Here is a 143,731-nt window from a genome sequence, read left to right as displayed (position 1 = left end):
AAGGTTTTAGGGGGATTGGAAAGAGCCATATAATAAGGGCAAGTGGATTTTAAGAAAGAAGGTGATGCAGATTTGGGAAGAGAAGTGATTTGGCTTTGATAAGCACAAGATTGACTTTAGATGAAAAGGCGCAAACCTCATCAGAAGGAGCCATCATTATTAAGGGGTACTCAATTTGATGAAGTTACTGATTGCTTTCTGCCCTCTGTGAGTTGTTTCCATGACTGACTAACCATTGAACGTCACCACAAGCTTAGTGTGGAATGAACTCTGTAAAAAGGCTGAGGGGACGTTGGGTTTGGCTGATATAGTGAGACATTGTTAAGACAAAACACTGGAGCGGCAACAGAGGTAGATTGTCTCTGTCTCTCGCTCTCTTTGAGTGCATGTGTGCGTGCGTGCGATGAGTGGCAAGAGAGAGAGCTTGCCCATTTATAGGCATTTACTGATGAGGTCTGTCTGCAGTGGCCATCTGACAGTAAGTACATCACTGAAAACAGTCAGATCTAGTTTAACAAAAAGAAATGACAAGGGGATGGAAAAAAAAGACATTCCACATTCCTGCTCCATTGCACGCCACAGACATACTGCATCAACCTTATCAAAGACACTTTTGGCAGGCTATGTTTATTCAGCATGCACATTAGTGCGGAGCCAGAGAGACCGGCACTCGCTGGGACTTGAAACTGCTGCTCTGACAGCAATTTTAACATGGAATCCAGTGTTTCCTAGAAGTGCTTTTGAAAGTGTGGCTATAATGTTCTGCACAAGGTGAGAATTTGGACTCAAGCTTTACCTTGCAAGGGCTACACTGTAGATACAGTTTTGACAAACACTGTGTGGTGAACAACAACACTGTGCTCAACGGTATTGGAGTGCTCGTGTGACATGCCTGACTGCGCTTGTGACCGATAGCAATTTTGAATGCATGCCATGTGTGAGGGGTAGAGCGAGCATATTTGTTTGCCAATAATTATGCAAACAGAGAAGATGGAGGGACAAGAAAAGACACAGTGTTTAATGATCATGTTCGAATGATGCCGAACTTGTGTACCACAGACTTTCCATTAAGGTTTTTATTCTCATTCTCGCACTGTTCCTGCCCTCCCGCTTTGTGCATTCTTTGCTGTGGCTTCAGGCTTGTTCTGTTGCACAGATGAAGATCATTGGGCTAAATCTGTCTAAATTTTGTCCCTTCTCGACCAAGAACAACAAACAGGAGATTTATTTTAGGTTTCACGTGAGTCTCACGTGAGTGTCCACTCTCCAGGCGGGAGAGTGGACACCTGATTAGCCTCTCACTGTAGAGGTGCAGGGTTCAATTCCGGCTCCAGCCTTCTTGTGCAGATTTTGCATCTTCTCCCCGTGTCTGTGTGAGTTTTCTCCGGGTGCTCCGGTTTCCTCCGACATTCCAAAACCATGCATGGCAGGTTAATGGAACACTCTTAAGTGTCGATTGCTGTGATTGTATTTGTCTGTCTCTGTCTGCCCTGCGATTGGCTGGCAACCAGTAGTGGGTCTACCCCGCCTACTGCCCAAAGACAGCTGGCTCCAGCACGCCCGCGGCCCTCATGAGGATAAGCGGATCAGAAAATGGATGGATGGACAGCCTATCCGTGTTACTAAAATAATTACACCAGCAATTACCTTAATCTGAAAATTCAATTCTACCTTTTGGGTAAGAAAGTACTGGCTCTGGCCATTTCCATCTTTTTGGCAAAGTCTGTCACCAACATTCATCTATCCATCCATTCTTCGTCCAACTTATGCTCACTTGGCACGCTTGTGTGCTGGAGTGTACCCCAGCTGACTTTTGGCGTGAGTCTTGGTACACCCTGAGCTGGTAGCCAGCCACTCACATGGCGCATATAAAGAAACAACCACTCACACTGACATTCACACCTACGGACAATCTTCAATGGGCCTACCATGCATGCTTCTGGGATTGGGGAGGAAACCAGAGTACCTGGAGAAAACCCACACATGCGCAGTTAGAAGATGAAAACCCCACACAGGAAGGCCAGAGTTGGGATTTGAACCCACAACCTCTGAACTGTGAGGTGAATGTGCTCTTATCATCATTAAAATCTGTACCTATCATGAGACTCTCTCTGCATGTGTTCTGGATTTTATCTTTTCTCTTCTTGTTCAAATTCAACATAGGGGGCATAACCACTAATTACATTAACCAAAACATCCTTGATGATAAGTTTCAGCTACGCTGTGACAAAATATTGACGTCATTAATTAACCGACTTCAATTAAAATTTCACACGTTATAGCTGACTACAAAAAAAAAAAAATCAAACTCTAGGTAGTATTCATTGCCAATGATAAGCAGGAAGAAAAAGCAAGTCAACAATAAATGAGACATTTCCTCTTGATATAGCCTGCATTCATTTTTTTGTGCCCTACAATTTTAGTTTTTATCTACAAGGATTTGAACTGCTCCTCAATCCTTTCTAACCCTGACAGTTCAAGTACAGTTCAGGCCCAGGAGGTTAAACATTTGCTCCAATCAAAAAACAGCTTTCTGTGGTCTAACTCTGGTTACATGCTTCGAGCATGTTTTAAGGCCTCTAGCATGAAAAAAAGTCACAGTTAGCTATAAAACTTAGTTACGGCTGTAAAGAACCCTGACCTCAACCCCAACAAACACCTGTGAGATGAACTTGAGCAGTAAGTAGAACCAGGCCTTCTATTCCAACAGAAGTGACTTATGACCTCATAATTGTTGAACACAAGTTCTGTCTTTCTGGAAGAAGGGAAGATGTACTTAAAATGGGAAACCCAACTTCATATTCACTCCCTGTTTTAGTTGTGGTATGGCCTGGTGTGCCAATAACTAGCCATTATTGATCAACCAGATGAAATGGCAAAATACTCTGGCCTGTATAGATTTAACAAGGTAGTCTCACATGGAGGGCATCTCTTATAAGCCGAGCCAAGGTCAACATTTGTGGTCTGTAAGAAGCCAGCTGGTGTGGTGAAAGCCTGAGGCTATGACCTTCACATCAGGCATCCTGGTGGTAGGTAATTTTGGCTTATATGGCAAACATGAGAGGAATTCCAGAAGCCACATGCAAATTACTGGGAAAAAACAATCACGCTGCTTTCGGCTACCGCTGCCAACACACAGCACACCTGCATGAGGTGTGGTGAAATGAAACTGAGCTCACTGGAGATGATTCACATATCAGAGAATGTTGAGAATTAGAGCAATGCTCGTCAAGCACGTTCGGTGTGAACAACAATTGACGTGACTGCAACAGTTAGTTCATGGTTCACAAAACAGGGTCACGTTTGCAGTTCAAATTAATCTGCTGTTTTTGGAGCACTCCGAATTGGCACAAAGCCAGACCCAAATTTACACCCTGCTTTTGGTACTTGTTCAAACAAGGTTAGTGTTGCACGTGTTGACCACTCAAGAGTCAAGCAGTGCCAACACAACAGAATGCGGTCAGGGTTTTCATTTATACCTCTGAGGAAGTTGGAATGTAATGGCACCCCTTCCTAAATATACATTCCTGAGAATTCATCTAACATGATAAACCAGAGTGTCATTGGGTCATCAACAGCTCGCTGGGTGGGCATGGAGTGATCTGGAGCCCTTTCAGCCTCTTTAAATACTGAGCTTTGCTTCATCAGTCCCTGCTCGGGGACTTAGTCATTAATGTGGGGGCAGAATAAAGGAGGAAGGTGTTGAAAGATTTTGGCATCTGGCATTCAACGTGTGGCTCGTGATTTGCGTGGGCATTTGGGGGCAAGTCACGTGCAATACAAGTGGGTCACTATATTATTAGTGGTGTCACCCTATGACAACATTGCATATTTGTGGTGGCACCACATCGAATAAGAGGAGCAGCTGTTCAAAATGTGACCTGCATGTGACTTCCCTATTTGTCCAAAATAGAAGTTCTGCACTTAGTAAATGCTCCTCCTGAAGATAGGATTAATGTGCTGCTACGGTATTTGTCTTGTTTGAAATAGGTCTTGTTTTATGCTTAATTATTGTACTCCAGTAGAAAAGACCACTTTAAACTACTGGCTTGGCTTTCATGTCTTTGAAAAGTTGAAAGCGCTCCTTATACTTCAAGTGAAAATGATAGCCATAAAATAGTCGCAACCGTTTGTTTCTTTAAAAAAGGCTCAATTAAAGGCAAAGGCCTTACTTTTGAGGGGCTGTGGTGGCAAAATGAATAGCAGGGTTGAGCATTTGTTCATTCTCCTCTCCCCCTTTACCATCTGCATCTTGTCAGCATTAGCCTTCGTGTGTGATGAGTCGGAAACCCAAATCAAAGCACATGAAACAAATTCACACACACGCTTTCTTTCAAATTGCCTGTTGAAAATCCAAAATCTACAGAGGGATAAAGACAAATCCATATTTTCTTTTCATAAAAGATGAACCTGTGTTACTGTAATCGTGAAGCTGGACTACGCTTGAGGGATCATAATCAACTTGCTCTTAGTAGTCAAGTGTCTGACCTCAAGAATCTGCTTTACACGGACGGCTTGCATGTATTCACACGTGTCAGTTTAAGTCAGCTATCTGCTTGAGAGATTTTCTGAAAATGTCCCCCAATACTAACCTGGGCATCAAGATGGAAACCTTCACACTACAACTACATTATGCCATTCGGCAATTCAAAGATAGATGAAAAATAAACACTCTTGTGCCCACTTACCTTCTCAGTAAAGCTCGATCCTCCCCAGGTAGAGCACTCTCATTGCTCTTCTGTGTGTTCAGTGGCTTCTCTTATGTCGGATGCCTTGCCTCAGATCTCTGCCTTGGGGCTGCACTTCTGTCGACTGGGATGTCTGCCTGACAGCTGTTTTTGAATTGCTCTGAGGCTCCTGTTCCTCTGTGAAGTACCGTAAGTTAAGTCTCCTCCTATACCTCCCTCACCCCCTTCCTCCCTCCTCTTCCTCTCACCCTCTTGTCATTACGCTCCCTCTCCCTTCCTCCCTCCCCCTCTGCTTCTCTCTCTTTCACTTTCCTGCAACACCTGTGCATGCTTACCATCTCTCCTATTCAGTCCTCAGATTGTTTTGCTTTATTCTTCCCTGTGAAATGGTGTAACTAATAATCGCAAGCCTGAGCCCTGCAACCAAGAGCATGTGGATGTCTGGCTACATGACATGAGGGAGAGGATGTGTCTGTGTGCTCACTCGCCCTCACATTGTCTCTGACTGTCTAAAAGCTCACATCTGATAAGAGCTATTCTGTAAATTCAGTGGACAGCCTGCAGACATTTGACTGGACCGGACTATTACTTCGTGTCTTTATCCTTATCTGTCTGTCACATGCATTCTTTCCAAAAACACCACCTCCCATTTCCTGTTAGAATACTGTATTTTGCTGAATATGCTGCACAGAGAAGTCTTAAGTTGCAGCAGCCTGGTGCGACAGTGTGAGTAGACTAATTGCCGCAGAACACTGCAGCAATGCAGTATCTGCAGAGGACATGTAGGTCATAGGACAGCACTTCAGCCAAATAAGATACCAACGTTGCTTTTCAGCCACATGCATTGAAAGCAAATGACCTCTTGAATTTAATGATGTGACATTTTTTATGTTTGCGCAGCATGAGACTAAAATCTTATCACCATGGCAACCAGTGTAGCTCACAGACGATCTCACAAGCTCCAGTGTTGAGTACAGCAATGGGACATTTTTGGGGTATGTAAAGTGGTGTGCAGCAGCTAAGGCGGCTCGATGATAAATATCAAAGGACATCGACACGATAATAAAGTAAAAAGAAAACAAAATACATCTGATAGTGTCAGTTAAAACGGAGCTTGTTTTTTTTAACATTCTAAATGCGGAATTTTGCTTTTTTTTAACTGCCTAAGTGTGCCTAATATGTTGGCCAGTGATGCATACATATCTGAAAAACGTATGATTAAAATGTACTCACAAGCAGTAATGGTACTAAAATAATATTGCTTCACCGTCTTACACATGATGCGGTACATCCTCCCGCAAACACACTCCCTCACCTCCTTAGAGATAGATTTGATCATTCTTTTCCTCCCTGCTCTTCTATAAGATGTTTTACAAAGTCTATCGTGAATTACAAAATAATTGTGCGGGCCTTATGACAGATACCAGTTGTGAATGAAGCCCTTTAGAGTGGAGTTGTAATGCCTTCCCGCAATGATGTCATCATACTACGTACGCATGGACAGCACATGATCTGTCAGTGGAACACCCAACAATGTCTTCTCATTCAAACCTTTATACAGTAATATCAAAACTATTAACTCATTCGGTACCAGCCAATTCTGGACCAAGGCTGAAAAGACGTTTAAAAACGTCTTTGGGAGTGAATGAGTTAACACTCGGTCACTCTCTTTCCACATGTTTCGCATTTGTTCCTCAAGACAGATAGCAAGAAATGTCAAAATTGAGGTCTTATGCTTCCAAATGAAATAATGTATTTGACGGACTGGGAACATTCTGTAACTCAAGGATTTCTTTATCCACAAATAGTATAGAACAGTAGAAAAGTCGTGCAATTGCATGAAAGCGATTCTTACTTTTGCCCCCAAAAAATGAGAATTTATTTCATTAAAAGATCAAAGTCCTCGACTTGCTCTTTCTCTCTGTATTTGTGTGATTACCGGTACCCTATTTGGAGTTTATAACAAAAACCGGACAGTCCATAGATATTAAGAGCAAAAATGTAATTCAAGACTTTGTGGTGTCATTCACCATCATATTCATTAAATTGTGGCGATACCGTGCCCTGCGATTGGCTGGCAACCGGTTCAGGGTGTACCCCGCCTACTGCCCGAAGACAGCTGGGATAAGCTCCAGCACCCCCCGCGACCCTTGTGAGGATAAGCAGATTGGAAACCGGATGGATGGACGTGGTGATACTATTTTGTTATCGCCACTTGATATTGTAATTGGTGTTGTATTGTGAGTTTCCAAGACATAATCAATACCCTTGTCAAATTCTTAGTCAAAACGTTGATTGTTTTGTTATTGTTGCAGAAAATGGCACAAGAAAGCCATAACTAACATATGCTGTTGAGAAATATAACTATATATACAAAAAATGTTTTGCACGCCAAAAACTAGTTTGAGGAATCAATATTTTACAGCATTCTCAAAGATTCTGGTAACTTCAAGTAGAACAGTGTAGACAGACAGCCATACAAACTCATTTTCACAGAATTGAACCCATGCTGCATGCATATACTGAAGTCAGACATGTAAACCACAACATTATCAGTTAGGAAGGGTATGAATATTTTCGGCTTAATTGTATATTCCATAAAACCATACAGATTTATAAACATTAACCACTTCAGATTATAATTACCGTATTTTCCGGAGTATAAATCACTTTTCTTTTCATAGTTTGGCCGGGGGTGCGACTTATACCCTGGAGCGACTTTGTGTGAAATGGTTAACACATTGTACACATCACATGTTATTTTCCCATTAAACCGCAAGAGGGTGCTCTCAGCCTCTGTTGATACTTTCCACGTTGGTGGTAACTGAGAAAAACAACTGACGATGACTCTGATGTAAGCGACGTAGAAGAGGAAGTGCTGCATCTTCTACCTCCGGAGTTGTTTAAAAGTGACACGGAGCAATCCATTTCATTGGATTTCGTGATTTGGAGTGACGCTGATGGTTTGGTAAATTTGTTAGCATGTTCTTTGTGCTATAATTGTCTAAATAACTCTTAATATGTTACGTGAACATACCAGGCACATTCACAGTTCGTTGTTTAAGCATCATGTAATGTTAGCATATCGTACACTTATTCAGCCTGTTGTCCTCTAGTTTTTTTAAAATTTATTTTAAATTGCCTTTCAAGATGACATGTTTTTGGTGTTGGATTTTATCAAATAAATTTCCCCCAAAAATGCGACTTATACTCCAGTGCGACTTATATGTTTGTTTCCTTCTTAATTATGCATTTTTTTGGCTGGTGCGATTTATAATCCGGAGCGACGTATAATCCGAAAAATACGGTATTGATGATTGCTAATGAGTGAGTCCAAACTCTATTAACTGAGGACACTTAGTGGCAAGTACACTGCATGTTTACATTCTTAGCAAGTAGCATGCATGCTAGCAACAACTTGTTTGTGTGTTTTTGGAAGGCAGCTTTTTGACTCATATTTGCCTCTAGTTCAAGAAAATTCAACAATAAAGCTCCCTACTCTCTGTCTAAATTGTTCTTCTGAAGTCACAGCCACACAACAAAGTGACTCAGGTCTAATACATCAACTGAAGTATGAATATTGTAAACATCTTTTTTATCTTTCTTACAGTAATTGAGGTGACATGAAAAGGTATTGTGTGGTTGATGAAATGCTTACAGATTTATTTTTAATCACTGACTCACTTGACACATAAGCCGACAACACCCTTCCTCCTCCAGTTGCTACCATACTTGTTCACACCCTTTACGGTGCAAGTTTCATCAGTATCACTTCCTGTCTGAGGGAAGCCATGCGGATGAGGTGTTTTCTCACGTTGGGGGGAGAATGCTCTTGTTGGTTTTCCAATGTCAGATATTTTGAAAGTTATTTTTCATATGAAGCACTGACAGATGGACAGGCAGATATTACAGAGTATTGGTGCTTTATTAATTGCAACCATTACTGGTGCACCTATGGGCCAAGTGTGGACAATCGTATAGTATAATCTCATAAGAATGTTCCGGTGAAGGCCATTTGGAAAGGTTGTCTTCCAAACGGAACGACTAAAAAAACAAAACAAAAACAAAAAACAACAACAAAAAACATCCAATAATAACACAATTCCTCATACTGCTCCGTGTAGGCCAATGTAAAAGTTGGCATCACATGCTCAGAGTCTTGTCTGCTAATCAGAAAGTAAATGGCTCAAACATTTACTTTCTGATTAGCACGTTCTCTTTTTAAAATGATTATTTTTTTTAAATTAAAAACATTAATATCCTTCGAGAATTCTGACACTGAGGGTATACTACAGAGCATTTAACGGATGAGCTGCTGTCTGGAGGAAATGGCCTTGTGGGAAGTCAAGCAGTGGTGTTGCTCTGTGGCTATACTGTATCCCTAAATGTATACGAGTGTGTGTGTGTGTGTGCCTGTGTGTGTGTGGGGGGGGGCGGGGGGGGGGGGGGGGAGCCATTTGCAGTACACCACACACACCAAAGTTAGCGCCTTCACTTGGGTGTTATGGAACCTGGCCAATGGTGAAAAGGTGGAGTTCAACAGCCAGAACATTTAAAATCATGATAATTATTTCCCAGCCAGATTGGCTCAGGAAGATGGAACACTTTAAAACAGAATTTAATTCGAGATATTCAGTCATATTCCACACTTTTGATGAATTCAACAAACTTATCGAACTAATACTGCTTATAATAAGAATAAGAATAAGAAAGGCCCGGTGATCCAGTGGTTAGCGCGTCGACCTCACAGTGCAGAGGTACCGGGTGCAATTCCAGCTCCGGCCTCCCTGTGTGGAGTTTACATGTTCTCCCCGGGCCTGCGTGGGTTTCCTCCGGGTACTCTGGTTTCCTCCCACATTCCAAAAACATGCATGGCAGGCTGATTGAACACTCCAAATTGTCCCTAGGCGTGAGTGTGAGCGCGGATGGTTGTTCATCTCTGTGTGCCCTGTGATTGGCTGGCAACCAGTTCCGGGTGCACCCCGCCTACTGCCCGAAGACGGCTGAGATAGGCCCCAGCACCCCCTGCAACCCTTGTGAGGATAAAGTGGATCGGAAAATGGATGGATGACCATGATTGATGAGGTGTCAATTATTTGCACTCACATTTACACACTTATAGCCGTCACCTGCACACCTCCGCAGCCTTGCGCTGTAACAATGTGGAAATATCCACCCTTGGAAAATAAGAAAAAGACCCATCCCACACTTGCTAACAACCGGGCATAAGATGAGCAAACATAGCAGAGCAAAGGGACTTCAGGTACTTTTTGTCATTGAGTCCCTCGAGTTTTTTACTTCACCAATTCAGAATTAGTAATATTTTTGTTCGATCGGGATATTCATCACCTCTTTTTTTATGTCATTCAGCCCTACCACATACATTGTGAATTATAGCCAAGATGTGTAACAGGAAGAATATAAAGATTTGGTAGACTGGTGCAATAACATTCCATCGCTTTTTTTGGCCTTATCACACACACGTTTTTGGACTGTGGGATTAGTCCACCCGCTTTAAGAGAAGATTCAAACTCCACAGAAAAAGGCCCAAAATAATATTATTTAAACTTGGATCCTTATTTTTTTTGAGGCAGCAATGTGTAATCTCTCCGCCACTTGTATGTGTTCCTGTTTTTTATTCAGTGTTTTATCAGCAATATCCGTCAGCTATTTTCCATCTCCAAAGTTGTATCTGGAAAAGCGATAGCTCGCACTAGATTAATCAAACAATCAGGACATTTGCTATCAAGCCTGCTTGAGCAATGTACATATTGCCTTGAGGTAGTGCACCCTAAGGTTTTTTTTCCCCAGAAGCATGTTCAAAGAGGACTGAAAACAATTAATGAATAAAATGCAAGTACTGTTTGTTTCCATCTCCAAAAAGAATTAATCTATGTCCTTTGTTGTTTGTACTTGGTTGATTGAGAACTATACAACAACACAATCTTAATAACACAGATTAACTCTTGGAATGCATGACACATCACAGTCTGATGATAATGTAAGAGTACACCGAATCCTGCCAGGAAAAAAAACAATCTCACTTGTCTACAAATATGCTGCGCAACCACATTGAGACTGTCAATCTCTGTCATGCATCCTTAGAAAGCAAAATGAGACTCAAGTTACAAATAACTTGATAAATTTCCCACTAGAATTTTGCTCCATGTGCCTCTGGCTGCTGTGCAGCGATCAACATGTGCTTGTGGCCATTTTCCACAACCTACATCCTGCTCCATCCACAGCCAAAGTGCTATTTTGTCCATGAGAATTAACAGACCGCCCAGCTCGCCTTTATCACAGTGGGCTGACTACAGTAGAAATCCATCAAACCTCACCCCGGCCATCTGGAAGCACACAACAAGGCTCAAAATGAGCAGTTTCGAATCATAGTTTGCAGAGGTGGGCATGCCGTCAGTACTGACGGAAGGTCCATCAGTCCATGTCAGATGGATGCTCATTTTCCTGACGACTGACAGAAACATGACCCGCCTGTTTCGTGTGTTTGTTTGCGAGGGTTTCATTGAGAGGACTGCATTGCCTATTTATGTGTGAGAGTGAGTGCACCTGATTTCAATAGGATCCCTGCAAAGACTGTGATTGCTGTCTGTGATTGGCTAAGGAGTCGGAACCAGATGATGTCACTTCACTTTGCTATGACAATACAAATGTACAATTTTTGAGTCTATTATTTTACGCATGTGTCTTTATTTGCAAATCGTTGCTGGTCTGTGAAAAACATGTTTGTCCAAAAAGTGCAACTAAAATGAGTCATTTGCTCCTCAAATTCAGTCACTGATTAGCAAAATAGCTCCTGAAAAAAAAGTAATTTTGAGCCTCGCACAACCTTTTTAAAAAAGGTTTTTCACATCAACTTTCAGCTTGTTATCATTAATTTTGCTGTTCTATTCTGTATATGCAACTCTAAATGTTTTTTAATACATTGCTTTTAAAAGATGCGTTTCAAAAATAAAACCTTTAGACCAGGGGTGTCAAACCCATTTTTGTCATGGGGCACTTTGGAGTTATGTCTTCCCTCGGAGGGCCATTATGACAGTGAAACCAAATAAATGTTTAAACATTTCATTGTATTATTACTTGTACACAAAACAATTGATGGACTATTAGTTTTGAAATCAGTCAACTATAATAGCTGGTTCGATTGTTCAAGTGAGTGTAAACAGGGTAACAAATTTATTGCAAAATCTCAATGTTATTTATTACACATGCCAATTTGACATTTCTGTACAGATTTTAGCAAGGATCATGGAAGTTGACACACATGATTTGCTTTCACGGCCACATAAAATGATGTGGCAGGCCAGATCTGGCCCCCGGGCCATGAGTTTGATACCTGTGCTTTAGAAAATTACCAATAGTTCTGTAGTTTTCCTCTTCTTTTCAAGATGACACAGTGATAAGTTTAGCAGAGTGAAATTCTTCTTCCCCTTGCAACACCTGTTCTTGCTTCCTGAAGTATCTCACACTCTTGGAACATAATCTACCATGAAGGAATTTGTAGAATGTACACATCAGACGTTATGTAATGTTCCTCTTGCGTGAGAGAGATGTTAATAATCGAAGTTTGGATGTAATTATCAAACTGTTTCAACTACCACAAAACCTATGACGTGAAGAAGGAGCATACTAATCCTTGTGTGCAAGAAATAAAGTATAAGACTGAAGAGTAACCTTGCACGGCAATTACATGCATATTTGCATGGGAAATAATCACAACCCAGACCACATTGCTTTCAATTTACCCATAATCTTCTTAATGATCATTTCCTGTTTTGCTGCTTATCTTAGGCATGGGGCAGTTAGTTGAAATACAAACAAGCTATCATGTGGACCAAATGGAAGAATTCTCCAGAATAATTTGTCTCAAAAAGAATCAATCCAACGCAATGTTTTAATACAATATTCATGCAAACTCAACAACAGCCAACAGTAACTGTAACTTTTTGCTGTTTAACCCTGAGAAAATTGAGATGCTGCTTTTTCGTACTGCCTGAGTTGGGGCTGGCAACTCTGATCCAAGAAAGCCACAGTCTTGTTTGTTTTAGACATGTCCCTCTCCTAATACAGCTGATCAGCTCAACAGCAAGCTTTGTAAAATCCTGATAACGATCCTAATCATTTGAGTGATGACCAGAGGTGAGCATTCCTGACGAAAGGTCCGTCAGTTGATCACTGATTTGATACCTGTTTTTCTGATGATTGACCAACGATGGGAAACTTTAAAAAAGAATGCTACACTAAGCACTGACGGAGGTTTTCATCCATCAGTGTGATTGTCACTAACTGGATCAAGTACTGACAGATTTCTCCATCTGTCACTGACAGACGCTCGTTTTGCTGGTGACTTACAGAAACATGCACCGCCTGTCTCGTGTGTTAGTTGGCGAAGCTGAATACAAGCAAGGTTGCTTTCGATTGACTCTCTCTCTCTCTCTCTCTCTCTCTCGCTCTCTCTCTCTCTCTCTCTCTCTCGCTCTCTCTCTCTCTCTCTCTATATATATATATATATATATATATATATATATATATACACAGTATATACATATATAAATGTGTTATGCTTCCTATAAAGTAGGTGGCAGGCAGTATGCAATACACAGAGTGTTCCATTAACCTGCTATGCATGTTTTTGGAATGTGTGGAGGAAACCGGAATGCCCGGAGAAAACCCATGCACGCTACTAGTGCTAATCTGAGCTAACCCTACTTTACACACTTTTTGGTTTTGACGCGATAGTGCGTCCATGTAATACAGTGGTCCGAAACTGTAAGATGATGGATCTTCACACAGCCAAGTCATAGGTGGGAAAATTCAAAATTCAGCAAACTTCTGACTTCAGAATGCTCATAGACATCTTTTCATAAATAGTTGGGTACCAGTAGCTAGCAAAATATGTATTTAGCTGCTTAATTTCACACGTATAGGCTCCAGCACGCCCCACGACCCATATGAAGATAAGCGGATCACAAAATAGGTGGATGGATGGAATTTCACACGTGATGGATGGACAGGCAACTATTTTTATGCATGCAATTTAAGTAGGTTGTCCATAATAGCCACATGGAATACACTGGAATTAGTACTAAACTGATGATGATAATAATAATAATGAGGTAGTCCTTAGTCCTTGTGGACTCGAGGGGTATTTAAATCAGAGTTAATCTAAGTTGGCTGCCTTTCATGTGCCTTAAATCGAATCATGTGCAATTTGATTTCCAGCTGAGACCACGCAGCATATGGTGAGATTATCTTTTAAAGCTCAATTTATTAAACACATATGAGAGATCCAGCTGCTGTTGCCTGTGTTAATCTTGGCAACTGCTTAACTGTACAATTTGAAATTGAAAAAAGAAATTATTGTTCATCGCAGTGTCAGAGCCATGCCACTATCTGCACAACAAAGTTTGGCGGCAATATTTTTTTAAAACAAATTGATTCACCTTTTTAATTTGGTTTTCTCATAATATAGTCAAAGGTTGCATTCAAATGTAAACAAATAACGCATTGATTGACAATAAATGTTTGTACAGGTGTACACTCTGCTCTGGTTATTTTAATTCCCTCAGAGAGCAGATCAAAAAGATGTGTGTGGGTGGGGGGGGGGGGGTTGTCATGGGTGACGAAGTTGGGGTGATTCCATTCGTTGTCCTTCAGAGGGTTAAATCATCTGGGTAGACACATCCGTCTTATCCTTCTTTTTTTGGAGCCACGACTGTCTGTCAATCAGAGCCTTCAGCTACTGTTACTGGATCAAGTATCACGGAAGGACATGACACCAGAGAGGATGATGAATGTCAGTACATTTTTTACATTTCGAAGAGGAGCCACATGTTTTGGTCACTTAATTATGAGAAGTGGACCTTGTATCAATGTACAGTTGTGTGCATGTGTCCGGCGGCTGTGAAAAATAAAGAGGACGGTGAGTGGAGGGAAGTCATGTGAGTGAGAGATAAGGACAAAGTTTAGGTTTAAATTCATCCATTTTTTTAAACACTAAATGTTTTACGTTTCAGCAACATTTTAGCTAATATGGCCTTTTTGGATGAACATTGCAGATTTATTAAGAAAAGAAGGATTTAATTAGGCCTGCGCTTTGTAATTTCACTTTGTACAGCTGAGGAATTTCTATGCCCCTTATTAAATTGTTTTGAATTCATGTTTCCAGCAGGGGCAGTTTGCTGACACGTTGAAATCTTAAACTTGTGGAATGCTTTATATTTTTGTGCGACTAAACACTCATTATGGCTTTAGTCTTAATCAGTCTTAATCTTGTGATAAGCAACAGTAAAACCACAGGAATGTCGGTGTTATCCTTAAAAGTCCATTTTTCTCTGATGACTGAAGCCTTGCATGTATCTTATATTTCGTCCGAGAATAGCTATAACGTTACTCATCTTTTATGCCTTGATGAAATTACTTGATCCACAAGTTTGACAAATATTAATTTTAAACTGCAATGGTGCAAGAAAGAGAATAAAACATTTCCTCCACCCATATGCCTCTTTTAAATTAATATTTTATCATATGGTATAGGTGGCTCTGTGTGTGTAAAACAAAGGGAGTGAGAGAAAATGAAAGAAGACAGAAATAGCTGAGCGTGTGTAGGCATGACGCTGACCACCGGCATGCATATGAAAAAGCAGCCACCACTCCACAGGCCAACGGACAGTTGAAAGATACTCTACAGCGTTGCTCTCAGCAGGCCAAATGCAAGTCTGCTGTCCCTCCCCAACCTCTGCTATTCTAGGCACCGTGCTGGCTTTCACTCAGCAACCACATGCAAAGAGCCAAAGATGGAACAACAGGAAAAATTGTAGCTTTTACAAATATGCATTGTTGCGTGTTGTTTTTGTCAGCATGACTTTTTAAAAAAATTATGTCAAGGTTTGTTTTGATCACCTTTTGGTGCTTAGTTAGTTTATTACTTTGTAGACAGTGTTGGGCAAGTTACTTCCAAAATGTAAAATATGTCATATTCCTAGTTACTTCCATTTGAAAGTAATATTTTTCTTTACATTATTACAATTATGTTGAGTAATAAGTTACTTTTTTACTTTTAGATTATTTTTTCTTCAAATAGATGATTAATTAATTTAATAAAGCTTTTGACATTTTAAAAGGAAACATTTTGAACCATAGCTGGTAAAGTTCTAACTCGTACTGAGGATCTTTAACTATAGGTGTATAATGTTAAATGGTTGGACTCCACGCTAGGAGATCACTGCCTTTAAATAATATTTATATCGATGACAATATGTATTTGTAAAAATAGGAATATTGGAACTCATTTTTGGTCCAATGAATAAATAATCCAAAACTGCAAAACATAAATAAAATTGTCAGCCAACTCATATGTACACAAATGAGAAATATATATTTATACAGCCAATATGTGTTACAATTATCAATAAGGCGATTTAAAAATATGTATTTTTCAGTAGAATTGATAATAGATCAAACAAATAATAGTGATAGCTAGATGAAGCATCATTGATAATAAGGCTTAGCCAGGCATGTCCACTATCTGATCCTCGAGAGCCGCAGTGTGGTGTATTCATACCAAGAGTAAATTACACATAAGTAGACTTTACTCACTCAGTGGCGTCCGAAGGCGATTGATTGCACTGGATTGCACTGAAGGGTATTACAGTCCAGGGAGGAGGCTGTGCACAAATGCACATTATACACACCACACTTTTCAGATGTATATTCCCTTGAAATTCTGAAAAACATTTAGAATGTTTATTGCATTTCACAATTATATGCCACTTTATGTTGGTCTGTCACATAAAATCTCAAAAAATATACTCAAGTGTGTGACTGTGTGGTCAGAAAACGTGAAAGAGTTCGACAGGTATGAATACTTTTTCTGAGCAGGGTACCAGCAGGGAATGTTCCAAATGTATTATTTGAGTGCCCCCTGTTGGTGGAGTTACATATTGGTGGGTGTCAGGCTCCACCAGTCCACAGTCTTCATCTGCAGCATCATATAATTCATTCATTCATTCATCTTTCGAACCGCTTCATCCCCACTAGGGTCGCGGGGGTGCTGGAGCCTATCCCAGCTGTCTTCGGGCAGTAGGCGGGGGACACCCCGAATTGGTAGCCAGCCAATCGCAGGGCACACAGAGACGAACAACCATGCACACCCTCACTCACACCTCGGGACAATTTAGAGTGATCAATCAGCCTGCCATGCATGTTTTTGGAATGTGGGAGGAAACCGGAGTACCCGGAGAAAACCCACGCAGGCCCGGGGAGAACATGCAAACTCCACACAGGGAGGCCGGAGCTGGAATTGAACCCGGTACCTCTGCACTGTGAAGTCGACGTGCTAACCACTGGACTCCCGGGCCGCCCCTTAAGAATTCACTAAAATACAAAAAACAATTAGTTGCAGCCTGTGTTCTCTCCTTTAACTGAATTGCACATTGGACAAAACTGGTTTATACAAGGAAATTTATGGATGAGTAACAAATACAAGAAAAAGAATGTGTTTGTGTCCAAATGGCGATTTAAGTGGTTGATAAGACAAAGGATAAAAATCTTTACCCAACTGTACTTCGTGCATATGCATCATTTGCACACTTTCCTACAATTCCCCAGAATATTAACTCTTCATTTCTGACACCTTTCCACTCTACAGTATTCTGAGTCTGCTTCAGCAACCAGCCTCCACTTGATTCTGCAGTTCACTTTCTCCTCATTCCCTCATCAACCCTCAAACATTTTTAAAGGTCCCTTCTCTCTTTGTCCCTGTTGTTCGGTAATTACTATTAAAGTTATTCAGTACCACTGTGTTCAATCCACCCAAAGCAGGTTTTTGTTTGTCCCCGTTTGTAATGTTTGGGTTGGTAGCCTGCTAATCTTCTTGGCAGACTGTACTATTGGACTTTTAATCATTTAACTATTTAAATGTAATCTGTACTTTGCATCTGCCCAGTTATCGTGCCATTTTGATCAATTCCATTGCTATTCCATGACTTGCATGCATGACACCATGGCGATACATGTGGTTAACGCATCTCCTTCACAGTCAAAGAGGTTCTGGGTTTTAATCTCCACTGGAGCGTCTCTGTGTGGAGTTTACATATTCTCCATGTGCTTGGGTTCTTTCTGTGAATTTGGGCTTCCTCCACATTCTCAAAGCATCCAAGTTAGATTAATTGAAGACTCTAAATTCCCAAATGGATGTGGATGTGTGTGGGTGAATGGTTATTTGTGCACATGTACGGCCTCTGCCCAATTCAGGGTGTGCCGTACCAGTTGCTGGCCAGTTGCTGGCCAGTTGCTTGTAAATTATTATAATTACATAAGTAACACATTCAAATCCGTTTTGTCTTTGGTTTTATTGCAACACGCGCTAAAACAAAAGCAACCAGGCATAGTGGCTTTGTTTCATGAATTTTTCAAGCACCGAGTGCTTGCGGGTGAGCAACACTTAGGTCAAACAAGTGGAGGCCCATTGACTGGACTTTGCCTTTTTATTCCTCTTAGCAATGCTAAATTTGACCGGTTCTGTCCTTTTTGTGCCACAAAACCAAAAGAACAAGACATGAAACAGACGCTGAAGTTGTTTAGCCTGTCAGTGAAATGGCTGCATCATGCACTGTGTTGAAATCATACACAGGAAACAACATGGCTTTGGACTGATGTGTGTCAAAGCGTGAGATGCGATGATGCCTGTGTCGATGCTCCTTTTCTTTGTTAAATGCAATGGGTTTTTGCATGAAAGAAAATCTTTGGCTAAAATAGGTGCTTTGATTTATTTCAGGGTCATATGAGCAATTGAGGGCGGCCCGGTAGTCCAGTGGTTAGCACGTCGGCTTCACAGTGCAGAGGTACCGGGTTCAATTCCAGCTCCGGCCTCCCTGTGTGGAGTTTGCATGTTCTCCCCGGGCCTGCGTGGGTTTTCTCCGGGTGCTCCGGTTTCCTCCCACATTCCAAAAACATGCATGGCAGGCTGATTGGACGCTCTAAATTGTCCCTAGGTGTGAGTGTGGGCGTGAATGGTTGTTCGTCTCTGTGTGCCCTGCGATTGGCTGGCAACTGATTCAGGGTGTCCCCGCCTACTGCCCGAAGACGGCTGGGATAGGCTCCAGCACCCCCCGCGACCCTAGTGAGGATCAAGCGGTTCGGAAAATGGATGGATGGATGGATGAGCAATTGAACAGATGTGTGTGGGATGATCAATTACAGTGTTGACATTATCTACTTGCCTGCTGACTTTGACCCAATGGGAACAAGGCCACTACTGTTTATCACCACATCTTTGCCTGCAGGACATACCCAGAGCTACTCGCCCGTTCTTTTCTCCCCTCAGCAGTTGGATTTCACAAGGGTTTTTGTTTTCTGCTGGCAGAATGCAGGTTGTGGGCAAAGGAACAATACTGTGTTCAAAGTGCTTGGTGGGAAATGGCACGTAGCGTACATCATTACATAAAAGAACTTCACACAACATTACATCAGTCAGTCATTTCTATTCAATGATAAAGTGCTTTGGGCATGTGAAACATATACAGCATTGGTATAACCATTACTTAATAAAGTTACATATCTTGTTTGCTTTCATTTTATGAAAAAGCTCAGAAACAGGAAAATTAATATTCAGCCAGCCCCTCTGTTCTGTGAAAGCTATTTATAACTCCTAAATAAACCTCACTGAGGACGACTGAAATGTCCACATTTCCAAGGTTGATTCCAGAATGAGCTAGAGAGTCAGTGTCCTTTGAAGAGAACGTGAGAGGAGCAAATTCCCAAAGGTAAGTCTATTATTTAGTATTTCTATATATTGAACGTCAAATTCATAATGGTAATGTTTCAAGATTGTTTATAACACTTTTAAGTACAGTATATACACACAAAAATAAAATGGTAACAACTTTTTTTTTCCTTACTAAGGGAGTAATTATGATTTCATATGCAAGCTGTATTGTTAGCTGGATTTGTGCAACGTGGTTAGTTTATATCATCACAACTTTTGTTGTGAACTTTGGACAGGGTCCTTTGTCACGTGATCATAAAATCAAGAGACAGCTCAGTGTATCTTCCATCAACGGGTGACAAATAAATAATTTCAATCATACCTTTACCGATATGAGGTGTGAGTTTGGATTTGAACAATTCTCCAATGACATAAAAGCATCTGTTGCCACGGGAAAAAAAATAATAATGATACAGTAATGATGACGAACCGCACTGTTTTGGTAAAGCGGAACTTTGTACTTACTGCACTTTAAACCGCACGGACTGTTTTGTTCGGTGCACTATAGAGCTAGACCGACCATTTCCAACTCGGCTTCTCTCTCTTCAGCAACTAAATCCACAGTAATGTAGATATCTGTTTTGTATCGGGGGGGAAAAGATGCCATGTATTGAAATATCGAGTGTCATTATGCTGCGTGTTCATAACAGTGTTATAGTCTTGTTGTATAACCTCGGTTAGCAACTTTGTTTTGGTCGTTGACTGAACTGAACGAAGCTAACAGCAACTGATTGTGGCTAATAACACAGTGCATTTTCCTCCCTTTGTTTATTTTTACTACAAAGTAAAGATATTGTTGCTGATAGACAGACGGATTGTTCAGTCTTCGTCGAGCTGCTGTCTACAAAGCAACATGCTCCCTACTGAGTGTTTAGATTCAGCTTTATATTTGTTATACTGATTATGCTGCAAGTGTGTGACTTACTCCTTGTCCCGTTTATTATTTATTGACGTCTGTGCATTTTTTAACTATTACAACTACAACACAATGATGTGTCAAAAGTGAGGTTAGAAATTGAATGCACTAATGCATTTTGCCAATGTTAATTGCAAATACTGTGGTTATGTCGCTGTTTATTATGGTTGTAACAGCTAACAACGGTGATTTTACATGTATTTTGCTTCACATTATAAAAATCATATTTGCAACAAATTTGATGTCAACTCTTCCCACCCCAAAATTAGTAACCTAAAGATCTTCTTTCTGCACAGGCTTTCAGGATGGCCCAAGCAGACAACAAAGCCCTGATTTTGGGAGCCTTGGCTGGAGTCGCTGGCATTGGCTTGGCCGTGGCATGTTACCAGGGCTACAAGATGAAACGAAGAGCCTCATTGCCAGTGCACTACCTGTGCACTAATAATGAACTTGCAACTGGCATGACGTTAATGAATAGTCCCGGTCTACACGGGAACCAGATTGAGGTATTGGACCGTCTCGAGGCCCTACTTCAATGTGTGTCAGAGTTAAAAGATGAGATGAAGGCATTGAAGAATACCTTGCCAATGCGGCATGGTCAAGTTGGCGTAGACCTGAGGGCAGGCGATAGGTCAGATGCACATCGAGCCGCTCCTCTCCACAGGACCACACCAACACGGAGAAAAAGGTCTGGAAGCAGCATCGCTGGGGCCACAACGGGGGGGCGAAGTTCTGAAGAAGCGGAAAGTGAGGGCGGGTGAGTAATAACATATTTGGCATACATGATTTTTTTTAGTACGCATTGACTTTGTCCAAAGCTTAAAACAGAATTGTCCAAAAACCTTATGAGTGGTGTGTCCTAATACATTTGCCCATTTAGTAAACTTGCGGTTTTAGCATAATAAAACAGCATTACATACTATCCTGCTATTTGCAGGGAATAGGGACTGAGCCCTGCCACAAATGGTGAGAATTCACGACTAATTGACACCCATCTAAAATGTTACAAATTGTTTACATTTTAAAGCATAAATATACAGCTAAGGTTGTAAGCAAGGCATACATACACAGCTTCAGTTCTTCTCTCAACTTAATTTCAAAACTGTAAAGAGGAGATGTTTAAATTACGTTATGATCAAATCACCTCAAATAAATCTGAAAAATGTAACCAAGTGGATTTTGATTTGAATGAAACCTTTTTGTACTTATCGATAGTGACGACACAAAACAAAATCTCAAATTTTAGGTCAATTGGAGCATGGGGTTTGGAGCTGTAGCCCAACAAATTTTAATTAGTTAGGAAAAAAGGGGCACGGACGCCTTCCTCTGAACCCTTGTATCGCAGCATCAGTTTTCACAAACATGTGTTGTTGGAAAATGATTTTGACCTCGAATTTGACCCAGTGTATCACGTGACCTTAACAAAAATTTTCATGAAATGTAATCTCTTTCGTGTCTTCTAAAACATCAAAGTTTCAGAAATGTTTTTTTGTTTGTTTGTTTCGCAGCAATGAGGAGTCAAAGCATCCATACCCTCAGATTTGCCGTGAATATTCAGTGATCATGACAATGATTTCTTGATTTTCCATTTTATACTGGTCTCGTTATTTTTACACATCCACACAATTACTGGATGTTCTTTGTGTCTTATTGTTTTTATAGTTTACGGTTACGGTTAAGTAACCCACATGACAATTAGGAATGTCAACATTGGATTATTTTAAATTAGTGGATGCCCATTTAATAATTATTTGAATGATGGCAACATTAATTAACCCCCGGAAAAGATACATTTCCATTATTTGAGGAAGAATAGGTACTTAATCCAAACAAATCAGAAGCCAAATAGCACTTCACAGCAGATTTTCTCCACCCATCAAAGTTCTATTATATAGTTCAAGTTTGACAGGTCTTAGGCTAGGCATAGCGCTCGTAGTAAATTTCCTCAATGTCATTCTGACACACATATATGCACACTCCGTTGTTTACAGAGTTGGATTTGGCCAACCTGTTAGACTGCACACACTCAGATGTCATTGGCTCACAACAGGGGCATTGGGAAACTGTAAGCAGCCTCTCATAAGTTTATTCCATCTCTCTGACAACAACCGGCTTGTAACTTGTGTCATAAAGAAGAATATTCCGTACTTTCCTTGATATCCACCAGCAGTTTTGGTGTTAATTAACGTGTGGAAGAAATCTATCTTGCTTAACTTCTAGCTTGTAGAGTCTAACTTACAGTCATGTAGATGGTATTTGTTTTTGATTCTTGTTCAAACAGCAGGCTAATGAAGGACCACAAGCCCATTCGCCAATCTTTATCAACAGCCAAATGCCTTGAACTCATGCCCACCCTGTGTTACATAAACAAATTTTCCTTTTTTTAACAGACACCCACTTGAATATCTTTTAAATCACACCTCACGGCTTGAGTCGTGGTGATTGAGTCAAGGGTTTGAGGTCTTTTGTTGTCAGTCAGACAGTTTTCCTCGGATGTTCCTTTGACTGCTTAACCTTAACCTGTGCTGCCTTGTTGAGGAGGAACTATTATGTAAGAAGTGCCAACAGGACATAACATACCTGTTGGTGTCACTGAATCTTAAATCACAGTCGCTCTGCTACTCCCAACCCTTTACTGTCCTCACGCTATGATTTGTCTTTCATGCTGCGGAACATTTGTACTACAACAACACAAACAGAAATTAAATATCCGGTTCAGCCGGTGATGTTCCAATCTAGATGATTACACCGATTACTATAAGTAACAGTAAATTGAGTTGCAAACACTTAAAGTTCTTCAATGACCTTTTGCTCACGAGCAAAATAAGTGGGTCAGTCTTTTATCCTGATGTTTTACCCCACGCAGTTGTCTGAGTAAAGGCGTTTAGTCTCTTTTCGCCATGTTGCACTCAAGCATTTATGGATGCAGCACATGCCCAGGTTATTACACTTTAAAAAAACAAAAATCCCATCCTGCACGTACCTTCTTTTAATTAAAGAGTTTGTCCAACTGCTCTGTTATCTTTGAGCCAAAGGTGTGTGGGTGAATGGGAATGATAAAGGGATAAAATTCCACCCCTTTAGGGATAATGCTGCTTTCCCACCATCGGAGCCGGTTGCACAATTTTTCCTTGCATCCATTCAATTCAGCTCAGATGGCATATGCATGACTTTTTTTGATTTTTATAAATGTTAGAACATGGTCGTTACTGTTGTAAAGTTATAGTTCTTGCATATGTGAGCACAGCTTCTTGTTTGCAAGCTTCCTCTCTGGCTCTTGGGGAAAAAAAGAAAACAACATTCAACTTGTCGGTGTGCCAAGCTGTCAGGGGCTTCATTGAAAGGTGTCTTGTAGAAACTTGTAATTTAGAACCGTATCCGCCGCATTCATTCACGTCATGCGACTTGCTCAAGGACATTACAGCTCTTTCCTTTTTTGAAAATACATTCAGGACATTTGAGAACTGTTGATTTAAGCATAAAAGTATTGTTAAGTGTTAGGCAAGTCTGTTCAACATGCTTAAGTTTTAAATAAAGCAGTTGCAATTGCTTGGTTATTTTGTGTAAATTCCATCATGGTAATTGTAAATTTCCCCAGTGTGGGACAAATAAAGGATATCTTAATATTTCCTCTGTTGCTATTTTACAATATAAAACAATTGACTTCGGACCCATCGACTGGAGAGATCTATGACTGTAGGAGACTGTATTAAAGGTTGAGTAAGTATTTAATCTGCCATTTTCCTTTTCCGCAAGTGTGCTTGATTTTCAACATTAGCTTCTGCCTCCTTCTGTCTTGGGAAGGTTTACAATGCCTAAACACACATACTAGTGGAATTGAAATGACAGTAAATTGTAAATCATGCTCAGTTACTGGTACTGTTTGATGTCCGTGAGAAAGAGTGATGTTTTCTTTTTGTACCCGTGAGAGGAGTTATACTAAACACTCAATGATGTTATCAGCTATGTAGTTCTAGCAGCTGATCTGTTGGAAAGTAGACCCTGACGAATCTGTCAACGATTGTTCCAGATGAAAGGCTGTCATTGGCGCTCTCAGTGGCTACACTCTGAATAAGGGAGGCTGCATGCGCCGATGTAGACATGGTAACTCGGGGTTTGTTTTTGTACAGAACAACCAAGGAGACTTGCTAAGCTCTATTGAAAGCTCGCCATGCCCCTTGGGTTCGCTGTACTGGGTAGCTCTTCTAATGAGCACATTTCCTGTGGGCAAACAAGCATCAATGCTCTCAATAACTTTGGAGCACATTGTTAGTTTGATAATACCAAAAGTAAATTCCAGCCATAAATCAGTCAGCACCCTCATCGTTTTTACACTCCTTTAGCGCAATTCATTTTACGGTATCATTTCAGTTGTACAGGTGTCAGGCATCGGGGTTTTTTTTTTTTTGTTGAACATTGAAATAACCAGGAATATATTATTGAGATTTAATGGCATAAATTAGATAAAGCAATTACAGGTTAAAGAGGCTATCTCACATGCTCCCAGTCTGGATTTAAAGTCATTCAATAAGATAAATTCTGTGAATTTCCAGCACCCTTCCAGACTTAGTCCAGCCATTTCTTTTTTAAATACGGGCTATGGACCGGCCATGACTGAGGTCACTGGCTGGGAAACCTTCTCACACCATCTGCATGAAATACAGCAGCATGTGCCTCATCAATGATATACTTTATTTTACACTTCAAAATTTCAATGCTTAAATTCAGCCCCTCTGCCACTATGATTTTCATCTTTAGTTTTTTATGTAGTGTCTGGGATGGGGGGGTGGGTACTAAGTCTCGTATTGAGCCGATCCTGGCATTATTTCAAGGTATCGAGTAATTGCAACAGCGATGATACCAGTCATCGATACCACGCTGCCCACTTGTGGCCGTTTTAATATCAGGAACTAAATGTCATGCATGGTCAATAGAACACATTTTTAAGTGAACTCGACCCATGTCACTCCTCTGTACAGATAGAGTTGACAACTCTTACTTGGATCGGCCAGTGGTCAAAAGTAGTATCAAACATCCTTACTTATTATGCAACAACAGTCAACATGCATGCACTCACCAAGTCATAAATACCTTAGTTACAACCAGTTACTTTGCAGATATACAAATGTCAAACATTTTCTGAGATTCATTGGCTTCTCGCCATATTTTTAGACCAGTTAATAACTAAATATATTGTAGTAATATGCAGTAGGTTACAGTGAATAGTTAACTTTTGTCGTCAGCACACCATTGTGACTTTATTGATGTCATTTGACTTGGTTAATTATGGTGCACATTTGTGGAGCTGAAATGTCCTCATATTACGCCTGTAATCATTGCAATAAGGGTGGAGGTGTGTGTTGCGGGTGGAGTTGGGATAGAGCCTGCGGCGCAAGGCACCTGTTGGGTCACTGATGTTTGTGTCTGCAGCCCGCTCTGACACGCTACTCTGGAACCGTGGCCTGTAGCCCAAAATATTCCCCTAACCACCACTGACGCACACAGAGCTTAATAGCTGGTCCAATTTTTTTTTCCAACTTTGTGTCTCTTTCATGTCTAGATCTACTATTGTGAAAGAATTGCACCCGACTACTGCTTTCTAGGTGTCAACTTAAAGTGTTAGTCTATACTCACAGTAGTTCAAAGGTTCTATAAAGCATCTAATGCAAATATTGCGTGTCTCACTCTGACAAATAAGCCGCTCTGTCTTTGTGCAAAATCCCACAGGTACAGACCTCCGGACGATGATGTCACGCATTTCACAATGCACTGTGCCAAACTTAAACAACGCCACTTTGGCAGTTTCCAAAACATTTCTCGACTTTACGTAAATCCACATGACAATGGGAGACAACTGTTGTGAACCAGGGTGCCACAGAAAGAGAGGAAAAAAGTAGGGATGAGCATTCTGCAGGGTACTCAAAAGAAGAGCCAAGTAAATGGGATCCTTCTCATAGTGGCGATTTTCGCCTGTGTAGCGATCACTTCATATCAGGTGATTCAATTACTGAATCAATGAATTGTGTCGATGTAACTTGATTGAATAGTTATTGACTGCTAAATGACAGCGAAAGACATGATCCTGGTGTCTCCGGCACCGCCCACTTCCCTGTCTGGCTTGTTTAATTAAAAAAAAAAAAAAAAGAGGAAAAATATCCTATTTGGCCGGCGCTTTGCCGACTAAACTGCCACCTGCCCGCGGTGCTCCACATTCACCATTCGCCCACCCCTGGCTCTGAGACAGCATTATACAGTACTTATTTCAAAGATTAAGCCTTGCAAGTCGCACATAAACGTGTAACCTTCCAAGCCTTTCTACAGTATGATCACAAGGACGCACTACTGGAGCGAGAGGCAAGCTTAATCAGATTGTAGCTCTCCGAGTTTTCAAGATCTCGAACATTCTCCCTATATGCCGTCATGATCCTTGTGAAAAGCACTGAATCTGTAATATCCACCCTTTCCAGCTTTCACATGTATCTAATGCGGTTGCTGTTTATCAAACCTGCGCCATCTGCTTGAAAGGAAGAAGCATGTACGACTAAACTACCAGTGTGTTTACTAGCACACAAGTAATTTCCATATTATGGCTGCCATATTTAGTCTGCTTTTCTGAAAACAAAATTCCTGTTTTGTTCTGTTTTTTGGGACGGCGTTAATCCAAGTTACAAACTTAGTCACTGCAGGCGGTGACAGCGAATTGACGGTATTCGGTCTCTTCATTGGTATTTTAGGTATATAACTGCACTGACTGACTCGGATGAAGATGAACAAAGTGATGATGAACGCTTGGATGAAAGGCGTGGGACAACAGACAAGTTAACTTGCTTGCTTGAGAGGATTGACTCTTTGCATCAGGGCACAGAGGCTGACAAAAGAGAAAGCCTACACATCCTAACAAGTCAACGAGAGGAGGTTGGTTGAATTAGTCAGAAACGGCATTCTGATCCAGTTTTGGGTGTTTTCATTCATGTCATGGTCCTATGTTTCTAGTTTGGACATAACTCAACGTTTCTTTGGCGTCTGATCAGAGCATATTGCGACGTTCATGACATCAGCGACACGCTTGAAGAAAAGAAGAATCATGCAGAAACTGGTAATCCTGTTACACTCTGTATGCTGTCCACTCCGCGTACTGCATACTGCCACCTACTGTACAGGAATCATAAAGCATCTCCTCTCTCTGTCTCCCTATACATATATATCTATATATATAGATAGATAGATATATATAGTCCATCCATCCATTTTCCAATCCACTTTGTCCTCACAAGGGTCGCGGAGGCGTGCTGGAGCCTATCCCAGCTGTCTTTGGGCAGTAGGCGGGGGACAGCCTGAATCGGTTACCATCCAATCGCAGGGCACGCAGAGACAAACAACCATCCGCGCTCACACTCACACCTAGGGACAATTTAGAGTGTTCAATCAGCCTGCCAATGTGGGAGGAAACTGGAGTACCCAGAGAAAAGCCACGCAGGCACGGGTAGAACATGCAACCTCCACACAGGAAGGCCAGAGCTGGAATCGAACCCGGTACCTCTGCACTGTGAGGTCGAAGCGCTAACCACTCGAATATCGGGCTACCCGGTAATCCTGTTTTGTCTCGCTGAAATGTATACAGAACATTCTGTCTTCGAGGTAATGTGTTCCGAAATGTGGCTGGTGATGGTACCCTTCCTTAGTGACACAACTAAAATAATAATAAATAAAATGGACATGAATTTGACACTTGTGGAAAGTTACATAGACAAAAGAAGCACTGTTCAACCACCCATATCGCACAATCCAGACTTCACTACAAATCCTCTAATTGGCACGAACTGTAAAGAAAGGTGATTGCACACCGACTTTACACCTTGTTAACATTCTGCAAGCTTACTATTGTATTTGGCACTGAAAAACAATATTTACAACACATCCAACTAAAACATTTAATTCAGAAAGAAAAACATGTCACACACCAACCGCCCCTGCCACTGACAGATTTCCCCTGGAACAAATGCATTCTTCAAAGAGAAGTAAAACCATCTCGTTAGGTTTCCTAACACCTTCCAAAAACCTATCTTAAGTTAATTAAATACTGTAGTATCTTGTCCTAATGTACACTACCGCCCCCCTGAAGTCATCTGGGATTGGCTCCAGCACACCAAATGAAGTGGTGTGCAAACTCAATGGCCACATTATCATAATTTTCTTTTGTCTTTTTTTTTTCTCTGATAGGAAAGAAGGTTGGTGAGGAAGCGGTTGCCCTGAACCCAAGATGTGCTGAAAGTCACCAGTGGTATGTTCAATTTCTTTATTTCTTCCTGTTGTGTTCTCTTCTCTGTTCTCAAAGCTGTTACACCTTCCACAAATAAATGAACATATGAAAGAACAAAGAAATGTGCGAACGTCAACTCACACAAGACACAGCTTGTGTTGAATCATACAAGGTAAGAGTTTTCAAAGAAAGCATGAATGAAGAGAGCACATGTACTCTCCCTAGTGAGGTTCTCAGGGGGGTAATGCTCTTTTGATTGGCACGCCAGCCCAGAGCACCGACTCCTGGTTCAAGCAATGCAAATAACTGCACGCATACTTAGACAGGTAATTGGCCAGATTTTCCAAAAAGGGAGGCATGATTCAAATGTTTGTGTCCCTCTCACTTTCAGTTCACCCAATTACACAACTGAGAGTATATTCAGTTTGGGGAATGTAAACAGCTTAACTTTGCCGGGATAAACTGACATTTATCCAGGCGTCTCTTGGTGAAGTGATGAACTGCTGTCATTTATTTTTGCTGCACTTCTTCAACCTTACATATTCAAATCTATGGATTTGTGTTGCTTGAACCTATTTCAGTTCTGACCGTTGTGCCTGTGGAGCTGCCGCGTCATTGATTTCAGATTCTCTTGTTAATGTTGCATTGTATGCATTGTTGTAACCATTTGCTATTGTGTGATTCCGCACACCTGGACACACAGACAAAAAGAATAATTTCTTTCTCGGTATGCCTTCCCGGTTGCTTGTGAAATCCCCATGCTTTTAATCTGTCTGGCAAAATGGGCCCGATGGCATCAGAAATCCTGTTGCTGTTTGTGCAACCCACTTTGGTACATTCCTCATCTGAAGTGATGCTCATGTCAAAACTTGACTACTGATCATACGCAGAATCAACAGTCGCAATGGAGGAGATCCACTGACAGCTCTAGAGTTAAAATAAATATTAAACTTGACACACATATTAAAAAACAAAATCGTGCACCTTCCCGCTCTAATTCCATTTCCTGAAATCTGGTATGGCTTTTAGTATATTTTAACCAAGGTGAACTGTTTGCTGTTGTTCGTTGAAATGCAATACATTTCTAGTCATTGCATCCAAAAATAAGTACAGTATAATTTTCATTACTTTATCCCAGTTATCCTCTGGTGCTATTGAAAGCGTCTTATTTGTTCATTCCAATTTGAATGCTTAATTTGCTATTGGAGGAAAACACCTAAACTGGCTCCAGTCATGCTATGATTAACATTAGGTCTCTCATGTGCTTCAACACTTAAGGAATATAACACAGTGTTTGTTTGGTTAATTAAAAGAAACCGCTTTTCCAAAGCTTAATTTTTAATCCTACTTCCACTTAATGGAATACTGAGCAAAAACGGGGTGTAAAATCAGCGGTGACAAAGTACATTGCAAAGAATAAAGGCAGGGACTTGGAATTGTACCAGGCAGTGTCACAGGGACGTTTATGTCTGAGTTAACTGTTTACAAAGTGCTGTGATACCGTGAGAAAACCTGTCACCATTTTTCCGATGTGCCGCCCAGTCTGTAACAATTTGGCAGATGTTGTTTCGAAGAGCTGCTTTGTCAATTAAAACTACTACGGAACATTCTTTGCCCTCCTGGTAGGTGGGTTGCAATCTGTTTTTCAACTCTGGATGGATCTTCCAATTCAACCCTTAAACGAAAAGGAGATTCATTTCACTTTTTTTTTTTTTTGCAGCCCAAATTTCAAACTTGTCAACACAACACCTTACCAAATAAGTTATTTTTTGTGATTATATGAAAAAACAAAGGCTTACTTCCCTCACAATCTCAATGCTACATGTCAAACAAGCCTTCTTTATCTGGATGCTATCCAAAAGTTTCCTTTGAAACGTCATTCAGTAAATCCAGTTGGGCTAACAAACCGTTTCCTGAAAACCAGTTGTACATGTCTTTTTTGTGTCCAATTGCTGTCTGTGATCTATAAATATATGCAGCTAAATTGTTCCATTCACAAAATAATTACCCATTCACTGAAGTGACTATGTTTTATTCTTTTTTTTAGAAGTACATGTTTCGAAATTAGGGCCCAGTGTTGGACCTGAAAAAAATTGACTTTATACCACATCAAAATAATAGCTCTGTTTATTATTCACTGTAAATAAGAAAACAAAGAGTCTAGACTCGGGATGCCCCAATGACATTATTTTGTGTCTGCGTCCGAGTGAGCTGATTTTGAGGATCTGAGCTTTTGAAAATGAAAAAAAGATAACCAATAATGAAATAATAATACATACAAGCAGACACCCTGAAATGCAGATGAGAATAAACGTTTCCATGAAGTTAAGTGCCTCACATGGACAGCGGGGGAGAGCGCTGCTTCGTGACTCGCTGCTGAGCAAAGAGAAACACGTACAGACTACCTTTGTCCAATCGAAGTTATATCTCTTTTGTAGTAGTGGCTCACTAGTAAACGTGTTAAATTAAAAAAGCTGAATATTATGAACGGCATGCACCAGAGTTGGCTGGAGGAGCTGTTACTTCGCCTTTAAATGACACAACTTGAAAAGCAGCAGCTCCGGGCTATAGAACGTACCTATTACCAAAACCCACGTTAACACAATTTTAAAGAATGACAGTCCCGTCACTTGGAATAAATTAAAGCCGGAGGCTTGTACAGTGAAACTCCTCTACAACAAACTCATGTTTGTAGCAAGAAATTTTTCACAACAGGGGGTTTTCACTGCAGCAAATTTGATCTCAGATGTAAACACACACACAAACACACACACACACGCACACACACACACACACACACACACGCACACACACGCACACACACACAAACGTATGTGCACTCTTTATTTTTATTCCAATAGTGCATAGGTATGAGCATACACTTATTTGACACTTCATGTAGTCAGTGTAGAAAGAAAAAAAGGGAAAGAAATTGCGAAATTTACGATCAGCATTCACTTTCACTTACATCAATTTCTTGGATAATGTCTTTTATTTTGCTTCCTACGTCTTTCATTTTGATCACTTTGACCCTCTCTTCCAGCGTCAGAGTTCTTGTTTCTATGCTTGACATCCAAAGGTCAGTTTTGTAGCCATTTTAGCAATGCAACGTTCTTGCTGCGTCTGAAACTAACAATAACAAATACTTCCTGGACTACTGCGCATGTGTAAACCAGTGTGGTGGTTGCTGTTGCCGTTTCCGAACAAAGCAGTAGAGGTCGCTGTTGGATTAGACTTCGTTGCAGTGAATCTCGTCGCGAGGCAAGAGCAGAGAAAAATATTTCGTATAACGCAACAGGGTTTTTTTTCGTTGTATGGGGGGGCAGGAAAGTGGGAATGGTGTTAATGCATGAAGATTTTTTCACACTAGGGGGTATTTTCGACCATGTAGGTTTCGTTGTAGAGGAGTTTCACTGTACGCCAAGCTCAAGTTGGATCCTTTCCCTCATCTCAATTAGCAGACGGAGTGATTAGTTCAAACAGTAGCCCACTGCCAAAACGTGCACTGTTAAATAAATCACCTTGCACATCCCAGTACACAGTCACAGACTCCCAACTACCATCAGCACCGCCATGGTACATAAAAGGTGTTTATGTGACTCTGTGGAGTTTGACCGAGTACCAGCAGGATTAAAGAAGCCTTGCGGTGAAATCGGATCCCTCCATTCTTCTCCAAACCCGCAGTGTCATTCTCTCAAACAGATTCCAAAATGCCTCCACTAGCCTGATAGTCCACGTCAGGGGATTCATTATTGAAGATAAGGGTAAAGGTGAACACTCATACAGCTCAAGCTTGCTGATGCTGTTGATTAAAAAGTTTTTTAAAAATGATTGAATTTTGAGTAACATATGAAAACTTGCTTGGAAAATATGTATAAGAAAGAAATATATAAGAAATATAAGAAAATAAAGTATAGTTTTGTAGAGTGTTTTCTCATTTCCATTAGCTGATGATGAAATGCCAAATGTAGTCACGGGCAAAGCTGTTGGCCACAACACTAGGTTGACCAGAGATTTTAAAAATTACCGTACATTTAATCCAGTGGTAGAGTAACTCTAAGAATGATCCCTTTCAGGTATGCCGTTATGTGTGGAATTATGGCTGAATATGACACCGTGCAGAACAAGATCAAGAATGGCTACATTTTCAAGGTAAGTTGACAAAGTCATTTCCCTCTTGTTACCTTACATTGAAATGTTTGTGAATTAAGTATGTGCAGTTTCGTGTGTGTGTGTGTGTGTGTGTGTGTGTGTGTGTGTGTGTGTGTGTGTGTGTGTGTGTGTGTGTGTGTGTGTGCGTGTGTGTGTGTGTGCGTGCGTGCGTGCGTGCGTGCGTGCGTGCGTGCGTGCGTGCGTGCGTGCGTGCGTGCGTGCGTGTGTGTGTGTGTGTGTGTGTGTGTGTGTGTGTGCGTGTGTGTGTGTGTGTGTAAAATGGCGCGAATGGAAAAGAAGGAGGGCGGGCGTTCGAGAGGCTGAATTGGGTGGCTGCCTTCCACGATCGTGTGTGTGCGAGATGTTTGCGGAATAGTTGTAGGTTGTTGAAGCAGGACAGATCAGGTCAGACCAGAGGGTGATGGAAGTAGCAGCTGTGACATGAATCAACAACCAAAATATTCACCCCGTCTGTCTGGTTTGCTTCTGCCTCAGGATCATCTGGATAAAGCCATTGAGCTGAAGCCTCAAGACCCCCTGTCCTACTACCTGCTGGGCCGCTGGTGCTATGCTGTGTGTGACACTCGCTATCTCTTACATCTCTCCCTACATCCACGGGCGCTTCCGTCTTGAAAGCCGACCCGACTTCTCATCTCCCTTTGCAAACACGGCCACCGTTTCCCCTTAATCAGCCTGTGTTTGGGTTTTCCTCACCGTTTGTTTTCCCCGTGAGGATGTTCAGGAGAAGGATACAGGACACCGGCCTTTGTTAGTTTTCAATCAGATTGTAAACTAGAACATATTTTCATGCAACTTCTGGTCAACATTGTGCCACACATTTATGTTGATACAGCTCTGGATAGTTTTCACAGTGTCTGGTGAGCCAGTCCTTGAGCTACTAGCGGTTTATTTGGGGCATTGCATGACTCATATATTTTTGTGGTTATTTTTCTCGAGTTGCTCCAGTCAAAATATCAGATGAGCTGTCAGGAAGGAAATAAGTTATTAGGGAGTCAACAACAGTCACGTTTATTAATCACGCCAGGAGTCAGGAGCAGTGCGCTAACACCTGATGTTTTCACAATCGGAGTTTTATTGGCTCTCTGTCCCGTTTGCATGTCCCACAATGATCTAGTGTTTGAGAGATTCTGCGATGACGCCATGGCAATTCTATACCTGCAATTAGCCGGTGCAGATTAATGGGGTGAAGCAGACTTCTAGCCAGATATAGTCTGGCAGAAAAGTGAAATGAATGAAAGAAAAAAATGATGGGTTCGAGTGTGTAAACCACTCGTGGTCATGGAAAATCAAAATACTCCCAAAGCCTCTTTTGCACTGAGCTTTTTAAATTTTTGTTTTTACTCACTGTTACTTAGAGATATCAGCTCAAAAAACAGCAAATTCACTGAATGTACTATGTCTTGTCCAGGGAAGCCAAGACAACAAGTATTGTAAAAAATGATGAGATTTATTTGAAAAATCAAGGGCGCCTTCTCTACCCCCCCGCCCCCGCATCTTGCGCTCTTGTTTTATCTTGTTGGGAGTTGGTGAAGGTCAGCACAATCAGCATTTTGAGCAGCTACACGGAATGCACACTAGAGCATGAGCAGGCAACTTTGCTAATCCTCAAAATAACTGGTCAGCATTCAAAGATACAAACAGTTACTTATATTTTTGCCCTGTTAGATGTCAAATTCCCATTATAACGATACACACAATTTAAAATCCCATCGGCTGTCGTTAATCATGCAGTGTACAGGTGGAAACAGAAAGCGATTGGCAGTTGATTACCTGTCGTACAATGCTGAAATAGTTTTTTTTCCCCTTTTTGAAAATTTGAAATTTGGTTGACCGCGACAATGCTCGAGGACAGTCAAAGGCGAGTTTTCCACCAAGCTTTCCCAAAGTCTAGACCAGGGGTCTCAAACCCCCGGTCCTGGAGGGCCACTTTCCTGCATCTTTTCCGTCTCTCCCTGTTGCAACACACCTGATTCAAATGATTGTATGGCATTTACTTTGCCGCTTAGATTAACTGCAATGCATAGACTAAAAATATCACATTGCCGTTTGACCTTTAGCTGTTTGAGGTTTTGGCAAGAGATAAGCGACTCTTTATGGATGTTTGTAGAGTAGGATGATGTAACACAGCAGGAAATAAGTACTCTATGCAATCAACTCGAAAATCTGACGATACATTGATAATAGCCACCTTTAAGCGTAGCACGTTTTAGTCAAGAAATAGGATGAATTTTCCTAACGTCTGGTGTCCCTTTTGCAGGTAGCCCAGTTGTCTTGGCTAGAGAGGAAAGTTGCTGCTGCATTATTTGGAGAACCTCCCAGTGCCACAGTTGAAGACGCACTGAAGAATTTTCTGAAGGTTCTGTTTTTCTCCATTCTTACAAATTAGAACCAACCCCAATTTAGATATATGAGCTGTCTGCAATGGCTGACAGGAACTGCTTAGCTACTTGGGCCGTATGGTACACCCCCAAAAAAAAAAAAAAAAAAAAAAAAAAAAGGGAAAACAGACTCACTGTTAAAGAAGACACGTTCTTGTGTCCCATTTTGACAAACGCTCAATTTCAAGTTCCTCCCAAATCTCTCCCGTGCCAAGTTCTCAGAGGCCAAACCCTCTGTGTTTAGAGAGGCTTAGTGTGTGTTCTCACAATTTTGATTGTTTATATAGTAGAGACATGAATTTTGCTTCTGGCTAATATAACTGTGCGTGCTTCTTGTGTATCTTTACCTTACCTTACCTTACTCAATTTCTTGCTCCTTGTTATAACTTGTAGCCCATGACATGGAAGCAAAGCTGCCAAAAAGGCTTTTGTGTTTAGAGAGCAACTGCAAACATCACCAGAAATGAACCTATTTCTCTCTGAAAGCTAACCTTAACATTTTTCTCTGTTGTAGGTTGAAGATATCCATCCGAGATATTCCAAACTCAACTATGTATTTCTTGCTAAGGTCTGTTATCGTATAGATTCCTTTTGATGGTATTTTGAAAGCCTAAATTTCAAGTGTGAAGTAAACTTGGCGAACCATATTTTGAGTAATACTTAGAGCTAAAACTATTTCAAGCATACTTTCTTTTTTTTTTTTTTTTTAAATGCAACCCACCCTGGTTCATAGTTAGATCCATAGCAATGCGCTTAACAACCCAAAAGGCTTTTGTCGGGCAATTTGCGGCAAGTGACATCATTTACAAACGCCGAGTCGCCAGTCAGCCATTGTACTGCAATTGTTGATTGTCCCGTTAACTGCTCTTTGCCATTGTTATTCAGCGAAATGCCTCGGCACTGTGTGGCGATGCACTGTTTACATTCAGGCAAACAGTTGTTGGAGTGGCCAAAACAAAAGAATAGGGCACGTAAATGGACCATAAATTGGAAACAAATTGAATCCAGTTTTGGTTCTCCCAAAGCAAATGCATATCACGAATATGATATGAATTTGGGTCTTGTATTTAAATCTCTTTAGTGTGCAGTGGTACCTCATGATTGAATCGCCAATGTATTTGTTGATATCCTATATTTGGAATTTCGGGCTCCCTGTAAAGGTCTCTCCTTGTCCTTCTCTGTGACAGTGCTACAGAGACATTGGTATCAGGAAGAAGGCAAGGGAGATGTGTGAAGCTGCCGGATCCATGCAGTCTGTTTCAAAAGAGGTAGGAAACGCCACATGAAAAACAAAAAGCAGGAACTGTACTAACTGATACTGTGTCCAATCAAGTACTTTTTTCTTGACCTGGGATGGTACTGGAAAAAAAGTAGCTTACCAAATATTCAAAGAAAAACAAATTTACTTGTTCGAAATCTGACATAATGGCAAAAATAAAAACACATGCTAATGTTATTTTAGCTTGTTGTGCTATAGCTCTGGAAAAGGGACACTGGATTATTTTGATATGAAGTGATGTTCAAATCATGAAATGACTGTATTTCATTGCACTAACTTAATAGGATGAAGACGCACAGAAAGAGCTTGACCTTCTCTGCCCGCAACTTGGAATGTTAGACCCCAAAGACGAATTGGACCTGTAGCGTGTGCAGTGAGTACACTGAAACTCTCTCAGCGAGAGGCAAGTTGTTGAGTTCCATCATCACTGGGAGCCATTTGGCTGAGCGAGTCAATGTTGACTTGAAGATAAACACGATAATCTGCAGGAAAAAAGTCAGTTTTTTTTGTAATGGTTGGTATGGCTGGACCCCCGATGTCCTGCCCATTGTCCTCACTATAACTGAGAGACTGGTTCCTTCAGACTTGGTGTCAATGGGAAAGCGAGCCTTGTTGTTGGACTTGTTACGACTGCCTGTTCCGTCCTGTTTGTCAACAACATCAACAAGAAAAGCAGCTCAGAGAATGGCATACCCAACACAGTCAGTGACCACTTGTCCTGTTCTTGTTGATAAGTGGCTCTATTTTTCTGCACCCACCTTGTTCTACCTATCTGAGAAAATTAGAACCAATATGCAATGATCACACACAGTTTTTGTTGTTTTTTTATTTTTTTAACAGTACTACCTATTGATTGGCATTGTTCACTCTGGCACCTGTTCACAGTTAAAGGGGTGACATTTGTCATTGGCGCTTATGCCAAAGGCACACCTCCTGCGTCTATAATGGCATTTAGTTCCTCACTCTACCACTTGTAACCATAGTACATCAGAAACCTGCCTTAATACAAGTCATCACTGTAGTCCAGCATATGGCCATATTTTACCAAAGATTATACTTGGAGCACTTACAAAATACTCAAGTGCTCAGTCTCACATACACTAAAAGTACAAATGAAATAGAAACACTAAAATACTTAATTTTGTCTTACAACACACTGGAACAGAAGAACATGCACAGACAAAAAAAACAAAAAAAACACCCACTACGCTCAGCCTCATGGTGAGTTGTAATTTTAATCATTTGTTTGTATTTATTACTATGTGAGCGTGTTAATTTGTCTTCAGGCGAAACCAACACGTGGTGCAAAAAAACCCAAAACCCTCAATTATTGATTAATCAACTTCAATTCGACTTTTACCACATCATAATCGAAGACAGAAAATCCTTCGTCGCCCCTAGAACAGCGGTGTGTAGACTTTTCACATCCACTTTATACTTTAGAAAAGACATAAATCAATGCTTAAAATATATAAATAATATATTTAGATTTGAATTAAGCATGGGCTGATATTATTTAACAGTATGATGACCTTGACCAAAACTGTTGTGGTATCAAGCTGTTAAAATGATAGTTCTGATTTTTTTTTTTTAAATGATTTGAATATTTTTTTTTTAAATTAATACATATAAAATATTTGGTGCAGAAGAATGTACCAGTTTAATTTGCTAAATAGTTGTGAGCCTACAATGATTGGTAGGCTATTCTCTGGCGGTGTGTCACAGAGCTTGTCGCCAACACCACGTGGTCAACGATGTCGGGATAAGACACACTCGGCCAAGCGTTCTCCATTGAAACACCAGCCTTGGGCAGCTTGTATGGCTCGTTACCTTCACACAGAATAACTTTCTGCTGATATCGCAGTTCTAGATCAGCTGGCAAGTCATCAAAATACTTTAAAAATGCCATAACACCACAATCAGATTATCGATGTTCACAGCTGTGTGCGTGTGTGTCCTTGCAGCGTGAGTGGAACCACCCCAAATGGCTGCGGTAGGCCTCCCAGGATGCCTTGCTCTGAGCTGTGTGTATACTGTGTATACGTATATACTATAACTTGAATCTCGTCCCCCCCCTCCCCCTAACTGCTCTCTGCTCACTGGGGAGGAAAAACAAAAGTTTAAGGGAGATAATTAAGTTGAAAGAGGCAGCTCATTAAAATCATTTCATTCCCTGCTGCAATGTCCCCCTCAGAAAGAAAAGAAGAGCTCATTACAGGGTGAGAGACAGTATTTGTGGTTTTTGAAACTTGACTTTTTAAAACCGCGGTCAACTGTCAAACCGGTAATTGGTTTGAATGGCTCAAATGTTTTACAAAGCGGTTCACTAAAAAACGAGGTGTTTCAATATAGAGACTGATCGTGTGCATTTGCAGATTTATTGTTAAAATCAGAGATGGTCGCGTCAGTAATTTTGCCAGTTTGTCATTTGCCAGCGGCCAGGCCACCCACCCATCATTAATTCAATCCAAATGTGCAATCATCACTCCGTTATTGTCTGTGATGGACTGCAAAAGGGCTCTTGGTACTGACCCGGTTAGTGACGATTCTCGTGACGGACAAAAACCCAATTTTGTTGGCTGTTGTCAAAGTTTCCCGTCATTTGTCAGTCGCCAGCAAACTGGGAATCCATCGGTGACACGCTGATGGGCCTTCCGTCAGTACCGTGAAGCATGTTTTACCAGGTGAGCGAAACAATAGAAAGCGGAAGTTATACCAGTGAGACACACACACACACACACACACACACACCATCATACATACATACATATACATATATGTATATATACATGAGTGTCAACATGTCAGTACTGATGGAAGGCCCGCCTCTGGTTAAAGTGCAACAGAACTCCAGTTAAATCCTGTTTTGTTGTTTATTTAGTTCATTCAGACACAAGCGGTAATTTACAAGGTCAAGGCAGTTAAAATAGAGCCATTTAGTCATAGTTGTGTCTCGATTGCAGAAATATTGGATGTGTGACATAAATGAATAAATGTAATTTTTGGGTGAGTGTAATAAATTTGAGGGTTGGGAATTTGATTGTTTTGTTTGTTTTGACTGTTTTATCCATTCCTAATTGCTTTAACACATGTACTCTAAATGGAGACCTGACATGTATTTATTTTATTCATGTTTGTTTTATGTATTTAAAATCATTTTAAATCTGCTTTTGTGAGAAAGAAAATTATACATATAATGTCGCTTTACACAAGTATGCTTATTCTGGCAAGGTAATGTTGCATGAACGCATGTGATTTTGTTCTATTGAGCGCCAAAGCAATTCTGATATGTGGTAAGATTATAAGGCTGCGGATACATTGCATGGAGGCGTATACTGTACCCCCCATAGACTTGTGTGAACTGGATCATCGAATCATAGAATCTGTGATTAAATCTGAAAAACCAACTGCAATATTTCAGTCCTTTTATAAGCTTCTATTGGATTTTGTTTAAATGTGTAATTTTTTTTAAATCATAAACCTATTTTTTAAGGTATGTACTGTTTGTGCCAGGAAACTATTGACATTTTTCCAATATCTGATTCAACCAAATGGCCTGCAAGTTCAGTCATGTTTCAGCATTTTTGGTAATGCTTGAACTACCTTTACCTCCTTGATTAATTTAAATGAGATGTAGGTTACGCCTACTGATAATATTGTCTGCCTCTTCCTCCTGCACACATCACTGAATAGGGCTGCAGAATTCTATGAAATGTGTTGTCAGACTGCTTTGAGTACAGTCTGTCTGGGTGCCTCTTATCTTGATCTTGGTACATGCAGGCCTTCAGGAATGAACCTTTGGTTGCACAAGAGCACGTCATATTTTACCAGTGTTCTGTCTTCCTCAAGCTCAAATTCATGAAGAAGGAAGAGGTGATTGATTCTTTTAATTATTTGAAATCACCTCCACTTTCATGTTGGCTTTGTGTTTTGAGTAGCCTCTCACACGACATGATTGCACTTTACTTTCTTTTCTCCACCCTCCAAAACATTGGTGGAATCCCCTGTTTGTTGTCTGTCTTCTGTCTCGGGCGATTTACTGGCAGACTTTTAATGAGGATACGACTTGAGCAGATACATGTCAACTGTGAAAATGTAAACATCCTCAGTGAAGACGCGATCACTGTGGTAAATGATGTGTTTGGAGAATTGCTCGTTTTATTTTGAAAAACATTGATGATGACCATTGACTCAAAAAAATTGAACTTATGAAAAAGAAGGAAAGCAAAATATACAGCTACATTCCAGCTCTTCAGTACTATACAGCAAGTCCTTAATAAATATGTGATTCACTTTATAACCACAAGCAGAAATCTACCGCTGCATGGTCCTCACTGCGTTTTTTTTTTTTCTGATTCTCATTGCTCAAGGGGAAATTCAGTTTCCACTCTGCTGTGTAGTTAGTGTCATCCAATTAAAAGAACAGAAGAAATCACACATATGCAGGCACGCAAGGAGAGATGTCAGATTGAAGCGTTGAGCAAACTGTTCAGCGCTTCGGCTACACTGTAAACACAACTTGCGGGAAAGGTAATTTTCACATTCGCAAACTTTCAATATTTTGTTGAACTGCCCAAAATGTTCTCAAAGTTTGTTGCCTTGAAATTGTCATTTCTGTCCACTTTTTTTTTTTGTAATTATTATTTACAGTGTAGTGTTGTGGGTAGGTTTGCTTTGCAAAGTACAACTCCATAGTCGTCAAAAAGCAGTCCAGCATCTCTCCATCAACCTGTTGCCATTGTATTTTTTTTGGCCAGTAGCGCGATTCGATCCGTGACGCTGCAGTACCAGTGTCCAAATCCTCACAGATGAAGTTCTACCTCCCCAAAGTTAAGAACATGTTTGCAGTTGTCAATTTAACAGTTTAACATTCTGATCGTGAAATTTTGACCTTTTAATCTAATGAACTCAATCTGGATGATTTCCTATAATTTCACAATCTGCACGGATCTCTGATCGGCATGAAGTGAATTTAACAGGAAGTCATACAAAATTAACCCTTTCATGCACCCTGGAACCTGATAACATCATAAACTCCACTGTAGTATTGGCTGTCCGTGAAAGGGTTAAATTCAAATCAGACTATTTTTGGCAATGCGAGCCTTCCGGAAACATTTTCACATGGCCAAAGCCTCAAAACAACACATTCCCATATAATAGCAAGTTTTGCTTCCAAGTTTTTTTGTCATTTTGTCAAGAGATTTGCTGGTTTTAAATGATATCAGTTAGCATTGCATTTGTGCTTGAACGTGTTATTGCTTCTTTGTCGCATATGAGCCTAAAAACTCCTCTTTGAAATCTACTTGTCTAAACTACGTACATCTCTAATGTTAATTCAGGTTTACTAAAGCACAGTCATGCTGAAACGACACAACTGCAGGAGCTTGCTGTGAATCGGTTGTCTCCGCAAAAAAAAAAAAACCCCTCCAGATTAAATGTGGAGGTTCTTGTTAATCTTGTTAATGCAGTCTTGACAGTGCAACACTTTAATGACATGCTGCCCTTCTTTGTGCAATATTTAATCTTTTCTCAGCAGGCTTATGCATGTCTGACACAGAAAGCTACTGAATCTGCATGAGGGACTTCGCATATTTGCGTGGGGATTCTGCAAACGTTCCTGCCTTTCAGTCTTTATATCGACGCCAATTTCACAGCTGGCAACTCTGCAGATTAAACGCCAAACTTGTTTCCCTTTTTCACATGATGGTTTGCCACCTGTGACAATTGGTGCACCATGAGGTCTTTCCTCTTGAACGTGCCAATGGTAAAAGAAGCATGGCGACAATCTTTATCAGTCCTCATCTACTGTACTTTTATCACGCTTTGTTATGCACTCTGCAGGTCTCTAACTGATCAAGTACAGGATGTTCTGGCAGAGTGTGATAACAGCTGTGCAATGGAAAAGCATTTCAGTTTTGTTCCTACCTGACCTGGCAAAGTGACGATGATGATGGTGAGAAGGAGCAGATCTACGTGCAGTGGATCACACTTCTTGTAGACCGGGGGTGTCAAACTCATTTTTGTCGCGGGCCACATTGTAGTTACGATTTGCCTTGGAGGGCAGTTATGAATTTTGGGAAACCATCTAAATGTTTAAGCACCTTCCCATATATCACATACACAGCACACAACAAATAGATGAATAACTAGTTTTAAAATCAGAAGTCAAGAATAATGACTGTTATTGTGGAAAACATACGACAATTAAAAATTTTGGTTCTGACTTTAGCAAGCATCATGGACCTTGACATGCTTGATTTGCTTTCGCGGGCCACATACAATGATGTGGCGGGCCAGATCTGGCCCCCGGGCCTTGACTTTGACACCAGTGTTGTAGATGAAACTGTCATGGCTCTCCTGTGAAAAGCACCTATGTCTATTTTTGTAGTTTTCATTTTTAACGTTAATAGGGTAACGCGTTGCAGATATCCCATTCACGAAAAAAAATGGACATGTACAGTATGTGTTTCACAGGACAGCGACGATATACAGTTACTGCATGCTGTACGTAGAGACTGAAGCGGTTCATAACTTAACTCTCTTTGTCACAGTTGGCAGGTGCATGTAACTTTTGTGATTTGTTGTTTTGTTAGCGTTGGTGGAAATGGCCCCACCTGGTTTCATGAGTTAGCCAAAGGTGATTTAGCGTTTACAGCGTGTAAAATGCTTCTCTGGTTGAATGGATGGGTTCGTCCTTTATAATTTTTTAAAATTATTTGTAAAAGAAAGTGAATTTTTTGGATGTAGTTTAATCAATAAGACATACCAGTCATGAACATCATGAAGCATCCAGATTTTTTTTCATATCAAAATAATTAATATAAAAAAACATAGCTGTTAAAATGCCACGTGTCATTCAATGCATGAGACTATGACAAATCATTTCTGAACTTCTTTCATCATTACTCTGACTGTACAACTCAATTGGGGAAAAAAAATATTTTTTTGAGAGGGGAGTTAAAATAAACACCTGAGATAATGTGGTTGCACATTTGTGTACACCCTGAGGATGTGGTTATGTTCGCAACGAAACAATCACATTCAAATTCATGTTAAATGCGAGTCAGCTACCATTTAAAGTGCTACCGATTAAGCCTAAATACAGTTCAAAGCCCAGGTGTGTGTGTGTGTGCGTGTGTGTGAGAAATTACACATCATAACTGTAATTGGAGCACTGGAGCAACAAAAAAAAAAAAAAAACAAACAGTTGTTCCTTATTGTTCTTGTAGTGAACAATTTAAACAGATGCTGCCATGACCTAATATAGGTCTGTTAAGTTGTGCATACTTATATAACAGCTCACAAGTAGCACTTGCATGTCCAATAGCTTTCACAATTATTTGCATGGTTTGGCATGACATCAGGGGCGGGATGGTGATCGAGTGGTTACCACGTCCGCCTCACAGTGCAGAGATCAAAGGGTTCAATTCTGGGCTTGGGCCTTCCCGTATATAGTTTGTATGTTCTTCCGCTCCTGCGTGGGTTTTCTTCAGGTACAGTTTCCTTCCGCATTCCGAAAAACATGCACGGTAGGTTAATGGACCGCTCTAAATTGTCCGTAGGTGTGACTATGAGTGGTTGTTTGTCTGTTTATGCCCAGTGCTTGGCTGGTAACCAGTTCAGGGTGTACCCCGCCAACTGCCCAAAGTCAGCTGGGATAGGCTCCACCACGCCCACGACCCTTGTGAGGATGAAGAGGTTCAGATAATGGATGCATGGTATTACATCAGCCTTATTCGTAAATAGCTATCTTGCAGGTTAAGCCGAGCAGAGCGCTCTGCGAGTTTGTTTTGGCGTGTTGGGCATGGAGTCACTCGTGAACAGAAATGCCGCATTAAATGAGGACTTCCAGTGCAGTGTTTGAATCCCAACAGAAGAATCCCACCATGATGTTCTCGCATTAGTACTCCAGCCTCTGCGTCGCGCCATCTGAAATCTGGTTCGGCTTCATGATGCACGCAGGCCTCTATTTAGATGAATGAATACTTTTCATGCATGGCCTATGGCTATGAATACATGTCTTGTGTCATCCGTGTCTGACTCACGCTTTCATGATAGGTTTGCTGTTCGTGATCACGTCTGACACAACTTGACCGCCATGTTTTGCTGAACTTGCCATTTCATCGCAGAAATATGTTCACTTCTTTTGCCTCCTTGTTTTTCAAACTTGATATTTTTTCATCCTTTTTTAAGAGTCTGAGGGAGTTATCTTGATTTCTCCGTCTAAAACCTGGCTGGTCACCTCTTTGAGCAGCCTCATGTCATCCCGCAGTGACACGGCGATTAAGTAAGGGTTTGGTTTGAGAGTCAGACCGTAGCTGTAGCCGAGGCCGGGCGCCCTGGCCGGGTCTGTGCTAATGTGGCACTGGTGAACCAGAAGAGCTGTGAAGAGAAAGATCTGAAGCTTGGACAGCTCCTCTCCAATGCAGCGCCGCTTCCCCACAGAGAAGATGAGTACAGAGTTGCACAGGTCCTTGTTCAGATCACCATTGGGTTGCAGGAAACGCTGGGGATCAAATTTCTCCGGCTGTGACCAGACAGCGGTGTTGTGATTGGACGACCACTGGTTGACAAAAACCACTGTGTTCTTTGGTACGGCGTAACCACTGATCGAGGTGTCTGTGGTAGTGTAGTGAGGGATCGTGAGCGGCACGAAGCTGGTGAAGCGCATCACCTCGTAGATGAAGGCCATGACATAAGGCAGCGCTTGCTGGTCCTCGATGGAGGGGAGGCGACTGCGGTCCACCACCATGTCCACTTCTCTTCGAAGACGCTCCTGCATCTCCGGGTACCTTCATTCACCAGGAATCCACCATGAAGAAACAAGACAAAGTTATAGACATTCAAATTTGCAATTAATTCCATCTCAAGTAGGATTGCGACCTCGTGCCTGATGCCATCCTAAATGTTCAGGGAATCGCATTGCTGTTACCGTTTTACTTCTTCGCATTACTACTATCATGTACTTCCAGCGGAGATTCTTCTTCTCTATCTTCTATTTAAAAGACGGAGAAGAATTAGGATAAGAACAACGGTAGTCATGGCAACTTGCTTCCGTTTCCACATGGATTTACAGGGCCAAAAAGGCGCATTAACCTAGCAGTATTGCACCTACGGTTTGAGTGCAAGACAGAATTCTGATTCAGGTCGGACGTTTTAAACTGAAAAGAAAAATTTGTAGGTAGTTATTAAACAGACATATCGTCGCCATCCTGTGGTGCCTCCAGTCGCATCAATTTCTGAACACAGCCTATAATCAGCAACTTGTGCTTCAACTGTTTACTTTCCTTGAGCCGTGTGATATACGGTGCTCTGGGAATGCGTTTTTAGTGGCACTCTGAATAAGCAAACGGCACATCTGAACAATGTTCTGAGTTTCCGAATGGTCTGAGTGAAGCAATGCGCTCAGAGCTTATTTGCGAATACACCCATGATGAGGAAACTTGGATTTTGGATTTTATTGGAGCGTGACCGGCTTTAATGTTCATGGTCTTGGTTTTTGCAAAAGTACCACAAAGTAATGAGGCAACAACGGTACAAAAAATAAAATAAAATTGAATCCGCGATGGAGGGGGTGTTTACACATATTTTCATGGTGTCTGGGGACTGCTATGATATGCTGTGTCCTATATGTACCGGTAATCAGCAACATCTGATCTTTCTTCTGAATTGAGACATTTGCATTTCTGATTTTATCTGTTTGTTTTATGTGCTTGATATCGGCGCCATCGTTTGCCATTTATCAAGCCAATCAAGAACATCCAATTTGCTAAGCTCATTTAGGAGCCTTTTTTTGTTTAGCACTACACTTACCACAGAGTCTCACAGATGAGGTCTTGGACAAATATGAAGATGAAGATACGTCAGCGCATTGCGTGTGGGCTCATGCATTCAATGGGGTCTGCTCTGTACTTCTCAAAGGGGCAAATGTGAATGGTATGTGTGGGTTTCTGTGAAAAGATGTGTAGCGTCATACAGAGGTACCTGGACTTATAAGTGCCCCAGTTTACCGCGTTTGTGAGATACAACCTGTCACTCAATCAGTTTTGTGCTTTAAATTGCGAGCAAGCATTTGACTTAAAACTGCTTCAAACACTCCACCATGCCGTGGTCACAACACCCGGCCACTATCAGTTCATGGCCGGCCTTCCTGTGCATCTGTTGTTTTGTGCTCACGTTTTATCTTTTTTTTGTGGAGGTATTCCGCAAAAATAAAATTATAACCATGAGTCCTAAGAGAGTGACTGTGTCCAATGAATGAAAAGCTTACAATCATAGAAAAACATGAGCGTGGCATGCATTTAATGAACTTGGTAAAGCATTATGAGTTCAGCAATTCTATGATGTGTACTGAAGGCAAAAAAAAAAAAAAAAGAGCGAAATTGAGTTAAACGAAAGTAATGTGAAAAAATTTAGCAATTTAGGAAAATTTTTATTTTTTCACACTTTACAGGAAAATATTGTATTTTCTTTCTTTGGAAAAAAAACTCAAAGGTACTGCTTTACACTGTAAAAAAATGACAAGTTGTATTTTTGGTGGGTTAAAACGGTTATTGAAATTGGAATAACATTAAAATAGCAATTATTGACAATTTTGGCAACGACAGCACAACAAAGTAAGTTGCTTGCCTGAGCTGTTTTTACTGACGTGTAGTTTTAAAACTCTTATTTCTTTGTGACAAATACAGGAAAGTCCATTTTCACATTCGCAAAACTTAAAAAATAGTTTGAAGAATTGCCCAGCTTCAAATTTTATTCAACTTTGTTGCCTTGAACTTTTGAGTGCACTCCGTTTATTTCTTTTTATTAGATTTATTTTTGCATTGTAGTGCCTCAAAATATTTTTGCATTGTTTTTCCCAAATTCTTTGGAGGTTACAATGTCAGTAATGTTCATATATTCGTGTTATTTAAAATGAGTACCCTCAAGAGAGGAAACTGGCTTACTTGACAAGGATGAGAATGATCCACTGCAGCATTGTTGACAACGTGTCTTGACTTGCTCCAAATATATCTGCAACAGTGGCTGACACATAGTCCTTGTCCGATCGGCGGCCGGTTTTCTCGCTGACTTTGCCCAAAGCCACAATCAAAGCGTCCGTCATGTCCCTCGTGGTGCTCGAGTCAAAGGATTTCCTGTGCGCCGTCACCTTTTCGAGAATGAAGACGCCGAACTCCCGGTTGAGCATCTTGAAGCTGTCAAACAACGTTTTGATGGGGTTGGGGAAGTACTGGAGCCAGGGCATCACGTCCACGATGCTCCCTGCGCCGACAGTCTTCGTGAACTGGCTGTTCCTGCCCACCACCTGACGGAACTCCGCGTCGTCGTACGAGTACCTCTTGCCGAAGCACACCGCGCTCATGATGTTGGCCGTGGACACCACCAGGTCCGCCAGGGGCACGAAGAAGGCGTGCTGCTCGGTCTTGCGCACGAAGAGCTCCAGAAGCTCTTTAAATTCGCAGATAACGTGTCGCTCAAATGTGTTCTTGGTCTGCTGGTTCCCCGTGGAGAACATCCTCACGGTCGAATGGGCCACCCTGCGGTGCACCTTCCACCAGTCCGATGTGGTGGCGAAGGCGAGCCCGTCCCCGTTGGACACGTGCCGGAACGAGGTGAAATCCGGTCTGCCGGCAAACTCCGAGCCCTGTTTGATCAACGCCTGTTTGATGGATTCCCCGTTCAGCACCACCACGCTACGGGAGCCCAGTTGAATCTGGTAGACGTTGCCGTATTTCTCGACCAAGCGCGCGAAATACAGGTGCGGCGCTTTGCCGATTTGCGCCGCGTTGCCGATGATGGGCCAAGGGAACGGACCCGGCAGGCGCTGCTGGAACCAACGACACACTTGGAGGGACAGCAAGTAGGTGACGCAAGTCACTAACAGGCTCATCAGAAACAATCCGCCGCTCTCATCCAGCTTCAAATCCATCTTGACCATCCTGCAGTGGCGAACGGCATCGATTTTAAAAGTCGCGTTATGGTGTCAGATACGGGATCGAAATCTAGCAATGATAATATAGACACATATATAATATACCTGGCTTTGAAAAAAAAGCATTCATCTAAAGTTTAATTCTCTCTGTTCTGAACAAACTATATATTTGCAATAATGCATCCGGCGGTCAAATCTCAAATTGCGCAGCCTGTTGCGCTGCCTGCTCTGCCTTTGCAAAGGTCCCAACATCGTCTCTTTTTTTTAGATGTCATTATAGAGGGTGTCACACCACCCTGCAAACATCACCACCTCCAAGCAGCAGCACTCCCAGCAACCTCCCTCCCCTCCCTGCATGCTATATAGGCAGGTAACCGGCGTCGTATTAGCCTGGCAAGCCAAACCCATTTTCTTTCTGCACGAAAGAAATCAATCGCTGGTACGGCGTTGAGTCTGCATTTCCAGGCGAGCGTCGGATGTCCCACTGCAGTTAAGTTCAAACACAAAGATGCAGAAGTCATTTTGTTGTGAAATGGATAGACTACTATCACTATCATTGTTTTTATTGTTTGTGCGTTACTACTCATAATAATACTAATTGTTATTGTTGTCATTACTATAACGGTGAATAATGATAACCATAACAATGATAGTGGTAGTGTAGTAATAATAGTAGGTGTGGTATATTTGATGCAATTCAATGAAAATCAACCGGAACATTTTAAAATGAATTAAATACTTTATGTTAACTGCGCTTTGTTACAGCTGCAGCTGTTAAAGCGCTATATAAATCAGCATGTATTGTATTGTATTGTAAACAGCAACATAAAATCTGAATGAATATCAATTAACACAATATAGAAAAGAGGTGATCAAACTTCTTCCACCCTTCTCGCCCCTCCCCCTCGTTTTTATTGTAGAAAGATAACTAACTCCAAGTGTTCCCTCTATTTTTTGATATCTCTTGTCTGGTTTTACAATGATAAAAATATTGTGATGTCATCAATATTGTCTAATATTTTGGTGACGTCAATCAATTAACTAATTAAAATTATAGTAGAAAACAACTAAGTATGCTGCGGTGTAGTTTTACACCACGGGCATATATTACTTACTTTAATGTTATTTTATTAGCATGTAATAATAATACATTTCATTTATAAGCACCTTTCAAGAAACTCAAGGACACCTTACAACCAAAACAAGAACAATAAATATAGGCCACAGATAATTTTTCAATGATTTTGTTCCTTTCCATCAGCCCTGTTATAATGATGATCAGATTTCTTTCTCTGTTTTCTTTTCTTTTTTTATGCGAGCAACATGAAAGAAGAAACATGAAGGAGCAGGAACATTTTTAAACGTCATTCGGATTACGAGGCACCGTTAAAGGGAATTTTGGGTGTGCTTTCCAATTAAACCACCAGATGGAGGCGATTCCCACATTGTGAAGCCGTAGTAGCTAATTAACAATGAGTACCCAATACACGAGGAGGCCTAGTGGCCATCGCTGCCTCATGCTGGTCTCTGTCCTTTTTGTCATCTCTGTTGCAGGATGCAATCTTGCCGCCTGGAGTGTGACATAGCTTTGTAACGTGAGTCAATAGAGTTGATGTTGGATGTGGATGTTTTGCAGACTGCGTTGATGTGAACTGCGGCTGCTCTTATCGGGTCTCCTCGTCGTGCCTGTTGGCCGAGTGGGATTTGGTGATCCGCTTCAGCACCGCGGACAGCAGCTTATATCACTCTAATGATCGCCAGTGAAGCCCATCATCCACCCATTTTCTATAGCGCTTGACCTCACAGAGGTCACGGGTGAACTGGAGCCTAACCTAGTTGACTTTGGGAAAGAGGCGGACTACACTCTGAATTGGTTGCCACTTAATCCCGGGGCATTTATATGATTTACAACCGCTCACACTCACATTCACGTCTACAGACAGTTAGTCAATATAATGTGTATGTTTTTGGAAAGTGGGAGGAAGCTCTAGTACCCCAGAGAAAACACAAGCAAGCTCAGGGAATACATGCAAACTCCACACAGGAAGACTGAAGCCGAAATTCAAACTCAAACCTCAGAACTGTGAGGTAGATGTGCTAACCGTAATCCATTGAACAAACACTATAATTATTTTTACCAGTAGAGTAGCATTAGCCTTAGTAGTAAAATATTCCTGCTGACGTTATGACATTAAATGTTTACTTTTTTACCTGAAAGCATTAATACAAATATATATTTATCCACAATAATGAATTTCAATGAATTCGACTCCAGTCAGTCTGTTTGCATCCTATTTTTTATCAAAATGTGGCAATGATGTTCCTTGTATTTCATTGTAATGTTACAAAAGACTTAATAATGAACCAACATTTAAACATGATAATAATTATATGAATGATTTCTCCAGTGCTCAAAATTAAAGTGTTTATGCATATCTACTGTTTATGCATATCAACAAAAAAATAAAACAGGCATGATGTTGACAAGCAAGACCTTCAAGACAATTTTGATGTAAAGTGAGCTTACCAAGTGTCCAGTTTTCTTCTCTCAAGTCGTGTCACACAAGTTGAGATGCTACTGCGGGAGTGAATTTATCGTTAGAAATCGGTCCAGGAGGGTGGAGACAAGCCAATGTGTGGCCTGAACCCAGCCTCCTTTACTTGTTCATAAACCAAGATTACACAATGTCACCCCTGCCTTTTTCGTTCGAAAGGACATTTATTTACAAACGGATGCCATCTGTTCTCATTCATTTGGTTTATTTTACATTATAATTTCACACAATTGAAGTTTACCCCCTGCCCACTTTCTTTCTATATCAATGTCACAAGATTTATTTGAACACCCAAGGACTACCGAAAAGATTTTATCTGAACTGAATAAGCTGTGAGAAGCCACTGGTATGTGTTGAATATTAACATTTGGGCTTCAAAGTTCTTGGGAAACTAAGCCTTCACTGTTCAGATTTTTCTGCTACATATTCATCAATAATAATAATAATAATAATTATTATTATTATTATTATTATTATAAGAAGAAGAACCTAATAACCTAAATAATGTAACCACAGCAACAGGTCTGCAGGTAACAGGGTTGCAAATCCGGACCATGTTAGCTTTCTTTCAGGAGTAAGAAGCTAGCTGTTTAGCTAGCTGTTACTGCTGACCAAGAGGACAAACTACGTTGTAAAAATATGAAAAATAGAAGAGAGGACATTCCTTTGCTCTGCCCATTCTTTCGGAAAACGATTTGATGATGTTAAATCCAGCATATCATGTGATTCAATGCTTTCCTCTTTGACAAAAGCTAAAAAGGTTATGGTAACAGGGTTGCGTGCATTATTAATGAAAATATTTCGTTAATTAAAACAAATGTTCCCACAGCTGCAAGAGAGATAAATGAAACAAACTATCAAAAACATTTACATTTCATTTGAATTGTTTTATTTGAGATCCAGTTTGGTTTTTGGGGGGTGGGATAAGAGGAAAAATTGCATTGTAGGGGTACTCCAGACCTATTTGGCATTTTTTTAAACTATTTTCAAGTATTACTTTCTCTTAGTTTTTTTTTTAACTTGGTCTTGGGACAAGCATCTGTACCCACAAACTGCATGTTTTTGTATTTTGTATGTCCTCCCATTCTGGATTGACCTAACTATTGAGTCTTTGGTAATTCATTATTAATTCTAGTCATTCCTGTTTTGTCTTTGATTCAAGACAACATAGGTACTATGTGAAATCAAGTTCAAGAAAACTAATGAAAGTGAGTGGATAAAACCTCTCAGCCTTTTGTGTAAACCCCACCCATTATTTATGTAACAGTAACTTTTACCACAGCTTCTAAATGAGTCTCTTTCTGTTGCTGACACCTTGCTGCACCTTTTATTTCCTGGTCTGTTTGACTAGTATTCTCTGTTTACACTGTCAGTTTCATTTGCTTCATGTCACTTTTGTCTGGCTCATCAATCTCGCATGCTCTGCCCTCTTTGTCAGACTCCAGCCTCTCTGCTGTCTGACCTCCCGAGCATCTTACTTTTGGCAACTTATTTTAACGTGGTCGGTTCAAACACACACACACATATACAAGACAGAATGTGTGTGTGTGTGTGTGTGTGTGTGCTTGTGTGCGTGCCTGTGTGCGTGCTTGTGTGCGTGCCTGTGTGCGAGCATGCGTGCGTGCTCTCAGGGAGGGACCTGGTGATCCTGAACATCCCACTCATGTGACCAACTTTGTTCTCTTAGAAGGGCTTTAGTTAAAATACTACCCATTCTCAAGCATGTTTAATCCACCACAATAAACACATATTCCACTAAAAATTTTGTTTTGACACCCAGGCAAGTCTTTCTTCAGTGAAAGGGAAGGAGACACACCATTTTTTTTTTGTTAACTCTCCTCAATGTGGTGTTCTAGTAAGAAACGTATACTCTCTTGTCATTTTGTAGGTCCGCTGTAATTCAAGTCTGTTCTTCTCTGTTTCTCCATTTTGTCTTGTGTTTTTCCTTCTGACGCTTCGAGCACATTCAGCAAGTGTACTGATCTATTGAACATAATAGATCTCCTTTGAAGCTCTCTTTAAAATGCTATGCATTCTAAAATGCTTATTTTTCCTTTAGAGCAGCCCGTTGGTTTGCACATAAGCCTCCTTGAGCCCTTAAACCTCACATGTCTTGGTGTTTGGATGCCGAAACCTAATGCACATGAGTACATGCTGTGAGGTGACTGCTGGAATTGCACAGACAGTCGCCTCTGCCGTTGGCTACCAAAGAAAACGCCTTCGTGCGAATAAGCTCAGTCTTCACAGCGGTTCCTTTTGCTACGTGACTGACACTTCAATTGCTCATCGCGTGTGAGTGCGAATGGAGGTCAGGGAGGAGTTGGCAGGTAGGTGTGTACAGGTGATGATTTACACCCGCAGCAAAGGTAAAGTTACACTGTCACGTATGTCTGACCTGGTCGGGCTGCGTCTTTTTTTCTCCTTCCGTTTCGCATTATTTCACACAGACCAACGAAGAAAAGGGAGTTTTCACAGTATAGTGCGCTCCGGTTCCTCGAGAGCTGTATGGGGTCAAATAAAGGATATCTTATCTTATCTTATCCTGCCTGTTTTAGATCCCTCCATACTCCAACATACCTGATTCAAATGATCAGCTCATCAGCAAGCTCTGCAGGGGCCTGAAATGATCATGAACAGTTGAATCAGGTGTGTTGAAGTAGAAAACAGGCAGGACACGGCTCTCGAGGAAACGGAGTTGCCTACCCCTGGTATCGTGAATATAGCCATCCATTTGTTTGATTTCTACCAGGCCTTCAGTGGAAGTATACACGTAACCTCAGAGCACTTCCTCAGCTTATCTCACTCTCCACATCTATGCTGTGAACCTGTGGAGGACTACCGGGGCCTCCTATTGGAAGGATTTGAGAAACATGTAAAGTAGTCACGCACATGTGCTTCATCATCCATTTGTCAGCACTGACAACTTCACCAAACACGGCTGTACGCCTCTGGGGACAGCACATGAAAAGGTTGTGATGACAAAGCTCCACTTTTGACAAATGAAGCCATATTTAAAAATATAGTCAATGTCTTAAAACATTGAAATAGAATGAGAATGTGTTTTTCACTTCACTATCATGAGAGTGATTCAGTGAGTTTTTTGGTCACAGGATAAAATTGATTTTTTTGCTTTATTTTTTTTACTGTAATCTCATAGTTTGTTTTTTTCACCATTAACTTGTGAATGAACATCATATTTTTTTTTACTTGTCATGTCATTTTCTAGCATTTTTTTTTAGTACTGTTATTGCTGCTGCTGGATACTAGAACCTTCTTTTGCTTTCAAGCACCTTAACCATCGTTAGAGTTTCAAGCTATCTTTGTATTTCCTAATTCAATGCCCCAAAAATGTAAACAATTTTGGGGGAATTGTACTCTAACAATTAAAGAAAAAAAATCTGAAAATAGTCCAAAAAGGTTCAACAATGAAGCCTGTCCCATTAAAGGATATGAAAAAAAGTCACAAGTAAAAGTTTGTGAATTGCCTTTTTTTTTAACTGCAATGCAACAGTGTTTACATTATATAACTTCAAGATTCATTCAATACAGAAACGCTCACATGACATTTTTGTGCTCTTTTTTTTTTGCAGTGCCATCTTTTTAATGACTCACTATTACAAGAGATGAATCAACCTGCCGCAGTGTGGACCTTTGACCACCACGGCAGGCAAAAAGCCTTCTCTGTAGGTTACGTTTACGGGTAAAGTACTTTGGTCCGACTTCGTGCCCCTCATTACGCCTCATTGATGGTCGAACGACTTGCACTCACTCCCACACCGCTGCACTATTTTGTTCTTTGCAGAAAGAACTGCTGCCTCTCCAATTCTGTAGATGGGTGCTAATGAGAATTGCGATGACCTTGTAGATGAACTGAGCATTCATTGAGGTAGCTCTTTGGACTTTTGTTTTGTTTTGTTTTTGTCTGAGCCAAGTGCTACTGAGGCCCTTGCCAAAGCGTAACCAGCAGCCCGTGAAGGCATCTCCCCTCGATTCTCACACTGAAAGGGCATTTTCCCCCTTGAATTCCAAATGGAAGTGCAGGCCAGACATTTTTTTGTTTTGTTTAACTGGAGGAAAACCTTTTCAATCCAGTTGAACTCTTGCTACTTCTTTGCAAAGAATAGGGGGGCTTAATAAGAGTCTAACCACATGACTGCGCATTTCAAATCCATGCCAGTTAAAAAGGCTTTGCTGGCATCTTCTCTGCTGCTGTCTGACAACAGTTGTCATCCATCATTATTTTAATTGAAGGGGCTTCATGGAGAATAACTTGTGTGTGATGATGATTTCATGAAGGCTGAGGTGTTTTGCTTTCATAGGTGACTGTGGCTAAGGTATTGATGTATACAGGTATATATTTTTTAAATTTCCATAGCTCTTAATGCTGGTGAGGGTGAGACATGGGCTGGATATTCACATGAATGTGCATTTATAATAAAGCAAGGCGCAACATTTGGACATCGAAAATATAATCTGGGATTCTAAACAGAACCCCCACTGTGTGATGTCATATTTATTCACCGTTTTCAGGCTCGAGCTGGCGGTCGAGTGAGTGACATAACAGATGCAAAATAATCGCTAAATCCATTATGTGTTGCAAACAAGCATGTCTCTTTGTTAGCGGCTAGCAAGCTAAGCGCTAATTTAAAAAGCTTTGACGACATACAACGAGACAAGTTTATCCCGACATCTGGACACAAAGTACCAGTAATTATAGGACTCTTGACAGCATCAAAGTCCCCCCGAGTGTAGGGACTCTTCTTTGCAATCAAATTATACACAATGTGATAGCTCACTTTGTGGAACAAACTGGCTTCATATGATTTTGAAAGTCTGTCTAAGTAATGTGCATTTTCCCGTCGTCTTTCCCTCCAACCAACTTCAGGTTTTCAACATACAGTGGCACATCTACTTACGAAATTAATTTGTTCTGGAAGAAATTTCTTCACTAGAAAATTTTGTAAGTGGAGGCGTGTTTTTCATGTAAATGCCTTAATCCGTTCCAAACCCCCCAAAATTCAGACAAAAATGTCAAAAGCATAAAAATGCATCAAAATATGGAACAAATACATGCTACAATTAGATTATTGCACAATAAATGAGAGTTGTGTATAATGTAAAACACAAAGAATAGAATAAAGAATAAAACTAATGGTCATTTAACTTTTAACTGCATCCTCATCGGGGGGGGTGGGGGGGGGGTTGCCCTCTTTAGTTCATGTTCTCTCTCAGAAGTGTTTTTTGGCTCGAGTTTTGTAAAGAACTGATTCAAGGGTATTTGCGTTTGTCGGCTTTTAACAATCCTTTGAAAATGTCCAAGGCAAACATGAGCATAGTGAGCGCTCGTCCGACCGGTGGACACTTTTTCTGGGTGATTCTTTAATTGATTTATGTAAACTACTGCAGCACCTCATGGCCCGAGGCGTGAATTACGCTGCTTAGACACATATCTATCTATCTACACACATAGACACATCCGGTAGAGGTCCCTCTTAGCCAATAGGATGACAGGAAGATGCTTGGTAATAACCAATGGCAAAGCAGCTATTAGTATGTTGCGTTCAGGAAACTCGGAGCTGCGAGTAGCTAACCATACTATATTTTTACCTTTCTTATCTTGAAATTTCTTTTGTAACAAGAGGCAATATTTTCTTGTTGAGTCGTTTCATAACTAATTTCGTATTAAGAGACGTTCGTAAGTCGAGGTACCACTGTATCGACTTCAGGCAACTGTTTCCAATGAGTCAATGTACTGGACAGTTGTCCTTATAGTGACCTTTTTCACCAAGTTAGACATAAGTACACAGATAACCGATAACGATAACAATGGATAAGGGCTCTCTTTGTACTTTCCTTCCGCGTGCGGGCCCTCGAATATGTGAGCGAAAACCAAGCATTGTGGGTAAAATCTAACATCCACATGTTGTGAGACCAGTGCAGCCAAGAGAAACGCTACAAAATGAAGAAAATAAGAAGAAAAAAATAGACTGTTGGGAATAAATCAATAAGTATAATTTCACGAAACAAGAAATTAGGTCAATGTACGTCTGATGGTGTTAAGGCAGAGAAGCCCTGACTGGCCTTGACTGTTGGCCACTGGTTGACGTTAAGTGAACCCCATGCACAAAACCTTATCCGGTAGCCAGGCTTAAAGATACAAAGCAGAAAAAGCTGCCGCAGCTCCTTCCAATGCCCAGTGAAGTCTAATCTGATCTCATCTCTGCAGGATGACAGTGTTGCTATTCTAACCCAAACCGGACCTGTCATTAAAAGTCACAGAAGCTTAGTGATGATCTTCTCTCTGGTGTGTACCTCTTTCCCTCTGTGAGAGGTCAGAGGTGAGACAGCACTCCAAAGGAGACTGCCTCTCCTCAAAACCCCCTCCCATGCATTGTCTTTGGAAGTTTTACTCGAATGTAATGATGACAGACAGTCAAGCCAAATGGGCGGCAGCCTGCAGAGGTGGAAGTCACGCAAGGTGCTGTTTCGTGTCCGAGGCACAGCATGAACATGCTGTAATGGATACAATGGCTTTTAAAGAAGTTGAAACAGTGACTTAATAAGGCATCAAGGCAGTCGATTTTATTGGGATTAAGCAAAACATTTCAGAAGCCTAATGTTGAATCTTTTTCCAATACATTACGTGAAGCCTTTGAACTTAAAAGGTTTCTGACTTCTTTATTTGTCCACCTTTATAAAGATGGAAAACTTGCAAAAGGCAAAATTAAATCGTGGGATTTTGCGGCATCACGCAAGGCAACTCGCTTTGGGCCACTATGTTGCATGGAGCCTCAAATCCTTCCAACTACAACATGACCAAGGTGTGTACGTCAACTTTTCTCACAATCCTTAAATTAGTTTTAGATGCAATTTTATATTGTGTGAGAAAGTTGAAAGTAAGAGAGACTGTAGCCTGCCTAAGTGATTAGTGCCCCACAATTTGAATGGAACATCACAGGTTTCCTCATTTTTGGGGACAGATTCCTCATAACACAATAACTGGTTTGTCTTTCATCGTCCTGAATGCAAGGTTTTCAAGCTGCCATTAATTCTGAAAGTGAGGTGAAGACAGCACTGTGTGAGTTCAAATTTGGAGAGAAACAAGACCTGATGCTGTCCCAGGAAATGTGATTCCGGCATTTAGGCGGAATTACATTTGAAATGCGATTCTGACTACTAGGCGGAGGTGTTCATTGAAACCTTTTACCCGAAAAGATGTAAGTGGTTCAAATGACTACAGGCCGATTGCAACAGCTTCAGTGAGTGTAAAATTATGAGAAATGCTGACGTTGTTTCACACTCGAAAACACTCAATGGACAGCATGCTTGGACCAACATCAGTTTGGAAATCAGGTCGACAAAGGGAACAATAAGTATTAAACTTTAAACGCGCTTTAACACACAGAGAAACAAAACCTTGAATTCAGGGTTGCCATCATTCCCTGGCGACTGGTGTCATAGCTGCAATAGTTTGGCCTGAGCTCAACTGTCCGCAGCTGCAATCTGGATTTTCTGACCAACCACCCCACACATTCAGGCCATCACCCTGAATATCAGCATTTGGCAAGGATATGAGCTGAGCTCTGTGCTGTTTGTCTTTTTTTTTTTTCTACCTGATGAGTCAACCTTTAGAGCTAAGGTGAAAATCCTGCCATGTCTGTCTTGCAGTGATCTTATTTTAAACCAAAACATAAAATGCGCGGGGATTTGGTCGTGACTGACACTGTGCTCATCATTGACAAGGCTCCGGAATTAGTCTTCAGTTTCAAATTCCTTGGAGTCCATATTACAGAGGACTTTTGTAAAACCACTTCCTGCAACAGTGCAGCAGGTACAAAGCGAAAGATGCACCAAATAATTATTGGGTCGCCTTCTTTCTGGTCAGGAGCATCATGATTATACAAAGTACGTACAAAGAGTACAGGGCTGCCACTAACCAAATTGGGGCCCGATGCACAATTTCATTTGCATGGCATTTCTAATGGCCGTTTCTCATTCCCCTTAAAATATTTGGATCCGAATTATTGGGATTATCATAACTATGGGGCGGCACGGTAGTCGATTGATTAGGAAAATGCGCCTCACAGTGCAAAGGTGCAGGGTTCGATTCCGGCTCCGGCCTTCCTTGTGTGGAGTTTGCATGTTCTCCCCGTGCCTGCGTGGGTGTTCTCCGAGTACTTTGGTTTCCTCCCACATTCCAAAAATATGCATGGAAGGTTGATGGAACACTTTAAATGGTCCCTAGGTGTGCGTGTAAGCGCGAATGGTTGTTTGTCTGTGTGTGCCATGCGATTGGCTGGCAAACAGTTCAGGCTGTCCCCTGCATACTGCCCGAAGACAGCTGGGATAGGCTCCAGCGCACCGGCGACCCTGTGAGGATAAGCAGATTTGAAAATAGATGGATGGATGGATGGTCCTGCTACTATTTACCTTTTTTTTTAAACAGCAGATCTCTATAAGAAAAAAAAAACGTGTTTCAAAAAATCTGCTGGAGTTGTAAATAATCCTGTAATGTATATCACTGCACCAATTGTATTTTTAATAGGCTCCTTGTATCAAAACAACTCTTTATCTTTAGTTCAACTGTTTTTCCTCATTTCTGCACTTTCTGTACCTTATGCAGTTTTCATTACCAGCTAATCAGCTGGTGACATCCACCTCCACCAAAAGCCATCTAGGCATTTCTCTGCATCCTAAGTTTACCATCCCGCTTTCTAGTGGCCAACATGAGCTACATGGTGCTCAGAAGATATTCCACATTTTAATAACCCCCTTTGGTTTTTGTTAAGCCCCCTTTGGTCCTTTAATGAATGGAAACTATTGTTAATAATAATGCAGTTTCTTATGACTTCTTATGTTTGTATGTCATTAAGTTCATGTCTGAACAATGTCCACAAAATACAAATAACTCAAATTATCTCAGCCATCGGTATCATTTTACCATCTATTGTCCAGCTTGTGTATTCATGGCTGGAGAAACCCAAACAAATGCAGTGTTTATCCTCTGAACTGTGACTTATTTTGCCAGTCATGTGAAAACGAAGGGTGTATAAAATGCTCAGCCACAACAGTGGGATGATCTGGTTTGGCGGTACAAGGAATTGAATGTTACAGGCAGATCACAGGAGTTTAGTCTGACAGTATGTCTCCATTTGTTAACACTTTCTGGAAATTGATGTCAGATTACAAGTATCATAAGGAAAATAATGGCTGGGTCATTTTGTTTTTTTGACTGAATTCATTTCAAGCGGCATTGTTTTATTTTCTCCTTACTCACATCGCTCGCCTGAGGAATATGAATTTCTGCATTTCAGAAGTCTCAATGACATCATCACCGCTGCAGGTTGGCTGAATGTTACAGAGATACACATTTACATTGCATTTTCTCATTTTGGCCATCTTTTATTGCATTTTCCAAGCAATGAATCTTACTTGGCTGGAAGTCATTTTGTTCAACCTTAGATGGCAACGCATGGAGTGAGAATGACAATTAGATGAGCATGTTGTAGAGTTGTCCTTTGTGTGTTCAATTTCAAGTGCATACTGTATCATTTTAGGATTTTACATTTTGGTTTTCACAATACCTATACTGACTGTGGGTCCATGTCTTGTAAATGTAAGGCAGGCACTTTAAATTGCCATCGAGACCAAGATACCAATGTTTATTTATTGCCGTTATTATACAGTATCAGCAAGCATCAAATGATGCAAAAGTATTTTAAGAAAAATAATAATTTAAAAATATATATAAGACGCCACATTCAGTAACAGCGGCAACACTCGACAAGCCACCTATTGGGCCACAGTAAAACATTGCAAGCTGTTTACCGATGTTGTCATGGCAATAAATCTACATAGTTTAACATTTACATTTACTGTAATTTCCAAATCATGTCTTCAGTGGAAATGTGCAATTTCAACAAACTGGAATCAAATTAAGACGACCGGTATATTAAAAAAAAAGAAGTTTGAATATTGCAATGCAGTCATCTACACCATTTTTGAGTCTCTCTCTTCTGAGTCTGTTATTTACACTAAAATAAATGGTGGCTTGAGATCACCATGGCTTGTAAAAGGCATTGTTTGATCATTTTATTTTAGTGTAACGCTACGTGCTAAGGCTAGTGCTAACACAACAGACTGTGTTCAGCCTGTTACACACTTATCGTATATGACAAAAATAGGCAATCCAGGTTCGTCTCGGAAATGATGAGAGCAATTAAGTGTCATTAAAGGATTCCGAAGCTGTGACTCATGTAAAATTACTCCCTCTTGTTGTCCCAATTGTTTAATGCATCCAGCACATTTTGATTTGAAGTTGCAAGTCTCCTGAGACACCTCCCACATGTATTTATTTATTTGTTTATTTGTTTATTTCAGGGAATAGATCCCCATATACATCCTGTCAAGGCTTCATTGAAGAATTTAAGGAACTTGGTGTTTTGATGTCTCACCCTACCTTAGTTTGTGTAGTGTTTTGGCGAAAGCATGACCCAGTTCAGTTGCGTGTGACAAACTGAACAATAGGCAGCATCATTGTACGGCTCTGTTCTGCAACTTTTGAAAAAATATGAAATGTTTGAAAAGGCTCAGAAAGTTGATGAACCGTCATCATGCAAGATTTGTTCTGTGAGCACCTATAAGGCTAATGTGAATCTAATTTTCTTGTACTTTGGCTTTTTGTTTTCTCGTCCCAGTGATGGCAAAAAGGCAATTTGTGATGATAAACATGGAAGAGGAAATTGAACTGATGCTATGTTATGATCGAACATACTTTTGTGCCTCTCATTAATACTTATGGTGACATAACGTTTTTATGCTACTTTCTACTAGAGTATAGAGACATGGCTCGCAATAGTTAAGCAGGAAGTATACTCATGCTGGTGCGAGCTGAGTTGTTCGAGGCTGCTAACGAGCTGTCAGACAGACAGTCTAATCATGTTGCCACAACATTGTGTGTCAGTGCTCTTCAACATGTGGGCGAGGGATCGGGGGGGGGGGGGCTTGGCACAATTGGACAATCAATGGGAAAAGCAGTACAAGCATCCTGGCGACATGGGAGAGTGAGCAGTCCAATATTGTGCATCGATGGTCACTTTAGAAGCTTCCCTGATTTCTAAATCACAACGCATATGCTGGCCCAATTGGAAAGATCATTGTGATGAATGTTTAAAACAGAAGCCAAGCTACACTCACCAGATAAGAGCATAATTTTTTAATATTCTATTCCAGGAGAATGCAATGGCTAGTCTTCCATCCATCATTCCATTCATTTTCTGTTCCTCTTTTCCTCACAAAGGTCACGGGACGTGCTGGAGCCTATCCCAGCTTTCTTCGGGCAGTTGGTGGGCTAACCCCTGAACTGGTTGCCAACCAATTGCAGGGCACACATAGATGAACAACCATCAGCGCTCACACTCACACCTAGGGAGAATTTAGAGTGTTCCATTAACCTGCCATGCATGTTTTTGGAATGAGGGAGGAAACTGGAGCACCCGGAGAAAAGCCACGTGGGCACGGGGAGAACATGCAAACTCCACAAAGGAAGGCCGAAGACAGATATTTTCTTGATTTCTTTTGTGACAGTTCTTGATGTTATTACTTTGTTTTTCATTGTTCGTCATTATATTTTGTCTAATGAATTATATACAGTACATGTAAATTACCCGAATTTGCTGGCGTCTGGCCAGAACCTCCTATTTCACTATTTGGTAAATTTCATACTTTTTAACAAATCTATACTACTAGTCAGTGTGCAATTTTTTCCAAAATATCAACCAATCTCTAATGTTGAAGTTCTCCAAGTGCATGAAAACATCAACATCACGCCCGTGTGCAGGTGCGTTGTTGACCACATTGAAGCATTTCTGTTGGATGTCTCGCTGAGTGACTCCCATGGTTAGTATGTTGAAGTTGAGCATTCAGTAGCAGTGTTGACAGGCCTAAATGAGATGAAAATGCATGAAAGTTCCCATTCTTGGACTGTGTTTGTGTACACTTGAAGGCACAAAGGCAGACATGCTCTAATAACCCAGAGAGAATTCTAATTACATCCTAGTGTCCCTCGCTCGTCCCAGGATTGACAGCGTGACCTCAAACTGCTGGCTCTTCTGACAATGAGAGCCTGTTAGAGTTGCCTGATGGTTTTATATGCTCCATGCACCAAAAACTCTTCGACATTGTCCATTTGATGTCTTTGTGTGTGCTGTGCTCGCCAATGTACTATAGGATTGCTTTGTTTCAATGATTGAAGTTTGAGACAGGGAAAAAAAAAAGGAAAGTTGTCATGGCTCTGGTACGCCCTTTGAGAGGTGAGAGCTGAGCCGTCACTCGGGATTACTTAAGTCTCAGCAGGGCTTTGAGAAGTGCTGACAGTCCCATATAGCTTTCACAAAGTGGAGGAACATATTGGGCAGTACGTTTCCTTTTTCTGCCTTTGGTCTGCGTTTGGACCGATGGGATGGAAACAATTGCAAATGCACTTTTTCTACTTTTGTCCTCAGTTGCTTGGGGGTATATGCTCAGCTTTTGGCTTGAGGTAAAATGTTAAGGGTTAGTGCATGTTTGTGTTTCTTGTTTCAATTTGCATTCTAGGTGTAGGGACAACAGTTTTATTGTTGCACATATGTACTGTATACAATTTAAACACTGCTTTTTTTTTGTTTTTGCTCCTTTTTCTGATGGTCCGAACTCAAAGAAGACATTTTTTTTATGCACACTAAAGGTCTATTTCTCTTCAACCCGACTATGCCTAATTCTGTTTTGCCACGATAATACATCCACTTCACACCTGTGGCATGTCAAAATGCCAGTGAGACAGAATGATTTTTACACAGTGTGATGTGTGCCTTAGTCTGCCCAAAATGAAAGGCCACTCTAAAATCTGCAGGGTTTTTTTTTTCATAGTGTGCAGTACCACACATGTCGCAGATTTTGAAGGAGTGTGCAATTAGCATGCTAGTTTGCCAGAATATCCACTTGAGTTGTTGCCCATGAATTACAATGCAAGTGATCTCCGAAATACTTAATAATTTCCTACAGAGGCATTGCTAACATAACGGCAGCCAACCTCCAATAGCTTTCTCCATTCAGCTCAAAAGTTTATGCAATTTTTTACTGGGTCATTAGAGATGACAGTAAGGACACTGTCCAAAAAAACGCAGTCAGATTCTGCGATGAACGATGTTAAGGGGGTTATTAAGGCTAATAGTTACCTGACAACTCTTTCTCACTTTTGAAAAGTATTGGAAGTCTTACAAAATTGGTCAGTGCAGCAAAACAGACAACTTGCATGCTTGATCCGCTGTTTGAGTTCATCCCATGAGAAATGGGAGCAAAAACAAGTGCTAAATTTCTATTCTTCTTGATTGTACAATGCCTTTACATTGAGGAGGCTTTATGAATGAAGAAAAGCATTTCCATTCATAAAGATCTCTGTGTTCTGCTCAGCATGCATGGCTGTCTGACATGAGCGACAATCTTTGTAGTTTACATTCCTGCAACCAGGTAATGGATTGTGCTAAAAGACACCAAACTGGACTGATGAGGTTTTAGTCCGAGATGCACGCAATGCCCAATCATTTCCAGAGTCTTTGCATGCAAACACCTTTTTTCGGGGATTTTTTTTTTGTTTGGTTGTTTTTTTTTGCAATTATGGCAAACCTGTTTTCATGAGTTCTGAATAGCATAACTCCACCTCGGCTACAGTCTATTCTGAAGATGATTGTTGAGCGGTAAAATGAGCCGTCGGCGAGCTATTGTTACATCACAATCATTGCATGCAGCCGCTGTGCCACACAACTATGTTGCATGTGGCTTCTCACGAAAGATCATGCAAGGGAGCGGAGAGTATGCAGAAGTAGTGCTATATCCATAAATGATCTCTTCGAAGGAGCTATTAAGAGATTTTTGCATCAGATAACCGTTGAGCTTGAGTGGATATCAAGATTTTACTCCAATTCCCGGAAGAGTACCGGTACATCACAGTGTGCAGATGTCAAGAGATAAACTAAAAAGTGTGAACAAGTGGCGGAGAACATTCCTAAATGCAAACAATGAATATTAGGCAGTGATCCGTTGTAGTCGTGTAAATGAAATGAAATATAAGAAAAATACATTAAATGAATTAAGAAAGAAGATGAGAGACAAGACATTGTCTTGTAGATTTAGTCTGACAATCTTGGTATTTTTTGACAGCTGTCAATTATGTGAACGTATTCTGCAGATTATTTTTTTCCAGATACATTATCAGATGTCTCAAATGTTAACAAAGTAAATAAAAAGTAGAGGGATATTCAGAAGGGCAAACACATCCACTCGCTAGGTTGAACTGTGAACAACTGTGTTGGAAGTGTAGCGCCATATTTGTTCTTCCCCAACAACACTGCAGCAAAAACGTCAGTTTCTGTGATCAGCAGCATGACCCTTTTTTTTTCAATCACGAAGCCAGCGAATTCTTTGTGCAGCATAAAAATCAGAAGAAGTTCAGTAATTATAAATTTCACTGTAATGGTGTCTCTAGGTACAAGTGACCCAACTTAGGAGTTTTGACAGAGCCATTGTTCTGACATTTTGTTTTTATATTCAGGCAGAAATTTGACAAGAGTGCTGTATGTTGGCAGTGAACTCAACCCACTTCAGAAAAAGTAGAAGTTTGGCAGTTAGTGAACAATTCTTCCCCCTTGATAAAAATCTTCAAGCTGTTTATTGCCACTCCCAGTTGAAATTTACAGTCAAACTGAACCTAAAACAAAGAGGATTACACGTGCATTTAAAACAACCACATACAATAGAGTTACCTTGAGTCTGTTTAGCTTAATGCTAGCGACCATTGCAAAACGCCATGAACAGGCTAATAGAACTGACTGTTCCGTGTTGTGAAGCAACACCTGTAGACAGACAATATGAATGTACTCACAGGCATATATTCTCTATCCTTTGCAAAACAGGACAAATAACTCTTTGTCTGTGTGACCCTTGTGAGGAGAAAGCAGATTAGAAAGTGGATGGATTCATTTTAGTTTAAAAACACAAAAAAAGTTTACAAGTAGCCATTCACTTCCAATACAATTCCTGTTTCCGCGTTTGTGCAGCAGCTGTACGCTGTGTGTGTTTGTGAAGGCAGGGTTGGGTGCGGTGAGTCTTTCAGTTAATTGTGCGTTAGGTTCGAGTTAGTACATGTTTGAATATTTTGCAAACACATTCAATCCAATCCAATATGCGAATGAATTGCTAAATGCTAACAACATTTTTTTCCTACAATGCCACAAGTGTACCCCATGCCATTATGGGAAGAAATGCCAAACGGAAATCATGCACTGCAGACAGTTACTCATAAATAATATTTGCTTGCTTAATTTTCAAACGTATAGGTATAATCTAGGCCAGGGGTGCCCAAACTTTTTGGACCGAAGAACTACTTTTCGATCAACTAACCTCACGGGATCTACCCTTACCGGCACGCGCGCGCACACACACACACACACACACACACACACACACACACACACACACACGCACACATACACACACACACACACACACCATGATGACAAACAGCCTGAAACTGAGGCAGGCGATGCACTTTTGCAGCCTGTTAACTGTCGTAGCTAACACGTACCGTTTTAAAGTGCTTCCCTGGGCCCTCCTAGGTTCGTATTCTTTGCCCGTGCCCTCGGTGAATTGTACACGAAGCAAACTCTGAATGAGAATAATGTCGATAAAAGATAGATCGCAACAGCTCTGATCACAAGCTGCAATTGCAGACTGCTGAGCACAAACAACTTCCGGTGACGTCATCACGCGCCACCATAAATTCAAGATTTACCTGCTTTATTTTTTTTTTAAATATTTATTTTGTGAAAAGGAGACTGATAGGATGATTATGGTGCAGCGTACGTTAACACAAAAAAATATATTACTAACATGTACAAAAACACACAAATGGTTGTTTAGTTTTTTTTTCTCCTCGACACTCTTCGGATCTACTTGGGACCTGTTTTAGAGCTACCGGTAGATCAGGATCGATGTAATGTGCACCCCTGATCTAGGCTATATGCGACAAACATAGCATTTGTTTTACTTGTGCATGCGTAAATCAATAATACCCTGTGGCATTATGGGGAAAAATGCTATGTTTTTAGCATTTAGCCTAAATTTTATAAATATGTATGACCATACTGTACTTTACAAACACGTTTCAGTCAAAAATGTTGGCAATTCTACGCTTCCGTACGAACATGCTTGCGTGTGTTTCATACTTTTATTGAAAAAACAAAACAAAAGAACATCTCAAGTTAGTGTAGTCATTAAATTTTCTCAGCACCCCCACACTTCGGGCTAGCCCCCCTTCTTTGCCCAAGGAGAGAAAAAAATTCGGGCATTGTGCCTGATTAAGAAACTTTAACGGCCTCCGGGTTACAGCACAATACTTAAACATTAATAATGATTGATGACTTTATGATGGAAAGGCTTCATTATTGCATGCCACAATACATTCTGGGAACAGGAAAGTGGTTATGATTCTTTTTTTGTTTTTCTATAAACATTGGACTCTTTCCAAAAGCATTTAACAAGTTTCAGACACGTTACAGGTATATACATACAAAATGGTACAGAAACGGTCCATTTCCTTGTTTGGACCATTTATGTACCGGTACATTTAACAACCATAAACAGTATTTATTTGTACATAGGTTCAAATGGGAACACTACATCATACCTCGCAAAATGTGTACAGTACTTTGAACATCAAAAATGGACCTCCATAGTAAAAATTGCTGTTGACCAATGTAATCTTGGAAGCAAATATCTTCAGCTCGAGCCTGCTTTACTCATGGAAAATGTGTTGAGCAATTATCAATTTGCAGATACTGTAGAGTCATGTTCATTCTTTACGTGCATGTACTTGTCTCCTCCCTTTTTGCTTTCCTCTGAATGTCGCGACAAGCCATTGTTTTCATTTGTTTACTTGTCGCTAAATGACTTCAACGTGTGCTACTTTTCTTCCTGCACCACTGCTTTCATGCAAGCTGTCACACAAGGTCATCAGTGGTATCAGCTAAATATTGTCTGGTAAACTAGGTCTACGCAGAGTGACAAAGCTACAGTATAGCAATGAATACGGTAGTTACAATCAAGATGTGCAAAATTGTTAAAATTTGGCAGAAATTGGCAAATCGGAATTATAAGTCAACTCTTTAAGAAGTTAACTGCAAGAAGGAAAATGCTATTTGAATGTTTTTTTTTTAATGTGGTCGATACTGCCGATCTGAGGGAAGGAGCTGGAAGAGGTGGTGACCAGGATGTGGAGCGTCCAAAAGAATTTTGCCTGCCCTTGTCTTAGTTCTTGCAGCATACAAGTCTTCAGAAATGGTTAGGATTGGCAGGCGTAACTGTCCGGTAAAGTTGGAGTTTGTCCTTTGTGGCACTGCCAAATCAGACTGTGATGGAAGAACACAGGACTGCTGTATAGAACTATTTCAACAGCTTCTGTGGCAGGACATGCTTCCTCAGCAGCCGCAGGAACAATACCTTCTGCTGGGCCTTTTTCAGGACAACGTTAATGTTGAGAGACGTAATTCCCGGAAACTTCGCTGTGGCGAAGGATGTTTCCTGAAGTCCACGATGATCTCAATAGTCCTGAGTGTGCGCAAGACATTTGATGGAAACTCATCCAGCCATCCCTTGAGGACTTTGCTTGCGCTGGGGCACAATCGTGTTGGAACAAGTTGGACTCATAAAATTCCAAAATAAATACTTATTGCCTTTACTGATTAAGATCAAAGTGGCCTTTTAACAAGAATAATGATGTCATCTCATGATGTCTGTTTTCCCAGTATGTTGGTTTTTCCAACAAAATAATGCAAATGTAACAAATCCTGAGTTTCCTGGAGATTCAGCCTCATCATACAGACCTACTACAAAAACTTGTTAAATGATACATGTTTTGAGAGAGACAATCCAGTGGTAGTACTTACTGTATTAGGCAATAAGACACAATAATTATGTGTTCCAAACACACTGTTCTGCTTGCTAGACAATTTGACTCATGGAGTTTATTCCAGGAATGCAACTATAGTTTGCGTCACCATTTGCTTTCAACACACTTTGGAAAACCATGACTTGTTACCTCAACTTACTCATCACCAGATGTCTTACTCACCGAAAATGACCTGAAATTTTTCTCAACTCAGTATTTGTACCCTAAGGTTACTTCTGAGAGCACTGATAGGAATAGTGAGAAGCAATCGTAGATGTTGATGCAAGAAGAATGCAGAACTTTACTGCAGCGCCGGATCATAAGTGTGTGCTGAAAGGACTCTTAAAGTGTTGAAATTAACAGTCTGATGAAATTATTGAAACTGCAAACTTCAAAATGCTTTGGAAGTCAAATGCTCGAGCTAAATTGTCTGGAAATGAGTAATGCTACCGAATACGAAAGTGTCCCATCACCCAAAAAAAACCATCAACCATTTTGGGATGCGCTTGTAAGAGGGTAAATAACCATATTGTTTTGTATTAAAAAACAAACAAACAAAAAACATTGATACACAATAACAAATAATTTTTTGTTTCCATTTGAATTTCATTTTAACTGAACAACTTAATCTTCTTCTCGTGACTGGTGACGGATCATTTGTGACTTCAAACTGCTGTAAGAAAGATTTTGTGAAGGCGAGTTTGATGATGTAATGGACTTTTTTTTTTAACTGTAATTGATTTTAATGGGTGCGCAGGTCATGGGTTTGAATCTGTTCGAAATTCCTGTGTGGCATTTCGATGTTCTCCCCATGCCTGTGTGGGTTTTCTCCGGGTACTCCGGTTTCTTCCCACATTCCAAAAACATGCATGGCAGGCTGATTGAACAGAGCGAACTGTCTCTTGGTATGCTTGTGAGCACGAATGGTTGTTTGTTTATGTGTGTGCCCTGCGATTAGCCCATTCATATTTATTTAACTTCTGCAATTCAGGGTGTACCCCGCCTACTGTCTGAAGACAGCTGGGATAGGCGCCACCGCACTCGCGACCCTCGGATCAGATGATGCAGGGGTGTCCAAACTTATTTGTGTGAGGGCCGCATTCATAAAAATTTCAATATACCCCGTTTACAACATTTTCGCCACGATAATGATTACATTTCAAAGTCCCGATTTCAGGAACTGGTAATTCATTTTCCATTTGCCAATTCTGCTTACAATGAACAATTTTATCACATAAACATCATTATAACAACCAGATTCTCTCCCTTTCAAAAAAAGGGGAGTCTCCCAGTCAGAGCCTTCAAATTGGCAAAGTCAACCACTTCGACTATCATCCATAATGGCAACAAAATCATGGCAGAGTTCGAGGCCAACAGATTGAAAGATGATCGTAAATGGCTTCGGGGCGCGACACATCCTGAATTGATGACAGTTGGCTTCATCGGCGGTACTGGCGGTTGCCTATGGCGAGTAACATTTGCTGACTGAATGTTTTCAAAGCTGACGTAGGAACGCTACAGTAGTTTGTTTCATCTCTTATAAAATATGTTTTTCTTCATATACACATATTTGTAATTGACATGTTTATACTGTATAACATATTCATGTTTTTACATCTATAAATGTTCATACGGTATTATACATCGTAGTTGGCGGTCATTGGAGATGGAGATATTGGAGATGGTGACAACAAACTACCGTTATAACGTACAGATTCATTATGTCCCTCGAGGTACGTTGTGATGAGGTTCGAGTGTATTTTTAACATTTTCAAGTTACTTTGGAAAACTGTGACAGAGCAGCTTTCTGTTAAAGCTGATAAGGCAAATTGTTTAGGAGTTTTCAAGGTTTTAGGTGTGGCCAACGGCCCTGTATCGCACTAGACAGGACCCACCCTTGCACTGAACAGTAGCTGAATCCCATCTCCACATTCAGAACCAAAACCAGAGCAAATTGTAGCTTCGATTGTGAAACTTCGAAGTGGGCTGCACAGTGGGTGAGCTCACAGTGAAGCGACACAAGTAAGCAATAAAAACACATAACATCCAGATGGAGTCATGTCTTATCTGGATCAATGTCAGACCTTCCACCTGGATGCCTTCTTCAAAGTTTAGCAACCGACACCGAGCATGTCATGTCATCATCACCCCTCCTTTAGGAAGACAAAAAGCACTTCACATGGAAAATGTCAGCACCTGCGGCTGTCAGCATAACAGCTGAGGCCATCTGTTTTCTCCGCTGCCAACGTCACTGCATTGTACATCCTGAACCAATCACACAGCTCAAAAAAAACAAAACAAAGGCTGGGTTACCTCGACCTCGGGCCTCACCCGGAGTAGTTGAGTCTGGTAGGGCAAAGAAAGTCAAACATGATAATCTGGGAATGTGCGGTAGTTAATTACAACTAGGTTGTGTCCGTTCAAATGACATTTCCGACACTTGAAAGCTGGATGTCAGATTAGAATACCGCCACACTTAGGTGGGTATGAATTAATCACTCGGTGCATTTTCTTTTGTTTGATTATGTGAGACATGTTCGACAAGAGCATGTCTTCAAAGGTCTGATGACTGGATCATCTCAACTTTCAAAACATCCTTCCAAGACAAACCCGTGCATTACACAATGGTGTCAAAATTTCCACACGGAAGTGCTATTAATACAGTAGATGCTCCAATGCTTACGTGGAACAAAAGACACATCATTGCAATATAACCTATGAAAACAACCTTCCAGGAAATATTGTTGCTTTTTTTTCTCAACCATTCATGTAGAAGTGTTTGTGTAAAGCAGTTATGACACTGCATATGAGCGGACGCTGTTCAACCTGTAATAAATCGTACCCTCACAAACTTTTGAGTCAAAATGAATTTTCATGTGTTGAAAGGTGAGGCTTTCTTTTGGAACTGACAGAGAAAGTGGAAAAAGACAGGTTGCACTTTGTGTTGCAGGATATATTGGTCGCTCAAAACACACAGATGATGAAAAGTGGTTGAAATAGCAAATTGGAACAATGAGGCCAATACATTATTTTTGCTGTCAACTCTGAACATTTGGGGTTGACACCGAAAGAAAAACAAGCCATTCAACCTGGTATGTATGTCTGGATATGATGTGCAACTTTGTTTTTATTTTTAGCTTTATTTAACTAAACACTGCGTTTTAACCCTTTCATGCACCCTGTAACCTGATAACATGATAAGTTGTCCACTGTAGCAACCGCTGTCCCTGGAAGGGTTAAGTGAGTGTCCTATTCCACTTGTTGAGTCAAACAACAAATACCTGAGGTCAGTTTCATATTTTGCTTTTGCTTGTGAAGATTTAGTTAGTTGTGTAACCAACCTGAAAACAAAAGAGCTGGCTGTCAATGAAAAACAATCAAAGTTAAGAAAACATTACATCTCTACCAGCTATTCCATAAACAGTCACTGAGGACACCACTGACTGCACACCACTGCACAGCTATCGCTGTTGGTGAGGTAGAGGGGAGGCTTGCCACACACGTATGCACGACTTGGACCAGGCATGAAAATACGGCCCCATATGTGAGCCGTCATCCAGTCATGTCCCAACCTGTTGTGCTTCGTCCTGTTCAGGTCAGCCTAAAACATGGGGATATTTGGCATACAGTGAAAGAACAAAAGAGATGTTGCATATGCACACACGTATGTGGATCTCACACACACACACACACGCACACACACACATGCCCTATTGTCGAAAACAGAATTGTAAAAAAAATGTTTTATCTCTGTAAAGCACTGTGTTGCATTTTAAATGGAGATGAAGTCAAGGTCAAGGTCATGCTATATAAATGAAATTCTGCTTGATTTTTATTTGCCTTTTTTGTATTCGTATAGGGGGAAAAAAATTGTGAGACCTTAATGCAGTTCTATTTTTACCCACTGGCCATATCGATCAAAGTGCCGTGCTTTTTGGATTATAAATCGCAAATATAAATCGCACCAATCAAAAAATTGCATCGTGAAGGAAAAAACAAACTCCAATTCCGATGAAGTTGGGAAATTGTGTGCAACATAAATAAAAACTGAATACAACGATTTGCAAATCATCTTCAACCTACAGTGTAATCTACAAACACAAGATATTTAATGTTCAACGTGATTACCGTTGTTTTTAGCAAATAATCATTAACTTGGAATTTTATGGCTGCAAGACATGCCAAAAAAGCTGAGACAGGTGGCAAAGAAGACTGTGAATGTTGAGAGTGCTCATCAAACACCATTTTGGAATATCCCACAGGTGAGCAGGAAGAGGTGGGTGCAATTATAAAAGGAGCTTCGCGGAATTGTTCAGTCATTCACAAGCAAAGATGGGGCGAGGTTCACCTCTTTGTGAACAACTGCGTGAGAAAATAGTCCAACAGTTTAAGGGACAATATTCCTTAGTGTACAATTGCAAGGAAATTTGGGGTTTCACCGTTCAGAATATCATTAAAAGGTTCAGAGAATCTGGAGAAATCACTGCATGTAAGCGGTAAGGCCAAAAACCAACATTGAATGCCGGTGACTTTCAATCCCTCACACGGCACTGCAGCAAAAACCTACCTACCTAAACCATCTCGTTACCTCTGCGTCCCGCGTCCTAGACGCATAATTTTCCCGCCAGATACACAGTTCCAAATAATGTGTGTTTTTGGGACACAAGGAAATTTCTTTGTAAAAATAAATAAATAAATAAATAACTTTGTTAAATCTTTTTTTTTTCCAGCAACGAACGCAGTTTGAATCGCCGCCATTGTTGTTTTCATCTTGCATTAAGTAATCTCACGCGACGAGATTTCCGTTCTCGCGAGACGAGATTGGCGAGATCGGCCTTCACTTTGTGGAAAGCAGACGATTGCCAAGTTGTGTAACGTTAAAACAAGTGTTCTGAATAAGTGTTCCGAACAAGTCTTGCGAAAGTTTATTGCAGAGATATGAACTCAAAGACTGAACCATGGGATGAAATAAGAACCTATTTCTCTGCAAATCTTGTATGCCTGAATTATTTAAATTTTTGCAGCTTTTGTTTAGAAGAAATATACCTATTATCAATGTATATTGTTGTTGTTTGTGTTATTATCATATGCAATTGAATAAGTAGACCATTTCAGAATTCGAAATCTGGGACTCTCTAAATGCAGAATGGGACTCATACTTTTCTGATCAGTGGGTCCCTGGGACTTGCAGGGCTCAAACTGTAAAATTATCACTGTAAACCTGAATTTTTATTTGTCCTTTGTTGCTCCCCCCACTGACAGGACATGACCCAGCCGCAACTTCATTGAAAGATTGTGCAATTTCCTATTTTTCCTAAATATAAACTTCAAAAGGGATCATCTCGCTAATCTTACCACCCACCCAACCTCACTACTGTACGACAGCTCACCCCGCACACCCCGTGCTGGTTCAGTGGCCGGTCAGGAGAATTCAGGTGTATCAGAAGGGGGAAAGGGGGGGGAGAAGAGGCTTTTGTAATCCCTGGCAAACTGAGGGCCTAACCTATCACATTCTAACATTGTGAAATTCTAAAAGAACTTCAAAAGCATGTCCACTTTTGTTCAGGTCCAAAACCAAGTGGTGTCATTTTATGCGGTACAACATAAACAAGAAAAACCCTTTGACAAATCTTACATAAGCATATCATTGGAGGAAAAAGTGTTTTGTAACCGCTTAAAGAGGCACCATCTTGCCCCAGATCATGTTGTTTTCGTTTGGGTGGTCGACCAACACGTGTGTGCATGTACACGCCTGCTCGTGTGTACGTGCTCATGTGTACGTGCATAAGTCTCCATAAGGGGCAAAGCTCAATGGGAGAATCGTGACAAAGACAGCACAGCTGAGTTCTTTTTCCATTCCAGATGGAGTTTATCTTCGAAACGTATTTATAGCAACCACAGACAGAGATGTGCCAGTGATTACCAACCGGGAGAGATGATAATGGATGCTGGCCGCAAGATATTATCCAATATCATTTAAGTAGTCTGAAAATTATGAGTTAATATTATGTCATCTCCGCTCATCTATCTATGCCAGTAAAATAATAAGTCCTGGGTTTCTTTGATTATTTTTGTGGTCTGCAAATTTATTTTTTTGTGTGTCATGTACCCTGATGTGAAAATGGGTGCTGGCTCAGTAAAAGATGGGAAGCATGTTGGCAAGAATAGCCAAAATATATACTGTACAGCAAATTGTCTCTGGCATTCACTGGTCAGTAACTGAAACACAATTGTGGCTGTTTTCCGTTCAGAAGTCCTTGAAGATCCTTTAGCTGAAGTCATATAAACTCACCTGTCTCGATGATTTATACTGAGAGCCGGAAATATCTATGACCTTCCGTGTTTATGCTCACATATACTGTACAATACCCACAGAGGCCCTCCCAGCACCCTTAGTCACAAATTAAGCATTGTAACATGTTTATTATAAAAGAAGGAACAGCACCTTTAACAATTCGATTGATGTGGGTAACTCACGGCGACCTGAGAAATAGTGCGTGACTGTGTTACCACCCACAAAGATAAAAGTAGTCGCGTTCCGTGTGTGCGGCACAAGTAGTACGTGCGGCAAGCACGTCTGCCTTACAGTCAAACATCTGTGAATGTGTCGTATGATGAATGATTGATGGTGATCCGACCGGGGTGTACCTCACCTTTTGCCCAAAGTCAGCTGAGATAAGCTCTGGCGCGCCCTTGACCCTGCACACGATACAGGAAGGTGGTAGGAAAGGTGTTCCTGCATAAGCTCGAACTTTCTTTGAATTCTCGCACAGTTCCTTCACTTCATTTCAAATGCACTTTTTAGTTCCAGCATTTTAGCACACGCTTATTTTTCACATCATTCTTAAGACTCAATTTTGAGCTTCGAGTTGCTGCACGCCTCCCCCTTTAGTAAGCTTAGTTCTCACCTCGCGTGCAAAAGGCAGGTGGTTGTTTGTTCTGATAGACAGTAGCAAGTTAGACATCTCACACTGTTTCTTGGCTTATATCTTATCTGTGGTATTTTTTTAAAGGCCATGTGAAGCACTCACGCAAGCACCTGAGCGATACTCTAACGGATGATCTCAGGTAATGTGAGAAGAGAATGTGTTGGTTTGGGCGAGAATAAGCTTTGTACGTAGTTGCGTGTGAACCGCTGGCTCGTTGCCATAGGAGAGAATGAATTGGTTGCATAAGAACTCAAGTATGTTTGAATTTTGCACGACTGTGTCACAGATTGATAAATTGTAAGAACAAAATCATGTTTGTGAACATTAATATTGATTGATTGATTGATTGATTGATTGATTGATTGATACCCTGTGACTGGCTGGCAACCAGCTCAGGGTGTACCCCGCCTATTGCCCAAAGACAGCTGGGATAGGCGCCAGCATACCCACGACACTTGTGAGCTTTAGCGGATTAGAAAATGGATGGACAGATTTATATATATCTGATCAAATGCATACTGACATGCGTGTCAATGTCTAGTAGGAAAACAGCATCTAAATGCATTACGAACAATACAATAGAATACAATACATCTTTATTTATATAGCACTTCCACAATATCTGCAGCTGTAAGAAAGCGCTTTGCAGAACAGACTCTCCGTTCCGAGTACGCATCCTCTCTCCTCATCCTCAGCTCCAGCAGCTATCCATACAGCCGCACCAACGCAGACTGTCCGACAGCGCCAACATATTTGTTGAACAAAACGAGGCTGTGAAAAATGCTGACCATTCCAGGTGAAAAAAACACAAGCGCCCCTAAGCTGTAATTGGGTGACAGTCGAATAGCGCAGACATTCCCCACATCAAAATCAGTGCTGGTACACGCTGCCAAGAAGGCGCAACCATCAAGGACAGATTCTCCTTCGAATGTCGTGGCCAAAATGCTAAAAACAGTCCACAACAAACAGCATATGACAAAACAAAAGACAAAAACAACAAAAAAGCAGAGCTCTTGAAAAGGTCTTGCAGACAGCTGCCAACAATAGTGCCATCTTGAAACTAAATAACTTTATTAATTTTAATTATTATTAGAATAAAACTGAGCAAGGCTTATTTTTCTGCATGATTTTTTTTTACATTTCTTTAATTAGAATTTGTTTTTTTTTTAAATCTGGTCTGGTAGTCCAGTGGTTAGCACGTCGGCTTCACAGTGCAGAGGTACCGGGTTCGATTCCAGCTCCGGCCTCCCTGTGTGGAGTTTGCATGTTCTCCCCGGGCTTGCGTGGGTTTTCTCCGGGTGCTCCGGTTTCCTCCCACATTCCAAAAACATGCATGTCAGGCTGATTGGACGCTCTAAATTGTCCCTAGGTGTGAGTGTGTGCGTGGATGGTTGTTCGTCTCTGTGTGCCCTGCGATTGGCTGGCAACTGATTCAGGGTGTCCCCCGCCTACTGCCCGGGGATGGCTGGGATAGGCTCCAGCACCCCCCGCGACCCTAGTGAGGATCAAGCGGTTCGGAAAATGGATGGATGGATGGATGGTCTTGATGTACACGTTAAAAATCACAATGATATCAATACTACAATATTCAAAACCCATATCACACACACACACACACACATACATACATACATAGCGGGCCAGATCTGTTTCCTGGGGCTTGACTTTGACTCACAACTAAGTGTCGTAAAGGATGGTGGGATATTAGAATTGAACGTTGGATAATGGTCATTTTGGCTTATTAACGCCCTCAAGTGGATGTAAAATGAAAGTGCGATTTATTTACCCAAAAAAAACTACAATTCCCAGGTCAACAAGCGTCCATCCTATCACAGTTACTTCCGTAACTCACTGGAATGCTTCGCAATGGACGGTAACTCTGTAAAGGCTATATTATTTGACTTGGACAACACGCTCATTGAAACGAATCGGGCAGGCCATTTTGCGATACAAAAGGTGGATTTCCTCTGCTAAAAGTGTATTTTTGTTTCAATGCCAAGTGACTACCAATCTAACTTGTTTTGGACCGGACGGGTTGCGTTCAGATTCAGTGGGAAACACAAAACTCATCGCGGACAAATAATTTAACTTTCTACTACTCTTTCTTTTGCTCCCAATAATGAAGATGCCTTTTGTCATTCTTGTTCCATTCTTGTAGTCATTCTATTTAAATGTAAGGGTTCTAGTGCATTGTTACATAGATAACTATTAGTTTGCCATTTTATCAGATGCTGCTGCTTTTTCTTATGTTAATTAAAACATCACGTGATTGGGATTCTGTGGACCGATAATGAGTCTCATATGGAGGTCTAATTGTATGTTACGGTTATTGGATTATACTGTATTTTTAACTTGAATACTTCAAAAAAAATTCTGGACACTTTTGTGATTTACTTGCATGTTGTAATTAAAATGCTGTGTGTGACTTTTACAGACCTCTGAACTTTTGAAGACCTCACTGGCGATTGACGATGACACCATCCCCAACATTTGTGATAAGTTCAAGCAGAAACTTATGCACGAGAAGTTTGATCCTGCAGATGGCAGATCTATAGATGAGGTCCGAGTGGGTCACTGGGAAGACAGCATTAAGGAAAGTGTGGAGAGCCCTTCATCACCCTCTCTGGCAGCTCAGTGCTACTATCTGTGGAAGAATAGTCGACTGGAGCTGCTTAGTCTGTCCCCTGAGGTATCAAGTCTTCTGAAACAACTTCGGAGGAAATACAAGCTGCTGCTCCTGACCAACGGCAATACTCAAACACAAAGGGAGAAAGTGGAGGCAGTCGGTTGTGAAAACTTTTTTGATAGGATTGTAGTCGGCGGAGATCATGCTGAGCAGAAACCCTTCCCCTCCATCTTCAGATTGTGTTTTGACTTGCTGCAGGTGGAACCCCAGGATTGCATAATGGTTGGAGACTCACTGGACACTGACATCCAGGGAGGGGTCAATGCACAAGTACGTGCTACAGTTTGGATTAACAGTGCAGGTGTTGCTCTGCCTCTTGGTTCAGTGACACCTGACTATACGCTTTCCACCGTCTTGGACCTGGAAGACGTTTTGGCACAACTAAATCAGTGACAACCGCGGATATAAATTTTATAAATTGACCAAATGTCAACTCCATATTTTGTCAAATGGCTTTTTTTTTTGCCAAGGGTGTTCTGAAATATGAGAATAAAATGCATACCTACCGCTATCAATGTCATTGTGTCTTTTAAATGCCTTTGTCTACCACAGGCAGTAAGTGGATAGCAAGTTTAACGTCAATCCTAGATTCTTAAAAATGACAACGCACACACACCTCTCACTTGTAAGCGTCATCATGGATTATGACGTCACGTTCATGATCACATGGCATGACATCATAGAGTGGTTATGGTGCTGGATGTGCTCTTCTTGACACAAGGAAATAGTACTAAACAGGATTTTTTTATTAAGATTTATTTTTTTAAATATAAAAATCATAAAATGGCAATGGGTATCAACTCAAATATTCAACACTCACCAGATGAAACTGGTAGGTGATTATGTTCGTCGCATCCACTGTGAGCAAGTAATCATTTTTGAGTTTGACATGACCTTTGCATGCCCACTGTAATTGATAAGTCTATTGCCATTTGCAGATCAGAAGAAAAAAACTAAATCATTTGAAAAGCTACAGTCCAACATCCTGAGCAGTAAAACAAGTACCTACCTGGTTAAGGACTTAATTGGCGAAGGAAGCTTTGGTAAAGTTGCCCATTGTGAAAACTTAGGCACGTCGCAGAGCGTAGCCCTCAAAGTCCTTAAAACCAAGTCAAATGTGATATCCAAAATGGAGGTATAATATCCGACATCCACATGGAGTGATTACCCAATGAAGTGTTTAGAGGTCACACATTTGTTTTATTTTCTCCACAGATCAAAATACTTGAGATTGTCAGTGTTCTGGACCCGGTAAAGAAGAGCATTGTGAAGTTTATTGAAAACTTTGAGCATGAAGGGTATACGTGTTTGGCTTTTGAAATGCTAGACATGAGCCTTTTCGATTTTGTTGTCAAGAAACGGAAGAAGCCATTGTCTGTCAGTGAGATACGGCCGATTGCTCATCAGGTAAAGTGATCATTTAGTCATATCAGAGTTGTACTAAATATTGCATTTCTTGAAATTGTTGGATTTGCACAAATGTAAAATGCCGCTTTGAAATTGTGATGTGTTCAAGGATTGCGTCTGTGTTTATTTCCTCCCCTCACCATGAAGTTGCTTACAGCCTTTGAGGCCCTGAAAGGTATCCGAATCATTCACGCTGACCTGAAGCCTGATAACATCATGCTGGTGAACCATTCATGTGAGCCCTTCAGGGTTAAATTAATAGATTTTGGCTGCTCCCTCCAGACCTCTGCAGTGACCCTTGGAATGACCATACAGCCTATGGGGTACCGGTAGGTTTCATTCCGCTCAGTTTGTGTCCATTGAACCTCTAAGGTTGACCGCATTCATGGTTGATTTGTCCATATGATTTTAAGAAAAGTCATCCCATTGGCAATGGGAAATGAAGTACCGTATTGGCCCGAATATAAGACGGTCCTGATTATAAGACGACCCCCTCTTTTTCAAGACTCAAGTTTGAAAAAACACCTTTTGAACACCAAATTAATTTTTATACAGAAAATAATTACAGTACATCTGAAACAAATGATTCTAACAATATATTTGAGAGAAAAAGCATGTTATTTTGCCTCATTCAAATCTTAGTATCTGAACATTTAAATATGTAAACTAAAGTGCAATCACATTCGTGAATGAATGGCTTTTGGTTTTTGAAATGTAAATTACATCATAACTTCTCCTCAGCTGCCGGTTAACCTGGCCGATCTTTGACCCACTTTTCTCCAGATTGTCTCTACGTTTCTCCATTTTCTGTTATCTCTTCTATTATTTTCTTCCCTTTTCTTTCTTACCGCTATTTTTTATTTTTCTTCTTCGTGCTACCGCTATTTTTATTTTTATTCTTCGTGACAGAGGTTCACTTTGGCCTGGGGAGTCAAGTTCAGCATTCGCTTCAATGATATCTGGCGCCATTTAGCGTCATGAATGGGTATAATGTCTAGACCCCGAACATAAGACGACCCCCACTTTTTCAGTCTTATTTCAATGCAAAAAACACCGTCTTATATTCGGGCCAATACGGTATTCCATCCCAGGGTCAACCAAATTAACCTGTGTTTGACCTTGAAGAGGAGTTCTCGGACAGGTTCATTCGGTTGCAAACAAATACAGCGTATTATAGGACGAGAAGCAGTCCAAACTCAGTTCACTCTGTCATTTTAAAATTAAAAAAAAAAAAAAAAAAACAGGATTGACCTGAACAACATAATGCTAAGAGAATCAAAGCCATTGGTGCGGTTTGCATGTTATTGTACATGTTTAAACAACAAGTCATCTTTTTACTGTGTCAAAGAGGGTAATGCGCTTGGGAAGTTCCCTTGAAACGTAATTTGCTGTTGTCGGGTCAGTTCTGTTCATCTATCAATTTCTATTCCGCAAGTTCCCATTCGAGTCACAATTGGGCAGGAGTCTTTCCCAGCTGATTTTGGACAAGAGGCCGTGTACAACCTCGAATGGTCGCCAGTCAATCACAATTATCACTGCTGCAGAGCAATGTTTCATTTACAATATTATGAGTGTTTCACTCCCAAATCCATACAACATCCATCCATCCATTTTCAACACCGCTTATCCCGAAGAGGGTCACGGCAGTTGCTGGAGTCTAACACAGCTGGCTTGTGGCCAAAGGCGGACTAACCCCCAAAGCCACCAGTCAGTCACAAGGCACATATAAAAATGATCAACCATACACACCCACTGAGTGTGAACCGATGCCACACTGCCCGCACACAAGTCAGGCGGAGTGTACCACTACCCCATCAGCGATTCCATACAGCATATGTTGCTGTTTTGATTCTTGCGCCCACCGCTGACGAATGTCAGTGTAATGTGATTTGTTTTGATGCATTTCATTTGGCACAGATTCATTATTTACAGTATCGCATCGACTTTGTGTGCATTCAACTTTAGAGGTTCCACTGGATCTATCTGTTAACAAAGTGTTCAAAATGAAATTCAAATGTACTTGTTTCTGCTGGTCTTGCAAACAGAGCACCTGAGGTCACCCTTGGCCTCCCAATCTCTGAGCAAGTGGACATGTGGGGTCTTGGCTGTGCTCTCACTTTCTTGCACATTGGCCATCACCTTTTTGCAACCAATTGCGAGTACCAGATGGTAAACAAGACAGAACGTGTCACCTGTTCTTCCTGACATTCTGTAAAGCTATGAAGTAAGAGAATGCCCGATGACATCGAACGTGCTTTTGTCCCCCAAGATGAGAACCATCATACAAATACGAGGGCAGCCAGCCGACTCGCTCCTCTTAGCAGGCAAATACAGCCAGAAGTATTTCACCCACTTAAACTTTGAACAGTGGAAGCTAAAGGTAGTGATGCAAAACGGTCTTGAATTTTAAACATCTGTTTGAAAATGTTTTTTTTTGTTGTCCTAGACTCCAAATGAATATAAGCTTACGAATGGGGAAGAGACAAAAACATGGAAGATACGACTAAAATCTCTAGATGCCCTGAGAACTGTAAGTGGTCCATTTTTAAGAAAAAAGAACGAATGCATGACTACTCGAATTTGAAGAACTCTTTTCCAAAATGCTGAATGATGTTGGTGATAATTATTACTCATAAGAAAATTGACCAGTATGTTTAACAAATACTACTTTGTAATTTTAGTCCATTCAAACAATTCATTGCCTCTGTTTGAACATGTTCAGTAAAAGATAACAGTGTCCTCACACAGTAGAAAGACATGGCAGGGTCCATTTTTATCAATCAGTTGTTCTCGTTTTAGAAAAGAGCTCTTCATACTGTAGTCCATAACTGGATCAGCCATCTTTGTTTGACACTCAGCAGAGCCAAGAGGATGCAAAAGAGGTGCTCAGCGAATTTGAAGATCAGAATGAATTTGTTAGCTTTCTAAAAAGTCTTCTAAACATTCAAGCTGAGAGAAGAATTGCTCCGACGGAGGCGCTCAAACATCGCTATGTCTCTATGGCTCATCTGGTTCATGAGAGTCACACCAGCTCATAGTAAGTCAATTAAACGTATTACATGGATGAAACATGCGGTGAACCCTGTCAGGTTTCATGAAGAGCTTGTGAGATATATATATATATGTTTTTACATCTCTTCATGTTTCTCTTAGTTTAAAGGTAAAGACTAGTGCAATGGAAATGTATTCATGTTGCACTGAATTTTAAACCAAGAGTGCCAACTAGAGAAGTCACAAGTGCTTCATGACGCTTCATTTGTCACACAATGAAGCACTCTAAATCACAAAAGATAGCCCCGAAATGCATCATTGTGTGATAAGAAAACAACAACTTTTTCAGCAACTACTTTCTCAAAAGTCAAAAGGAAATTGAGATTGTATATTGGCCTGAATGGCTCCAATATGTGGTCTTTGTAGAAAAGCTTTTTCTCAAACCCATGACCTCTGCACTGTGAGGTAGATGTGCTCACCATTCACCACCGTGCCTCCCCGATTTCTCAGAATAATTAGGAAATAGATAAAGGTCAAGATGCAATGCCCCTTCTTGATAAATCTCTACCTCTTTAATTTTTCAAATAATCACTCAAACATTCCCAGAAAATAATACCGTCCCATCACTGGTGAGCTATTTTTGGAACAGGCTCACGGGCTACTGATGTGAGAGCGATCTGGTGCCTGCGGGCACCATGGTGGTGACCCCTGGTGTGGAGAATCGGTGAATGGCTAAAAATATACAAATACATTTGGTATGAATTTCCATATGATTTTCCCTCAAAGTACACAACAAAAAAGAACAACTTCTAAGAAAAAGTATGGAAAATCAATCATGTTGAGTGACAGAGGCAGCGAAATGATAAATTCTGGGGCCCTGTAGGCAATTACCTGTTGTGACCTCTCTGCCTCAAATGGTCATTGTTTCATCGTTGAAATATGTTGTTTGTTTCCAGGTTGCATTAGTGACTGGCTGCTCTTTTTCAGTGTGGACAACGCTTTTGATCAGATGCTGGTGTGCCCGATTGAAGGATTTGAAGAGGAGCTCATCTCAGACAGCGAGGATGACGACAGGCCTTCCTACAACCTCATTATGCACTCATCGTGCTCTTCTAATGGAACAGCAGACACGGGGCGTTGGAGCAGTAGTGACTCTTCTAACAAAACATCAGGAGATGATGGACAAACTGAGGAGACAGCACTGGAGTCAGTACAGGCTGATAGACAAACCGACCAGAACGTACAACAGAAGCACAACATTGAGAACATCCCGGTTTTTGTGTGCAGTGGTTGTGGAACCTTGTTTAGGAAGTAGATATCGACAACAGACTCATGAAGAAGAAAGTGTGTCCAATTAGTCTTATGTCTGGAAGCACATCAGAATCAGAATCAGAATCATCTTTATTGGCCAAGTATGTAGAACACACAAGGAATTTGTCTCCGGTATAACACGCTGCATTAGTATCATCGTAAACAACAAATCATTGAACCATTTTAGAGTAACCAGTAGCAGTATTTGTAGTTCAAGAAGAGTGACTATGTCAGTGACTGTTTAAGGAGTTAATGGCTAGAGGGAAGAAGCTGTTTAAGTGTCTACTGGATTTGGTGCGCATGGATCTGTAGCGTCTGCCTGAGGGGAGTAGCTGGAAAAGGTGGTGGGCAGGGTGCGGGGGATCCAGGAGGATTTTCCGTGCCCTTGTCTTGATTCTTGCAGTGTGCAAGTCCTCAAGAGTGGGTAGGGCGGTGCCAACGATTTTTTCCGCCGTCCTAACTGTCCGTTGAAGTCGGATTTTGTCCTTTTTTGTGGCAGCCCCAAACCAAACCGTGATGGAAGAACACAGGATTGATTCGATGACTGCCGTGTAGAACTGTCGTAGCACCTCCTGTGGCAGGCCATGCTTCCTCAGCAGCCTCAGGAAGTACATCCTCTGCCGGGCCCTTTTCAGGATGGAGATGGTGTTGACTTCCCACTTCATGTCCTGGGAGACTGTGATTCCCAGGAACTTGAATGTCTCGACGGTTGACACAGGGCAGTTGGATAGTGTGAGGGGCAACTGTGGAGAAGAATGTTTCCTGAAGTCCACGATCATCTCTACAGTCTTGAGCGTGTTCAGCCCGAGGTTGTGTCGGCTGCACCAGAGCTCCAGCTGCTCCACTTGTTGGCGGTACGCAGACTCGTCGCCGTCTTTGATGAGACCGATGACCGTGGTGTCGTCTGCGAACTTTATGAGTTTGACAGCTGGATCTGTTGAGGTGCAATCGTTTGTGTAGAGAGAGAAGAGCAGTGGAGAGAGGACACATCCCTGTGGGGCTCCAGTGCTGGACACACTTTCCTGATTTCTTCGGGAGAACAAATTCCCACTGCGAGCATTTCTAGTTGCTTTTCCTTGTTTGTTTGTTTGTTTGTTTATTTCCTCACTCAAAATCTGCCAGGACCTGAATGAGTCGAGACAACAGTATTAATAAAATTTATTTTTTTCTATTTTCAGCCACCTTGTAGCCTAACAAAGCAAGCTAACAATTATAACAACTCAAGTAATCACATTGGAAATTATATATTATGATAGGGTGATTATGAGGGTTCCTCATGGAACACATCAGTTAAAGTACAAAAAGTGTAGCTGTCCCATACTCGAGTCACTCAAGCAGTCTTTAAATGGTTGATTCCAATGAATTCACTCTAACTCCGGACATAAAGCCGTTAAATACCTCATTGTTATTTGAAAGTCACACAACTATTAAGTAACTGCTTTCACAAGAATATTGTAAGAAAAGTGAAAGAGTGGATATTGGCCTGATATCTTATGGCGAAGACATCTGGCTCTTTATCTTTTAAGAGTTTATTGATTATCAATCATATCTAATGAATAGGAAATCAAATGTATCCATCGATCCATTTTATAATCTTCTCATCCTCACGACGGTCGCGGGCCATAATCAAATGAATAGGATGGATAGTAAACGTGCATCATGTACCACAAGATGTCGCAATATTCCTCGCTGGTGACGTCACATTCGTAAACATCAAAAGCACCACTAGTGCAGGGATTTCTCGCCGGGTGCGGTGGCGCGTACCTGTAATCCAAGTTCCCGGGAGGCTGAGGCTGGCGGATCGTGTGAGCTCGGGGGTTCTGAGCTGCGGCGGACTATGTCGAGCGGGTGTCCGCGCTAGGTTCGGTATCGATATGGTGCTCCCGGGGGAGCTCGGGACCACCAGGTCGCCTGAGGAGGGGTGCACCGGCCCAGGCCGGAAACGGAGCAGGTCAAATCCCCCGTACCGCTCAGTAGCGGGTTCGCGCCTGTGAATAGACACTGCGGTGCAGCCTGAGCAACACAGTGGGACACAGTCTTTTACACTTCGTCTCGGTTTAAAACATTTTTTTAACGTGTGTGTGTGTGTGTTAAAACACGAAAGAAATCTTTAGTCTTTTGGTGTTCCTTCACTGCCCCCTCCTGGAAAAGAAACAGAACTACACAGTATAAGAATGAAAACACTCAACCATAACTAAATAAATTCACACAAAATAAAAATGTGATCACCAGATTTGAGTGTGGGCAAGCGGTTACTAGTTTATTGACTAGCCAGAACAAAATGAGTTGTTTCATCTCGTGAAATCTATTTTGACTGGCAGTGATGCTCTGGTTACTGTTCAGCTTCCGAGGGGGTCCACGTGTATAAAACATGTTTCATACACTCACCTAACACACACATTCACAGACTTCCACACATGACAATCACCCTTTTTATTCACACACACATATTATTGTTATCGCATCGTCATCATCATTGTCATTATAATCATCATCGTCATAATCATTATCCTAACAATTCCAATGACAAGGACACAAGTTAATTTTAAAAAATCATAAAAAAATGAAAGAATACATATCCCCCCCCCCCAACCCAAAAGGACTAAAAACAAAACAAAACGCCATAACATACAAAAGGGCAGCCATTAAGTCTTTGTCTTGAAAAACAGCACATACCCAAAGTTATTCTATCTTGGTCATGCAAATGCAGTACAGTACTCCATTTCCTCTCATGCTCACATAAGTTGATTTTGGTTGCAGCTATTATCCTTTCTAAACGATATTGATAATATTTCCTATTCTTCAAGTGTTTTAAACATAAATTTGATATTGTTTTTGCTTTAAAGATGAACATTTTATCCCCAAAATAATATCGTGTTTAAACCAGGTGTGCAGTTCTTTTCAGAAACACCAAACATAATATTCTGTGTTGTTGAGTTGTAAGCCTTCATCAAGCACAGGCAGTGGAGAGCCTGCTAAAATATACAAAGAATGTCATGTGAACGTGTGATAAAATGAAAGCTGGTGAGGCAGTAAAAAAAAAAAGAAAAGAAAAAAGAAAAAAACTAATAAAATGATCATAATAATAATAATTTTAAGACGTAGAACTCTCAACGTGTAACACTGCAGTTACGTTCAAGAAGAGGCCTTTCCGTGAAATTGACAATCATTTTCAATGAGTCATACTGATTAAAAAAACAAAAACAATTCTACAGCCACTCAATGCTAATTTCATATCATTTTCATTCAACACAAGGTAACTGAGTCAAATCCCTTATTTTGGTGAAAACATCAGCATAATTGGTTTGGCATTGACAGTGTACGAATGAACTCATCCACAGTGTACTAATAACAGGCTGGTTTGGTAGGCCATTGCGTGATTTTAAGCAACCTTAAATTTTCTCATGAAGCTTTCAGACAGTTTTCTGGGTGAGAGAAAACCCAAGTTAATTAATTGCTGATTAATAATGTGGGTATCTGGGTAGTTGAAATTCCTTCAGTGTTGGGACTAAATCAATCAATGCTTATGATTTAGTTTCATGTGTATGTCCTTCTCAGCTGGTGGTAAAGTCTCTCTACCTGGGGGAAATCTAATATCATCATGGTTCTTTATGAGCTCCTCTTCAAATCCTTTCAGAGGACACATCAACCATTGATCAAAAGCATTGTCTGGGCTGAAAGAATGGCCACTAACACAAACTAAAATAAAACATACAAAATACAAATATTTAAACATTAATACACTGACAACATTAGGCAAGGTCGAGCTGTGAAAAAAAACTTGAAAAATTATCTTTCTCATTTGGTATCTTCTACTGTATAAAACATTAATTTTAGATTTAAAGAATGCTCTGGACTTCATTGGCTTGATGAATTGTGACCTCTCTTAAACTGAGGGTAACCAGAAGAAATCTGACAAGGTTGTTCAAGAAAAGAGAAGGTACTAACAGCATCAATTCAAGTTAAATTACTTGACACAAGCTGGAACCTATTGTATTTGTGCAGGCGAGCCAATAGAAGGATAAGTCAAATGCCCATATTCAAATCTAGTGATAGCATTTGTATTTTATTACACAACTTTGTTCAAATCTGGTCCACAGTGTATCTTCCCCCAGGAGGAGGCAGTGTAAGACAAACAAAAAGTGTGCTTTGTGAACAAGAAACTTTTGTGTTTCTGTGTGGTGTAATGCTAAAATAATATGAACGACCAGGCTCTGCGCTTGTTGTAAACCGAGACGAAGTGTAAAAGACTGTGTCTCGCTGTATTGCTCAGGCTGCACCGCAGCGTCTACTCACAGGCGCGAACCCGCTACTGTGCGGTACGGGGGCTTTGACCTGCTCCGTTTCCGGCCTGGGCCGGTGCACCCCTCCTTAAGCGACCTGGTGATCCCGAGCTCCCCCGGGAGCACCATATCGATACCGAACTTAGCGCGGACACCCACTCGACATAGTCCGCTGCAGCTCAGAACCCCCGAGCTCACACGATCCGCCAGCCTCAGCCTCCCGGGAACTTGGATTACAGGTACGCGCCACCGCACCCGGCGAGAAATCCCTGCACTAGTGGTGCTTTTGATGTTTATGAATGTGACGTCACCAGCGAGGAATATTGCGACATCTTGTGGTACATGATGCACGTTTGCTATCCATCCTATTCATTTGATTATGGCCCGCGACCGTCGTGAGAATAAAATTATAAAATCGATAGATGGATTAATTTGATATGATGAACCCACTCTGTTACTGTCTTTAAAAACTGACATGTCTTTGCCATCAGATCAATATCCACTCTTTCACTTTTCTTACAGTATTCTTACAGCATTTCCTAAATGGTTGTATTACTTTCAAATAACAATGATTTATTCAAAGACTTTCTGCCCGGATTTAGATTGAATTAATTATAACAAACCGTTTAAAGACTGCGTGAGTGGCTCCAGTATGGGCCACCACACTTCTTGTGCCTGACCTGATGTGTTCCATCAGGAACACTAATGGAGTCATCACCCTATGATACTTAATTGACGCTGCGTTTACTTTAGTTGTACTTAATCTAGATTTGAACCAGTCATGGGAAAATTGTGGGCAAACTTTTGCAGGCCACATGAGATGAAAAGCCAGACCTGAGTAGCTTTGAGTTTGGCACCTATAGTATTAGTGGTTGAGTGGATGAAACACTAGCACCATTTGTGCTTTCGCTGGATTGGAGTCCCACTCTGGCGGCATTGTATGGGACGTTAGCACAAGAATCACTAGCGCCGAATGAATAAAACTTTTGCAATAAATCGATTGAAGCCAAACATTTCAAATGCATGCAAACACCTTAATGCAATTCTTTCTTATTAAATTGGATTATGGCTCCCGGGTTCTACTGGAAGTAAAACTTCTCCAGCAGGAGCTTCACTTGACAGAGTTATTAAAGACTTGTTTGATCAAGAAGCTAAAATATGAGTTGCAGCCCTCAACAGAACAATGCCTTTAAATGGCATTCAGGTAATTTTTTTAAGGTTCGTTGAATGAGAGGCTAATGTGGGGATCATGTTTTTATTCTGTAATACAGTTTGACACACGACCATGCAACATTTGAAAAAGCACACCAGCAAACGAAAACACAACACCACATCCTTCGATCACGCTCAATTTCAGATCAGCTCATTGACTTATTCAGATTGAAGCACATGACTTGAGAATCTATTTAACATACAGCATTTCATCTTTGGTTGGAATGAAGATATATAAAACAGTGAAACAAACATGAAATCATGATGTACAATAAAAAAAACATTTAAATGTAAGGTTTTGTTGACAAAGAAATATAGACCAATTTAAGGGGACACAAATGCTTTTTAAAAGAAAACACACGCACACACAAACACACACACGCACAAAATCCCCTCTCAGACACCTTTTGCCCTCGAGAGGTTTGGGGAAAGCAATCAACATTTTTGCTAAAACAGAACATACAAAAAAATCTGCAGTTATATTATTTAACCAACTTGTCAGCAAAATAACATGAAAAGCCTATCTGTGATTACACAACAGCTTTTTCATCTCTCATCTTTACGGCTACAATGGGTCAATTCTAATGAACACGGGATTACTTATATTTTGTTATGCATAAATAAATCTGAAACACAGTGGTTTCCATGACTAATCCAGATATTCTGGATGAAGGTGCCCACAGGCCCAATCTCCATTCTGTAGAATAAACGAAAAGAGTGAGTGAGTTAAAATTAAATAAATTGTTGACCTATGACAAACAATAACAACTAAGAATATACTAGAAGCAAACATTGAAGACTAAAATAGATTAGGAATAGGAAACCAACAATATTATATTCAGGCTAATTACTAATATGTCTAAAGGAACAAAAAAAAAATCAGTACTTGGTTGGTGAGATAACTGACACAGTCCAATTTAACTGGAACCAGTGTGAGTAGTTCACTGGATAAAGTTGCAGTAACCTGGATCTCCTCCTTGCTCACTATCTCCCTCTGCTGAATGTATTGCCAACGTGCACCTCCCAACACAGAAATTGGTGGGTTGTTACGTTGGCAGTTTCACGGCTGGAGATGTAAGGCACAAGTTTAATCTTGAGCAGCTACACTTTCTCAAGACTCCTCGGGGGAGCAAAGTAAGAATTCCTGGCTGTAAAGGACACTCACAGAATGGTTGGTACCTCTTCATTTTGTTTTGCTTTTCAAATCAACAAAGAGTACACCATCTGCAGATCGAATACACACATGCGTGAAAAACGAGGGACAATAAATGCTGAGATTACAATTTGATGGCCTTTGCTTCTCCTTCAGCAGAGAGGACAAGGGAGGGTGATTGGCCTTGTGCTTAAAGTCGAGTAAAAGGGCCAATGTGAAGCGGCCCTCTCAGTTTGGGTGAGGAGCAAGCGTTGGTCGAGAACAGGGAGGATGGAGAGGAAGAATAAGGCGAAGACGAACAGTCACCACTATTGTTCAGGGTAAAGACACTGGAAATGGCGACATCCACAATGCCTTGACACAGCTCAGGGTACAGCTTCCTAGAAGGACAACATAAAGACAAAACAGTGTCAGTAAGAGTATGTATGTAAGAGTATGGTTACTTTGGAATAATAAGACTCAAGTGATAGTCAAAAGCATGTTGAATTAAAACTATTTTGTGACAGGTATAATTTCATCCAAAAAGTGACTTTAGTGAATACCATTTACCCCTCTGGCCATTAAATTAAGGCCACTTAACAGTCGTGATAATTACACTTGCAAAAACTTTGGGGGGGTTTTGCAAATACGTGTTGCTACTGACTGTGCACAGGCTGGTGCTCCGTTGATCTCAATGAGCCACACTTTGAAGTTCACGTCCACCATGAAGTCGAATCCAAACAGCTGGAAGCTCTGGTAGGAAAGATGCTTGGTGCTGATCGCTGGTTCAATGCATGACAGACAGCTCCTGCACAACCACACAACCAAAAGGTTTCATCTTCTATTCAGAAACAGGCATTACAGGCAAATCGTAAATAACAAGTATGAAATTATGTCAATATTAACGGGGAAAAAAAGTTGAATCGACCAATGGAATGGTCCAAGGACCTCAGTGAAGATTTCCAGGGGTTTTCTTTAAAAGCCTTTTTTGGTTGTGTCCTGTGTTGGCTTTTTAAACAGCACAGCGCTGTTGAGGTCAGGTGGTTGGGACAGCGGGGGTTGTCAACATTAAAAAGGATCGATAATTCACTGTCATTCGGGTCGCCTGGGTGTACTTCATAGTGGATTGGCTCTTACCGGCTCCCACATTCATTCAAGCCCAGCTTTCAACTCCAAGAACAGCTGTTAAGCACGGTCTTGGTGAGAACGGTACTCAGGCTGTCTTGTTGACAGAGATACTAGTGCACTGCACAGAGGATGAAATTAAGAAGACTACCAATGTAGATGGTTAAATCTTGTCTAAAATGTGACAAAAATGACTGTATTTAATAATTACAGTAAATTAAAGCACTTTCATTTTTTGTTTCCAATCTCTTTCCAAATTGATCTCCTGTCCAAACACAAAATGAATCACTTAACGATTTGTGCAATGAACAGCCTCCAGCATTTTCCACTCCGTGTGCAAAGCACCGTGTGTCAATAACCAAGGGTTACAAAACATGTGTATGAGTTTATGGGCCAAATGCCATCATGGAATAACAGTAGGAAGTTGCAACAAGTGCTGTCCACGTGCAAAAGGGAATTGCTTGTATACGAATAGCTGAGTCTCAGAAGGGCCAGTCATCTGTATGCGAGCACGACCATCGGATGTTGGCTAGTTCACACACAACAATTTTCTTCACGGCTTGGCAGCTACCTGTGTGCGCTTATTTTTCAACAGCAGTATTGGGATATGTTGGGTTTTAAACTAATAACATATGAAGCTGTAAAAAAAAAAGTTGGGGTGGCGTCTACTTTCTTCATTTTTTTGCTATTCGCAGCAGGTCTTAGTCACTATATCCGCTACATACATATTGTATTGCTATTTTCTTTTTAAAAGATACAATTATGACATATGGCCACAATTCATTGTTGGTAAATTCTTTTTCAGCAGTTTTGTCAGTAAAAATGAAAAAAAAAAAAAAGCAATGTGGACCTACTTGATGATTTGCTTGATCTGAGGTAATATGGTGGACTCCAGGGTGACACTGTGAGTGTTGAGCAGGTACAGACGAAACTCGTCAAAGAACATCTCATTGCCTTCCTCATAGCGACCGTAGTTCTGGGAGTGCTCCTTCTGGATGCAGTGGTTGGTCAGGTGGCTGGTCATGTCTTGGAGGTCAGAGCTGTTGTACGGCTCGGAGGAAGTCCGCAGCACGCCCTCCCGATACAAATAGATGTTGTAATGGTGGTCCACAAGGACCCAGCTCCTGGTAATACCATATCATAAACTGTTAGTGTGGAGTGATGTAGACTTTATCTGCGAGCTTCTCAAAAACATTAAAGACGTGCCTGATGTCAAACTTGCGATGTCCAGGCTGCAGAAGTAATGGTTTCTCCAGGTACTTCTGAATAACATGAACCTGTCCTTGATTGTCAATGTATTGCAGTAGTTGGTTTGCATCGTGTGATATCAGAATACCAGCACCTGTTGGAAGAAATGTTGTTCTAAGATGCATGTCAATATGGAAAGTTGTATGAGCGCTTATTCTATTTCTTGAAGGTCAATGTACTCGTAGTGTCAAATGCACTCGTAATGCACTCGTAGAATGACTGTCAAACGGCTAATGCCCCTCCCACCCCCCATGCTGTGTGTATGACATTTCTGCACACTCGTTGGATAACTTTAGGGATACATGCCTACTAGTGAGGCAAAACTACTAATGAGAAAACTAGGGTCCATTAAGCTGCTACTGTTTGAGACATACGTACTAGTTGGGCCTAGCAGTGTTACTAGTGAGGCACCGTCGTTTATTAGTAAAGTTTAATCGTGTACAGGTAGGTCAATAGTGGCACTAATAGAGGGGAAAAAATACTGATAGTACACACTTGGTTTACACTCTCGTAGTTCGACCAGTGTGCTGAATTAAAGGGTAAAGTATGAGCCTTAATGGAGACTTCTTTCTTCTTACTTTTTTTCTTTTCTGATTGATATAAAAATGATTTATTAGATATAAACACATAACGGGGTAGGACTAGATAAGTTTTTTACTTCTTCCTACTCCCTTGAACATAATAACTGTGTTGAATGAAGACTGATTTCTTCCTTTTTACTATTTTATCTACCTTATTTTATGTCAAATTATTACTGTATATGTTTTATGTTCAATAAACAAACCTAACCAATTGCTTTACTAGGGAGGACAAAGAGCTTACCTTTGTTGGAGGACATGACATCGATTTGGATGCAAGTCTGTCTTGCTCGAGTTAGCAGATTTTTCAACTATGCTCTAGCGACTACTATTATTATTATTACTAGTGACAAATCAAGTGATTTTTGACTTCCCGGAAGACATTAGAGATACAAGAGAAATCACATCAATTTGATTGCTTTCTTGGGGCACCTTCCCAACCTGCCAGCTTATCTGTATGTCGTCATTCTGTTCTAGGGGGTTGTTATTCACTTGCCCAATGAATGACACGCATGCTAGGTTTATTAAAGACTTTAAATTGTCCGTGGGTTTGATGAACTGGAATCTTTGCATGTGATAAATATGCAAAGAACACAGAAATCAGGAAAGGGGAAAATACTATTTCAAAGCACTGTAGCTAAGAATTTGTGTGACTTATCAACCGATTAAAACACTATGCTCCCAAAGTTCACATTTACTTGTGATTCCCAGAGTCTATGAAAGTGTAATGGTAGGATTAATCTTCAGTGGTCAAGCGCCACACCTGTGGAACAGTCTTCCAGATTTGCTTGCTTGTGAAGGCAGACACTCACTCACTATTTAAGACTTAAAAAAACGTTCTCATTGATAAATCTTAGAGTCAGAACTGATTCAGGCTTTCTCCTGTTAAGATGCCATGTGCTTAGGCATGATTGATACATTTGAATCAGACAAAATGTGTAATATTCTACCTTTAGCTCCAGCAGATGACTTGGCTATCCACACAGTCCCCTCTCCACTTTCTTTTTTGGAATGATAAGATGCCAAGAAAACTTCTCGCTCATCCGTCTTGGGATTGCTCTTCAGATGGCTGAGGCCATTCGTCGCAGGAGCCACAGGAGTGTTGAGGTTGGTGGGATAGATGATGTAGGATTCCGGAAACCAGTTAGATGCATCAGAGAGCTCTGGGCTGGTCTTTATTAGCCTGATGATTTAAAAGTGGTTGACCGTCAGCTAATGTAAACACTTTGAATAATTCATTGGCGGAACAAAACATGTTGCTAACATCAAAAAGGCAATTGTATGAAATATACAGTACATACTTGACCAAAGACGCCTTCCTGCAAAGCTTGTCTGCCCCTCTGTAGTAATTGACCAGCTGTACCAGTCCTGGTTCATGACCTAAAGTTCCAGTCGAAACATTTCAACCCAAAGATTTGAATGTTAACAAATTGCACAGTAAGTGGTGGAAGCATTGACCACCATCCACACGACGATTGGGCTGCACAGTCACTGCAGCTGTCTCGTTCTGAGTGGGTGGACACCAAATGTAGCGCATGCAGAGACTGTTTTCAGCAAAATAACGAAAGGGGAAAACATACATTACCTAGACGCCCATATGGTAGACGATTCCGTTCTCCAAGCATCAAATTGAATCTGGGGTTATCTCTTTTCAGCCTCTTCCACTGCCCAGTAGAAAGGAGGATTTTGGAAACTTCTGCATAAATGGTGCTGTTGTCGTCCCGGGTAACCAAAGTGTACATCTGAGAAGCCATTGTCCCACGTTGGATGGAATTATGAATATCGTTGCAAATACTTTGAACCAAAACAACTTTCCTTGCTAGGGAGCAACTTGTCTGGGAGGCAGAGCAGGACACAGAGGGTCAAGTGTTATCTCCTCTGACCGGACCGGGCCATGGTGACGATGAGTCAGTCATATCCCGTCCAAACGTTCCCTTCACACCCGAATCAGAAGATCTATACCAAATGCAGGCATGTCGCCACGACAACGAATTATTAACTGTGAATATGAAAAAACGGCGTATCACTCAAAATACACCAACCCAGCAGTGTCCAGTAACACACAAGGGTGTGACTGGGAGCAGACAGCAGTTCCACAGACTTATCCAACATGGGCCGAATAGCTGTCGGCATCCGGTTTTTGGCTCAAATGGACTGCTGCTAATTTCTCTGACTTAATTTAAAATATGATACGATCCTCAACAAACAGTTCGAAACTACGACATCTGACTAAATGGCTAGTTATGTACAGGCTATCAAGAATGGTATTTATTTATTTACTCAACAACGACATGCGTTCCCAGTCTGAGGCTATCGCCTGCCGTCGCAAGATTACAAGTCCCTCGGTTAGTGTAGTTTTTGTGTGTATTTAAAATCACGTTCATACGTATTTAAAACCTGGATATTTATTAATAACTATACTAAAAGTGTTGCACACATCATTCATATACATATTTGACGTCTCTTAAAAAGCATATTCTTTGTTAGTTCGTGTAAAATTGGATGTTTGTCGTCATGTGAACTTCATTTCCCAGAATGCAAAGTGAAATAGGAACGGCACATTGACCAATACGGCTTTATGCTTTTCCAACACAAGATGGCACTACAGGATTCACACAAAGGTCGATGGTGTTGGCACAGTCGAAACTTTACTTTGTGATTTGAAGTGCTTCGGTAAGTGAACAAAATTCAGCGTTGAAAATAAGTGTTAAGTGTTTGTGAATGAGCGAAAATAAAAATAAGGTGAAGTATTCACAGATGTCGAATTTCCTCGAGGTGATGTTTAAAATTTCGACATAATAATTTATATATACATTTTTTAAATTTACTTACCGCATCGTCGATTGGCGTTACTATAATTTTCATTTTCCGACTGAATATTGGAAGTGTTCACTGCTTGTTTGGGGAGGAAACCTACGTTCACCACGACCGGAAGTGATGCTTACAGGAAGCGAAGGGTGGCGGGAACAAATAGTTCAGCAAGCATACGTTTTAAGCTTTGCGTTTCATACGACTAATACTTGCGGGTGTGGTATTTATATTTCGTAACAAAGTCGTGAGGGCATACCGCCAAGAGTAAGTGAGGTGCTTTTTTGGACGCTTTGCGTTGCGAACCTTGATGTTTACATTGTAAGCAGACTGTTGCGTACGAGCGTGAACTGGTTCGCACATCAGTCCACAGAGTCTACTGTTGAAGTTAATTTATATAACCTGTCAATTAATCGGTTGTGAAATTCGAACGAAGTGAATAGACTGTTATCAATAAAGCAGCATTTTAATAGTGTCAAACTACTTATATTAAATCCACTAAGTTGTAACATTATCTGTGATCTATAGGAGAATTTGACATTGTGTTTGCACGATCATAAAGATGCAGATTACCTGAACTCATGCCTTTTGCTGAGGTGTTGCATTTTTCATCACTTATGCACCATCTTCTTCACCAGGCTGGAGCAGCCCAGGCATGAGTGGCACGCACCTGGACGAATGGCAGAGGAGGTCCTTTGACATTTCATCTGGCAATTGTACACCTGAACAGACGGCCGATGCCTACCGGGCCCACATCCTCTCCATTCAGTATGCATGGGCAAGTTCCAACCTCTCTAAGGCCGCCATGGGTAGCCTGCTCAGGACCTACTCAGAGCGCTATGCTGCAGTGCTGGACTCAGATGAACCCCGCACGGGGCTTAACAACTATGCAGAGAGCGCGCTTCATCTGGCCCGTAATCAGAAGAATCACAGCGTCAAATGGGAGTCGTCTCTCACCTTGGAGCACATGCTCGACTTGCCCTGCGTGCAGAAGATGATTCAAGCAAGTGCAGGGGGAGATGGCTCCCTTGTGGCACCAGCGGATTTTAACATATCTGTAGGACAAGAGAGCAGCAACATCAGCAGCTCCTTGTCTGCTTCCACTGCTGCAGTCAGGTCAGAGGGCACAACCTACAGACTTGATTTTCCACCACAAGCCAGAATAGAGGTTAATAGCCTAGCCACTGTTTCTGTAGATCGACCAAAAACCTCTGAGTGCCTTTCAGATAATATCTACTCATCTTCACGTCCAAACACCAGAGTACAGCCGGTGTTTAGTCATCCCTCATCAGTTCCTCCTGAGAGCAACACGCGCCCTGTAGGCAGCAACTATCAACCCAGCTTCTTTCCTACCTCCAATCCATCGAAGCGGAAGAATTTTTACAATCCAGATGCAAGTGAAGGCAGGGGGCCACAAGCAGGGGGCGACATAAGACCCCCATGTAACTTCAAATCAGCCCGTGAGCAGCTAATTGTTGATCAACAAAAGAAACATTTCCATCAGCCCCAAAGAGGTGCCAGTTCTGCCGCGGCAGCAACTGTGAAGAAATCCCTGGGAGCTAACAGGCCTCGAAATGCTTTTCCTAAATTTGTGTCGCCTATGCCGCGGCAGGATGAAGAGGAGGGTGCGCCAAGACCTAACTCCAACAATGAACATCTGAAAAACTTTGAGCCAAAGATAGTGGAGTTGATCATGAGTGAGATCATGGACCACGGACCCCCTGTGGTGTGGGAGGACATAGCAGGCCTGGAGTTTGCTAAGACCGCCATAAAGGAGATTGTTGTTTGGCCAATGTTGAGACCTGACATCTTTACAGGCCTCCGGGGTCCACCTAAGGGAATCTTGCTGTTTGGACCTCCTGGGACTGGCAAGACGTTAATAGGCAAATGCATTGCTTGCCAGTCAGGTGCCACGTTCTTCAGCATCAGCGCGTCATCGCTCACATCCAAATGGATGGGTGAGAGTGAAAAAATGGTGCGGGCCTTATTTGCTATCGCCCGCTGTCACCAACCTGCTGTCATTTTCGTCGATGAAATTGACTCGCTGCTGTCTCAGCGCACTGACGGCGAGCACGACTCCTCACGCAGAATCAAGACGGAGTTTCTGGTTCAGCTGGATGGTGCCGCCACGGCTGCAGAGGACCGCATCCTGGTGGTAGGGGCCACCAACCGACCTCAGGAAATAGACGAGGCTGCCCGTCGTCGCTTCGCTAAGAGGTTGTACATTCCCCTTCCCGAAGGTCCCGCCCGGCAGCTGATCGTCACCAACCTCCTGTCTCGAGAAAAGAACCAGCTGAGAGCGGAGGAGCTGGAGTGCATTGTAGCAAACACAGACGGCTTCTCCGGGGCAGACATGACACAACTGTGTAGGGAGGCGGCCTTAGGACCCATTCGCAGCATCCAGCTAGGCGACATTGCCACCATCACGCCGGCTCAGGTACGGCCAATCCTCTACAGCGACTTCCAAAATGCTCTGAAGACGGTGCGACCCAGCGTCTCATCTAAGGACCTGGAGCTGTATGAGGAGTGGAATAAGACATTTGGAAGTGGTCGATAACGGCCTTAATTTAAGAAAATACACCTTTATTTAACACAAGTGGCTTGGATTTTACATCGCTTCATAAATAATTGCCATCGTCGCTGACTGTTGGATAAATATTCTTTCTCTGGCAACTGAGCACACGATGTTTAAGTTTAGTTATTTTGTTTCTGAAATACTAATAGGATGTTCACAAATGTTCCAATGTAAGACTTGTTATTTAAAGTTTGTGTTGCAGTGTTTTCTAAAATGAAATAAAATAAAACGCATACGGCACTCTAAGCCTATACTTTTTTAAAGCAATGCATATAGAATAAACCACTGTATTGTGTCAAATATATTTGCCTCTTGAATCTGTCTGACACTGGCAAGCACGCTTCAAAAGATGGATGTGTTAATCATCTCCACGGAAATTGAGTAACACACACAGTCCTAAGAACTGTCCTCTTGTGTTCCTCTCTTCCTCTTATTAATGAAGACAGCAGTGGACAGCACAGGACAATCTTTACTGCAACACATCCCGCTCAGTGAGCAAATTCTTCCACAATATTCAGAGTACTGACTGACATGATTCTTCCCTCGTTCCTGCCTACCAGTCTTAAGAAAGTGAAGCTGACCGCAATCTGATGAAGGGTTTTCAGCCAAGGGCCTCGTCAGTCACACGCACGCCCCTCTGCAAGGGGACAATTATAGAGTGCATAAAATTGTCATGTATTTTTAATGAAATGATCTTTGCAAATCTGGAAGGCCATGAAAAAAGACTTTCATTTATTTTTTATCTTTTTGTCAAGCCCCTCATAAATATTGAAGACTTGTGTGGCTGGCCACTGTGTTTAAACTTTGTTGGTTTCGCCAGCAGCGACATTGGTCACACAACCCCACTCCCCCTCCTCCCCTCCAGCTGGCATCACGGGGACACCTCACAGCTGGACTGGAACAGATGCACAGAATTCCTCTGGTGCTGCTTGGGATCCGCTGAGTATGGACTCCAAACTGTGACATATGGTGTTAGCTTGTTTTCGTAATTTCTACTGTGGCAATGCACTAGTCATATCTGAGCTTGTTAATGCAAAAGTATGTACACGCACCAATAAAGTGCATATTTTTAATTCATGGTTTCATTCCTAACAGTTCAACAAACGCCTTTTATTAACCACTCATGGCAATACTTATATAAATCATCAAATGTTACTTTTTTTTAGTCATATGGTATCTTCAGCCTGATAACGAGTGTCGTGAGTGGGAGCTATTTCAACTTAAAATTATGGGTAAAAATGTGTTCTTTTAAAAATAAATAAAGGCCAGCATTTATCGGGTGGCTGAAAAATGAAAATTAACTGTAAAATGTTCTTAATTTTATTTAACAGTCAATGAATGATGATCATGTCTCCTCTGTCAGACACAGGACGTTAACTAAGGAGCTATTACATTTTTATTTTATTTTTTTTCATTGTCACCCTTGTATCCTTCTGTCGAATTTTCAATTTCATTTTGGTTACTTTAAAGGTTGAACACAAGGTATTTGGGAAGTTAACGACACACTAATGTGAATTTCCCTTCAGGCCTGAATTCTCCTTTTGGTCAATTTGTTTCGGACTTATATAACAAAGAGAATGCATCCACAAATACTGGACCAACATAGCAGTTTAACCTGAAGCCAATTGCTTGTTTTGTGTTTTCTCGTTTTATAGACAAGTCCGCTCGTGTACAAATACATCCCCCCTGTCACAGGCACATCTCAAGAAGCATCGCGGAAAGCGTGAACAAATTTGCAATGCCAACATTTAAATGTCCTTCCTGTCACTTTGCATTCATGGGACACAATGCCTGACAGTGAAGTCCACTAGCAGAATCAAGTTCACACTGCAGGAAGTAAAATTCACTCAAAATGACTGTAGCATATATAAATACATTAGTAAGCATTTGTGAATATAAAAGATATCCACATCGGAAAAGGTCAATGAAAGTTCATACTATTCACCACCAGAAATATTTTGTCTTATGATGTTCTCATTATTTCTGATTGCTTTGGGCTGCGGCAAGTTCAAATACTGTGCAAAACTCTGGTCCCAATTCAAATGCTACACTCTAAAATCAGTTGGCTTATTTTATTAAGTCCACTTTTGGATTTTTTGTGTTGGGGTGAAATTCTGGGTTATTTCTGATGGAATAAATAAATGGTTGGTTCAAATTAAACACATCGCTACAACACAATGAATCTGTACGTTATAACAGTAGTTTGTTGTAACCATTTCCAATAAAATGTCCGCCATCTGCGATGTTTAATACAATATGAACATTTATAGATGTAAAAACATGAAGATGTTGTACAATCTTTGAAGTCAAGATGGCGCCCAAGTAGGCAGCCGTCGGCAAGTGCTCTCATGAGCCTTGCTTTTTTTTGGTGTTTTTGTGTTCGTTTTGTCACTTTGTGTTTGTTGTTACGTCGTGTGGACCTGATGTGGACTTTTTTCAGCATCTTTTGGCCACGACACTGTGTTTGGTGGTTGCGCCTTCTCGGCAGCATGGGTATACCAGCACTGTTTTTGACTGGGAGGAATGTTGGCGCCATTTGACTGTCGTTGCTGGACAGTCCCGGGGCGCTTGTGTCTTGCGCCTGTAATGGGCAGCATTTTTCACAGCCCCGCTTTGTTCAGCGGAGAGATCGATGCTGTTGAACGGTCTGCGGCTGGATGGATGTAAGGCTTGAGGAGCCCGATGATGAGAAGAAAGGAGCGTTAGCGCGGAGCGCCGATGCGGATTTGGAACTGGGAGTCGCGGCTTGGAGTTTGAAGCGGATTACGTGGGACAGGAGAAGTGAACTAATCTCTTTTCGTCAATGGACGCTACAGCTTCGTGTTTGCTTTCAAAACTTAGCTTGTAGCAGACGTGTGCACATTTTCAGCATGACATCTCTGACCCACTGGTGAAAGGACACTTTGATCCTCTCCTCTTTCATCTATAACTGCTTCAGACAACAAAGTGTATGCAAAAAAGTGGTGAAGAGTGCACGACTGTCTGTGTCCTATGTGTTGTGTTGTGTTATTTTTGTTATTTTGACTTCAAAATGGCGCCGCGAGAGTGGCTGCCTTTCCAGCAGCTCCTATATTTTGTTGTTCTACTTCTTCCTTTCATAACTTTGCTGCTGTGAATTGGGACTTCTCCATTGCGAGACTAATAAAGGTTTTCTTATCTTATCTTATCTCAATATAAACATGTCAATTACAAATATGTGTACAGTATATGGGCGGCCCGGTAGTCCAGTGGTTAGCACGTCGACTTCACAGTGCAGAGGTACTGGGTTCAATTCCAGCTCCGGCCTCCCTGTGTGGAGTTTGCATGTTCTCCCCGGGCCTGCGTGGGTTTTCTCCAGGTACTCCGGTTTCCTCCCACGTTCCAAAAACATGCATGGCAGGCTGATTGAACACGCAAAATTGTCCCTAGGTGTGAGTGTGAGCGCGGATGGTCGTTCGTCTCTGTGTGCCCTGCGATTGGCTGGCAACCAGTTCAGGGTGTCCCCCGCCTACTGCCCGAAGACGGCTGGGATAGGCTCCAGCACGCCCCGCGACCCTAGTGAGGATTAAGCGGTTCGGAAAATGAATGAATGAATGAATGTACAGTATATGAAGAAAAAATGATTTTATTAGGCATGAAACTGTAACGTTCCTACTTCACCTTCATCTTCCAGTCAGCAAATGAAACGTGCCTTCTCCAGTTCACGATGTGTCACACCCCGAAGCAGTTTACGATCATCTTTTAATCTGCTGGTCTCGAACTCTGCCATGATTTCGTTGCCATTACGGATGATTGTCGAAATCGCCTTGGGGAGAGGTGTCTCGGCTGGTCCATTGGTATTATCCGGACCTTAAATTTGGTGAGATGCAGAGGCAATGACAAAATATTTACCTATTGCCTGTAAATCACTAACTACAAATACTTTGTTACTGTACTCAGATTTTTCAGGTATCTGTACAATAGATTATTTATTTTTCCCTCAACTTTCTACTTTTACATCCTACTTTTGAACAAGATATCTTGTCCTTTCTTTGTCAAGATAGTCTGGTTACTTTTTCATTCTCTGTTGATCGACAACTTGATGTATAAAAAAGGCAATACAGTGGGTATAAAAAGCGTACACACCCCTGATCCAGGTTGTTGTGATATCGTACATATACTTTTTCTATTGTGACTTTCTGTATTACCTGTAGAGATCGATTAAAAATAATTTTTCAAGAGGACAAATAAAACGAAACAATTAATGTGCACAGTGCACACCCTCTTACAATAGGATGTGGCTGTGTTCAGAATTAACCAATCACATTCCAACTCACTTTAGGATTCAATACACAGCTGCCACCATTTAAAGGGTCTCAGATGAACCCCAAATACATTTCTGATGTTCTCATAGTTTGTTCCTAATTCCACTTTGACATGTAGGCGCTAGCTCCATCTGAAGAAAGCAATCCCAAAGCATGATGCAGCCACCACCGTGCTTCACTCTTATGTGTTCATTTGGTGATGAACAGTGTTGTGTTTGCGGAAAACATACCTTTTGGAATTATAGCAAAAAAGTATATTCCTCATCCAAGTGATTTATGTTTTTCTTCTGACTGTGAGTACTATGAAAGTTAATACAGTAAAAGTATTTATTGTGTCCAGAATGTATGTTACCAGAATGGATTTTGTTTACTTTTCACTGTAAAACTTAATTATTTACTTTTGCACTCAAGTAGATTTCAGATTCTACTTTTACTTCAATAAGAGTCCAATTAGAACTTCTATTTTTTTATTTTTATTTTTTTTTTTTTTTACATGAGTATACCTGCAAGGCAGAGCGTCCTGCTACAACCCAGTGTAACATCCAGGTAATTTTGAAGCTGTCAATTTTAAGGTGAAATTTCTACATACTGTTGCTTTAAGGGAGTACAGTATTTTAAGATGTAGGGGGAAGTGAGATGTGGAATTGTATAGCAGGCCTTGCTGGATCGGCCCTCTCATGCAAATGTAGGGACTCCCCTTTTGGGTCCCAGTCAAGCGAGGGGCCTCGATGCTACCCGCAGCTGCTTCCCACTTCTGCTAAATCACACTGCTACCCTCTGGAACAATGGCGTCACATCACAATGCCGGTAACAGCCTGAGCAGTCCTCCACAGTCAGGCGCGGTGCTCCAAGCCCTGTCCGGACTAGTGTGTCCTGATTAATCTTCTGTGTTCCCAGCTCTCTGCTGCTCTTTCCGAGGGCATGCCAGCCAATGGACTCATCAGCTTCTAAATGTAATAAATTTGAATCTAAGCACCTTTTCTAACTCCAAACACTATAATCTTGAAACCTGATTGTATTGAACCTTTCCCATGTAATATGCATTATAGGAGCGATGAATGTTGTGTCTTCATGCTATTAACAGTGTGTAACTTGATGGGCTTGATTATTAAATGGACTCTCTAATTTGCTGAATATTAGCATCCATCCATCCATTTTCCGAACCGCTTGATCCTCACTAGGGTCGCGGGGGGTGCTGGAGCCTATCCCAGCCGTCTTCGGGCAGTAGGCGGGGACACCCTGAATCAGTTGCCAGCCAATCACAGGGCACACAGAGACGAACAACCATCCACGCCCACACTCACACCTAGGGACAATTTAGAGCGTCCAATCAGCCTGCCATGCATGTTTTTGGAATGTGGGAGGAAACCGGAGCACCCGGAGAAACCCCACGCAGGCCCGGGGAGAACATACAAACTCCACACAGGGAGGCCGGAGCTGGAATTGAACCCGGTACCTCTGCACTGTGAAGCCGACGTGCTAACCACAGGACTACCGGGCCGCCCAATATTAGCATTTATATGATATATTTCTCCTTCAAATGCATGTCAGTAGTAAAACTAACGCCACAGAATGAATCATTCGTGATTTCATTGTCTTGACTGCACTTACATTTTGATTCCAAAATGCGGTCAACCTAATGACGTCAATGCAGGATCAATGTGAGTCGAATGGCTTCGTGGCCTTTTTTTCCTGCGTGTCATTTTCTCATGAAACTCAAAGAATTAAGCAAAACAAAAGAAATGGGATAGGCCAAGCACAGGAGTGTAATTTGCAGTGATCATTTCAATAATTCGGTAAGGTACTGTATGGTTTCAGTATGTCTTTCACTGCACAAAAAAAAAGGCAAATATTGAATACCTTTATTTATAAATTTATTCATGCTGCTTGGAATGCTATACTGTTTTGTCATCATGGAATGATCAATTAATGGTTCGCGCATCCACCTCACAGTTCTGATGTTAGAGGTTCAAATCTGGGCTGCGGCCTTCCTGCGCTTTGTATGTTCTCCATATGCTGCTTTTCTCCAAGTATCCCTTGCCCTTTGATGTCAGTGTGAATGCTTGCTTGTCTATACATGCCCCACAATTGGCAACCAGGCCAGTGGTATTATGCCCCACCATGTGCCAGAACTCAGCTGGAAGAGGATCCGGCTCATCTATGAGCCGTCGAAAGGATAAATGGTCGAGAAAATGGATGGATGGATCATGGATGGATGATGTCATTTTATGTCGCTCACCTCTTACAGACGAATCTCACAGAGGATCAATTATATTTTACTATGGACAGTTCCGCACAAACCTTTAGGATTATTATTGTTATTATGATTATTATCGGGGGCAGCCCGGTAGTCCAGTGGTTAGCACGTCGGCTTCACAGTGCAGAGGTACCGGGTTCGATTCCAGCTCCGGCCTCCCTGTGTGGAGTTTGCATGTTCTCCCCGGGCCTGTGTGGGTTTTCTCCGGGTACTCCGGTTTCCTCCCACATTCCAAAAACATGCATGGCAGGCTGATTGGACGCTCTAAAATTGTCCCTAGCTGTGAGTGTGGCCGTGGATGGTTGTTCGTCTCTGTGTGCCCTGCGATTGGCTGGCAACTGATTCAGGGTGTCCCCCGCCTACTGCCCGGAGACGGCTGGGATAGGCTCCAGCACCCCCCGCGACCCTAGTGAGGATCAAGCGGTTCGGAAAATGGATGGATGGATGATTATTATCCTTATTTCCGTATGTACAATACATATGGTGACTGAAGAATCCTCCTGACTTGCCCAAATTTCAACTTTCATAATCTCATAATGATTTTTCACTGGAAAACAAATGAATTTGACAGTATTTGTCGCTTATAGAAAATATCCTTTATTGATATTTTGTAAGCAAGAAACTCCCACTAAGCCACAAAAGGCTGTTATCTTGAGAGCAAAACAATTCTAATTTGAAAGAAATGAAATACATTTTCCAGTATATTTTTCCCATCTTTGCCTTACAGCAGCAGTAATTTTTTTCACCATAAACACATTGAATACAGTTAAACAGGAGGAGTGGCAACTATTCTAGTGACAAACACCGATCACTGTAATAAATACAAAGAAAACAAAACAAAATGGGCAAGTTAAATGTCATAAATAATATGTGAGTTGGTATAAGAATACAGGTTGTAAAATGAACTCGATGAAGAGTTATTATCTACATTGACATTTTTGATTGATTGTATTTTGTACAGATCATTACGGTAGCTTGCATCTCCATAAGTGAACAGGCTTTTAAATACAAAGATGGTTTTTTTGTCTTTTTCTTGAGTCAAAAACAAGAAAATAAAGTTGCTGCTTGTTATAGGAAAAAAAAATGTTCCATACAAACACATAATGCAACAGAAGAACATTTACATATTGTAGGAGGTGGATGCTGTTTCGGCACCACATTCTGCCATTTTGTCTCGACTGAACACCATTTAATTTGCTTGCTTGTTTTTTTTCTTCTACAAGTTTAATATTTGAAATGAGATTCGGATGGCTTTTAAACTCTTCTCTTCTCAACAAACATGCTCAGTGTATAAAAATCACACTTTCACACGTCAGCGGTGTATTACACACGATGCACCTCTTGGAATGGATTTCCTATGCGCGCACGTGTCTGTTGTGAGCATCAGAATTCAGTAGCGATGCTCCCCTCGTGTTATGTGCGAAGAGAACTCATATCGGTCTTGACTGCGATGGCCACAGAGATTGCATTCAAAGGGGTCTCTGAAGCCGTGGCAGCCCATGTGTATGGTGTACATGACGTGGTCCAGGAAGAGGACGCGACAATGTTCACACCTGTACGCCCGCACCTGCTCACCGTCTGCCGTCATCACCTTGAAGCCCTCCGACGCCATCTCCATGCTTGCCCGGATGGCCTCGTACTGTCGCTGCTGCTCCTCCTTCACGTGGGGCAGCGTGCCGTTCCGCACCCCCGAGGTGATGTGGTTGGTCAGATAGATGAGGCCGGAGGACGCCCCGCCTGCCCGATCGCCACTGTTGCTCTCCGTGTCAGTGGAGTCTTGGCCGCTGTGGCTCGGAGAGCCATCCTTCTCGCTGGAGGCAGACTTAGACTTGGAGAGCAGAAGCAAGTTCTCAGCCGCACTGTCCTTGGCTGACAGGCTGTGGCCCATTCCCGATTGGGGATCCGGGGCCACTTTGTGCAGGGGGTAGACGGAGCCCATGCCCACGTCAGAAGACGACGCTGGGGAGGGCTGCACCAAGGGCCGTAGCGACTCTGCCCCCAAGTAGCTGATGGCACTGTTGATGGCCTGGTCGATGACGTGGGGCTGAATCAGCTCACCAGGTGCTCCAGCGTAGGAAAGGTCTGACAGGCGCTTTTCACCTGAGGAAACACACACGTTGGTTGTCACAGATGCAAAAAATGATCACCGACATCCTGAGACAACAAATCTTAAGCTAAATGCTGTTTTAGTTATTCTTTCAAATGACCATTCCAGACCACATTGCTAATTTTAGATGAAAGCACAGCAAACTGAAATGGACACACCTTAAACAAGTAACAGGCCGATTTCTCATTGTAAACTGTGAATCAACTTTTTTCAACAAAAAGTGTAAGCTCACACTTTGTCAAGTTCAAACTCCTGTGAGACTCAGTCTGAGTCTGTTCTGTTCAATGTCTAAGCAAGCCGCCGGTCAGGAAAATAATTCTGAAGCAATTGCTAACTTTTACAGCAAGCAATAGTAGAGCTTGATATCAGCTCCCTATCTGGAGGTTACTTCTAATCATCAAGCACATGAATTTATTAGAAAAAAAAAGAATAGCAATTGCTAAACAATTTATTGACCTATCATGAGGCTACCTTTACTGTAAATGTATTGACACAAAGGAAGCAGATTTCAGCCCTTACCCACAAACTTCTGTGGCATAGTGCTCTTACGCTTAGCTACATTATTAGCTAGCCTGTCTAGCACCAAGGCTCTGTCAGATCCCGTCTGGTTTAAGTCTTCCCTCTGTTCATTCTGGCTGCTTTCTTCCTTTACTACTGGAAAGCAAGACAGAGAAGGAGGTTTTAGAGTCAAAATAGGTGTCGTTGGTTGAAAAGTGAGTACTAGTGTAGGAGGGCCTCTTTGTTGGTACAGTTTTTGTTTTCCGCTGACAAGAGCGCTATTTTGATGAATGTCCTTTTACATCTAGAACACAGGAAATCTACAGAGGTTTTAGTTTCAGCTCACGTTTACACATAGTCTGTGATGCAGGGATGGATGCACAGGTTCAAGGTTCATCAGATATCAAATACACTCGCGTATAACCTATATGTATTAGTACAACCTGAACTATTGCTGCTTCTCAACTGTGGTGTGCTGATTAAATTAAGTAAAATAGGTCATGGATATTTGGGTGAAAGGGGACACACACACACAAGGCACCGACCTGTGTAGATGCTGTTCTGCAAACCCATGCACTGAAGGTAGTTGTGACAGCGTTCCTTGTGCTCCTCCAAAGAGCTGCGCTGCTTGTAACTCCGTCCACAGTAAGCACACTTGTGGGGTTTTCCAACTGCAAAACAACAACAAACAATCAACAACCACTGCAATAAAAAAAAAAGTGATTTTGAATCGACTTTCTAATTTTTTTGAGACAGTAGTATTGAGTTAAAAAGTCGAATTGTACTCATTGGGTGATTTTTATGAAAGGTCATTTTAAACCATTTATTGTAATATGTGTTTTTTTTTTCATGGGATGTAAGGTCTACTGTCTTTATCAGGTATCAAATGCGCAATCTTATTTCCATTCCAGGAAACCTTCAGTAGTCTAAATAAAAAGCAAACTATTTAAAATGTGGTGCACATTTTAAATAGTTTGCTTTAATTTTCTTATATTTAGTTTGATTTGACAAGTCAAGTCAAAAATCATTTTAAAAGCATGTAGACCATTAAACACATTTTATTTTCTTCATCTGTTCTTCTCTCTTAAGTACAATGTTGACACAAAACAGGTGTATTTTTCCAAATTGCTTTTATCCATCCATCCATTTTCCGAACCGCTTGATCCTCACTAGGGTCGCGGGAGGTGCTGGAGCCTATCCCAGCCATCTCCGGGCAGTAGGCGGGGGACACCCTGAATCAGTTGCCAGCCAATCGCAGGGCACACAGAGACGAACAACCATCCACGCCCACACTCACACCTAGGGACAATTTAGAGCGTCCAATCAGCCTGACATGCATGTTTTTGGAATGTGGGAGGAAACCGGAGCACCCGGAGAAAACCCACGCAGGCCCGGGGAGAACATGCAAACTCCACACAGGGAGGCCGGAGCTGGAATCGAACCCGGTACCTCTGCACTGTGAAGCCGACATGCTAACCACTGGACCACCGGGCCGCCCAAATTGCTTTTATGTTAAGCATAAACCACAGATTCAAATTTGTGGTGAGTGACAATAAATACCCCCAAAATATTTTTTTACAAAATCAGTAGGTCACATTCCATGTTTTATAATAGAATGTCCCCTCACAGCACACTTATTTTGAAATTTACCCCAATAGGCTCAAATGTAAATGCATTACAGCGCTGTCTCATGCATTAGTAGTCTACCTGCTGAGCCGTTGTGGTATTTTAGAACATTTTGAAGAAATAGAAAGAAAAAAAGAAATAGAAAGAAAGGTTACACGGGCATTTAATGAAAACTAAATATAGTTTGGCAGACTTTTGGGAAAAGTTTCAGTACTGCCTCATAAGGCTGAACATTGCATCTAAATGCGTTGACTCCTCTAAATGAAAATATTGGAATTTGGAAGCTATATGATGTCAATGGTTTGTAAAATTAAACACAAATATTATTTCTTAATTCTTTTACCAGCTCAATTCCTGCATTTCTGAAAGTAGCACCCATCCAGTATCGTCTGATGGAATTTTACGTAACTGACCAGAATGGGTCCGCAGGTGTCCGGTGAGAGCATCCCTCCTGCGACAGGCGTAGCTGCAAAGGTGACACTTGAAGGGTTTCTCTCCAGAGTGGAGCTTGATGTGACGCAGCAGGTTGCCCTTCTGGGTGAAAGAAGCACCGCACTGGCTGCACTGGAAAGGACGTTCTCCTGAGAGCAAAAAAAAAACAAGACGCAAAATCATATAAAGTGGCTGCTAAAACAACAAACACCAAAGTATTGACCTGGATGTTTTTATGACGTTTGCCCTGATCGCGGACCAAAAGTGTATGCCGCAGGAGCGGGAATCTGGGGTCATTGTGTTACAAGCATCCGAGGAAAGAGGACAAGTGAGATAATGAAGCAGCTCAGGGGCACTGTGTGTGTGGGGGGTGGGGGGGTGGGCACAGTGATGCTCCATCTCTCCATGCTCCCCCTGCCCCATCAACTCCTAGTGCTCTGATCGAACAAGAGCCTCTCAGACTCAGCCTGGCAGTTCCGTAATGCACCATTGCCTGGGTCAATTTGATCTGAAAATCTCATTTTTTCCTCTTCTTCATCTCTAAAATAAGAGCAGCATATCACAATGCAAATTCAGCCTCATTTGAATAAAGTGAAGGAAACACTTTGTGTTGAGAGCCAGTCTTCCTGATCAGCGCTCCTGGAATAAACCAATATCCAGCCTCCTCGAGTGTTGTGGCATTCTGTGAGAACCTTTTAATGTGGCTTTTTTTTTTCGTAGCCTCCACCTCAATAAAATACGAGTCACCAGTGAAGCAGCAAAAATATAGAAAAGAGGAAATTCATTAAAAATGCATTTCAGGAGCAAAGACTCAACCACAGAATATTTTCTATTCAAATCGGCAGCACTTCATTATATCCTTTATTGTACTTTCATTTACATTAGTCAACTGTTCCGTTATTCCATTTTGAGTGTCATTAGTTTCTACAGCATGACAGTTAAGTGCCTTTTTCAAAAATGTTCCCCACCACTGGTTTGGGTTCATTCTGTTAGAATATCAATTCACAATTTTTGAAAAACTTTTAATAGCTAGTTATATTTGTGACTGCACGGAGATCCTATTTAATTGCTCTCGGGAAACTTTTTGCTCAACTGGCAAGTTTTTTGTTTTTTTTAGATAATATTTGCTGCTTGATTGCTCAACAATGTGATAAGTTACTGTTTACTTGTCACGTGATGATACTCAGTTCTTTTTTTTTTTTTTTTAGCATGCTAATGGAGATTTCATACATGATAGGACAAATCTGCATGCACACACACAGCCAAACACAAGTATTATCGCAATAATGATTGTTGGTACAGAATGCACAAAGAGACTCAAGCCAAGTTTTAACATGACTTTCATACCAAAAAGTAAGAAGACACCCAATTTTGATGTCTTCATTTGTAAATCTAAGGAAGACTTGGAAACACGGGACGGAGCCACTTTGCCGCCCCTCATCCATCCTCTCATGCTAACATTGAACAAGGGTGCATATGGAGGGCATGATTTATTGCGGGTGGCTTACCAGTGTGGCTTCGCTTGTGCACCATCAACACATTGGGGCCAATACAAATTATCCCACAGATATCGCACTTGAGCTTCCCGTTGGACAGCCGGATGCCGCCAGCCGAGGAGAAGACCTTGGCTTCGGGACTCGGCTGTGAGCCGTTCACCTTGGCCCCCGAGGCATCGATCATGCGCAAGTCTTCCGCGCACTCCTCCTCCTCCGTGCCATTCATGTCACAGGACAGCCCATTCTCCTCATCACTGCGAGCCTCAACTTTAATGTTGCAGGCTGGAAAAGAGGGCAAGGAAGGGCCACGGTTTAGATTAAGAAGAGCAAGATTCCGTCATGATGTTGTAGAGAACGAGATATGGGCAGTCTATTAGTGTGATGTGTCATTCGTTCATGATACATTTAAAAAGCTAAAACTAACCTTTGTGACAATATCACCTAGTCTATGACCATTCAATTTTTTCTCTCTCTGTTATAAGGTCAGAATTCCCAATCAGTATCTATAGATGGAATGGTCACTCAAGTTGCGGACCACAGGATTGTCCAATGTAAGCGGGACTCCATTCAATTTTTTTCTGTCAGGCCCATATGGAATCAGATATTCTCAGATCCCAATCGGGCCAAATGTGGATATGTGGTTAAAAGCGAATACGAATCAAATGTCAGCATATGTAATTCCATTATGAGTGGACATTTTGGATTTGTTTCGTCATTTCAAGCCAGCCATTATCTAATTACGGTACATTGATTCATGATGTACACAAAAACACGCTCCTCTACCCAAAAAAGACACCAATAGTAAATCAGAACTATGACATAAATTTGGAGGTACAAATGTGACGCTCTTGAGCACGGCGCCAACGACACCTGAACTATGTCGTTCCTTTTACCGGCAATGTATTGGAAGCATACAATTTGGAATGTATCAATGACAATAAATTACAAATTTCAGTTAGTTTGTAGATTTGTCCATATCGCTTGCAAAAAAAAATTATAATAATTAAAAAATATATATGATAGTAATGTATCAGGAGCTATTTTCACCCTCAAGCGCCTTGACCACTGAATTGGGAGGGCCAGTGATGCTATCAATTCCTCCCCACTTACTGTATGATCTTAGTGGAGTATGTCAGGCCAGACAGAACCGCACATAATTTTTAGTATGATGTTTCTTCCAAGTTGTCACCAATTCGGATCAAATCAAATAAAATTTATTTGTATCGCACCTTTCATACCTAAAAATGCAACCCAAAGTGCTTCACAAGCGAACGAACAAACAAACCCTGTCATCATCATCATCATCATCATCATCACAACAATTATAGTAAAACAACACAGCAATAAGAACAGATGTGAAAAAGACTTGTCCTTCCGCCCCTATACTAAGACCCTTCATATGCATTCGTATTACTGCACAAACATTCTGTACACAAATGTATAAATACTAACTGCATGGTTCAGAATTGAGGAACTCGGTGTGGCAAGGCCAGCTAACACGAGAGGTGCCACAACCCACAAGTGCAGCGAGCGCTGACCCAGAGACTCTGTCGACCTGGTACACTGGGGTGTATGTGCGGGCCCCCCTCCCCATGTGCACCTGCCAGTGCATCACTCTCTCTCTCTCTCTCTCTCTTCATATATATATACAGTATATATATATATATATATATATATATATATATATATATATATACTGTATATATATATATGAAGATATATATATATATATATATATACATATCACATATATATATATATATATATAGATATATGTGTATACAGAAAATGTTGTAAAGATGTAAAAAATGAAGAAGACAAATGGATGTGAGCACTGATGATGTAAATGTAGCATAATGAAAAGATGCTAATCAGTATATTTCTGGGGGAATACAGGTAAATAGTTTCACCAGCAAAATGTGGCTCTTCACCTGTACGAAAAGAGTGCTGAGACATATTCTAAAAAAACACAATGTGTCCTGCCTCAACACACAACGCAAACATGGTAAAAATGCAAAACAAACAAACAAACAACCCCCCCCCCCCCCCAAAGTTAGCTTATTCGGGCATTTTAATTAAACATTTCGGAAGAGGCTTGCCTTGGGTCAGCTTCTAATTTGCCTGACGATGACCCTTATAACTGCTCTCTTTTGACTTTCTTGAAAGTCCTATTTGTGTTTTGGTCTCACTCTTAAATATTTATTCATTTAAGTGTGTGCTGCGCATAATCTTATACCTGCTTAAAAAAGCTTTGTAATCAATTTCTTTTGTGACAAATAGTGTATTCAATATGTAGTAGGCACCAAAATTGCTTTCTGACTGAAGTATTTCTGTTGTTTTTGATTGTGTGAGTTTGTCTGAAGTTTGTCTGTTGATGACTCTTGTGATTGCTCAGGGGTGTCAAACTCATTTTTGTCACGGGCCACATTATAGTTACGGTTTCCCTTGGAGGGCCGTTATAAATTTTGGGAAACCATATAAATGTTTAATCACCTCCACATATTACATACACAGTGCACAACAAATTGATGGATAACCAATTTTAAAATCAGAAGTCAAGAATAATGACTGTTATTGTGGATGACATATGACAATATGAAATTTTGGTTCAGACTTTAGCAAGCATCATGGAACTTGACATGCTTGATTTGCTTTCGCGGGCCACATAAAATGATGTGGCGGGTCAGATCTGGCCCCCGGGCCTTGACTTTGACATCTGTGCTCTACATTGACTATTTTTTGTTATTTTGTTCTTGCTTTAAAATCTAGTTTATTTGTCTCAAACTGAAATTGCTACCTGCTTAGAACAAAAATATTTTAAGCCAAATAGTGTACAGTACAATCTTCATTTGGTAAAGATAAGATTGCTTTACGAAGTTGTAACAAGTTTGCATTGCACAGTCCAAACTTCTTTCATGACCAAAATACTGCATATAATACATTAAGACATTTTCCTCACTTAACGCTCGTGATTTGGGCAATTCAACATTTGATTATGATCATTCTTCACTGCGGCACGAAAGTAAAGTGGTGATCTGCAGGTGGAAAAGACACACGCTGCGCGTTTGAGTATGTCAGCGATGAGATCATCGCACACCATCATAGTTTGGTGAAACAAATGACAGCGAGATAAACAGGAAACAGAGACACAGGAAGTAGTGTGAAACGAAGGAGTACAGCGGTGACAGCGTATGATAAACACCCGGGCACGTTCTTGTTGATTTTCATCCTCGTTTCAATCGGTCAGAATCTGCAAATTACCGGTAATACATGGTGCGCGTACGGTGATAACGAACTCTGAGAGCCATGGTTTTTATTTGACTTGTTGTGTTCCCAGAAAAGAGAAGTGCCCTTTCGCATATAAGAGCAACCTTCTCCTTCTTTCCCACCACAGGACTTTGTTAAGAGAATTGACAGACTGATCATGCAAGTCGCCCCGCGCTGCGGTTTGCGTGTCATGTTCACAGCCTGATTTCCCCACGCTTTCAAACCCTGTGCTTTTACAACCGAAGAGGAAGAAGTGGAAATCGTGAAACATTTTGGAATCCATGGAAAAGGGGAAGCTTCAGAAAGAGGGCCTGTCTAACTGAAATACCAAGAATTATGGAGAAGTGACAGAAAGGGAAGCATGGGAAAGGAATTGTCAAACATGTAACTGAAATAGGTTGACTTTTCTTTTTTTTCTCCCTCTCCCGTTTGCTTGACCCTCACATTTACAGAGAGAACGTGCATCGATATATCCAATTATGTTGTTGTCTGTATGGGAGGTTTTCTCATCAGATTTTGTCTTTTTTTTTCTTTTTCTTTTTTTTTTTTGATTGAGTCAATAAGAAAAGACAAAAGTCACACAAAAGCAAAGGGGACGACTTCACACAATTACAAAAATGAAAACAAACACGAGATTGTTGCATTTGTCCAGAAGCCTTTACGTTTGGTCCTTTAAATAGCCTGCTGGTGTTGTTTTTACTTCTTGCAAAGGCAGTTGTGTTTTCTTTTTTCTTTTTTTCTTTTTTTTTTGTGAGGGATTAAAACAAACCTAAAGCAGGAAAAATTTGCAGACACATTTAGACAATGATATCCTGTTTTATTTATAGCCCATATGAAGCATTTCGATTTAATTTTCACTTTCTCAAATAATTCAAGCAACAAGTGTCATAATGTAAACGGATCCTTTCACAATCCCATCTGATTAATTAAAACCTTCATTAATGTTATTTTTCCGCGCTGCTAATGTACTTCTATAGTCATGAACTAGATCATGAAATTAAATGGTTTATAGGTTGCTGATGAGATGATCCTTTTATTGTAGATCCAACTGACTGCACACTGTATGGTAATATTCCTTTCTTTCTCTTTCTTTCTTTCTTTTTATTTCTTCAATGATAACACATTTTGAAAGTGCTGCATAAGCATGCATATGCAGACGTGACAGTGCTTCCGCGTTTGTCTGTAGATATACACGATATACATTTAGTAACGTAATACATTTTTTTGGTTTCGTGTTCCACGCGGGTCTCCTGTAAATGTCCTTTAACACGTCTAATCATGTTTTCTTCATCTACTTGACGTGCAGCAATTAAAATCTTTCAACAAAAAACACTTTTTCCAACAAAATTTCTTTCATGTTTTTGTGTTTGCCGCAGTCCCGCGAGCCTCTCGTGTGACCGTCCGGTTGAGCTCATTGGAACAGACAGAAGGGAACCGTGAACGTCGGACTGCGCCCAACCGCTCGAGGACATGGGGAAGTTGCAAACGAAGCGGGAATAGGAAGAAGGCTTTTGACTTTACATCGAGGTTTGTCTGAGCCGCATACTCTATCCTGATTTGCGTGTGTTGGGAAGCGAGCGTCACAAGCCCTTCGTAGACAAATAAACTGCGCGGCAATAAAATGGTCGTGGGTCGGCGTGGATAAATGTTATCCTTGATTTGCAAACAAAGGAGAAGCAGTGGCAGAAGTAATTGGCACATTTTGGTGTTGATAGATAGCAGATATGGGAAGTTAGATAGCAAGTGTTCTTGTCTGCTGTGTGGAAACACACACGCCGAGCCTGCCGGTGGTTCCTGTTACAAGGCTGAAACGTGTGTGCAAGGTTGTGGAACCATGTATTCAACGACAGCACTAACACATCCAAAACACAAGCAGCCCACTTTTACCTTTCAACTTTTGTGCTTACATGAAAGTATTTCAACCACTCACTTTAAACAACTCCAAGTGAGATCAATTCAAGAAGCAACATTTAAAAGCAGCTTTTCAGTGTGACACGGTACAGTTGCAACGACAACAACACAAAAGACACGCCGAGAATATCAATAAAAATTGAGCTCTCATAATTATCAAAACTATTAATATCACAAAGAAATTGGAGTGTACTGCATAATAAAGGCCACCTTCTCTGATGATGCTTTCCCATTATGCTTGAGAGATTGATTTAACTTTTTTGGGCCACAAATTGAGATTGCTGTCAACAATCATGAAGCGTGCCGTGGCCAGTTGCTTCTGAACCTGCATTACAATGATGCGACACAAAGATATAAGGAAATGTATTGCCCCCCCCCCCTCTTGTATTTTGTCTGTAACGTTGTCGACACACAAACAAACGCATCCTTACACCGCTTTATAGAAACTTTTTAGGGAAGCAAGGGACATATCACAACCCCACATTCATATTCATTTGTCTTATTTTACTCAATGTCAAGCAGCCACCCGAGACTAGTTGTGCAGTTAAAATTGTGTGCGCGTGTGTGTGTGTGTGTGTGTGTGTGTGTGTGTGTGTGTGCGCGCGTTCGTGTGCGTGGGTGTGGGTGTGTGCGTGGGTGTGCGTGCGTGCGTGTCTGCAGGTGTGCAATGATTCTCTCAAGCTTGTTGGCCTTGCTCCTGAACTCTTTATCTCCCAAAGTGTTGAAACTGCCTGACGGCAACTTGTTTCTGAGGAAACTCTCACACATCCTATTTCAGTTTCCTCTCGCTTTTCATTTCTCACTGCGTGGTGCTAATCTTTGCCGTTATCTGGATGAATGGAAAAACACAGATAGGATCGAAGCTTTTTTTTTTTTTTTTTTTTTTTTTTTTTGCATGGTGACGACAACAAACTGCAGTTTTTGATTGAACGTCCATCCTTGTTCTACCGCTTATCCTGTCACGGGTGAGCTGGAGTGGAGACCCTGGACTGGCCAGTAATTACAAGTCAATCTACACTCACCCATGGGCAATATGTGTGACTGACTGCATAAATTCAATAAAGACAATAATGTGCGTTGTTAAAAGCCCCCCCCCAAAAAAAATCAATTTGAAACATTTGCTTAATATTGCAATTACATTTCAGGGGACTTGAGGTAAATATACGGCACAGATGGGAACTCCCTAGCATCCTTCGCTTCACCGTGATATTCCCTGGTTTGATGTCGACAGATTCAAATCAAGGCCACATTAGCTATTCCTTAAGATTTGGCTTATTAATTACATGCCATGGATCAGAAGGTTTTTTTTTTTGGAGACCTTTTTTCCAGTGACCTAAATGCATCCATTACGCTCTTTTTAGAGACTGTAAATGATCCAGGGTATTATAAACTGCAAATATTTCTCACTTAATGTGCAAAAGGATTATGTTGGAGGGGAATTTTTTTTTTAAGCTGACGTGAGTTTCACTTAACTGCTGCTGTGAGAGTCGTTATATTATGTTTGAATCTTCGGCACTCGTTGTAATATATGGACTTTTAATTAAGATATTTAAAATAATAAAAATGGACTATAAATCAATACGATATCCGGTAAAATGAATTTACATGAGAAGACTTTTTCTTCACTAAACCATGTTGCTTTTACTCAATAGGGTCACTGGTGAGTTGGATGTCATTTGCCTCTGGGTGGGTACACCCGAGGACTGGTCGCCAGCCAATCGTCGGGCACATGGACAAATTACATTCTTGAATGACCCGAATTGTGTTTTGGGGCCATAAGAGGAAGACGGAGCACCGGGAGAAATTCCACATAAGCGCGGGGAGAGCATACGACCGCCAAACAGGAAGGTGGGAGCTGAGATTTGAACCCTAACCTCGGACTGTTAGGCAGACATGCTAACCACTTGATCACCATGCTGCCAGAACTTCAATTAAGAAAACTGGACAAATCCCACGTACGCACGGCGAAAATGTGCAAACTGATGTCTCAGTAATACCTTTGTCCCCTCTGTTGTGCTGCTGGTGGGCAGAACTTGCTGACAGGTCCTCCGGGACAGCCATGGGCTCCTCTGCGTCCTCGGCCGCTTCGTTGGCAGGGGGGCTGTCTCGGCCTTCTGCGACACACATCAGAAAGCTCCCGTCACTCACCACGCGAGGACCCCAAGCGCCTCTTTCAGAGGACGAAAATTACCTCCTGGTGGTTTAAAAGCTGTTTGTCGCACGTTAAAGCTCAATCATGCGGCAGTCTCTTACCTGGCATCGGGGCAATTTCCTGGTCCTCCTCCGTCTCCATGCGGTGCAAGTACTCTAACGGGGGACAGATTGCGATGTGAAAGTACGTACATTTAATCAAGAGTAGGCAGAGGAAACATTACACAAAGCCAGAGCGGGTTAAGGGTGCACTCTCGCGATGTCACCTCGGTGAGATCAATCTTGTCGCCGCACAGTCACACCGCTGTCGCCCACATTAGTTTGCAAAGAATTACAGACAATTTCATTACAAGTCTGAGATCAGAGCGCGGCCCGGCTTCAGCTGATGGGCCCGCCGACATATCGCGGGCTTGCCGGGGACAGCCTTTCAGACCACATTTGTTATTTATTGTTAATTTCCTGCCACGTAATCATCTAAAAAATGCGAAGTGACCGCGGCAAAATTAAGCAGAAAATTAACTGGCCTCAGGTCACTGAGGATGTGGTTGCTCGCCGTGCTCAGCTGATCAACTCTCATGTTCTCTCTAATTTACTGAGCATGCATGGCTGAGTCCGCAGCCTCGGTCGGCGCAGACGCAGTCACATTCGGAACCCGAAAGAGGAGCAAAAAGACGAGGCGAGGCAAAGGGTGTCAGCAAGTCTGACATCGCGGGAGTGGAATAGATTGCAATTGAGGGGAAGAAGTCAAGAGAGCAAATGTGACTGGAAGGTGGAGAACAAAGCCTCGAAGTGCAAAGACGAACAGGATGGCGGATGGAGAAGTTCTCTTTCTCGCTTCTTTTGCGGCAAGAGAAGGCAACCGAGTCCAGAGGCGCTCCTTCGGCCAGGGCTGAATATCTGAGGAGTCACCAGTGCTTGTGGCCCCATGAATAATGGATGGCCCTCAAGCCTGAAGCAGATGGGGCCGACAGCCTCGGCCTGGGCTCCGGCACTTCAAGAAGCCCTCGCTGGGGCCGCCGCCTGGTCCAAGCAGCCACACGGGGAGAAGTGAAGCTCCTGAAAATAGCGAAACAAGCCCAAGGGAGAAGGGGAACCTAGGCCTTCCTGTTTCACTAACAGATGGCTCCACACATTTGGAACAAATAGTGGGAAGCGACCAGGCTTGTGTGTCGCAACACAACAGTATTTTGCGGAGTCAAGTCAGGAGCTTGTGCAGACACCCGAGTGTTAAGAGAGGAAGGGGGGCAAAGGTCGCTGGTGCAGATGATTTACTGGGCATCGCGCAGGGTGTCGCGTGCTCCACCATTCTTCTGCATCTGGAGTTTGGAGGATGGGGGAAAAGCGAGGGTATGTATTCTCTGGTGCCCTTTTTCTGGGCAGATGGTGCGAGGGGAATCACGGCTGTGTTGGTGGGGGCACGTTGACACTTTCAGCCAAAACCTACTTGCAAAGACGTCTGGAAAGTATGGTGCACATTCAGTAGTCAGGAAGTCTGTGTGTGTGCGTGTGTGTGGGTGCGTGCGTGCATAGAGAGGCACTGGAAAAGTTTTGGTCTGAGTATCAGTGAGGAGAGGCAGGAAGAGGCTTGTGGGTTGACAGAGGGTTGCATGCGTCTATACGTGTTTATGTGCTGGTGGGGTTGGGGAGGGTGGGGGGAGGGGGCATCTTCTCATAGAGAGGTGCAAACAGCTACACCAGCAACAAGGGTGGAGATGAGAAAGAACGAAACCGTTAACAGATACTGAGGGCCACACCAGTGAATTCTGGATACCCGAAAAGAAGCTCACAAACAGGCGTGCGTGCGTGCGTGCGTGCGTGCGTGCGTGCGTGCGTGCGTGTGTGTGTGTGTGTGTGTGTGGGTGTTTCTATGATAGCAAATAAATTGCAAGCATTATTCTGTATCCACTCACAGGCAACAACATTAAAGGAACATCTGCACAATGTATTCAATGAAATTCAATACAATAACCCTGCATACAATAATTTCAGCTGATGTTCAAGTTCAATTTAATTTATTGTTTTAAATTTCATGTTTGTTTGGTTGTTTTTTTTTGCAGTGGTGTGGAACTGAACTTTATCATATCGAGAAGTATGCCGTAAATTGGGTAACTAGAATTAGAAACACCACTTTGCTCTTTTAGACAACTGCAATCTACAACACCGTAATTAACGCACACATAGACACCTCTATATGGTATATTCAAAAGTAAATATTCATTTTAAAAGTCTTGGTAAAGTTATTATATTGTATCTTATTGTATTAAATCGGATATACCAAACGATGCGTCGGAGACCCGGATCGTTGTATAAGTATCACAAGTAGAAATGATGAATGAAATTAAACAATAAATACGAATTTACACACAAGCCCACTCAGTCGCATACACACACAGTCGCCAATGCAATACTGTCAGCGCAGTAGATGAAATGAAACCATATTTCAATATTTAGACGTTTGAAGCATAAATAAAAACCAACCAATAAGACAAGTCATTTTTTTAAAATCAATTATAAAATATGGAAAACAAATGAAAGGTTAGAATTTTTATATGATGAATCCATATTCAAATGATGTCATCACTTAAACGAAAAGGCAATATTCATTTTTGTATTCGTGCCGACCCCATTTTTTTGATTTCACAAAAGACAGACTTTATGTGATTTACAAAACACGGATTCAAATTTCAAATCATCCTACAAATTGATCCTCTCGTATTGAAGCGCTCGGTTCTATTAAAAAGTCAGGGAGTTGTCTGTTACCAGCCCGTGTGCGCATGTGTTTCTGTCGAGCGTCACTACAGTAATTCACGAAATGTATGGATGATATCAGCGGGTAGACAGCGTTAGCAGATGTGTTCTTAAGGGGCCCAGTGCGGGGGTGACAGGGGAGCAGAGGTGCACTCAAGATAAGTTTCCTTCATTTGCATGTGACACACTTCACTAGTCTGCTATTCAGACAGTACAATCATTTTAATAACTGCCTGTCTTGTGTTGCCCGCTCCCCTCCTACTTCTCTTTCTTCTGACAGCACACACGACGCACACACTTGAGGCACTTCTGCTTCTATCGATCAAAAAAAAGTATTTTGTGCAGGTGTGTTTTCAAGTTTTAAATAGACGGAAAACCGAAATTATTTTTTGGGAAGTGTTGGGTTTTTTTGTTTTGTTTTTTGTTTTTCTTTTGTAAAATGTCAGATTTTTGCCAGAGTAATTTATAGGATTATTAACTTCCTTTTTGTGACTTGCTTTCACATTACCTAAAGAGGGTGCTCTTTAAAATAGGAATTAAAATGAAAGAAATTGTCAAATTGATCCATCAAGTCATTATGAGTAAATTGCCATTGACCAGATATTTTTCAGCACACACTTCATCAGCTTCGAAAGTAAAAAAGCAGAACGTGAGGTGCTCTTTTTTCATTGAAAATAATTTTAAAACTTTGAACATTCTATAAATAATTCAAGTAATCCTACAAAAAGTACAATTGTGCACCGGTGTCTTCAACTTACAGCATTTCAACAGCCTAATGAGAAAGTGAAACAAGTTAAGACGTGCGGGAAGCCATCATATATGGATCATCTTTCAGAGTCACGGGAAGCAGTACTGTTAGATTCTAAAATTCGCACCTTCATAATGTCCAAAAAGTTGCAAAGATAAGTTTTGAACCGAACGCTCTGCGGTGGTACGGCACATCCATTGCAACAGGTGTTACAACAGAAGGAGAAAAACAGATGAAGATGTCCGAAAAAGCAATCAAATTTGGGAAAGATAAATGAAAATACAATTTCGCTTATTTTATTTGGATTTTTTTTAATGAGACATTTTGAAAACGTGGATCCATATTTTTTTCCCGAAAACAAAAAGCCAAATGGAAAATGGGAAATGCCCCAAACATTCCTCTAATGTCAATGTCTCTTGTGTAAGAAAAGTGTGCCACAAAAAACGGTTGTAATTTGCAGCGTTTAGTAAAATATCGCACGTCAGTGCAATGTGGCGGCAGAGAAAAGCCCGCGGATGAGACGGGATGAAGACAAACCACCTGCAACCAAACTCTGCAGGAGGTTTTTCCAGCAGGTGCGCGCCCTCCCCAAAAAACCCCTTTAAAAGGATCTGACCGTGCCCGTCTCAAGCTCCTGCCCCCGTGTCGCCAAGACTCTCACTGAGCTAAAGGTTAGTGGAAGCCACTTTACCTGCTATTCCTTGAGTTTGCAGTATGAAGTTCTTCCAACTGTCCCCGGCTCCATGTGTAGAAGGTCGCAGCGCTGCGGCCCCATGGAGCTGCGCCCTCAGTCCCTCCCCTCTCCACTGCACTTCCTCGTTCCAGCCCAACATGACTACACTGTCCTCGACTGAGGCATTTTGCTTGCTTTTATCCACAGGCCCGGCGTGTGGCGGGGCGTCTTGGCACTTGCTTTGTGCCGTGCCAATAAAAGCTGACACCCAGTAGACCATTACTGGCAGCCATGCATGAGATGGGATGAGGCGCGCGCAAGAAGAGTGGACCATTCATTGTTTATTTATTTCATTCTCACCGAGGATGCTGATGGAGGAGGGAGGGGAGCGAGCGGAGGGGCACCCCTCACTCGTATATTGGACGGCTCCCCTTCTGTCACCTATGGCACGCCGAGGCAGCCCATGAAATGAACACAACTTAGTTTCTTATCCGCCTCATGATTCATCCTCTCCAATCTTCTTAATTTTTTTTCTTTCCCCTTCTGTAGCAAGTCTCCTTTGTGGCAAAGCGCCTTTTTCGACATCATCAAGTGTGCATATAGTGGGACATGTATCAAAGGCTATTTAAGCATTTATTCCAAATATCCAATTTACCCTCCCGAATGACCCGAACTGACTAGTAGCCGAATGTCAGTTACTAACAAGTAACTCTATTATATTTCTGCATACTAATAGGACAACTATGAGTTAATTTTGAGGTTAACTCATAGTTAGAGGTTAGAGGTTAACTGTACAAAAACTGTGCGGGAGTTGGCATCTATGCACTATATGTTCACTGGTACAATTTCATGATGTCACGAGCAGTAGAGTAGCACACATTTGCCAACTAGCACACAGCTTTGAGTAACTGGTAACATACCTGTAGCTGTCCGAGTGTGACAAAGTCGTCCAAGAGTGTGCAGAAATGTCGTACAGTAATTGGACATCCAGTGGTGGAAAAAAAACATTCCTGGTAAAACACAATCATTCTACTACTGCACTGAACTGTCCAACTCGTGTGGACATAGAGCGCACTTGTACATGGATCATAAGATCGATATAAAGTATATTAATTGCATTTTAAATTGGCTTTCCATAGACTTGTCTGCGATAAGATGCATGATTTTTAAAAAAGAATGTTTATTACTTTTCTTTTGATGGCGGCACGGGCACCTGCAGCGGCTCCTCTTGTTGTATGTTGTGAGAGAGAAGAAATATCATCTGTCCTTTGACAATAAAGTTGTACTTGACTTGACTTGACTTGATTTTGAAGATACATGATGTGTGTCTACCGCAAAATATACTGGAGGCAGTATATGGCATAACTTAAACCACTGCTCAAACTGCGTATATGAGTTTGCAAAGCCCACCAATCTTAACCCTTCCTAATCATTTTTATAATGTTAGCAGAACATAACATGCCACAAAACATGCTACCACTAAAAATGTCTAATTATGAGTCTACACTGACTGGCTACGATATACTCTTGTAAAACTTATCATATCAGACAAATCATACCATTTCATCTGTGCTGTATGTTACACATACAGTACATTTGACAATCAAGTTTATCCAATCCAATCCAATCCAATCATATCAGACAAACCATATTATATAATGAGCTCTATTATGGGAAATTGACTTCTTATTAGTGTACAAATTGTCGAATTATTGGAGTGTCTGCACTACCCATCAAGTGTGAAATTAAACAAATGAGGAAATTAAATCGATGTTGCCTTTTTCTTGAAAATGGGTGTAGAAGTGAGCCGATATGAATTGTGCCCAATTGTGAAGCGACAGTCTAGTTAATTTCTCATAATAATCACTCCTCCCTCACCAAGTTTCTCCACCCCATGACCTGGAAGCTAGGCCAGGGGAATATCTGCTGTTTTCAAATCCAAACGGGAGGAAGCAGCGCTGCATTGAGTTTGGTTGGATGCAAAGATGAGCATTCACTACGGTGTTTGCTTTTGATAAGCAGCGCAGACTTGGTTGTTTGGTAAGTTGTCGACAGGGTGTGTATGCACCACATACACGAGGTGAGCAGAGTAAGCGTCCAAGCGTAAATCTGCAAATTGTCGATGAAGTACTTCCGCCACCTGTGAAAATGACTCCAAATGAATTAATGGGGGCTAGCTAGCATTTGGCGCCTCACATTCACTTCTTTAGACTCATGGTTCAACTCGAATCCACCATATATCACTACGACTCTTTGTCATGCTAATGAAGCGTGCCGTAATGAGCAGTCGCATGTTTGTGTGAGACAAGACGGCCCCTCAAAACTTACAATCTTAAGGAAAGGACAAATAGCAGGTGTAAAACCTGATCCTTGGGGAACTTTAACGAAAGCATGTGACAGATATTTTATTGAGACACTCGAGAACCATATTCACTTAAGAAAAGAAAAAAGTGAAGAAGAAAATGTCACACACAGACTAAATTGTTGGCACGTTTTTGGTAAGGGGAAGACAATCCACAATGGTCATTGAAATAAGTTTTAACTGTCCAAAAATCAAATTATATATTTATATGTATGTATGTATACATATACACACATATATATATATATATATATATATCTCCAATATAATTCATCCATCCATCCATCCATTTTCTGATCCGCTTTATCCTCACAAGGGTCATGGAGCATGCTGGTGCCTATCCCAGCTGTCTTCGGGCAGTAGGCGAAGGGACACCCTGAACCGGTTGCCAGCCAATCGCAGGGCACACGGAGACGAACAACCATCCGCACTCACACTCACACCTGGAATTGAACCCAGTACCTCTGCACTGCGAAGTCGACACGCTAACCACTGGATACCGCCCAATATAATTATTATTGGACACTTTTTTTTAAATCTCTTCCAGTCTCATCACTAGTTTTAAGTTGTTTTAGTGACCATCGTGAGATTTTTCCTTCTTTAACACAAGGTTGCTGACCATTTATTTTATTTTCAGTGAATAAGTTAGAAAGGTAAATACTGTATTCCACTCTTTGTTCTGTTAAAAAAAAAAACTTATCAGATATATCTCCCTAAACATCCATCCATCCATCCATTTTCCGAACCGCTTGATCCTCACTAGGGTCGCGGGGGGTGCCGGAGCCCATCCCAGCTGTCTTCGGGCAGTAGGCGGGGGACACCCTGAATCGGTTGCCAGCCAATCGCAGGGCACACAGAGACAAACAACCATCCACGCTCACATACACACCTAGGGACAATTTAGAGCGTTCAATCAGCCTGCCATGCATGTTTTTGGAATGTGGGAGGAAACCGGAGTACCCGGAGAAAACCCACGCAGGCCCGGGGAGAACATGCAAACTCCACACAGGGAGGCCGGAGCTGGAATTGAACCTGGTACCTCTGCACTGTGAAGTCGACACGCTAACCACTGGATACCGCCCAATATAATTATTATTGGACACTTTTTTTTAAATCTCTTCCAGTCTCATCACTAGTTTTAAGTTGTTTTAGTGACCATCGTGAGATTTTTCCTTCTTTAACACAAGGTTGCTGACCATTTATTTTATTTTCAGTGAATAAGTTAGAAAGGTAAATACTGTATTCCACTCTTTGTTCTGTTAAAAAAAAAAACTTATCAGATATATCTCCCTAAACAGTATTTCATTAAAGGCTTATCATATTACTCCGGCTGTGTATGACTCACAAGCGAATGCTTGACATTGGCATTGCCATACCTACTGTTCACTGTTAATATGATGTTGGATATGGTAGAAATATATATGATTTGAAGATTAATATTGATGTACTTTTTTAAAATAAATAATGACTTACAGCTTGGCCAAATTGAATCAGGCCTTATTCACAGTTCTCCAATAATAATAACTATCTCATTTCAATGTCTATCAGGATCTTTTCGCTCATTTTGCGCCTTGACCACATGATCCACTTAAAAGTATAATTTTGTGCCTTTATATCGTTGTAATTTTTGCTTTAGTAAATATTATAATCATTATTATAAATTCCCTTTGCATTATTTTTTTTTCTCTCAGTGTAAGTGTGTTTTTCCCAGTACAGTATTCCACGACCTTTCGGCCCCACAGAGTCTTATCTCAGGAGCGGTCGTGTGCTGGATTGCTGAGTCACCTTTGGTGGGAGGTTGCTCTTATCTCCTGAGAAGCACAACGTTCAGGCAGTTGCTTGCAAAAGGAGGAACTTTGGGCAGGAGCGCTGTGGCCTGCTGCGTCTTCTTGGCTAAAATGAGGATTGCAGCAACACTCGCCGACTTCCTCAATTCTTTCGAGTTGGGTCAGAAGCGTTTTCCTTTTTCTTAATGTTTGACATGCAGGTATGAAAAAGCAAGTCAGCTAGGTGGTTCCCGTTGTTTTGCTGAGGGAATGTTGAAATTTATGACCCAGGATGATCTGAGACGCGTAGTCATGACTGCATAAGTCGGAGGTGTAGTCTCGCAACACTTCACAGCTTCTCATACTTTCGGATTTGCCTTTTTTAATTGCAATTTTGGATCTTCTCTCATGTTATGAAGAGCGAGGATTCAACAAATCATCCGTGTGGAACTAGAATAGCACTCAAGGCCGCAAAACTACCTTGAAAACGTCATCATCTTCTGTTAGCTCTCAGCCCAATAGAAGTGGACAGAAATGGCAGAAAGTGAAAACTATTTCTTCAATCCAATCTTAATTCAGATCCTTCCCAAAATATGATAGTTTATGCAGTATAAACAGCATATGCATGACATGAAATTCTATGTTGACACGTTTAATGTTATAAACACAGAAAAGTGCCATGGATCTAAATCACTGACATTATTGGGCAGGTAAAGAAACACAGAGACCATTATTATTATTATTATTATTATTTTAATTCTTCATAAGCAGGAGAGGGTACAGGGAACTCTGCCTCTCCCCACACTGCCCTGACCGCAGGTCCCTGATATGAAATTAATCCCGATTAATCACATTGTTCTACTTCTACTATTTTATATGAAGCTTGTAAGAAATATCCATCCATTTCTGATCCGCTTTATCCTCACAAGGGTCAGCCTATCCCAGCCGTCTTCGGGCAGCAGGCGGGGGACAGCTTGAACCGGCAGAAACAAGCAACCATTCGCGCTCACACTCACACCTAGGGACAATTTTGAGTGTTCAATCAGCATGCCATGCATGATTTTGGAATGTGGGAAGAAAGCGGAGTACCCGAAGAAAACCCAGGCAGGCCCGGGGAGAACATTCAAACTCCACACAGGGAGGCCGGAGCTGGAATTGAACCTCTGCACTGTGAGGTCAACGCGCTAACCACTGGAAAACCGGGCCGCCTGTAAGAAATATCAACATCACTAAAATGTAATGTATTATAATCAAAGAGAAAGCGTATTTAGAGCGAAAGACTGTTCTCTTCGCTTTCTTTGATCCTGGAATACAAGTTTTCTCCTGTAAAATACAACTGTTGGGGGGGAAAAAAAGATCAAAAATGTAATGTTTTTCTTTGGACTAGATTCGGTTTTGTTCCCTCGTGTCCTTTTTGTCTTCACCTGTTCTCGTCATTCGGGTCCCTCGTGTTAACCCATAGGTGTCAAAGTCAGGTCCTGGAGGGCCGCTGTCCTGCATGTTTTCCAAGTCTCCCTGTTGCAACGCACCTGATTCAAATGAACAGGATCAATGTCAGGCTTCCACAGAGCTTGCTCATGATCTGATCATTTGAATCAGGTGTGTTGCAACAGGGAGACTTGGAAAACATGCAAGACAGCCGCCCTCCAGGACCTGACTTTGACACCGATGTGTTAACCTATCAGCTCCCACCACCCTTTGTGTCTTTTCCAGGTGTTTCTCGTTGTCTCGTCACTTTGCTTGTATTTAGTTCCTTGGGTTCTACCAGGCTTTGTTGGATCATTGTGAGTATGTGAACGTCTGTGTGCTCCTGTCATATTTTGTTTCTGTCCTAGGTTTTTGCTACATTGGTTCCTTGTTGGTTTCTGCACTTAGTTTGAGTACTTCAGTTACCAGTTGTTTTTTGTTCATATAATCTGCTCAGTCCCCCGTGTACCTCCTGCGTCCCTGCTTTTTGGGGTCCTGCACCTACCACCTCGAAAACGTGACACAAAATTAGCTTTACAGCCATCTTTCTTATAATCTTCACGTAGAAACAACTCTTATCGATTTACAGGTTTAATTCCGCCCATGAGCACCACAATCCAACAACGTTGATTTTGCGAAGCCCCGCGGAACCAATTTGGGCAGGATATTTTGCTCTGAGATGATACATCAAGGACATACGACTAATATGCTGTACTCTTAATGAACGTACCAACACGAGTCTTGAAGAAATGATTGAATTTGACATGAATCTACATGTGCATTTCTGAACTGGGCCATTACAAGTTATGGTAACCGGAAAACCTTGAGGTTGATCCACAACCTGAAGCAAGTCATGTTGCTGTAATTAATATCACTCGGCAAGTCTGGGGAGGGGGGGAAAAAGCACCTGACTACCAAACAATACGATCTGGCTTCCTATTTCATGGATCCTTAAGCAGTATTCAATGTTTCACATGTGGAAGCATGAGCAGCATGTAGCACTTAATTGCATAAAGCACCTTAATAAGTCAAATGCGTTCAAGGCTGATAATCACGTTAAATAGTCCAATTTCTCTAAAAAGTCAACTGCAAAGTGAAAAATTCTCTTTCTGTAGGAAAGCATTATGCTGTGAGGTTGTCGGGGTAAATTAAATTCCCCCGTGCACACTAAAGCATCAATTTCCTTATGGTAATTATCTGCTGGAATAGACGTGTCACTAGAAGGAGTCAGGCATGCTTGACATTTAGCCTTTTTATGGAGAGGCGATGAGTAAAAATTAAGATGGGGAAATGAAATTAATCTCCAGCCCAGGCAGGCATTGAAAGATCCTGCGGGATAGTGGCTGAATCAATCATGATGTTTGTGAGGCTGTTTTGAAAAGAAACCAGTGATGAGATGGAGACCACAGGGTGGAACATCAGAGTGTGGTGGGCGGGGGAGGAGCTGTTTCTTTGCTTTTATTTATTTTTTGGGAGCAAATAGAGTTCTCATTATGAGCAGTGTTTATGTCGTTTAAAAAAAAACATGAAAGTTGGCTACGTTTTAGCTTTTGCAAATGAATCGATTTTAATCACTGTTAAAAGGGTTCAGGTAAGGGGTCGGGGGTTCGGGTTAGCGTCGCTATATTTACTGACTACTTGTCATTATGATAGCGGCCTTGCGGCACGCGCCTGATACACAAGTATTTCAGCGGTTTGGCACCTGGGCCTTCGGTGGACACTATCACACTGCAATTAAGGAAACTACCACCACCACAAAACAATACTTATCGAAGAACATGACAAAAACTTGCATCCGTGCTCTGTACCATTTATCCTCACTAAAGTCGCAGGTGTGCTGGAACCAAACCCCGGTGATTTTTGGTGAGAAGTAGAGTACACCCTGTACGGGTTGCCAGCTAATCACAGTGACAAAAAACAGAAAACATTTGAATAACATTTATGATATTCACCAGGTACGCTGATTAGTTAATTTAGCATGTGTGCAGATCGCTACAGATGTGTGTTGCTAGTCAAGGTTGGCTGGAACAAGTTCTGCCCCGACCAACCAATCAGAGGACGGAAAAGTGCCCACCATTAGCCTTTGCTGGCTCTGACAGTTTGCTACTGATAAAACACGTGCATGTATTATGAATTTAATATACACACATAATCAGGGAACAACAGAGTAAATGACAATATGCTATTATTGCGATCATGCCACTGCTAATATCACAAGTTAAAAATCGGCTGAAACTTCACCTTCAATATATGTATACTTAAGCAAATTATTACTACCGGTAAAACTCTTCAAGTCAATACAAAAAGAGGATCAAAGTGAAATTAATGAACCTGTTTTGTGGGGAATCTGTTGGCAACTTCCCATGAACATGGAACAGCTAACATTGTTTGAAATTTAAAGCAATGCCCCATTAATATTAATACAAATGGTGGTACAAGTAACAAAGAAGAGGCTGGTGGATTTACATTTAGTATGGGCATTGATGCATGCATTAAAATTATTCCAGTTTGGTCAAAAAAAACGAATGTGGCAACGGCAAGTCACTCTGATGATTTCTTTGACAATAATGGAAAAAGTCATGAAATGAAGGAAATCTTCCATTTAAAATTCATATAAAATCTCACCTAGGGTGCCTCATTGGCTAGGCTACGGCTCAATTGACTGATCGAATCCATTGACGCGTGTAATTTTTACGAGTCGTTTAGCTACAGTGTTAACAAAATAAGGAGAGGAAATATCAAAATACAAAGACGTATGACAGACACAAAATTCGATACTACATGTTTTCACCCTTATAGCAGTATTTTTAATTAATGTACAGTATTTATTTTTGTAACAAGACACCGCTTTAAAGTGTTTCAAAAGTCAATTCAAAACTGGTTAAATATCGTAGGGGAATGTGGCTTGCGACATTTTCTTCAGGGAAAAAAAAAAGCTTTTTATTCTCAAGAAAAATTCTTTCTAACGCCACGATGCAGAACGACATTTCATACGACATATTGCATTCCAGTCCTATCTAGGCAACAAATACCGCATTCGAGACTGCACTGGCTGCAGATGTATTAGCTTGTGTTGACATCAAAACTTTACTCATTTCTGAATCAATGACTTTCAAGTAGCGTCTAGTGTGGGACAGCACATACACACAAATACACTACTCCACAAATGTGTTATTATTACACGCACACACACACAAGTTTGTTTTGTAGGAAGAAAGTGCGTAAAACCATTCATGTAAATCAGTGAAATAATGATGAAATCACCTCATTATTCTCCAACTCAGTTTGAATCAGTAACTGACATTATTAGTGTCTTTTTTTTTTTTTTTTGTCGAAACAGATTAAAGACTCAAAAAAAGAAGTTGACACCTTTGGACTTTTATATGCTTTTCCAAATGTCCCTTTGTGAGACGTCTGCAGGAGATGTGAAGTGTGGGTGACAGCAGGGAGGGGTTGGAAGGGGTGACACTGGTCCCCATGCGGGACAGGGGTGCTAGGTGTCCGAAAACGGCGCACCCTTTTGTTTCCAAAGTCCTGTGAATTCTTTTTTTTTTCTGTTTAAAAAGAAAGTCATCCCAACGCAAACATTCCAAGAAGCCAACAGCTAATCGTAACCTGACCACTTGTTCTGCGTGAGCTCTGCCGAAATAAGATGTGGAAGTCATCTGACCGTTGCGGACGACCGTTAATCATTCCAACCAGTTGCATTTTTGCTCTTTCGGGGGGAAAGCTCTGGGGGAGGCCAGTGTAATCAGGAGAGGAAACAGATCTCAGGGGCTTTTGGGCACCAGGAAAATGGATCTGGGTTGTCAAAACCACGATTACCACGAGCTGCTCTGGATTCAGCCATCTGGAGCAGCCTGCTCCAAAAGCCGGTAAAGTTAACTCTGCTGGGGCCCCTGTAGGAAACAGGTTTACACCCCCCTGACAGGCAGCGGGTACTCCGAGAGCACATGTATGGGATGTATAAGATATGATAAGATAGGACAACCTTTATTTGTCTCACAATGGAGAACAATGGAGAAATTTACAGCAGCAAAATTCTGAAATGAGTGCATTTCTTGAGTGCATTTACATAACAATCTAGTAAAAAAAAAAAAAATCACCCCGATGTCCTACACATAAAGAAACCTTTCAAAAACTCACATGCACTAAAGAAAATCAAATTACTGTCTGAAATTTATTGTAATGCTTATTCCAGGATATGGGAGCGTGTCAAATGCAATGTCTCCAGAAAGCTTTGAGCAGTGAGCTTCAATGGATATCCTATTGGCATGTGCTTCTTTGCCAATTTTAATTTGTGACGCACAAAGGGGTGTTTCCACAATTTCCAAATATATTTAAATAACTTCACCATAGCACGTTTCAGTCATCTTCAAGTAAAAAATTGTGATGAATAAATAGTGATGTGATGGATTCAATTTGGGTCATTGATAGTTTGGTGCAATGGTACTCAATAGGTGGCTGCCTATTTGTTGCACCTCTAAATGCTACGGTCCTTACCCAGATCAGACATAATCCGGTGTTCACAGAGCAGGTCAGTCAAACCCTGCAGATTTGCGGTTTGGCAATCGCAGTTTCAGTCATTCTGTCAGGATATCACGAAGGTTCTGGACAGAATCAGACTCTCCAAACGTAGACTCAAAGGTTTTGACCCCCCCCCCCCCAAAAAAAAAAAAAAAAACGTAGACGCAAAGGTTTTGACAAAAATATTTATTCACAGAAGTACAAATAGTGACACTGGTACAATAAACCAGGATCAATGGAGATGAACAAAACGCACTTGCTAAAGGCAAGGAGAATATAAACGGAAGTACGTTGTCTCAAAAGGACAAGAGGACCCAAAATGCGTATGGTACCAACCGCTCTCGAATATTGCACTTGGAACAATGGCTTGAGTTAGGCAAATTATCTGTCTTCAGTAGCTTGTGGAGGTGGGAGGGGCTCAACCTCAACCAAGACCGTCATGAAAATGGGAAAAACCGATGAGGATTATTGAGCTAAAATGACAAATCTTCAATCTGCATTAATTTTTTCCAGTTTTATTGAATGTCTTCATTTGAAGAACTGCGAGTGAATAGACTTTTTTGCACTGTCCACTTTCTACACATCAAAACCCATTCAATACGCGTTAAGGAAATACTACTTTGAATTGTTGTAGCTATGTTTGCATTTGTGATTGCCACTGACATTTGTCCTCAGAAGTGTCGCACCTGCATCCCTAGTCAAAGCTATTATTAATTTAAATTGATGAAATCATGATAAGTCGCTGATGGTGTTGGGGTCGGGTTCCCACTCGGTGAGGGTGTAAATGTGGGTGTGTATGGCTGTTTGTCTCCATATGTGCCCTGCAGCAATTCCCGCGACCCTCTTCAGTATAAGCGCTGTTGAAAATGGATGGACGGATGAGTTCATGATAAGCATCTTAAGTGACACATTATGTTTGTTTGATCAGAATTTGATTTCATTTTTTTTTATCTAATTACTTGAAATCACCAGATAAGTTGGTAAAAAAATGATTTAACGATTACCAAGGAGTCATGGACATAAATATCGGCACCATCTTGTACTGTAGTAGATTGTGTGAATTATATTGCCCTCTAGTGAACACTTGTGGTAATTACTGCTCATTGCGGATTTATGTTGAAAACAAATGCGTCCAACCGTGAATGAGGAACATTTTTCCGTTTAGCTACGACAAGTTGAGTAGATCAGCATTATGCATGGCCATACTGTGAGTTAAAGAGATTTTTGTTTTCATGCGTTGAATTTGTATCTTCTGGATGGAAATGCCACAAGAACGCAGAAAAAGAAAAGATGTGTTCAGAAAAATATTTGACATTATGAAAATTATTTATTCCCTTTTTAAAAGATCCTGATAACTTCTAGCATTGTATTAAACTCTGTGTATTGAATATAGGATAAGCTCCTACTGAAATTCTCAAATCTCTTTAGGTAATGAATAATGTTGAGCCTAACTGCTAAGATGCATTTCTAAAGATATTTATATCGATCTGTTGTACTGCAAACGGATATACTGCAAAACATGACATAACATCAAATATAAAAGCGTTTCATTCAATTTACTCAATGAGATACTGTGATGACTGACCAACTGGAGATATATCAAGGGCAGAGTTAATAGTTGCGTTAGCATGTGCAGCCTTGCCTATATTGCCTGGGATGGTAGTCCGGCTGGCATGCAAACATTTGATTCATATTATTCATTCAATGTTGACAGATTCATTTCTCGAAACAGAAACACGTTTGATTTCACATACCGTGGTGTACGCGTGTATGAGGGAACAATATTCCTTGTCAGGGTCAGTAGTTGGAAGTCTTCATCCATGTTATCCATGTTTTCTGGGCCTATTGTACCATGACATATGAATGTAAACACACACACACACACGTTTAGACATCTCAAATCACAGGCCTTGTGACTCTTCATTAGTGGAATGCTCACATGTCCAGTGGAATCTGGCCTGATCGGGCACACCCACTGCAGCTGTACCACAGGAAATGATTATTTTATAATAATTCGTTGTTGTTTTTTTAAAGTGGGCACAACAATCGGAGTTGCACACTGACAATGATGTTTCTTGACTTCATGCCACGATCAAAGCTACTGCCTCCAGCACTCCAGAAAGAAGGTAAAGAATCTAAAATCCTTTCAAGTCTCTTTAAAGTGTGTAAAAAAAAATAATAATAAAAAAATCTGACTCAATTTTAAAGCTCTGCTTCCACTAGGTTGAACTAAGATTGAATAACTACACGTACATTAATACAAACAAATGAATACAAACAAACAAGCCAGCATTCTGAACAACCTTATCATTCAGCGTATGCAAGAAGGAAAAAAACAACCCAAGAACAGAATGAAAAGAAAATGTGCGATAGTGGCGAGTGGGAATTTACATTATATGTTACATAAGAAAAATGGGATGCCATTTTATTCCGGTCCCACCAAGCATCAAAAATGTTTACTTCACGTTAGCTAACACTAGTGACAGCAGATTAGTTTATAAAAATTGAAATACATGAATATTTATTTTTGAATTTGAAGCATTGGAGTTGTTCCTTCAGTGAGTTCCATGATGCTTGTCTGCATGGGGCCTCCAGGGGGTTTAGAAACAACTTCATTATAACGCAGTGCATCTCTACACCACAAACTACAGCCACAACTAAAAGAACATTTTTCAATGAATAACGCACTGACATCGTCAATTGAAAGTCAACATCATTACTTTGTATTTGAATAGGGAACAGATGAGCACATAAAACTCAAGGATCATGCAGCTAAAGTAGGTTGGTCTTCGTCATTTTTTCTCTTAAATCTCTTTTACCTGCCTCAGCTGAGGTTTACTATGCTAATGTTTTGATGAGAGGCATCCAGCGTCTGGGTCGAAGTTTTCTCCAAGGTTGGTGGTGCCTTTAGGCATTGAGGCAGTTTTGAATCCCAATCAATGTACTTATAACTCCTGCAAATGGACAGTGAGACTTGACCATTCCACTTTTCTTTTTCTTTTTGTTTTCTTTTTTTTTTTTTTTTTTTACTGTAATGAGCGCTTGATGTGCCTTCACTTAGCAACATGATTTGGTTAGCAAGCTGACTTTTTGGGGGAATTCCTGAAAGGTATTAAGATCATTTGATAGTTAAATGTAACAGAACAGCCATGTTAAGCTTGAAAACATCTAACTGAATTTACAATATGACAAAAATTAGCATATTTAAGATTCAATTATTACTGTTTCAGTCTGCATTGACAAAAGACAAAATGGTTGTAGTAACATCACAACAAAAAACATCAGAAGCTTTCTTAAAGGAGCTGAATTCTCATTCAAAATACAGGCTGGTGAAATGTGCCAAGAAGCTTGCATTCTTTCATGGTATGGATGACAATTATAAAAATGTAAGCATTCCACGTTCCCCCTCCTGAGATCTATTGTGTTCAACAGGGAGACTGCTTTCCACCACTGCATCATCCACATTCCTCAGTGAGGGTAACTGAATCCCAACTGGCATATAAGAAGCTTGAAAAGAAACAAGCAATATGTCAACAATGTCAGGGATCTCTTTTTTTTATTTTTTTAAGTAAAAGTAGTGACATTTTGGCCAGGCGCTACACAAAAAGTAGCTTTGACTGTCGTTATTGCTCAAACTTGTGTCTGGTGTTCAACATGAGATATGAAAAAAACAATAGACTTTTGCTTTATTAGTCAGTATTTCGTCCAAACAGTCTCGAAATACCAGCCAACCTTGAGGCCTCGACACTTACATTCATTTTGCCAGTTTATTGTGATTACAAAATGGAAAAAAAAAATAGCGAAAGAAAAACCCCCCATCTTAGAACATGTTAGCACTCTTGGAATTACGGTAGCTATTTTCTGTCCGTAGTTGGAGCTGTCTTCAGAAACACAAAATGATGAGAAATATTGACTGCAAATGTTTCGGGGCAATTCTTTGTGTGACGGTTGACATGAATCCGATAATCTTAGTGTTGTGCACTTCCAAATGTTGAACAATTTGCCGCATCCTTGGTCGCTTACATATTGCAACAGATGGCATTTAAACCCCTCAGCTAAAAGGGTAGCAAAACACTGTTTGCTGTTGGGATGTTAGTGTCGCACTGCAGCTATTGAATTTACATTGTACAATATTACAAAAAGATAAACTCCAAATAAATTCTGCAATCGATTTCATCGTAAATTGGACTGCATTTCCGTAAATAGTTTGGTTGCTTACCAGTGAATCTTGCTCTTATTGCTGCATCTGGGACTCTTCTCGAGTTCCAAGCTTCATCCTCTCTATAGCAAACAGCCTTGAGGCTGTTTTCAACCTTTCCTTGTCATGGGGGGAATACCCACAGAGTAGGGGCCACATGCTGCAAGTCAATAAAGTTGTGACGACCTTCTGCTCCAGCACTCAACTGCCAGCTGCATTGATCCAAAAAGAGGGACGTCATCTCGCTCGGGAGTCAGAGGGGCATGCTGAGCTTGGGGATAAGATCCACAAGTTGAGTTAAGGTGACCTGGTGGTGGTCTGTCTCCACCAGCAGGCTGGCACACGCAAGGGTTCATCTGTCTGATGGCACGCAACCCTGCAGAGAATGGCTGGCAGCCTTCCAAATCTGAGGCCATTATTGACACGTGTGTGTGTGTGTGTGTGTGTGTGTGTGTGTGTGTGTGTGTGTGTGTGTGTGTGTGTGTGTGTGTGTGTGTGTGTGTGTGCACGTGCGCGCCACCATAGGTCATGGATCTTCTCCGGCAAAGTTATGTAGTGAGCAGTAGTTGCCGGGAAACTGACTTTGCTGGCTGTTTGGATCAAATTGCTGACATGCATGGAGGTCACATGACCCCCACTGCTGTGGACCTAGTGTATGCAACCAGGAGAGTTTGATTAAGAATGCAAAGTCGCCTTCTGTTAGTCTCATCATACTTGTGATTTTGCCTCAGGTGAGCCCTCGGGACGTGCTGAGCCGTTTCAATTTGTCAACCTGCAACGATGAATTCATCTGTGTCGACGAGGTAAATAAAATTCGATTTTAAATGCCCCAGCCGTCCTACGTATATGTTCAAGGACAGAAGTATCACTGTATAGCAAAACTGTTCATTATTGCGGTTGTATTTCACAGTGGCGTAGAACAGTGCAACATAAAATTCAGAACTATTCCCAACACACTCTCACATATGGTTGAGGAAGGCAAAATAGAGAGTGAGATCTCAAGTACGTTTTACTTTTGATTGTTTTTTTTCTTCTTTAATGCCATTTTTTTTAAAGCTTTCACAAAAGTTCCTTCTAGGAGAACAGCTGCCATCCACTGAAATGACCACTAGATAGAGTGCTTGCACTAGCAGACAGTGGAGAAACCTGTTCAATTGAATTTACCTGGCCTGATAAATTAATAGAGTGTAAATAAAGAAAGAGGAGACCCTAGCGGGTTATTATGAGGATTTATTATGAGTTTAAAATACCACAATCCTCTAACAAGGTCACCAATAAACACTTCATTTAAAAACCTCACTCACACTTTCTCCGTAAGGAAACATTGAGGTGTTTTCTTCCTCTTCGCTGGCAGGTCAGTGGACAGAAAAAAAACAAATGCATTTGTTGCTTTGTTTCTAACCGTAAATGTAAGGAAGATTACCGTTGTGTGAATGGCACGGATGTAAAAACAAACATGTTTTTACAAAGGGCATAATCTGGTAATTGTACTGTCTTGGAAGAGCTGTCTTCTATTCACTAGAGCAAATACTGTATATATATGACACAATATGTGCTTGGGTGCCAAAATTGTAATGTGCAAATGTCCATTCAGTAGATGTAAACCCACAGGTATGTGTTCCGCAGTTTCACCGACTAGAGACTGAAGCTTTGGGGTGTGGGGGGCACGGTATTTTGTTGGGCGAATGTATTCATGTTAACGTGTCAGTGATGATGCTGATGCCTGCTGACGGATGAGTTTTGCCCATGCTGTCATTTGAAAACATAAACACCCACGAGCTGTTGAAAGTGATGTGTTCAAAATAGCCTAATTATGAGTTATTGCAAGAGTGGTGAATGCGTCGGCCATGCGGTGCTCCCTTGAAAAAAAAAAAAGGAGGGCGGGCATGACACTTGATGTGAGATGTGATGGCTTCCGTCTTAAAATGGTTCCGTTGACAAAAAGACGCCATTTGTTGCATCCGTTACGCGCCTCGTGAGACACGCGTTGAGTGTATATTCATGCATGTGTAATGACTGCAGTGATGTTGAGATATCAACATGATTTATTGCATGTGAAGCCGCCATCCCCCTAAATCTTTGTTTTCCAATTAATTCAGTTTTCTGCATGCTGTTGCTGGAATTTAAATGCCAAACCCCGCCTGCGATGGTAGAATGCTTATCAGGGAGTTAGATATTTCTGGAGGGAGGTGCCATTCCCATCGGCGCTGTCTCTGTTTCTGAATCGTGAGTTATTGGTTGGCTTGTGAGTCCTTTTCAAGCATCCTCCACTATCTCTGAAAATATTTACTGGCCATCTCAGTAGACCCGATGCTGCAGTGCGGTGTTCATTTGCACAGGCTCGATCTGTCTGATAGGATCAGAGACTCTGGATTGAGCATCAGTGTTGTCGCCGGTGTAGAAGGTCGATAAAGCAAAATGATTTGAGGGTGGGGATTTGAAGGCAACATGGGCAGCCGCTGCTTTGGGCAAAGTCCCCTATTTTGGTTAGGAGAGTAAAGCGACACCTCTGAGTCAGAGAGAGGATGCGCCTTGATGTCAGACAGTGGTCAGACACCCAATGGTGTTTTCAGTTGGAACAAAATAATGAGGGTGTCATGCCTTTATCCAGTTTTTTTTTAATTGTTGACAAACAACACTTATTCTGATCCGTTCGGATACTTCATAAATTACATTTGAGACGAGGTCGATGAACAGAATTTGTCAGATTAGTTTTCCTACTCCCATTTCATTTGTTGCCAGACAGAGTTCATCAGACTTATCGTTTCGAACTACATACAGTACGTCAGTCCGATATAAGACTGGTCAGTAATGTCAAACTATAGGTACACATTTTGAACACTTTTTGTTGGCAGCGTGCAGGAATTTTGCAGCGTTCTCCCATTCTGTTTGAAAAGGCCACAGCTGTTCACACACTCACGACTGTATTGATTTGAAACTTTTGCTTGTGCCAAAATGAATAGCAAGGTGCTTTTTCCGAGGGCGACATTTCAAAGGGAACTGAAAACAGAATGCTTAAAGCAAGATAAGGGCCGAGTTCCCCAAGATTGGAATACATCCCAAAACAGCTCAGACGGTGTGATACAAATGATCAAATTAAAAGTCAACTTGGAGAGATAACATTTTAACCACTCGGCAGTATTTTGGTTGCATGGTTACAGATTTAGGGAGTAACACATTCTAGCACTTTCGCATCCCTGACAGCAAGCGTGTTCAATATCAAAGGAGTTTTAACTGAATTTGGCCAAGGAATATCTCCCCCAATGACCCATTCCAAACACACATGGGATTCAGGTGTAGCACAAACACACTGAAGCAGGGATTGGATTGAAACAGAATTGCTACTCGTGGGCGTGTTAATGTTTTTAAACTTTATTAAATGAATGAAAATTATTTTTAAATGTTAAATGCTGGAGGCTTTTTACCAGGGTTACACAAATTGGGAGGGGGCTATACCACCCCCAAGACCCGGTGCAGCACCGCGCGCGATTATCATGATGCCTCTCGGTCTTGCTATTACAACAAATATCTGGTTTGGGGCAGGAGACTGAGCAATAGTTACCCTAACTGTGGGTTGTGCTGCATTGGTTATCTTGAGTACACCACACACACAGAGCAGCCCGCACACACTTGCGGATATTTCCTGAGTCATGTGTGGGGTCACTCATGAGAAAAATTGGTTATGTAATCAGTGCTGTCACTGCTGTCACTAAAAACCGGGCAGCTTGTAATTTTCAGCCTCAAATGTGAGGGAAGGGGCATGTTTACACTACGTGTGCACAATTTTTAACAGATAAGAGTGAAATAGCTTCATTGAGCCTGACAAAACACTTCTTTTTTTCAATGTGGCAGTTTTGATGGTTAACACTGAAAATGAAGAAGTCGCTGATGGTGGAGTGGTTCACTCGCCAGATTTGTGTGCGGGCAGGGTGGGATCGGTTCCCACTCAGTAACGGTGTGCATATGGGTGTGAATGGTCGTTTGTCTCTAAATGTGCCCTGCGATTGACTGGCAACCAGTTCAGGGTGTTCCACACGAGGTCAGCTGGGATCGGCTCCAGGATAAACAGTGTTCAATACGGATGGGTGGATGGACACTGAAAATGGAGGAGAGTGTGTGCAAATACAGTGCGACTGTGCGAAATGATCAAAACAGCAAGTGTTTCTGTTTATACCACACCATTGCAGTGTAAAAACACCCTTAGGGCAAAAGATATGTGCACTGGACTGCAGGCAGAAGTCACACAGACAAAAAATAAATAAATACATTCCCCCCCCCAAAGTGTTAAAGATTATGAGATGCGTTTATATGTAGTAATCATTTACACTTCCTAATAAATGTTTTGTATATTTATAAAATAATTATGTATGCATGAGACAAAAGCAGCTACCAGGACAGATAGGCACTTGTAAACATACAGTCATGTTCTCCTCTCTAACCGTGCATTCAGGAATCACCACTCCCGCGTAAATTATTTATTCATTATTACTGCATGCTACCTCTTTTATGCCAGCTGTTTCTTCTCAGGTGGGATTTCTCTTCTTTTTTCCAGAACAGGTTGAAACTTGTTTCAAATGATATGGCTCAGTATGAAAAGGACTACATCACAGTTATCACAGTCACGTTCGGTGTTTCCGACCTTATGTCTTGTAAGATGATGAAAACGATGATTCTGCTTAGGGCTTGCGGCTTTAGGTCACTGTTCCTGGCTCATATTCATCACACTGTAAAGGAAGTGACCTCGGAGCACCCAGTGAGAATATTAGGGAGCTATATTTTACGGTGTGTGCGTCTTCCTCGACCACTTGGAAAGATCTCCAGTACAGAGATGACGCTCCTGTGAGCGATGTGGGCAACCATGTCCTAAGAGAGGGCCCAAGGCTTCAGTGTAGTGCGACTTCCCTGCCCTCTCTATGCCGCCGCTCTGCACTTGTCATCCTCAGTTAGCTCAGCAAAATAATGAATATGCCGTTGTATATTTTCTTTTCATATCGGGGATGGGAGTGAAAAATGGGCTCCTCATAAAGCTTTTAATATGGAAGTTTTCCAACACACGTGTCACCCCATCCCCCGCCGAGCACCCTCCAGGCTCCTACGATGCTGCATGAGCATGTTTCATGGTAACATTCCCCTGCGGGAGAGTCAGCATAATGCAATGTCACTCTCAGTGATGAATATGTTGACTGCGGCAGATACACAAGCAGCTGTAAATCATGAGTAAATTAGATCATCGCACCCGTCCTCCTTTGCTAAGGAGACATTGGAGAAAAATTTGAGTATAGTGAGGTCTCACATGAACAGAAGAATGAAGAAGGGTAATGGACCTCAATTGTCACTATACCACAGAGCAATGAAATTGTATTTTAGGAGTGATCCTAAAACAGTGCGCGATAAAATACACGAGCTGACACGAATTAACAATTCATATAAAAAGGAGACTTTGTCTTCGAGGGAAGAATCCTCCAACATTACTAACATCAATATATTTCAATGGGATCCAAAAAACGAAGTTGTGTCTAAAATTCTGACTTTCTGACGTTTAGGCGGCAACCACAATAAACATTTCATTAATGACTTAAAACAAATTTTATATTAATGCCAATGCAAGTGCTAACACAAAATGCACAAAGAATTGAGATATTTACTTGAAATAGCCTAGTTAGGTGAGCCAGTGGTTAGCACGTCGACCTCACAGTGCAGAGGTACCGGGTTCAATTCCAGCTCCGACCTCCCTGTGTGGAGTTTGCATGTTCTCCTGCCTACGTGGGTTTTCTCCAGGTACTCTGGTTTCTTCCCACATTCCAAAAACATGCATGACAGGCTGATTAAACACATAAAATTGTCCTAAGGTATGAGTGTGAGCGTGCATGGTTGTTGGTCTCTGTGTGCCTTGCGATTGGCTGGCAACCGGTTCAGGGTGTCCACCGTCTACTGCCCGAAGACAGCTTGGATAGGCTCCAGCACCCACCGCGACCCTTGTGAG

General features: G+C 41.3%; 8 protein-coding genes, 2 long non-coding RNA genes and 2 other non-coding genes across 21 annotated transcripts in view; 7 read left to right on the top strand and 5 right to left on the bottom strand.

Annotated features, from left to right (window-relative positions):
- cdc42ep3 (CDC42 effector protein (Rho GTPase binding) 3) overlaps positions 1 to 4,908 on the bottom strand; it is a 7,383-nt gene extending 2,475 nt beyond the window's left edge. The window contains exon 1 of the mRNA XM_086122789.1: positions 4,689 to 4,908. The gene's annotated coding sequence lies outside the window, so the exon portion shown is untranslated. The remainder of the gene's footprint in view (positions 1 to 4,688) is intronic.
- A 14,493-nt stretch (positions 4,909 to 19,401) lies between these two features.
- On the top strand, positions 19,402 to 39,886 carry rmdn2 (regulator of microtubule dynamics 2). Of its 3 annotated transcripts, none has more exons than XM_086121323.1 (11): positions 19,402 to 19,471; positions 20,686 to 21,146; positions 27,124 to 27,304; positions 27,383 to 27,485; positions 28,610 to 28,670; positions 32,726 to 32,801; positions 33,297 to 33,374; positions 35,080 to 35,178; positions 35,715 to 35,768; positions 36,388 to 36,468; positions 36,764 to 39,886. In XM_086121323.1, the coding sequence occupies exons 2-11, from the start codon at positions 20,695 to 20,697 to the stop codon at positions 36,842 to 36,844; spliced, it is 1,266 nt and encodes a 421-aa protein (XP_085977449.1). In that variant the 5' UTR covers positions 19,402 to 19,471; positions 20,686 to 20,694; the 3' UTR covers positions 36,845 to 39,886. The 3 variants fall into 3 exon arrangements, with proteins under 3 accessions (XP_085977449.1, XP_085977448.1, XP_085977447.1); XM_086121322.1 differs by lacking the exon at positions 19,402 to 19,471 and adding an exon at positions 19,961 to 20,041; XM_086121321.1 differs by lacking the exon at positions 19,402 to 19,471 and adding an exon at positions 19,968 to 20,036.
- Positions 39,887 to 40,603: 717 nt separating this feature from the next.
- Positions 40,604 to 50,985, bottom strand: cyp1b1 (cytochrome P450, family 1, subfamily B, polypeptide 1). Of its 2 annotated transcripts, none has more exons than XM_086121320.1 (3): positions 50,939 to 50,985; positions 47,426 to 48,418; positions 40,604 to 45,271 (listed from the first exon to the last, which is right to left on the bottom strand). In XM_086121320.1, exons 2-3 carry the CDS (start codon positions 48,415 to 48,417, stop codon positions 44,668 to 44,670), a joined length of 1,596 nt encoding a protein of 531 aa, XP_085977446.1. In that variant the 5' UTR covers position 48,418; positions 50,939 to 50,985; the 3' UTR covers positions 40,604 to 44,667. The 2 variants fall into 2 exon arrangements, with proteins under 2 accessions (XP_085977446.1, XP_085977445.1); XM_086121319.1 differs by lacking the exon at positions 50,939 to 50,985 and adding an exon at positions 48,517 to 48,659.
- Positions 48,818 to 50,898, top strand: LOC147199421 (uncharacterized). The gene is made up of 2 exons (XR_015101964.1): positions 48,818 to 48,900; positions 50,048 to 50,898. It is a non-coding gene; the product is annotated as an uncharacterized LOC147199421 (long non-coding RNA).
- Positions 50,986 to 77,727: 26,742 nt separating the features above from the next.
- On the top strand, positions 77,728 to 79,072 carry nanp (N-acetylneuraminic acid phosphatase). The gene is made up of 2 exons (XM_086122213.1): positions 77,728 to 77,831; positions 78,310 to 79,072. Exons 1-2 carry the CDS (start codon positions 77,742 to 77,744, stop codon positions 78,952 to 78,954), a joined length of 735 nt encoding a protein of 244 aa, XP_085978339.1. The 5' UTR covers positions 77,728 to 77,741; the 3' UTR covers positions 78,955 to 79,072.
- A 275-nt stretch (positions 79,073 to 79,347) lies between these two features.
- Positions 79,348 to 84,274, top strand: LOC147199418 (homeodomain-interacting protein kinase 2-like). Its single transcript, XM_086122805.1, has 9 exons — positions 79,348 to 79,393; positions 79,500 to 79,696; positions 79,777 to 79,968; positions 80,116 to 80,297; positions 82,014 to 82,137; positions 82,238 to 82,348; positions 82,415 to 82,498; positions 82,830 to 83,005; positions 83,947 to 84,274. Exons 1-9 carry the CDS (start codon positions 79,351 to 79,353, stop codon positions 84,272 to 84,274), a joined length of 1,437 nt encoding a protein of 478 aa, XP_085978931.1. The 5' UTR covers positions 79,348 to 79,350.
- A 1,739-nt stretch (positions 84,275 to 86,013) lies between these two features.
- Positions 86,014 to 86,312, top strand: LOC147199417 (signal recognition particle RNA). Its single transcript, XR_015102175.1, has one exon.
- Positions 86,313 to 88,514: 2,202 nt separating this feature from the next.
- LOC147199416 (signal recognition particle RNA) lies at positions 88,515 to 88,813 on the bottom strand. Its single transcript, XR_015102167.1, has one exon.
- A 981-nt stretch (positions 88,814 to 89,794) lies between these two features.
- ttl (tubulin tyrosine ligase) lies at positions 89,795 to 97,244 on the bottom strand. Of its 3 annotated transcripts, none has more exons than XM_086122394.1 (8): positions 97,230 to 97,244; positions 95,434 to 95,804; positions 95,150 to 95,228; positions 94,799 to 95,031; positions 93,229 to 93,364; positions 92,877 to 93,146; positions 91,562 to 91,705; positions 89,795 to 91,298 (listed from the first exon to the last, which is right to left on the bottom strand). In XM_086122394.1, exons 2-8 carry the CDS (start codon positions 95,600 to 95,602, stop codon positions 91,109 to 91,111), a joined length of 1,221 nt encoding a protein of 406 aa, XP_085978520.1. In that variant the 5' UTR covers positions 95,603 to 95,804; positions 97,230 to 97,244; the 3' UTR covers positions 89,795 to 91,108. The 3 variants fall into 3 exon arrangements, with proteins under 3 accessions (XP_085978520.1, XP_085978519.1, XP_085978518.1); XM_086122393.1 differs by lacking the exon at positions 97,230 to 97,244 and adding an exon at positions 95,891 to 96,165; XM_086122392.1 differs by lacking the exon at positions 97,230 to 97,244 and having other exon boundaries at positions 95,434 to 96,165.
- Positions 96,793 to 99,533, top strand: fignl1 (fidgetin-like 1). Its single transcript, XM_086122391.1, has 2 exons — positions 96,793 to 96,923; positions 97,295 to 99,533. Exon 2 carries the CDS (start codon positions 97,312 to 97,314, stop codon positions 99,211 to 99,213), a length of 1,902 nt encoding a protein of 633 aa, XP_085978517.1. The 5' UTR covers positions 96,793 to 96,923; positions 97,295 to 97,311; the 3' UTR covers positions 99,214 to 99,533.
- A 6,819-nt stretch (positions 99,534 to 106,352) lies between these two features.
- ikzf1 (IKAROS family zinc finger 1 (Ikaros)) lies at positions 106,353 to 123,638 on the bottom strand. Of its 5 annotated transcripts, none has more exons than XM_086121953.1 (8): positions 123,447 to 123,638; positions 119,362 to 119,415; positions 119,106 to 119,222; positions 111,943 to 112,212; positions 110,416 to 110,583; positions 108,922 to 109,047; positions 108,398 to 108,532; positions 106,353 to 107,871 (listed from the first exon to the last, which is right to left on the bottom strand). In XM_086121953.1, exons 1-8 carry the CDS (start codon positions 123,586 to 123,588, stop codon positions 107,162 to 107,164), a joined length of 1,722 nt encoding a protein of 573 aa, XP_085978079.1. In that variant the 5' UTR covers positions 123,589 to 123,638; the 3' UTR covers positions 106,353 to 107,161. The 5 variants fall into 5 exon arrangements, with proteins under 5 accessions (XP_085978079.1, XP_085978080.1, XP_085978082.1 ...); XM_086121954.1 differs by having other exon boundaries at positions 108,398 to 108,529; XM_086121956.1 differs by lacking the exon at positions 108,398 to 108,532 and having other exon boundaries at positions 123,447 to 123,637.
- On the top strand, positions 120,903 to 124,728 carry LOC147199412 (uncharacterized). Its single transcript, XR_015102034.1, has 2 exons — positions 120,903 to 123,426; positions 123,636 to 124,728. It is a non-coding gene; the product is annotated as an uncharacterized LOC147199412 (long non-coding RNA).
- The last annotated feature ends 19,003 nt before the right edge of the window (positions 124,729 to 143,731 follow it).

This window comes from Hippocampus guttulatus, chromosome 10, assembly GCF_054856545.1.
Source record: "Hippocampus guttulatus isolate MCC_2025c chromosome 10, RoL_Hgut_1.0, whole genome shotgun sequence".
NCBI lineage: Eukaryota > Metazoa > Chordata > Actinopteri > Syngnathiformes > Syngnathidae > Hippocampus > Hippocampus guttulatus.
Note: the sequence above shows the minus strand (reverse complement) of the source record. Positions and strands in the feature narration are given on the sequence as shown.

What these genes read in the sequence shown, in the direction of transcription:
- rmdn2 (XM_086121323.1), top strand. Translation starts at nt 20,695, where the DNA reads ATGGCCCAAGCAGACAACAAAGCCCTGATTTTGGGAGCCTTGGCTGGA. An exon ending in GAAGAATCATGCAGAAACTG is followed by an intron (nt 27,486 to 28,609) that starts GTAATCCTGTTA and finishes TTTCTCTGATAG; the next exon opens with GAAAGAAGGTTGGTGAGGAA. An exon ending in TGTGCTGAAAGTCACCAGTG is followed by an intron (nt 28,671 to 32,725) that starts GTATGTTCAATT and finishes GATCCCTTTCAG; the next exon opens with GTATGCCGTTATGTGTGGAA.
- cyp1b1 (XM_086121320.1), bottom strand. Translation starts at nt 48,417, where the DNA reads ATGGTCAAGATGGATTTGAAGCTGGATGAGAGCGGCGGATTGTTTCTG. An exon ending in ATCATTCTCATCCTTGTCAA is followed by an intron (nt 45,272 to 47,425) that starts GTAAGCCAGTTT and finishes TGGTGAATGAAG; the next exon opens with GTACCCGGAGATGCAGGAGC.
- nanp (XM_086122213.1), top strand. Translation starts at nt 77,742, where the DNA reads ATGGACGGTAACTCTGTAAAGGCTATATTATTTGACTTGGACAACACG. An exon ending in GCCATTTTGCGATACAAAAG is followed by an intron (nt 77,832 to 78,309) that starts GTGGATTTCCTC and finishes TGACTTTTACAG; the next exon opens with ACCTCTGAACTTTTGAAGAC.
- LOC147199418 (XM_086122805.1), top strand. Translation starts at nt 79,351, where the DNA reads ATGGGTATCAACTCAAATATTCAACACTCACCAGATGAAACTG. An exon ending in ATGTGATATCCAAAATGGAG is followed by an intron (nt 79,697 to 79,776) that starts GTATAATATCCG and finishes TTTTCTCCACAG; the next exon opens with ATCAAAATACTTGAGATTGT. An exon ending in CCAATTGCGAGTACCAGATG is followed by an intron (nt 82,138 to 82,237) that starts GTAAACAAGACA and finishes TTGTCCCCCAAG; the next exon opens with ATGAGAACCATCATACAAAT.
- ttl (XM_086122394.1), bottom strand. Translation starts at nt 95,602, where the DNA reads ATGGCTTCTCAGATGTACACTTTGGTTACCCGGGACGACAACAGCACC. An exon ending in TCTACCATATGGGCGTCTAG is followed by an intron (nt 95,229 to 95,433) that starts GTAATGTATGTT and finishes CTGGAACTTTAG; the next exon opens with GTCATGAACCAGGACTGGTA. An exon ending in CAGATCAAGCAAATCATCAA is followed by an intron (nt 91,706 to 92,876) that starts GTAGGTCCACAT and finishes GTGGTTGTGCAG; the next exon opens with GAGCTGTCTGTCATGCATTG.
- fignl1 (XM_086122391.1), top strand. Translation starts at nt 97,312, where the DNA reads ATGAGTGGCACGCACCTGGACGAATGGCAGAGGAGGTCCTTTGACATT.
- ikzf1 (XM_086121953.1), bottom strand. Translation starts at nt 123,588, where the DNA reads ATGTTGGGCTGGAACGAGGAAGTGCAGTGGAGAGGGGAGGGACTGAGG. An exon ending in GCAAACTCAAGGAATAGCAG is followed by an intron (nt 119,416 to 123,446) that starts GTAAAGTGGCTT and finishes GTCCCCCGTTAG; the next exon opens with AGTACTTGCACCGCATGGAG. An exon ending in GGAAATTGCCCCGATGCCAG is followed by an intron (nt 119,223 to 119,361) that starts GTAAGAGACTGC and finishes TGTGTGTCGCAG; the next exon opens with AAGGCCGAGACAGCCCCCCT.